A 117,113-nucleotide genomic window follows, 5' to 3' on the forward strand; every position below is an offset into this window, starting at 1 on the left:
TTATTGACACTAATAACAGAAAACAATCTTGACAATCTCAAAGCAATCAAGCACATTCACAATATTCCAGGATGGGCCTCTTGACCAAATCTTTGAGCATAAAATGCAGCCCCGACTCCAAATAGTTACCCATCCCTGGGAAGACTTTAGCTTTGTCACCTGGTAAGGAAATGTGTATACGGGGAACTCCTTTGGTGAGTCAACGCTCAGCTTTGACGTCATGAAATCACGAGACCCGTATGTAGAAGGCGGAAGTAGACGGAAAACAACAGCAGCAACAGCAGCACCAGGCAAGCAGGCAGTTTTCAACTCCGTTCAACTGGTCCCAGATAAAAACGCAGGGAATAAAGACGAGGACGTCAATCGTTTTATTTTAAGAACTCAACTCTCGATCTACGAGAATGTCAGTTTTTGTCAAGTTGTTTGGTTCCAGTGGTGGGAGCAAAGGCGGCAAGGCGCCCACACCCCAGGAGGCTGTCCAGAGACTCCGTGAGACAGGGGAAATGTTGGAAAAAAAGCAAGAATTCCTCGAGAAGAAAATCGAGCAGGAGATCATGACGGCCAAGAAGCACGGCACGAAGAACAAGCGAGGTGAGCGGTTAAATAGACCACACTTGCTTTATTTTGGTGTTGAATACTTAATTTAGAAGGCGAAAAACTTGAATGTTCGTCAGTGCTTCTCAATTATTTTCTGTCGCGTCCCCCCTCGAAAGAAGAAATCCTCTCGTGTTAATTATGTTTCGCGAGTCACCTTGAGTTTGTCAATGAGAATTGCCATATTGTACATTGCCATCAAATTGAGACTTGATGAAGTCGGGGTACATTTTTAATCCGACTTTGACTAGGAAAACCCCCACTCTCACTTTTCTGAAGTGCAGTGTAACACTCAACACCCTCCAACCCAGAGTCTATAAAACGGTTTTGAGAAACCAAATGTTTGTTGCATAACACTGTATCTTGATTAAAATATTAGAGAATTAAAGACTCAAGACTGAAAAGATTTCAAGTTCATCTGAAATTCAAATATTAAATATCCTTTAATTATAAATCTTTTCGACTAACCATGTCAAACCATATACAGTACTGAGTAATGAAATTAAATTGAATCAATAAATAATAATGCATTTAAACAGATCACCAACATTACTTTACAAACTCAGGAGCACGATATTTAAAAAATGCAAACATGAATTAGTGCTGATTTTTTTTTTTTTTAATCAAAGACGATATGAGTGAATCGGCCCATTTTGCAATTCACATACCTACACTGCTCCCTCTTGTTGTGAAAGTGCAATTGTACATTATTTTGGGAAAGTTGAAAAAAAAATCTTCGCTGTCAATCGCACCCCCGCCCTCATTGAATAATAGACCCCTTTTTGTGTTACTAAAAAAGTGTGACGCGGACAAGGTGCACGCGTATTGTTAATTTCATTAATTTATTTATTCATTTCAGGCAGTTATATTCTTTAGATACACATGTAAATGTAACCCAAATCAAAGAGAACACCTGAGAGCGAGTGGCACGAAGAAAACGTATTAAAGCCCACCCCCCTTTCTCATATATACAAATATTAAATTATATTTCCTGCCACTTTTGTTCAACAGATATTCCCAGCAGGTGTGAAACAAGTTTTTACAGCTCACAAGCAACTCGTACACATCAAATAATAGTTTTGTAACAGAAATAAAACATTCATAGCTGTGTTACTACAGGTAACAGTCGATAATATTGCATAGTAACGTATATGTGTATATATATATATATATATATATATATATACACATACATATATATATATATATATACACATACATATATATATATATATATACACATACATATATATATATATATACACATCACACAGTTTGGTCTAGATCAGGGGATGGTGTCATAAGAGACGGCTCAGCTAAAAAGTCTCTGTAGTGCGAAGTGGAAGGAGAAGAGGACGACGAGGTGAGCGGAGAAGATGAGGTAAAATTTTGGACTATTTGATAAAGTTTCAGGAGCGAGCAGAGAGAGTGGGAAAGGTGAGATGGCACAACATTCATTTGGACAGGTAACTTAAAATTAGTTTTACCTGGTTATATCAGTATCAGAAATTATTTTCCCCCCATTTTATTAACACTCCACTTATTGAAACATAAATATTTTGTTTGTTTGTTGTACATGATTCAATTGTTTGTTTGTTTGTACATGATTCAGATTGAATCGTTTCTTGTACATGATTCAATTGTTTGTTTGTACATGATTCAAATTGAATCGTTTCTCCGGCGCCGTCACGAATGGCAGCCACTCCAGCAGCTCCCGTGTTATTTTCGATTGTTCTCAGTTATTTTCGATTGTTCTCAGCTTAGGGATGCTGCTGGAAAAGTGAATTTCCCTTCGGGGATGAATAAAGTATCTATCTATCTATCTATATACACATACATATATATATATATATATATATATATATATATATATACACACATACATATATACACATATATATATATATATATATATATATACACATACATATATACACTTATATATATATATATATACTCATATATATATATATATATATATATATATATATATAACGAATACAGACGACGAGACGGCTTACCCAAACCACACTATTGGGGGATGTGTTAGTAGCAAAGTGCCACTGCGGGAAAACGCAGGGCGCCTCCAAGATACATCAACCCAGGAGTATCTGTGGGAAAGGGGAAAGCAGATGCAGCGCGTGGTGGAAACACTCAGTGAGAAGTAGGAGGACTCCAGTCAGGAAGCACCCCACAGTACAGGAGATTTCTCCGCATCTGCCGCACTCCTCGACCACAGAGTCCCCTGTTACACAACCCTGGTGGGGTAAGCAGGCTCTGGATTAGGAGGGATAAGTTTAGCTGGGGACCAGGAGAAAATGGGCAGTGACTGGCCATCACTGCCGGCCCACCAACTTGAAGGCGTTGTGGTTCAGGGTCGAAACGCCCAGTGACAGTTGGACACCACCTGATGACATCTTCTCCTGGTTAAAAGCTACAGCCACTTTTTTTGGGGGGTGACTGTTAAGAGTAGCTCTATTTTTGTGTATGTTATAATTTATATATATTACTATATACTATATATACTACTATGTATAATATATATATATATACATATACACATTGATATGTATAATATATATTACTATATATACAGTGAAGAAAATAAGTATTTGAACACCCTGCTACTTTGGTACTTCTCCCTTAGTAATCATGGAGGGATCTGAAATTTTCATCTAGGTGCATGTCCACTGTGTGAGAGATAAATTAAAAAGAAAAATCCAGAAGCCACAGTGCATGTTTTTTTTAACAATTTATTTGTATGATACAGCTGTAGTATTTGAACACCTGTGTATCATCTAGACCAGGGGTCAGCAACCTTTTTGGTGTGGAGTGCCACTTTCAAATTTCCTTGTAAATCAGTGTGCCGCACCAAGATTAATGACTCGCACAATATTTTTTTTTACATCCAAAAGAGCTGTAATTTTACACCAGTCCAAATATACAACATGGATATACATTGAAATCGTATAACTGACCAATTTTATCTTCCACTATTCTTGTTCATCACCAAACTAAAAAATGAACGTGAGCAACATGTGGAAAGGCCTGTAGACATCCATGACTTCAACCATTCTTCATTAACAATGAACTACAATCACAAAAGAAGTGATATGGACAGCTACCATACCATTCATCAATAAAATTTTATTTCAGAAATTATCAAAACTTGAAACATACACACACACACATTAGGACTTTTTATTCAGGAGTTAGCAGGGTGGGGTGATTTTGGCAGGCATTTTACCTGCCAAAATCTGACTCCCCTGCTAATATGGACCCTGTTTGAAATATAGACTTGTGACTTCTAGGGTAACCTTCTGTGACATAAATATGTCAGCACAGTGATTTTGAAGAGCTTCAGAACGTTTCTCATAGTATTATTACAAACAAACTAGATTTGTTGAACACCTATTTAGTAACACATCACAAAGTGGAGGTATTCCTATGTAGTTGGATCCAAAAGCCAAAAAAACATAATAGGTTTAAAGTGTGTCTTTCTTTGCAAACAGTATAGGCAGGGAAGTCCGATTTTAAATGAAAAAAAAAAACTATTTGTTTACACCGCGGGATCCAATGCGACCAGGGTTTCATTCACAATAAAATACAATAAATTTGGCAATAATAGTACATCAAATAAAAAATATTTGTGTACAAGTAGTTGTGATCGTGGATATCATAGCGTACATTGATTCGTCTCCGGTGTTGGTGACTTTTTCTTCCGCGTTAACAAACGCATTTTGTAGATTATGATCGCGCTTTCTTGTTTTGATAAACGCGTTATATAGACTACGATCGCTTAATTGTTTTAATTAGCTCGCTTTATTGTTTTAATAAACTTATTATATAGATTGCGATCGCTTTTGTCGGAGCGCAGCAGAATGCGCGTTTCTGGCAGGGGGAGAGGATTTTGCGGGAGAGTCGGATTTAGGCACAACACCGTACCTGGACACAGCGTGTTTTAATGTATCCGCCTTTTCAGACTCGTCCTTGAATTCATGTTTATGTTTCGTCTCGTAATGACGTTTAACACTTGACGTGCGATGTACAATGCTCTCGAGGCATAATGCACAAACAGCACAGTCATTTTTTGCTCAAAGCCCCATTCGTCTGTCCACGCTGGCTGGAAAGAACAAGATTTTTCCGCTCGAGGAGCCGTCATGATTTGGCTGTCGTTATTCGTTCATTTATCGCGCGCCGGTGTTTCTGTGGGAGGGTTTAAACAGATTTCTTCTCCTCTGTGAGGCACCGCCCAGACACACGCTCATCGCAAAGCCGCTAAACAATGAAAGCGCGCAATGAAAATGCCTAAATTTCAGGTAAAAATGTGCATTTAAAAAAAATCATTATTACTTTGTCGTACGCTCGTGTGCCACTGGTTAACCCAGTGCCAGCAGTGGCACGCGTGCCATAGGTTGCCGACCCCTGATCTAGACCCCGAAAGACTTGTTAGTCCACCCTTTAGAAGTTCACCTGCACTCCATGAATCATCCTGAATCAGATGCACCTGTTTGAGGTCGTTAGCTGCATAAAGACACCTGTCCACCCCATACAATCAGTAAAACTTTAACTTGTATCATGGCGAAGACCAAAGAGCTGTCCAAAAACACCAGAGACAAAATTGTACACCTCCACAAGGCTGGAAAGGGCTACGGAGCAATTGCCAAGCAGCTTGGTGAAAAAAGGTCCACTTTTTTAGCAATCATTAGAAGATGGAAGAAGCTAAACATGACAGTCAATCTCAGAGTGGAGCCCCATGCAACATATCACCTCGTCGGGTCTCAATGATTCTAAGACAGATGAGGAATCAGCCTGGAACTACACGACGAAGTTTGTCAATGACCTAAAAAGAGCTGGGACCTCTGTTTCCAAGGTTACTGTAGGTACTACACTAAGACGTCAAGATTTGAAATCATGCATGGCACAAAAGGTTCCCCTGCTTAAACCAGCACATGTCAAGGCCTGTCTTAAGTTTTCATATGACCATTTGGATGATACACGGGTGTCATGGAAGAAAGTTTTGTGGTCAGATGAGACCAAAATACAACTTTTTGGTCATAATTCCACTTAGTGTATTTGGAGGAAGAAGACTGAAAAGTACAATCCAAAGAACACCATCCCTACTGTGAAGCATGGCATCATGCTTTGGTGGTGTCTTCTGCACATGGGACAGGAGGAGTGCACTGCAATAAAGAGAGAATGACTGGGGCCGTGTATTGTGAGATTTTGGGGAACAACCTCCTTCCCTCAGTCAGAGCATTGAAGATGGGTTGTGGCTGAAACACACAGCCAGGAAAACCGATGAGTGCTCAGTATGAAGCATATCAAGGTTCTAGCATGGCCCAGCCATTCTCCAGACCTGAACCCAATCAATCGAAACTCTGTGTTTCTCAGTGGCAGACCAGAAACCTGACTTATCTAACATTGAACATTGAAATTTCAAGAGCTGGCAAGTTGAAATGTCGGCACTCATGTTTCAGCTTGCGTAACTTTGTTAGGGTAACAGCTTGTCACTCAGCCTTCCACTTTAGCGTGCTTTTTATGCTCTCTCAATCACAATCACACATGCTTGATTAACGAACAAATAAGAGCTGATATTTCAGTATCCACCTGAACTTGCCACTCGAGCACAACTTAACTTATGTCTTAATTGCAAACACAACTTTCTACCACGGACACATGCATGTCGGGACGAGTAAATCAGAGCTGCCAACTCTAAGGTTATTGTTCCTGCTTTTGTGGCTCAGCCCCCAGTTGCTTATCCAATCAGAAGGCACGAGGTGGCTAGCGAGGAGGGAGGGCAGGTGTAGGAGCAAGAGAGAGACAGTCCCGGCTGCAACTCAGACCGAATAATCGGCCGGTCAAATAAATAAAAATGCCTTTACTGATATCCTCCAAATTCCCAAATATTCGCCCGATAATCGGTCAACCTTTATTAGAATTGGATATCATTGACAACCTAGCAATATGATGCAAACTTGGATACACAGGGCATGATGCAATTTGTACCTCGCTACAATTCAATGCAATTTGACATGATGTGATATGGACATGTTGTTAAGCATATCCAATATGTGACAAAAGTATCATTTACATGCTTCTTATGTTTAATGAAGAAAAATAAATCTAAAAAGATAAGTGTGAGATAAGTCTGTATTCTCTCTCCAACTTTATTCAACATATTCCTGGAGAGAATCATGTCCAAAGCTCTTAAGCAACATTAAGGTACAATCAGTTTTAGGGGACCCAACATCACTAACCTCTGTTTTGCTAAAGATATTGCCGGATTGGGAGGAAAAAAACAGGAACTCAGAGATCTGTTCAATCGCCTGGACAAAGCATCAAGCCAGTATGGGATGGAAATCAGCACAGAAAAAACAAAAGTAATGACCAACAATCCCTTAGGTATTGCCAACAACCACGGAGAGCTAGGAACCTGTCACCAAATGTAATAATTTTGGAGCTGTCATATCAGAAGAAGGGTCTCTCTATCTCTCTATCAATAATCAACACACAAAGCCCTCCCTAAGCTGCCCCCGTGATAGCATCTGCTGTCTGTAGAACACAATGCGCTTTTATCAATGACAATAAAGACAAATTTAATTCAAAATCCGTGAAGCAGGAATAATTGAAGCACGAAGTAGCGAGGGGTCTCTTTAAATCACCTACAACATTGCTATAATATTGTTCTTCGTGTCCATGAAATGTTTGATTCCAAAAGTTAGATATTGATTTCACATTTCACAACAAATTCAACAAAGTTTCATAGTAGTTATCTCACTTATTTTGCATCTTGCGTTCTTCCACTAATCCTGCAATATCTTTTCATGTATGGTATAGGTTTCGACTGTGGCATATGTGTTTTAAAATTAACGACTAGTAGTCCATATCATATGCAGCGCAAACAAAAGGAAATGTGGCTTGTGGTTTCTGTCTTATTTGAGTCATTAGCGTGGTGGCCCATAGCTAGCAGAGCAGCAGTTAATAGCTGGCGTGTCTTCAAATAAAAACTGGTGCGGCGGCAGCCAATAGTATTGTCGACTCAAAGTAACTATACAAACAGCACCATCTTTTGTTAATATCCTTAAATATATACACGTCTATATTTTGGACCCAAAATTACCGTATTTTTCAGACATACTGTAAGTCTGTCCAGTGTATAAGTCTTCCTAACCAAAAAATGCATAATTCGGAGTATAAGTCGTATTTTTGGCAAAATTTATTTGATAAAATCCAACACCAAAAATACACATGTCATCTTGAAAGGCAAATTAAAATTAAAATAAGATAAAAAACACGGAATAGTAACGTTACCACTTTTCGATTTTCTGGTTTATCACTGACTATGTTGTGAACAGTTAACAATACTAAAAAAACAATACAAATCACATTATTAAGTCTAAGCTTAAAACACACTTCTACTCCATAGCATATGAATAACCTATAATTTATGTTGATAATATGTGTATCAGTTGCCCTCATGTAGATTTTAGATGAGGGGATGGTGTAATAGTCTGTAATATCAGTTTGCAATAGTCTTTGATCTGTGCAGCTTTTTGAGACTCTTTGTGATTAAGGGCTATACAAATAAACATGACTTGACATGTGTTACCAATGCAGTAATCATATATTTTGTTTTAGAAATGAATAGCATTAGAACAAAGTAAATAAAACATTGTTTTCATTTCACAGAAAAAAAGTGAACTTGTTGACTTTGTCAGATGTTTAATTAAGTAAATACCTAGCAAATACTGTGAACCATGTTCATTTGACTTCATGTTTTCTGCCTTGACATTATCAAGTCACCGGGTTTCCTCTCAAGCAAGTGCGACACATTTTCTGTGCTGTATCACGTGAGGCTATAAAAATTTACAACATCAAACTTGATATTCAACATAGCTAAACAAGCTTATTTGAATAACTATGTCATAAATGACTTCTCATAAGACATCAGTTTTACAAACATGCATTGGAGTTTCTCAGATGGAATGTTGTGTGGCCCATATCACCTCAATAGATGTTAGAAAACGTTTTTGTTTTGTACAAAATTCTGAATCCTTATAGGTGGGGTGTGTCATCTGAGGTGTTCTTTGTAGCGAAATATGGGTGGCCGTAAATTATGTTAACTATTAATCTATTGACAAATTAAATTAAAAAGCCAAGTTTATTTTTTTTTTGAATGAATGAAAACCTTATTTCGAACATTAAAATAAAAACTTGCAAAATCTTGTGTGATATATTGCATTTTGCCAAAAGAGGCTCAAGAAAATGACGGGTACGTTTATTTTGTTTTGAATATTGGACACCTGCAAATAAAATTACATAGGATGTCAGTTTGTTATTTTGACTATTACAGTGCACAATTGTTAATTATTTTGACCATTATGAGGTGAATTGGCCGGTCCAAATTGTCCCTAGGTGTGAATGAGCGAGTGAGTTGTCTGTCCATGTGTGCCCTGCGATTGGCTGGCAACCAGTTCAGGGTGTCCCCTGCCCACTGCCCGATGATTGCTGGGATGGGCTCCAGCACCCCCGCGACCCTACTGAGGATAAGCGGTGTAGCTGATGAGATGAGATGAGATGAACTCTTTCAACGATTGGTTTCAACATCGTTGTCCCTATTGGCCAAACATGTGGCTTTCTTTGATTTCCTCACCCTTTACAGTGGATCTGATTTTGTTATCTAAGAAATTTAATAAAAAGAAAGAGCTTAGCGGGGGCCTTTAGAACCGGTTGGAAATTCTTAATGGAGGTCTGGGCTTCCTTTTTCTCCATGCAAGTTCAAAATCAATTGATATCTTCTCTCCTTATTTTGATTGTTTACTAAACTTTAAACCCATCATTTTGTTCCTTCGAACTGGATAGCTATTAAATAATTCTAGGGTTGGCAAAATAAATTGTATGTTAAAGGAAATCGTATAAATTTCGGAACAGGATCATAACAAAATATTTTGGAAAAAATTCGTATAAAATGGTTGGCATAGGGCAGTACGGTGAAGTAGTGGTTAGCGCATGTGCGGCACAGTTCTGAGGTCATGAGATCCAACCTCCTGTGTGGAGTTTGCATGTTCTCTCCGTGCTTGCGTGGGTTTTCTCTGGGCACTTCAGTTTCCTCCCACATTCCAAAAACATGCATGTCAGGTTAATTGACCGGTCCAAATGGTCCCTAGGTGTGACTGAGCGAGCGAATTGTCTGTCCCTGTGTGCCCTGCGACTGGCTGGCAACCAGTTCAGGGTGTCCCCTGCCCACTGCCCGAAGACAGCTGGGATGGGCTACAGCACCCCAGCGGCCCTACTGAGGATAAGCGCTGCAAATAATGGATGGATGGTTGGCATGTATGTAGTTGTTCCTCAATAAAAATACCACAATTAAATGTTAGTATCAGGCTACTATCAAACCCAATTTCAAGGTATCTGTATTTCATGTGGTTGTCTCTGATGGCTGTCAGAAACCGAAAATTAGACTTGAAAAGAACAAAATTAATGTTAGATGTTATTATTAGTAAAAATCCTGTATTGGGATATGTACGGCCTTTTTTAGGTTCATGTGTAAATGTTTAGTGAAAACTTAATATATCTCAAGCACCTGTCCTACATATCTGTCTCTACTTATAAAATGTCATGCTCTTAGTGTCTTTGCTCTTAAATCAAACATTTTTATTTTAACAGATATCAAATGCCGCAACACTTGCATTCTTAGAAGTAGTTGATTTTTATAAAATTATTGTCAATGTTTTATGTCTTCTCTTTGGTCGTGCAAATTGTTTTTACACCTGCTTCCAACAACTAGGACTTATAATAATAATAATAATTTCCTTGTATTGTCATTCTGTGTAACAATGTACACAGAACGAAATGTCGATTGCACCTGACCCGTTGTAGCGAGCCGATGCAGCCGCAGCCAACAGAGGGCGCCGCCGACCACTTTTTAAGTCTTAGGAATGACTCGGCCGGGGCGCGAACCACCGACCTCCCAGTCTCAAAGCGGGCGCCTTACCATCTAGGCTACTGAGCTGGTTAGCAGAGCATCCAGGCATGTTTTAGATGCGTGTTCACTTACTGAGCCTAAAAGACCCTGCCCATATGTTTTAATCTGATAAAACTTAATCAGATTTAAAAAAACAAGATTAGAATTTGCTTCACTCTCTTTGGCGGAAGTGCCAAAAATGGGTTAAAACAGTAGTTACATTTTGTAAGGGTGCAAAAGGGAGTCTTTTTTTACAATTTATGAGCATTTAAATTAAATTTAAATTTAGAGTATTTCAAAAAAACAAGTCTAAAGCTAATTTCCATCATAAATTATGTTTTTTTTTTTTAAACAAATACCAATCAAATGCTTCTTCCTGCTGCTAAAGGGCAGTAAACGTAAAAAGAGCTTACATTCAGTTTGGTTTTGTGTTAAAGAAGATATTGTGCAGTATTATCTCAGATTCAGTAGACCCAGCCTAGTAATTTGATATGATCTTATTGCCCGTCCACTGCTGAAATTCTTATTTTGCATTACTTTTTCTGTTAATTTCAAAACAGAATGATAATTGAGGAAAGCATACTTTCATTCATCACTCCCATTCGAGTTTGCATAAGTTTGTGGTAAATCGGTTCTGATTTAAAGCTGCAAGTACTCAACTGTTAAAATAATCAAATTGTTAACATATTCAATGCAAAAACATAAAAACACCTTTTTTCCACTGATGTATAAATGTGTCGTGCTAGCGTGGCATGGCGGCAGAGTGATGAGCGAGCCCGCGGCGGTCATGGGTTCGAATCCAGCTACCAGCCTTCCTGTGCAGTTTGCATCTTCTCTCTGTGCTTGCATGGGTTTCCTCCGGGCATTCCGGTTTCCTCCCACATTCCCCAAAAAGGTTCATTGGCTGGTCCAAATTGTCCCTAGGTGTGAATGAGTGAGTGAGTTGTCTGTCTCTGTGTGCCCTGCGACTGGCTGGCAACCAGTTCTGAGTGTACTCTGCCCACTGCCCGAAGATAGCTCTGTTGGGCTCCAGCACCCCCGTAACCAACCCTACTGAGGATAAGCGGTGCGGATAATGGATGGACGGATGGATGTATCTCACTTAGAAAAGATCCATTATCATCTGTGATTATAATTTGTAGGGTAGACTTCAAATTTAGGCTGAATGATTAAGCATAGTACTGAAAAACAATGCAAAATATTTGGTGTTGTGTTTTTTTACTGATCCGGTCCACCGGAGAACAAAAAGTCTGGATCTGGCCCCCAGGCCAAACTCAGTTCGACATACTTGCTTTTAATAAACCTGCTTATTTTACATCTAACTTTACAACACAACTCACTTCTTACTCACTGTACATATTCTGCAGTGGCGCTACAGGCTTTGAAGAGGAAAAAACGCTACTCAAAGCAGCTCGAGCAAATCGACGGCACGCTGTCTACCATCGAGTTTCAGAGGGAGGCGCTAGAGAACGCCAACACCAACACGGAAGTACTGAAGAACATGGGCTTTGCAGCCAAGGCCATGAAGGCCGCGCACAAAGAACTGTGAGAGAACACACACACACTCACTCACACACATTGCTGAAAAAAAGGCCAGAGAGTTTGTGCAGTTAGATCAAAGAACTACGGGCCGGGGGCCAAATTCGGCCCGGCAGGCTTTTCATCCAGCCCGCCAAACCAAATTGGTCTATAGCCCGTGTGTCAAACTCCCAGCCCGCGGGCCACGTCCGGCCCGCCGTGTGATCATATCCGGCCCACAAGACCATATTACATTATTGTTATTAACAGCCCGTTCTCCATCTCGTTCAAAACTTGAATCATTAATCCTATTCAGATACACACAAAGCCAAACCAAGACTGAATAGTGAAGTAGTACTTTTCAGAATATATAGGACACGTTTTCACTACGATTTACATTCAAGGTGCCACACAAAAAAAAAATCGTTTTGGCTGTACAACGCTAAAGAATCCTTTTATATAAAAGCTCACTATATAATCTGTGTTCAGTGTTCAGATACTTTTTGGTGAATCCACAGAACAAATTGCAAATACGCCAAACACCGGAAGAGAACTTTAAGTTATTTGAGTGGGAGGGATGGGTGGAGCTATGCAAAAAGTGCAAGCACTCCCTCCCATCTCTCGCCAAAGGTAAGCACATAAGGCTCCCTGTTCTCAGAATGTTGTGACGTTTTTACAAAATAAATGCTTGCATCTGGTTTTGAAACCAATATGTATGAAAAAAAAGGGTCAAAATGAGTTTAACCGATCTTGAGTAATTGCAAGAAAGAGACTAGTTTAAAGTGGTATGTTTGTTGATTTTGGGACACGGGCTCTGACATTATTCTCTTTTCATAATTTTTTTCAAATCATCAAAAATACATGTGCTGAAGACTAAGCTTTATACCAGGGGTGGGCAATTAATTTTTATCAGGGGCCGCATGAGAAACCTGAATTGTGTCAGAGGGCCACCAACTTTCTTTCATTGTAAAATGCTCAAATTAAATATTTTGAATAGCTGATGCTGATAATCAGAAGAATATAGCACTCTGTAAATATTTATATTAGGCTATGTGAAATTGTGGTGTATTGGTTAAATAAGAAAAACAATCATTGAACCAGTGCAATTTATTTTTAACTTGTTAATTTCCACAAACAATAACTTGTAATGTTCTCCACCCCATGTTACCTCTTCAGTGAGAATAATCCAGTCTGTTCTGGGCTTGAACAAGGGCATTGAAATCTGGCGGAATGTCTGAAGTGGCTATGCGAAGGACAGCTGAGAGGTGGTCATCAGTCATAGAGGATCTATGTTTGGATTTATTAAACTTCATAACTGAGAATGTTCACAATGATAGGTAGATCCAAAGAGGACTAGGATCCTCTGAGCATGCTTCTTCAGGTGTGGAAAGTTCTCCTCTTTGAGGGAGGAGTAAAAATCCAGCAGTGAGACTGACTTGAAGTGATCAGCCAGAAGTGTGTCAGACTGCAGATCTATGAGTTCCATCTGAACTTCACTTGGCGCATCATCCACACTGCAGTTGAAGGGAGAAGAGACCATGTGCATTTCACTCTCAAGAGTTTTGAAATCTTGAAATCGCCTTATAAACTCTGCATGCAATGTTTCTAACATGGTTGAGTACTTTTGGAGGTGATCGCCTGATCTTTTGGCTTCCTTAAGTGTTGGCAAGTGGGTCAGAATGTTGTCCTTCACTTGGCTTGAGAGAAGCTGCAGTTTTCTCATAAAAGCCTTCACTGCACTGTACATCTCATGCACAAAAAGGCCCTTGCTCTGCAGTTTGACATTAAGTTCGTTCATTAGTGCAGTCACATCCACAGTGAATCCGAGGTCTGCCAACCAGTCTTCATCTGAAAGTTCTGAGACGTCATGACCTTTCTGAACACAGAACTCCTGAATCTGGTCTCTCAGGTCCCAGACACTTTTCAGAATTTTGCCGAGGCTGAGCCACCTAACAGTGCAGTGAAGGCTTATGTCACCATGTTCAGCCTCATTTTCCTCCAACAAAGCAACAAACTGTCTGTGATTTAAAGCTCTCGCTCTGATGAAGTTAACTATTTTAGTGACAGAATCAACAACATGTTTCATTTTTAACACTGTCTTACACAACACTTCCTGATGTATGATACAATGCAAAAATGTCAATTTCTGATCAGGGTTCATTTCTGTCACTTTATCCTGCATTCTCTTAAAAGTCCAACATTTTTCCCGACAAGATTTGGACAACCATCTGTTGTCACACCTGCAAGCTTGTTCCATTTCAGTCCTAACATGTCCATACATGCATTTAACTCTCTGAACAAGTCATTACCTGTGGTTGTCCCTTTTATTGACTGCATGGCTGCCAACTCCTCCGTGATTTGAAAGTCTGCGGTTATCCCACGTAAGAAGATGAGCAGCTGGGCGGTGTCACGTACATCGCAGCTCTCATCCAAAGCCAGAGAAAAAAAGTCAAAGTTGGCCGCTCTTTTCTTCAGCTGAAGCTCTAAATTTCCCGCGATGTCCTCAATCCGCCTCGTTACAGTGCGTCGGGAGAGTGAAATGTTCTCAAACGCGCCCTTTTTTTCTGGGCACATCAGCTCAGCAGAGTCCAATAAACACTCGTTAATAAACTCTCCGTCGGAAAATGCCTTACTTTTTCTGGCGATTTTATGAGAAATTACATAACTTTTCCTGACGGCTGCATCTCTGGAAGTGTGAAGTTTAGTGAAAAAACCTTGTTGGGTTTGTAGTTTTGCAAGCAATGCATCAGACTCCCTTGCACGCTCTTCACCAGACAGGTTTCTGTATTCATCTTCATGCTTGGTCGTGTAGTGGCGATTCAAATTATATTCTTTAAACACAGCAACCTGTGTACCACAGACTAAGCACACTGCTTTACCTTTAATTTCTGTAAAGAAATATTTGGCAGTCCATGTCTTGTTGAAAATACGGCATTCGTTATCAACTTTTCTTTTCTTGGGGTGTGCCGACATCTTGAGGGTACCCTGGCGAACAGTATCACCTTCACTCACTCAAGTGTATACGCGCATGAAGGCGCTACGTCTATGACGTGTATATGTAGCCAAAATAAAATTTCAAAATAAAAGTTTAAAAAAATTGTTTAATTTATGGTGTTTATGATTGGTCTTACGCGGGCCGGACAGGGACGTACAAAGGGCCGTATGTGGCCCGCGGGCCGTAATTTGCCCAGGTCTGCTTTATACTATACCCCTGCTATATACTATATATATACCGTAAATTCCGGACTATAAGCCGCTACTTTTTTCCCAAACTTTTAACCCTACGGCTTTTTCAGTGATGCGGCCAATTTTGTAATTTTTCTAACGGCCGCCAGCGGCGCTCGAGTACAAAAAGTAAGATTTAGACCGGTGGAATATATGCGCCGAGGAAGACTGCAACTTCTTGGCTTGTGCATAAATTAAATTAGCGTAAACATACCCTCATCATGCAAAATGCAAAAAGAAAGGCATATCAAAAAATCCACCATCACCAACGTGTTCCGAAAAGCCGGTATGCTGCGTGACGGAGAGGAGAGCACAGAATCAGGAGTGGATGAGAGTTCCAGCGACGGTGACAGCGCGAGTGAGGCTGCGGGAGCGTGGGACGACGTCTATATGACAAAGTTTCTTTCCGACAGTGAGGAAGACGGCTTTGATGGCTTCAGTTCTAAGGAGGAAGATTATGACGGTTTACCGTGATTTTTACAAGTACGGTTTGTTTTTTTAACAGACCCGTTTACTGTGTTGCGAGCGTGTTGCTAGTGTGTTGCTACCATTAACTGCCCTGTCACAGGCACCGTTTAGGATGAAAGTTATATTATTATTATAAAGGTTTGAAAACTCTCTCGGTGTACCATCTTTCATTGTAAATATGTGTAACCATGTAAATGTATATGTATTTGCAACTGTATATTTTTGTAATGTATTTATTTTAGACAATTATTCTGATATGTTTTGCGCGGGCGAATGAAAAAGAAGGGGCGGAACAAACGCGGGGTGACGGGAAGTGGGGTGAAGGTGAGATCTGTTTGTGGACGCGGCGGACAATAGTGGATATATATTTTTCCCACCCTTACCTTTGGAAATATAAACTTTTTTCCTTGGGACCCAGACTCTGCAGGTCTGCATCAAACTTAAAGTACCGGTATCATTTTCCGTTGATTTTGCCGGCTGTGATTTTTGGACTGTGTACTTTAATGAAGGACATTCATACTGTACTTGGAGTAAGCATGAAACCTGAATATAGAACAATAACCCTGTACAAAATCCCCCCACTGACTGGTGTGTTTTGAATTTTGGCCCCTTGTGCAATTGAGTTTGACATCCCTGGTCTGTAGTTTAAAAATATACATAATAGTAAATGAAGTACTACTAATAAAAACGTTTTTGTTGCCCACTTTGTATCCTCAAAATACTACTTCATAATTACTACAATAATATTTAGTATCAAATGTAGTGCTTAAAACTATATCACTTGCTTTCATTCTGAGAGAAAAAATACTGTAGAAATACCGTAAAAATACTACTAAAGTTATACTATAATATTAAAATACTACTACAAAATTACTACTACAGAAGTATTACAACAGATATGCCACAATAATTCCACTACTGAAATATTACAAGAATACTTATAAAATACTACAGCAAAATATACTTTAGAAATACTCCCAAATTCTACAGAAATACTACAAAAATAGAATTATACTAATCATGTCATACAAAAATACTAAAAATATACTACAAAATTTCTATTGTGGATATACGACAATATACTACAGAAATACTTAAATACTACAAAAAATATTACTGCAGAAATAATACAAAAATACTACAAAAATTAAACTGCAGAAATACTTCAAAAATCATACCGCAGAAATACTACAAAAATCCTACTGCAGAAATACTATAAAAGTACTAAAAAAGGGACCCAATATATTGGTTCACTTGAATTGAATTGTGAGCATAACTAATATATGTGTAGATGTCTGTTCCTATATTTATTCATAAATGTAAAAATTGGATTTGTATAAAGGATTGCCCCCCCTGCCCAAATTTAACCCAATGCTGCCCCGACTCCAAATAATTACCTACCACTCACTGCGTTAAATGCACAAAAGTCACAGGTCCCCTTCTTTAGCATTAAAATAAAACAAACTTTGAGCCAAGTGGGCATTGATTTTCGGGACCAAAGTAGCAATGAAGTACAGTAAGATCTCGGTTATCGCGGTTAATGGGGACCAAAACCACCCGCTAAAAGTGAAAATCTGCGAAGTAGTGGCACACCTTCAAAAAAAAAAAAAATCTCATCTCATATCTGCACCGCTTATCCTTATTAGGGTCGCGGGGGGGCTGGAGCCCATCCCAGCCATCTCCGGGCAGTGGGCAGGGGACACCCTGAACTAGTTGCCAGCCAATCGCAGCTGCAAATCACATTAGTTCTTGCAGCTAGCTGCGTTCTCCATCGACGCACGAGCCGAGTGATCCACCGAGTCGTACAGCTGGGCAATTTTACGTCCGCCCGGGACGATCGAAGACAAATTCACGACAGGGTTTTTACCGCGGATGCCGTTCGGTTGCTCCCGCGAGCGAGCCCCTAACTCGCAGCGCAGGTACTTTCGGGCACGATACGCACGACACCGACACAGTTACCGGAGGCCCGCGCACGTCCGCCGCCTTTCGCCCCCCGTGCGCGGACGGCCGCCTGTCGTCGCGCCGCGCTACTGGGGTCGTCGGACGAGCGGGCTCCCCCCAGTTACGGGGGTAGCCCGATCACTCTCGCGTCGCGCCGTGTGACGCCGCGTCCGCCGAACTCGCTCCATCGCGCGGCCCGGGAGTGACCCCCGTTACCGATTACTCCAATATCAAATATGCTAATAAAAGACAAAAGAAACTAAATATGAATAAAATTACTAAATTTTGTGCAGGCTTGGGGAGTAACGGAATACATGGAATGGCAAAAATGGTGTTGGCAAGCTGTTTGGATTTATTTTCATTTTGTTCCTGTCGCATTTCATGTTAGTTTTGCCAGAGATCAAAGCCAGCAGAGAAAGCTTACCACGTGTTGTGAGTCATAATTTTATTCCTATTTAGTTTCTTTTGTCTTTTAATAGCATATTTTGTATTGGAGTAATCCAAAAGTAATTGAAAGTAATCCAATTAAAGTAACCCTACCCAACCCTGCACATTGTCTGACTGTCATCTGCAGGCAGTGTTTGGCACGTTACTCAAAAACATTAGTTGGTTAGTTATTAGTTAATTGATTTTCATTACCTCCCCCTTTTGGTTGTATGTCGGCTGGCAGAAACGTGGACAGCGTAGATGATCTAATGTCTGACATCATGGAGCAGCAGGAGCTGGCGCAAGAAATCACAGACGTCATTTCAAACCCCATTGGTTTTGGCGATCAAGTGGATGATGTAAGACTGTGCCTTGTTTTCCCCCATGGCTACGTTTACCTCTGGAGAATAATGACTTGTCCTGCAGGATGAGCTAATGGCTGAGTTGGAGGAGCTTGAGCAGGAAGAACTGGACAGGAACCTTCTAGATGTGGGTGGGACCCCAGATATCACCCTGCCGAGCGTCCCGTCCATGTCACTGCCATCAAGACCAGGTATGGTGTTCTTTAATTGATACATTTAAAAAAAAGTTTTTCCTATTTACAGACATCCTCGGTTTTCGCAGTTAATGGAGTCCAGAACCACCTGGAAAAAGTGAAAATCTACAAAGTAGCGTAGCACCTTTATAATAGCCCCCAAAGGGTTAAACTTGCCTTGAGATAACCTCATTACTAACTTAGAGTATACAACTGTAACAAAATAACAACTATAAATCTACTAATAATAACACACAACACACAATTGCAGTTAACAAATTGTTTTCTTGTCAATATACAAAAGTTAAACAAAATTAAAGGGCTTCTCCTGTTATTGTAAGAAAGCAACTTAGAGAGCGGCCGACTAGCTGTGGACTAGGGTGTCATTGATTTCAGCTGAGTCTCCGCGATGATTAAAATAAGAGCCCCGAATGTAGCAGTTCACCACAAATTTTAGTTCCAGGTTGTCGGTTTCATGGCTAATGGCCCTGCCGTTTGCAAGATACAGGGCTCGCAGTGGGGGCTTAGGAGATTTTTTAGCCTAGCCGTTAGCAGTAGGCCGGACGAGCAGCACTGCGTTTGCCTTCTCACTGACACTCCACCTGTCCCTTCTGGATCCACGGAGCAGCCGCTGGTGATCACAATTTCTTACCGCTCTTCTGACTTTCCCCAGAATCTGATTATACTGATGAATTTCTTGTCAATGGAACGAGCAGCAAAAAGCTAGCAATTTCTATGCCTCCCAGTTTTTTTATGGATGCATCCCCTGCCCTCTGTTTGACTGACAGCATATGACAGCATACACCTGCCTTTCACAATCGTGCACACATTGACACCCACCCAACACAGAACGCCCTCCCTAATCTGTCTCCACTGTCAGAACACAATGCACGAAACAATTATGTGTTCAATTCAAACTCTGCGAAGAATTGAACTAGCGATTACCCAAGTGCGAAGTAGCGAAGTCACTGTATATGTATCTAGGTATTTCTTCAATTGACTACTTGATAATCTAATCATTCCATACAGTATACAAATACAGTGGTACCTATTTTTAAAAGCACACCTACATGATCTATACACAAGTTTTTTTTAACAAAATGTACCTCACTTTACACAGGAAAATCCTGTTCATTTGCATTCCCTGAAGCTACCGCTAGAGGCCGCTCAACGGTCATAATGGCTCCCTGCCAATAGCTCGTTCCAGTTTGCGCATGCGCCTCCTGCCATCCGGCACCTCATTCCGCACCCTTGGTTATACTTACTGCATTCCGCAGCAAGTTGGTTTTGATTGCATCTCTAACACACTTAGTGCTGAAGAGATATTTTTACATCATGTGGATTTATTTAATTCTGGAAACCAGGGGTCTCAAACTCAATTGACTAGAGGGCTGCCGGAACTAAGGTCTGGGAGAGGTTCACAAATGAATCCATATTTTGCGTAGGCTGCACTTACATCAAAAGGACAGTGTGTATTATATGACCAATAAATATTCTTTTATTGTGCCGTGCAACCAATAACGAAGAAGACAAACTACAGAGACTTAGAGTGAACAAACTACTTTTTTCTTTTTTTCCCTAGATTTTACAATGAAAGAAAAAAAGCTCAAAAGAAAAAGGTAAAAATAATTTTTAAAAAACGAAAAGGGAAAAAAAATAAAGAAAAGATGGAAAAAAAGAAAAAGGAAAAAATAAAAAAATACAGAGAAAGAAGAAAAAAAGAAAAGGAGGAAAAAAGAGAGAGAAAAAAAACAAAACCAAAAAGCTAGGCAAAAACAATGGGGGGAAAGAAAGGGGAAAAAAGGACAGTTTTGGGGGGTACTTTTAGCAGCAAGATGTTTGACAATGTTGTCAGCTCCATCTAAGTAAGGCTCATGTATGTAAAATAAATGCACATTTTTCAACCTATGAGTATTTTAAAACATGGACATGTATTTTATAGTTCATGTTCAATTGTTTGTTTGTTTGTACATGATTCAAATTGAATCTTTTCTTCCGGCGCCGTCACGAATGGCAGCCACTCCAGCAGCTCCCGTGTTATTTTCGATTGTTCTCGATTGTTCTCAGCTCAGGGATGCTGCTGGAAATGTGAATTTCCCTTCGGGGATGAACAAAGTATCTATCTATCTATCTATCTATCTATTTTTGCTTATTTTTTAAATCAGTATTTGTTTTTAATGAATTATTTTTTCCCCACCAGAAGGCTCTTAATAATATACACTGTCCCTTTAGATTTTCATATTAAGGCTGGAGCCTCAAACAATCATCCCACGGGCCGCAATTAGCATTCGGGCCATGAGACCCGTTTTGTAAACCCTCATTTATCGTGGTTAATGGGGACCACAAATCCCTTGATATGTGCAAATCTGCACACTTAAGCACAATTTTAATTTTGTGTGTTCAAGCATTTAAAGGTGCTTGAATTATGTGTAAAGTGCTTGTAAATGCTTGAAATTGTTGCCATGTTTTTCAGCAAGTATGTTTAAAAATGAAGCTTAAATTGCTTTCTAGTGGCTTCGCTTTGCCATTGCATTTCTTCTTCCCTCGTGATTAACGGCATCTAGTGTCGTGTCCACGTGGGGCGGCAGTAGCTCAGGAGGCAGAGCGCTGGTCTTGGGATCAAGGGATCCCAGTTCAAATCCCGGCTTGTCCGTGTTACATGTCGAAGTGTCCTTGGGTAAGACACTGAACCCCTAATACCCTCAGAAAGCAGGTTAGCGTCTTACATGGCTGCAATACAAGGCCGCTATTGGGAAATGTGAAGCACACTGTAAAGCGCTTTGGGAAGTCATTGACTTGAAAAGCGCTATATAAATGCAGATCATTTCATTTCATTTAGAGGGGCAAGCTACATCCAAAGAGGGTACTCTGAAATGTGTATTAGTGTATGGTTACATTTATTATGGGCCATGCAAAAAAATTAAATGGCCTTTTCCAAGTGGTAATTGTCATTGGAAGAACTTCCTGCATTTTTACTCAATATGTGTAGAAATATGTCTCAAAAATATTTACAGACATACTGTTCATATCCACAAATACCTTTGTGATGTATTCAAGATATAAAAATTATAAGTCCTGATAAATGCACACGCAAGATCAAAAATCACATAATTATGTAAAGCGGAGACACGTTTGTGGCTCACACTGGATATCTTATTTAAATGGTCCTGGAGAAATTAAAAATTGGCTTTGCAAGTCCTAATAACGTGCCTGAATATGGCCATGAAAAAGGTGTATGAACCCTCTTTTCATCATATTACTGTAATTTTCTTAATGTTTAATTACTGTTTAAGTATGTTTTTAACTGACCAGGAAAACGGGTTTTATAGCGGTTTAAGGTTCACAGTAATGGTTTTGGAAGATAAGGAACAGGCCAATTAGTCTTTTTCATATAGGAAAACAATTTCCCGTTACACGAGCTACGGATTAAGCTAGTATTTAGAAGTACCACTGTACTGTATTGTGTAACTAGGTAGAGCGTGCCATTGGCAATGATGTTGTGCTTTGATTGTTTTTCAGCTAAAAAGAAGGAGGAGGAGGATGACTTGGACATGGCTGACTTGCAGGCCTGGGCTACCAACTGAAGTCAGGCAAATGACTTCCAGCTAGCCACTAACTTAATGTATGTATTCAAGCCTAGTCCCTGTCATAATTGGAGTTCATCAGTGCATACTTTTCAGGTGGAAAAGGTCTATGTAACTATACACTCATTTGTGTGCTCGGGTGGCACAACCCAAAACCTTGACAACACTATTATAATATTTGTAGTACTTGTAATTATTTATTTGAAAAATACTCTTTTGTGAAGGGATATGGTAGCCAATGATGTCTCGTCCTGGCTCGTGACCATGTTTTGTATTCAGTCGTTTCACACTTTGAAGGTCAATAAGCAAAGGCCGCTAAAAGCTACCTGTCACCATGATTTGCAGTTAGTTTTGATGGCCCTATTTACTTGCACACCACCCCGCTATTCGACTGACAGCTTACACCAACCTATCACAGTTGCGCACACAGTCAGTCACGCCCACCCAGCACACACACATACAACCTGCCCCTCTGATCGCAATCACTGTCTTCTGCAGAACACAATGCAAGATACCATCCATCCATCCATCCATTGTCTTCTGCTTATCCGGGGTTGGATCGCGGGGGCAGCAGCCTTAAAGATAAAGCCCAGACGTCAAGATAAATTAAGGACAATTCGATTAAAAATCCGCAAATCAGTGAACCAGAGATAGTGAGGGATAACTGTAGTCTGAAATCGAACTATTGCCAGTATTCTGGTGACTGAAAGTCATGTAAACGAGCACTGAAATCAGATTGTTCTTAGTCTGAATGGGATTACTCCAAATGAAATGGTCAGGTCAGTTCTTTAATTTTCCAATTATTCAAGCATGTATCGCGGTTCACAGATCCCTTAACCACCTGGGTCGTTGGGGCACCACTTACTGTTAGACAAGTACAGACTGGCTGTGCCCATTCTTCTAGGCTTTTTTTGTGCTGGATTTTCTGCCCCACTTAAAACACTGTATTTGTTTCCACTCCTACCAGTAGGAAGAGAAGCCTCCTGATCTAACTCATCTGGTCATGGTTGTTGTAGAATAGCATTCAATGTACTTTCCACTCATGTCCTGTGGGTGGTGTCATACACATCACAAAGTAGCTGTTTTTTCTCCACAGCCCCCATCCGCTGGGCCTGGTGGGTATCTGCCTGTCTAACAAAACATGATATGATTCAACTAAATGTAATATTTTCCCAGTTACCATATATATGTATTTGTAAATTACGGTGTTGACCAACTAACAAAGTGCAAAGGAAAGCTAGCAGGATTTCTGTTTTACGGGAAATCCAGTGCTTGTTACTGAAGTCGTTTTTTAATTTTCCAGGTATACATCAGAAAGGGAATAGCTATGTCCTCAACAGGCAAGGAGACCTTCCCATTGGTGCTACAGTAACAGATGGTGCTAGTCGCACATTTATACCCCTTCACATAATTAATTTATGTGTGTTCTTTACAGCAAACACACACATTTCTCTTCATGTGGCATATTCAGATGCTGCAAAGAACTGTGGACCTGCAGTACAAAGAAAAATGATACACACATTCTCATATGTATTGGTTGATTTTGCTGGGATATTTAGAGGTTTTTTCTCACCCCACTGCAAGATTGAAGAATTGTATCCATTTATATAGTCCATACTGGTGGCAAGCCAAGTGAGAGCCCAACTTGTAAACTGACGAGTCGCAGTCATGGAGCACACTTGTTTTTGGTGAGTTATTAATGTCATACATAAAATATAGAAACTTAAAAATGCAGAAACAATGTGTTTTCACGTTTCTCACACTTGTCCCCATTGTCGGGTTGTTCTCAAACATGTATGCGGTGTTATTTTTGGGTCACTAATCATGTGAACCAGTGGTACTCAACCTTACCTGTACCACGGACTGATTTAACATCTGTCAATGTTTTCACGGCCTGGCCCAATGTCTGCATTAAATGGGTTTGTACTTTTTCTAAAATAATGTTAACAGCAACAATAATAACAATGATAATTTTGAAGATAGGGCGGCACAGTTCTGAGGACACGAGATCAAATCCAGCTAAAATCCTTCCTGTAAGGAGTTTGCATGATCTCGCTGGGCTTGCGTGGGTGTCTTCCAGGCACTCCGCTTTCCTCCCACGCCCCAAAATCATGCTTACCAGGTTAATTGACTGGTCAAAATTGTCCCTAGGTGTGAATGAGCGAGTGATTTGTCTGTCTCTTTGTGCCCTGAGACTGGCTGGCAACCAGTTCAGGGTGTCACCTGGCCACTGCCCAAAGATAACTGGGATGGGCTCCAGTACCCCCGCGACCCTATCGAGCATAAGCGATGCACATGGATGGATGGAAGTTTGAAGAGAAATAGGCACTCTAAATAAGGAGAGAATACATCGCTCTATTTTGAACTTGCAAGGTGAACAGGGAGAGAAGCCAAACCTCGGAAAAGAGATTCCAACCTGTTCCAAAAATGCAGGCTCGGCAGGGCGTCGACGCAGCGAGACCGTGGACACAGCCTGCATTGCGCAAAAGGGGGACAGAATCCATCGTGCAGATCCTTCACAAAGAAAAAATAAGAACACAGGTGGAAATTTTTTGAATTCGATCAGCGAGAGAGGAGCCCGGCCTGGACCCAAAGTAATAAGTGACATTTATGCCTGACCTGATCCCAATTACGATTCGGGCTTTGGTCGTGTTTGGGCTAAGGCTTAAGATCTTACCTCTAGTTCAAATCCTTGAAAAAGCTTGAATTTTATGGTTTTGTTTTCAGGATGGAAAAGTGCTTGAATTTTGTGTGAATTGTGTGTAAATGCTTGAATTTGTTCCCCTGTTTCTCAACAGTTCTGCTTAAAAATGAGGCTGACACTGCTCTCTGGTGGCTTTGCTTTGCCGTTGTATTTCTTCCCTCGTAATTAACAGCAGTTGGCATTATTTGTACAGCATTGTCCTATGAAGCGTCATTGCCCCCTACGTTTCGCACCCAAGTGGACAGTACATGCTACACCTAAACAGGGCACTATGAAATGTGTATTAGGGCAAAGATTACATGTATTATGGGCCATGCAAAGAAATTAAAGTAAATTTCCCAGTGGTAAATTATAATGAGAAGAACTTCCTGCAACTGAAAACGTAAGCTACATATTAGTCATTTTTACCCAACACCTATATGGGGATAGATTTGTCTCAAAAATCTTTACACAAAGGTGTACAAACCCGGTGAGTGTTTTTGAAAATGTATTTCCATGAGTAATGGTCTGATAGAGATTGAATTTTTTGGAGAGGTTTCGTATACATGTGAGTATGTGTTTGTGTCCGTTTGTGAGTTTTTTTGTCTGTCTTTGAGTGTTTTTATTAATTTAGGTTTTTTCTAAGCATTATTAGATTTTAAAGCGTGTGTTTGAACCTTCACGTACCTGCTAATGTGTCTAGAACTGTTGCCCTTTCTTTGCCACCAACGGCTGGGCTTTACAACATGTTTCTGTCAATCAATGACAAATCCTAAGTGAAACATTTGTCACTTTGTGATTGGTTCATCCCATGCATAAACAAGTCAAAGGTCCAATCGTGTTAAATGGAAATGATGAATAAAACATTGGAAGGACCTTTTTTTTTTTTTTTTACAAAATTTTTCTTAAAATACAGAAATAAGATACAAGTAGCCAAATGCATTTTAGAATGCGCCAAATGAAAGCTGAAGGAATGGATTATTTTGGAATTGTCATCTAAAATTGTTGTATACATTTAATTTCAGTTGCATTCACAGGGGCAAGCACATGGTGTATAACAGGTCACTTTTGTCTTTTAAAGTAAAAACGTATATGAATATATAAGAAGGATATATACTGGCTGTCCCAAAAATGTATACACATTTTAGCAGCTGATAACTTCATAATTTATTCATTCTTAATAATCTGACCCCAATGAACCGAGTGATGGCAGCCAGACTTGACTATGAAGAAAGGAAATTTATTCTAAAATGTTATTACTTCACATGCTTGATTCAACCAGTACGCAGCCAAAAATATACAATTGACAAAAAAAACTGACTTCGACCTATTGACCCTTTGAACAGACGTGATCTAACCATGCGACAACACCATATCGGACGGCTGTAAACCGTAGTAAACAATTTTTAGCCAATCTAAATTTAACCTGCTTACATGCAACCAACATGACGCTAAATTCAGCCAAAATAACAAGTATATTCAGTCTTAATCCCTTATCTGGGTTTTGTGCAATTGTCCAAGATGTTCATGTGTGCGTTGCCTCCTGCAGATCCCTGAATCACAGTGTTGGTTGACAGCGCTTAATATTTTGTAGGCTTGTACCATGTGTGGGAAGTTGGGTGTTCCCTTGACCACTAGGTTGTAGGGGCTCTCTTTCCTGTGGTGTGTCTTGGGCAAGTACAGTCTAGTCGCGCCCATCCCCTCCGGGCCAACAAATGTTTCCACCTGGTCTCGAGCTAGGGACCTTCCGTGTGTTAGTCAAATGTGCCAACCATGGCAAATTAATTCCTCCACACCCTTCTAACCCTCATAATCCCTGACCCATTTTCATGCCTGAAAATAGCAATAATGAAAGTCTTTTCTACAAAAATTGCGGGTTTCCAATTTTATTATTATTATCTCATCTCATCATCCGTACCGCTTATCCTCATTAGGGTCGCGGGGGGGGGGCTGGAGCCCATCCCAGCCATCTCCGGGCAATGGGCAGGGGACACCCTGAACTGGTTGCCAGCCAATTGCAGGGCACACAGGGACAGACAACTCATTCGCTCATTCACACCTAGGGACAATTTGGACAGGCCAATCCACCTGAAATGCATGTTTTTTGGAATGTGGGAAGAAACCGGAGTGCCCGGAGGAAACCCACGCAAGCACGGGGAGAACATACAAACTCCGCACAGGAAGTCTGGAGCTGGATTTGAACCCACGACAGGTTCCCATGACATGAACTGTGCCGCACAAGCGCTAACCACTGCGCCGCCGTGCTGCCCTATTATTATATTTTTTATTATTATTATTACAATTTTTTTTTGTTTTTTTTTTTTTTTTTCAAAAGGATGGTACTGTGTTAGTATTTTTAAGATTGGATAATTTTCTCAGTTTACCTTTATTTTCCTTCATTGATGTACAGTAAATATCTTTACTGAAACTGTTGACATTCTGTACAAGAGTTGACAGCGTAACATTTCTAAAATCTGACGGTCATTAATGACTTGGGTAAGCTAATAGTAAAGTCCCAAAGGGGAAAAAAATCAACTACCTACCATTGATGCTGCACTGCGCAACAGATTGGGAGCTGTGGGTAGATCTAAAGAAGAAACCGCTCTTTCCTCAGAAGGTAGTGGCAACTACCCTCTGACCAGATATGATCCTTCTTTCTAGAAGCTTAAAGTCCATCATTTTAGCTGAACTTACTGTTCCCTAGGAAAACAGGCTAGCTAGATCTCATCAGGCAAAAAGGGCTAAGTACCAGGACATTGTGGATGAGGCGACCATCGCAGGGTGGCAAGGCACTCTCCACCCAATCGAGGATTGGCGCTCGAGGTTTCGGGGGGCCCCTTCTGTAGGTGAAGGCTAACTCAGCCCTTCCTGCCCCACTCAGGAGAGTTGTACAGGTTAAGGGGCGAAACAGCAGGATGTAGAGAGACTACAACACTCCACCAGTTAGAACCTTAACATCCACATCCGTAATTGCTCCCGCAGTGTCTGCTTGTAGCAAAGCACCTCTGGTGTTTATTTAAATTGTTTTAAAATAAATTGTCTCCATTGTCATTGATATCAATGTTTTTAAATTTTGTATAAAACAAAATTAGACATGGCACTCCAGGGTAAAACATGTAATAAAGACTTTGAAGAGAAAAACTACAAAAGACGATCAGGATAAATAGATGGGAAAAAAAATTAAATCTTAGTGCTTTGAAAATCTGGCCTACGTTATAATATCAATGCAAAGAAAATAGTGCATCCATCGAACAATAGTGCAATGAAAATAAGTGCAGCAAAATTATTTATATACAATGGAGAACATAGGTATTTGAACACCCTGCTATTTTGTTATTTCTCCCACTTAAAAATCGTGGAGGGGTCTGAAATTGTCATCGTAGGTGCATGTCCACTGTGACAGAGATAAACTGAAAAGAAAAATCCAGAAATCACAACGCATGATTTTTAACGATTTATTTGTGTGACATAGCTGCATATAAGTATTTGAACACCTGAGAAAATTAATGTTAATATTTGGTACAGTAGCATTTGTTTGCTATTACAGAGGTAAAACGTTTGCTGTAGTCTTTCACCAGGTTTGCACACAGTGCAGGAGGGATCTTGGCCCACTCCTACGCACAGATCCTCTCTAGATCAGTCAGATTTCTCGGCTGTTGCTGAGAAACACGGAGTTTGAGCTTCCTCCAAAGATTTCCGATTGGATTCAGGTCTGGAGATTGGCTAGGCCATGCTAGAACCTTGATATGCTTCTTACCGAGCCACTCCTTGGTTTTCCTGGCTGTGTGGTTCGGGCTGTTGTTGTGTTGGAAGACCCAGCCACGACCCATCTTCATTTGGCAACAAAATTGTTATCAATGTGTATTATGATTATGTCATGCGGCATTCATTACCGTAGGGTGCCGTTGCTTGTGTTTGTATTACCTTTAGTTGGTTGCGCACACAAAGACAAATTTGACCTGAAACAGATTTACCATTTGCAAATGTAACAAACTTGAACATCAAAGTTCTAAGTGATAGTGGATATTGACCAAAGTTATTATTGATGGAGGAATGTGACACAGTTTCAGGTTGTATGATGTGAGTGAAAATGCCAGATGGTTCAGCATGAGTCCTGTTCACAGCTGCATCCTAAACACACATTTAAACTTTCACTTTGTTATGGGGGTAGTCCAAAAAAACTGCTGTGAATTCAAACGCTCTTTATGAAAGCTGGAGTTCATACACAAATAAGTGGGTTTTATCATTTGTGTGGAGTGGTGCCTCCAAAAATGTTTCATATATATGGCCAGATGAGGCCACTTAAAATCTTAGAGTGGCACACTAAACTAAAAGCCATATTTTCAGGTTATTGAATTTGACCCTCTGTGGTAAAATTGATGGTTTGCTTTTATTTTACAATGAAAGTAAGAAAAGGACTGTTTCAAATACAGTCCGAATGCAAACCCTCAAATAGATGAAAAAGGAAGAGTTTATTTGAGTGCATATACAAATACTTGCACATGCAACAAAATGAGCTGCCATGATGATTTCAGCAGGAAGATGGCATAAGCCAGTTAAGTATTTTGAAGCTACGGACACCACATTTAAATAAGATGATAATAAAATAAGTTTTTTTTTTTTTACTTTCCTAATGTTGAGATTTTAAGTTTTTCCTTGCCTGCATGTCCATTTTAGATCAGGACATGGTGTCATTGTGCCCTGTGCATTCATTTGAAACATTTTGTGAATTAAGGGCTATTCAAAGAAACAGAGTGCCACTGTATAACATACTCCACGCTTCTTCTCGTGTGTGCGTTCAGAGGTCCTCGGTTCAAATCCAGGTACAAGCCTTCCTATGTGGAATTTGCATGTTCTCCCCGTTCTTGCGTTTTCCTCGAGCACTCCAGTTTCCTCCCACATTCCAAAAATACATTTAGGATTAATTGGCTGTTCCAAATTGTCCCTAGGTATAAATGAGTGAGTGAGTAGTCTGTCTGTGTGCCCTGTGACTGGCTTGCAACCAGTTCATGGTGTGTCCTGCCCACTGCCCAAGGATAGCTGGTCTCCAGTGGTGTAGATAATGGATGAGTAAAAGCTGGGCATGGCGTAGTACTCGTGTTCCTGCTAACCTCAAAGTTAAGTGATACCCCTGAACAGTGTCGATTCCAAATCACTCTTGAGTTGAATGAAAAAAAAAACAGCCAACCCAAACAATTTAGGGGCCAGCACCCCCAAAGCTCTGAATCTAAAATGGCCCCTACTCAGCACACTGGTTTTAAAAAAACACTGTCGTAAACGATTATATCATGTCAAATGGTACGTTTTACACGAAACAAGTTTCTCGCATTCGCATGCTGCACTCGAACGCCTCTTCTAAAAGGGGCTTGTTATTCAACCAATGAGAACGCAGAATCTCATTTTCGAGCACCGCCTTAACTTTTGTAATTCACTCGAGAAACAGCAACCAATATAAAAAGGCCCGCTGACATGTTAGCTTCCCTCCTCTCCTCTTCTTCTCGCCTGTCAGGCTGTCGCCCCTGCACGCAACCGAGCTCGTCCAACGTTAAATCGCGACCATGTCCGACAAAATTGCCTTCAAAGTCGGTCAGTGTTTAATTGTTTTTGCCTTGAAGAAACGTGTGCCCACACATAGAAGTCTGTGAAAGCCTTTAATGGCCTGTTAGCGAGCGGCAGAGCTTAATGTTTAATGCTTCAAGTTCCCCCTTTTTTTGGCCATTTCCCCTTCCAACATTACATATTATGTTATTATAAATGCGCCGTTTGTTTAACTGCACTGTACACTAGAATATGATTTGCCACCTATTTTATGCACTGCATACTCTATTTTACGGCGTGGGTAACGATTTTGAAAAGAGCCATGTTGAGGCGAGCAGCTGCGTTGCTTATTGGAGATTGTAGTGTAATAACCAAGCTAGAGCCCGTGGGCATGGATTGTGCCAACTACATATCCCATAACACTGTGCGACATGCCTCCTGCCAGATCGTCGCGTTGCCCCTCTTGTCTAATTACGGGATAAAATGCCAGAATAATGTAATGAGAAAAATCCTTTTCTTTAACTAAATGTCATTTGACTAAACCTTGAAGGTGAATTCAATTTGTAAACTCATAAATCTGCTTTCAGCGATCCTGTTTAATTTACTATTTGTTTATATTGACTCCTTAAAACAGGTATGCCATACATACAGCGTGCACATTGGGCCTGATGGAGGAATTTATCCGGTCCTCTATAAACGTCTGAAAATGTTTAAAAATTAATTCTATCAAGTTATTTTCTGGATGAATGCAAACCAAATACCCTCTCTGCCTGCTAGCGTGACAAGTTTTAATTGCGCAGTGAGTTGGTTCAGCTGTAAAGCTGCATTCACAAGAACTAGAAAAAATTAAAAGAGGAAAAAAAAAAAACAGGTTTTGGGTTGTGCCTTTAATCGCTAGATTACCAATAATGTAAAATTATGCACAAAGTGAATTAATTGCTTTATTAAGTCCATTATTTTATTAAATTTATGATAGCATTTTTTTACTACGGAATTAAATGTCAATAAATAAATGCAGTTAGTATATTAGAATTAAAGTAAATTCGTAAATGCAAAAATCTGCTCTTAGAGTACAATTAAATGTGATATTTGTATTTTCACTCCTTGTAACAGTGGTCCCCACTGGTTGCACTGGGATATGAACCTAGGTTGCAAATGCTGAACTCTTATTACTGGGCTACTAGTGATATAAATAAGAGAATGCACTGGATTTTCTCATTATCACTATTTTTAGTTGTGGTACCAGAAACGAATTTGTTGTGCATTTTACATGTTGCAATGATTCTAGGTGCTGTCCGGAATTTTAATATTTTCTTTTGCTTATGCCATCCTCTGGCCTGAGTCATCATTGCTGCATCTGCCAAGCTTCTTGTGCTGCGCGTGCAAGTACTTGCCATTCTTAGATGTGCTCGATTAAACTTGTCTTTTTTACAAATTTTTAGGGGTTTGACGCTTCGATTGTAAAACGATAATTCTTTTATTTTCATAATTTGCATGCTACACTAATGGAAAACTCTCCATCCATCCTTTTGCTGTAGAAAATGGGGGTATTAGAAATTATTTTGTAAATAAACATACTGTTCAGTGTCATTTTATAACATTTTTATTTAGTGATGTGCTGCAAAATGTTTCCAATGTAGAAAATGTGCCCTGGCTCAAAAAAGAGAAAGCATCGGTTGCTCAACAACTTGTTGCAATTGGCCAAAGTCTGCACACCCATCAATAGTCAACCTTGTTCCATAGTATGCACTCAGCAACTGGTCTAGTCATTGATTCACTGCCTGTCAATCTCTGACTCGATGTTGTGAAATATTTTCTGTACCACCTTTAGTTGCAACATGGGTGTGTTATTCTTGACCAATAAATTGAGGATAAATCAGTTTAGCACATACACGCACATCTAGATTTATCAATTAGTGTAATTAGATAATAGTTAAATGTGTCTATCAATTTATTGAAAAAGAGCCACCAATTAATCAATTGTTAATATTGTTTATTTTGCAATTTGAAATTAAATATGGTCTTCGATGAGGAGTTTTCCAATGAAGAAAATACTTGGATTTGGTCATTTCTTTTTTTTTTTTTAACCAATGTGGCCGCCTCTGGGTAAAGGTTGGAACACCTTTGATCTAATGGTGTGCTGGCTGCAGAGAATTACTTCCAAAGTAGGGTCAAAATGATTTAACTGGATTTTGTTCCCTCTGTCAAACTGTGGGCCGAATGTGGCTGGCCACATCATTTTATGTGGTCTCCAAGAACTTAATGTCCAAACATCTAAAAATGAATGTGATAAGAGTGCCATTACCAAATAACATTTCCACAATGCTGGTCAACTAGCATACCTGCAAAGTGACTGCTCAGCGCCATTACACACCTCTATTTCCATATTGATGCCAATTAATTGAATTAAGGAATGCAATTTCCCAAAAAGTAAAATTGTTATAGTTTGTTGCATGTTTGTGTAGCGACATTCTTTAATGCAACTTCAATGTTAGTGACTTAATACATTCAGTTGTTTTACATGGATTAGTTTCATTTTAGTTTGTTGCGTTGATTTTACCTGCCACTGAAAACATTTGGCTACAAAAATAACTTAATTCAGGCCCTCTGATTACACTTAAATGAAAGGCGTTTGACACCCCTGCTTTAAAATTTGAGGCCGGTGAGTTTGTTGTTTATTTTTCCCATTCTTTTCACTGTCCTTTAGCCGACATCAGCCTAGCCGAATGGGGGCGCAAGGCCATCGACATTGCTGAAAATGAGATGCCGGGCCTGATGAAAATGCGGGAGATGTATAGTGCCTCGAAGCCTCTGAAAGGGGCCCGCATAGCCGGATGTCTCCACATGACGCTGCAGACAGCTGTGCTCATCGAAACGCTTACCGCACTCGGCGCTGAGGTCTGCACTCACTTGGGAATTGTGTGGCGTCTGTATTTTGATTGTGTGTAGGAGGAAATTGAGGGATGTCCCGATGACACTTTTTTTGGCACCCAAGTCTTTGATTTTAAGTACTGTATTTTCTGCACTATAAGGCGCACTGGATTGTGCGTCGCAATCAAAAAAGAATTATTTTTTTGTCATATTTTTCAGATTCTCATGTTGATTGTTAAGAAATATTATTATTTTTATTTTATTTATATCAACTATCAACTATCAAGCTTGAAGTACGGCATTATATGATAACTTTTGGGGGTCTAAAACTTTTATAAGGGACAATGAGGAATATATAATTAAAGCTACAGTAAGGGCAAGGGTTGCACTAAAAATAAATTAATACAGTTTGTGCTTTGTTTGATCAGTCAAAATGTATCGCTGATCAAAAGTGCAGAAATTGGATGTATTTAAATTTGAACACGAAATGCGGTTGGGAGGATGCTAAATTCTTTCCACTAGACTACTAAGGATACAGACCATACACAAAAGGTATTAGCTTTTGTCATCACACTATTTTTATAAATGGTAGCAAGTGGTTGACCTTATTATTGGACAGGCCACAAAAATATTGTCAGACACTAAACAGATTTTTAGTACAGAAAGGCTTATAGTCCGGAACATATGGCACCTGCCATTGTCCCGGTCCAGTACCTCGCATGAGGAGAAAATGCATGATTCCAATTTTTAAGTAAATGTACACATACTGACACCTGTGTGCACACAATACATAGTATGTTGATGGGTATTAGTGGATTATTAGATTAAATTAATTCAGGGTCGAGTATAATTGTATCCCTTTTTTGTAAGCATTAGATCTCATGTACATTAAACAATTTTTTTTTCCAACTCATAGATTGTAATTAGTTTTTTTTGAAAGTTTTTAGATTAATCTTTGATTAATTTATCTCCATACAACATTGCCATCATAACATTAAATTTGGCTTTGAACACAATTGTGTACTATGCACCTATATGCAGCCAAGTACTTACAAGAAAACATTTTCATGCAAGTGACGGAATTTTGTGGAATTTCCCAAATAGGCTACAGCAAAGAATGATGAAATTACCTGTTTGCTAGCATTTGGTTTGTAAATGATTGGCGTGGTCATTTGTGCATGCTGTAAATGCTTCGTAACTGGTTTTTGTGGACTTGTGTGTTAAGTTTGTTGCCCCTTGAGGCGTTGCAGCTCACCACTTAGTGTTGCAGCTGCGTCATTAGGAGGCAAAGAGTAAAGGCGTTCGACTGCACAGAGTTGTTTCAACAATTGCGACTCTGAGTTTTATTGACCGCTAACAAATACTATGCACAGTACTATACACTGCAAGTGCACACGGTTTTGTTTTCCAAGCAAAATGTGTCTCACAAACACTTGTTGCAGGTTCAGTGGTCCAGCTGTAACATCTTCTCCACTCAAGACCATGCTGCTGCCGCCATTGCTAAATCTGGGGTCCCAGGTAACCTGAAACGTACTTCTTTTGTCATTTTATTTACTTTTATATATGGTCATTGATTACTTGAAAGATGTCATTTAAAGGAAGTTATAAACCTATTAACATTTGTTATATAGAGTCCATTATTATTATTAGAACATGTTTTAAGGAAAGTCTACCATCTGTGCCAGAAAAATAAATCCAAGACGCAATGAGCCTAATCAAATGTTCATCTCTTCCCATAATGGTATCAATATTGGTGTTTTGACGGTGGGAATTTTGCCAATGGTATCTTAAAGCTGTAGTTTTCACTGTGAATTTTTACACTTCTGTCTGTCATACACAAACAATACTGATTTAATATAAAACTGGGCGTCACGTATGGCTCACTTTCTTTTAGTCGTCACCTTCCCAGGAGGAATGAAGCGTTGCCTGCCTCACTTAATTCAATTGAAAATTTAGTTTAGCATTTTTACAAAACATGAATAGGTTTTATTGTACAGTGATTTTTATTTTCTTTTAAACTTGAAAAGAAAGTCAAATGCCTTAGCCTCAAACAGGAAGTGGGCATATTTGGTTATGTGATTTGTCTTCGTTATTCTTTTTTCCAATTAAATGAACTGCTGTTAAATGGTTGTAGGGTATTCAATGTTTGGTCAGATTTCTGTTTTGCAATGTCAGAAAATGATCAAACAATGTCAAAACATGTGACATGAATACTGTGTTTTAAGTCCATCATAATATATATGTTATCTGACTGATACTTGTGGACTGTGAGGTTGCGGATGGGGGCGTTAGCTTGCATTTGCGCCTGAAAAGTTGCCATTACAAATCCACCACAGGGAGTCCGCCGCTCCCAGGAGACTGTAACCGAGAGCTGGTACACTGCTCACCTCGCAAGGGCAGTCTGAATTTAGCCAGTAAGAAGTCAAGAGGGCATATCCTAACTAGAAGAGCTGAACCAAAACCCTGGCCGGTCTCAGCTCAACAAGCAGCCAGAGAACCTTGCCAAGTCAGCAGCCAAGTTTGATCAATCTAGCGGGAAAACTGGTGGGACGGAGCCAGCGACCTCCAGAGAACCCTCAAGCAAACAGCAGTTAACCTCTGCTTCAACACCCTGCATCCTTTGGTCCTCATCCTTACAGGGTCTCAAGCCTACCAGGATTCCTCATCGCTCTAAAGCCGAGGACATAAAGACTGGGCTGTCGACTCCATCAAAGCAAAACATTTCGTTGTTGGTATTGGTGTGACGTAAAAGGGTTGATCCTATCAAATTACAGTAACGTAATAATCAAGCCAACGTTATCTATCCAAGTTATGCCAGTTTGTTCTCAACTTCTAGTAGTCTTTTTTTTATTGACTAATTGTTGTGTGTTCAATTCATGCTTCAGAAGATTAGTAAAAGAAAAATCCATAAATCCAAGAAGTGTGTATGTATGTCTTGATTAAAGTATATTGAAATATCAAAACGGTAAAAAGAATTCACCAAAGTGTGACTAGCCACCCTTCAGAATAACTAAACAAGGTTTTTAATGTTTTCCTGACCTAATGATCTAAAAAGGTGTGACAAGTTTTGAAAAAAATAAACTCCCTTAAACTCAATTGGTCAATAATTGGTTGGTTAGAATAATTTATTTACCATTCATTTTCGCTACACGGTTCACATTGTGGTCCAATGTTGAAACGTCAGTTCAAATACCTAACTGAAGCCAATTAACGTAAATGGATTTTTGCGGCTTAAATGTCAGTCACTGTATTTTCCGGACCGTAAGTTGCTCCGGAGTATAAGTCGCACGAGCCAGAAAATGTATAAATAAGAAAGAAAAAAACATTTAAGTCACACCAGTGTATAAGTTGCTTTTTTTGGGGGAAATCTATTTGATAAAACCAGCTCGGTAGCCTAGATGGTAGGGCGCCCGCGCTGAGACTGGGAGGTCGCTGGTTCAATCCTCGGCCGAGTCATACCTAAGACTTACAACATTGGTACTCATTGCCTCCCTGCTTGGCGCTCAGCATTAAGGGTTGGAATTGGGTTTGGTCACCTAATGACTAAAATGGCTGCGCCCTGTTTGGCTGCGGCTGCATCGGCTCGCTACAGTTTATATGGGGCAGCACGGCGGCGCAGTGGTTAGCGCATGTGCGGCACGGTTCAACTCGTGGGAATCTCTTGCGTGGGTTCAAATCCAGCTCCAGACTTCCTGTGTGGAGTTTGCATGTTCTCCCCGTGCTTGCGTGGGTTTTCTCTGGGCACTCCAGTTTCCTCCCACATACTAAAACATGCTTGTCAGGTGAATTGGCCGGTCCAAATTGTCCCTAGGTGTGAATGAGCGAGTGAGTTGTCTGTCCCCGTGTGCCCTGCGATTGGCTGGGAACCAGTTCAGGGTGTCCTCTGCCCGATGATTGCTGGGATGGGCTCCAGCACCCCGCGACCCTACTGAGGATAAGCGGTGCAGCAGCTATTTGATAAAAACCTAACCCCAAATACATGTTAATTAAAAATAAAAGGGAACGATGTAACATATTAAGAGTTAGTCACTTAACTGTAGCATAAAGTGTTTTTCTTAACATGGTCCTTAACTACCCTCCTGGGATTAGTGTGCAAATAACATGTGACATGATCTTTCTGGTAATATGTCAATAATTTTACAGAAGTATAAGTCGCTCCCCTGCCCGAGGGGAAAAAAAAAACGACTTGTCTGGAAAATGTGGTAATTCCGTTGGAGGTGGGTCCAAAAAAGTGGGATGTGGCCATATCCCAATTTTAAATTCAAGCAAAATTATTTGAATTTTTCTGGAACAATTTTTTTTAACCTTGTTGGATTTCATCTGGAAACTCGCACAAACTTACACATTTTCCATACGCAGTTTATGCCTGGAAGGGTGAGACTGACGAGGAGTACATGTGGTGCATAGAGCAGACCATCTACTTCAAAGACGGACAACCTCTCAACATGATCTTGGACGATGGGGGAGACCTCACCAACCTGGTCCATACCAAGTACCCCAAACTACTCCAAGGTGGGTCAACTTGGTTATTTATCAAAATGCACCACACCCAGAGTTGGGTTTACTGCATTTTCTTTTTCCATTTAAAATGTTGAACTGCTCTTTTCCCTATCTGTTTTGAGTTTGTTTGGGATGAGATTGTATTCTCGTATGGAAACTTAAAAACTAAACTGTGAATATTAAAATTAATAAGTGTGGGCACTATGACAAAATGCAATCGTTATGAACTCTTAGAGGATTGGAATCTAAAAATTCAGAAGGATATATTTTCGCTTAATTTTCCTGGAAATCATTGATTTAAATTATTTTACTTTTTTCTTTTTTAATTGTGCTTAATTTTATGAAATTTTAGAAAATCTTTCGCTGTAAAGGACTTGATGCATCTACTAAAAGGCACAAATTAAAGACTTGGATTCAGGTTTACATGTCTAAGTTCTAATAAGTTGTGCAATATTGAATGGCCCTTTGGGGTGTTGCAGCTTTGTCACAAGGTGGCAGAGAGTGAAAGGTGGATGTCTACACTGAGTTGTCATAACAATGCTGACGAGGCCTCCAACACAGTCCCCGTTTGAGACTTCTCCATTGATGTGAATCACTGCTTGTGTATTGATGCGTCTCTGCACTTTTACCAGGTATCCGTGGTGTGTCAGAGGAAACGACCACAGGTGTCCACAACCTTTACAAAATGATGAAGAAGGGAGAGCTCAAGGTGCCTGCCATCAACGTCAACGACTCTGTCACCAAGGTATGAAAAGCGACAATGCAATTGTCGTCGGCACCCCTTCCGTTGTCGTCTGTCCTCCTAAACGGCAGTGATTTCGACCTTTTTTTAATTTTTATTTTCTTTTAAGCCGTACGTGAAAAAAAAAAACTTTCCCCGGTTCTCTTGGCCAATTAAATCCATCAGAATAACCATAAGGGTGTCATGGCCTTGTTGAATTTCTACACTACAGTATACCTCGTTTTTTTTTTTTTTTTACCCCAAAAAAGAGTTTTAGGGGTTTGCTTTCTAAAATAAAATACTATTGTATTTATCACCAATACATTAAAACATAAAGGAACATATATGGTTTACTTTAATTATTGCCGCTCGGTTAGACAATGTAGCTACGTGACCTTTCTTGTCTACGTTAATGTTTTTGTGCAAGTTACCGTTGTTTTTTTTGTTTTTTTTTAAACAAGCGGCTTACTAAATAGCTGTTTTTTTTTCGGCACCCAAACAGCCCTTAGATTGTTTTCATCCATTTATTACCAATTATTTAACGTCATGCACAAAATTTACTTGAAAAAGATTAATAAATCGACCAAAAAAAAAACTAGACAAAACTGAAGAAAATAGAGGGAGGGGAAAAAGCTAGAAAGAAAGAAAAGTAACACTTGAACAAAAACCAAAAGTAGAAAACCATAGAAAAGGGCCAGAATAAAAGTATGACGTTGGGATAAACACAGAAGAAAAAAATAATGAAGAGGGGTAACAAAATACAGAAGAATAACAGATTTTTTTTTTTTTTTTTTTAAATTGCTTTTGTTCCATTCAAATAATTTGCAAAGCTTTTTGCCAACATTGTACTACCACTAACAAAGTGTGATTAAATATAGTTCTGTATTGTGCAACCAACTAAATCCACAAAATGTTAGTACAATGTAACAAAATATACTCTTAAAAACAGAAATCTCATGTACTGTTTTCACACTGATTAGGCGCACTGTTTTAAAGGGCGCATTCTCCTTAGTTCGAATGTTTTTTTTTTTTTTAACTCTTCATCCTCCGTCTCGGACATGAAAAGCTGCGCCAAAGCTTGATTTTCTGAGTCACTTTCCGTGCTATGTGGGCCTTGGGGAATAATGGCGGCTTTTAAAAACTAGCGATTGACAGTCCGAGCAGAAACTTTTGAAAATCACCATCGGCGGCAGTAGTTTGTGTCTTTGTGACTGGAGACTGTGGAAACACTTCTGCCACTTAATCGTTGCTCGACGATCCAGTGCTTGAGTTGCTCTTCCTATTAGGGCCGCCTCGCATTAGATCCATGGAAGGTACGTTGCATTTTCTCTACCTGTTGGAGCTCATTTCAACTTCCTCTGTTTTCGAACCATTGATTTAATAATCTTGAGTTCCCTTGCGGCTGCCCAATTTCCGGGTTCCTCAGCAGAGTCAATAGCTGCTATTTTAAACTGGGCTTCATACACATACGATAGCAGCGACGTCCACTTTCAAACTTATAGCGGCGGCGCCTACAATTCAAATTTTCGCAGGGAATCCCACGCTGCTGTCTGACACGTTCGCCTAAAAAGGTGCGCTGTGTTATAGGGTGCGGCTGACTTCTGAAATAAAATCTGAATTTTTTTTGTGCGCTTTATGGGCGTGAAAATACGGTAATAGTTGTAAAAACAACTGATGTTTGGGCCACGCAACCTTTCCAATATTACATTAACCAATTCATTAATGTTTGGAAAAACTAACCAGTGTTACTAGAAAGCCAGCAAATGTAACTTGATTTGATCACCGGTTTTGGTCATGTATGATAAAGATTTGGTTGCAACACTTAGGATGGATGTTGCACCGCTATTACAGATGCTCAGATTTTTGGATTGCTCAGACCTGCAGAAGCTTAGAATGGACATTGACAAAGGCATGCAAAGGTGGTTTGTGTTGGTAGGGACCAAATCATAACTAAACAGAAGTATCACGTGAAATAGGAAAGGCAGAGTTAATGAATACGTTTAGTCCCATGTGTCAGTGCTTCAGTGAAGAATATGATTTAACCCCTTTCTGTGTTTCTAGATGAACAAACGGCAATTGATAATGTTTTGGTTGGGTATTGGTCAGACAATGATGATTTTTTTTTTTTCGGTATTGGTGAGAATACATCACCTCTGTGATATGATCTCTAAGCCCTTCAGTGTTACCTGTGGCGTTCCGCATGGCTCAGGACTTTGTCCCCTTTTCAGCATGTATATGTTTCCGTTAGGTGATATAATTCACTAGTATATTCGTTTCCATTGCTATGCAGATGACACTCGACTGTATCTCCAATGAAGAAATCTACTCCACTCAATTGTGGAAATTTGGAGGCCTGCCTCATTGAGCTAAAAAGATGCTTGTCACTTAACTTCTTGCACCTCAACCCTGTAAAGACTGAAATGATAATTATTGGTCCCTCTTAATGCCCTGACTTGTTCTCAAACACTGCTCTGAACATTGACAAATATAATATTACCCAGACCGACTCATTTTAAAACTTAAGGGGTTACATTTGTCCCCAGTATGTCCATAATTTCTTATAAAGTGGAACCTCGGTTTTCAAACGCCTCTCAGTTTAGACAAATCGGTGTTCGACCAAAAATTTTGAGAAATTCTTGCTTCGCTGTTCGGTCAAAAAATCGTAGTTCGAACGCCGGTACGCTAGGGTGCGATGCTGAGCGGCGTACGGGTGTTTTAACCTCTAATTATGCCTACGAAGAAGATCGGTGCAAGCAGGACAGGTGAAAAAAGACAAGTTGTTCATCCGAACTATTGCCTTTAAGAAAGACGTAATGGCTAAATATGAAAGAGGTGTACGAATTCCCGATCTTGCTAGTGAATACAGCATGGCTAAATTTACTATCAGTACGATAGTAAAGAATAAGGAGGCTGTGAAATCGAGTGATGCGGCTAAGGAAGTTAGCGCTATCAGCAAGCAACTGCCGCAAGTTTTGAAAGAGGTTGAAAAACTTTTGAGGATTTTTCTCTCCCCACTGTCCACCACAAAGGTAAGAAATCCTATTCATAATACTTTTTTAATTTTTACACGTTCATGTTAGCGTAATCTTTTGTACGGAAGATTACCAGACCAGAGAGTAGTGTATTACAGTAATCGAGACTGGAGGTAACAAACGCATGAATTATAATTTCCGCTTCCGACTGAGACAGTATAGAACGAATTTTAGCAATGTTACGAAGAGGGAAGAAAGCGGTTCTAGTAATTTTCTTTACATGCGTTTCAAAGGATAGATCAGGGTCAAATATGACACCTAACTTTTTAATTGAGTCACTCTGTGTGATGTGTCAATGTTCACAGCAGTTTTTGAGAATAAGTCACGGCATTTAGATGGACCAATGACTAACATTTCGGTCTTTTCAGAGTTAAGACGCAAGAAATTGAGCGTCATCCACTCTTTTATCTCAATGAGGCAGGCCTCCAAATTTCCAGTTTAGTGTGGCAGATTCCTCCAACGGAAGATAGAGTTGAGTGTCGTCTGCGTAGCAGTGGAAACTGATATTGTACTTGCGAATAATATCACCCAATGGAAGCATGTAAATGCTGAAAAGGGGGCCAAGCACTGAACCCTGCGGAACACCACAGGTAACACTAAAGGGCTCAGATGTCATTTTGCCATATTTAACACAGTGCGTCCTATCTCAGAGGTAGGATCTGAACCATGAGAGGACGGTTCCTGAGAGACCAATCCATTTTTCCAACCGTTCTAGTAGGAAATTGTGGTGCACTGTGTCAAAAGCAGCACTAAGATCCAGCAAAAGTGATGAAGCGCCAGAATCCATTGCCAGTAGGAGATCATTTGTTACCTTGATCAGAGCTGTCTCAGTAGAGTGGTTAGCCCTGAATCCTGATTGATTTCATATTCGAGAATAACCTTTTTGAATCTATGCATTCAGCTGCTGTGCCACTACTTTTTCAAGTACTTTAGAAAGAAAAGGTAGGTTTGACACAGGTCTATAATTACATAAGTTTTCTGGATCAAGGTTGGGTCGTTTCAGTGTGGGTTTAATACTGGCGGACTTAAAAGCTGCTGGAACTAAACCTGAGGAGAGTGATATGTTTATAATATTTAGAACTGAAGGTCCAAGGACGCCAAAAACACCTTTTAATAAGTGAACCTGGGAGTGGGTCGAACTGGCAAGTTGTTGGTTTGGCCGCATTCACCACCTGTTTGAGATCATCAAGTGGCAGTTCACTAAAACTGGACAAATTCCCTGGACAGCCACCCTGTCGTGCATCTGTAGATTTCAGCCCTTTAATATGTGTTGTATTAATGTCTTTAGCAATTTCTTCCTGTATGCATTGAATCTTCTTAGTAAAGAAGACCATTAAGTCATGAGCAGAGTGCGTCGAACTATCTGCGATAGTCTGTTGCCTTGTAAGCGATGCTACAGTGTCAAAAAGGACTTTGGGATTGTTCTTTTGGGACGCAATCACCTTCGAAAGGTAGGCCGATTTTGCAGAGGCAAGGGCCGCTTTATACTTTAACAAGCTGTCACACCAGGTTTGATGGAAAACTTCAAGCTTGGTAGCGCGCCATTTTGTTTCCAATTTCCTGCATTCTTGTTTAAGGGTTCTAGTTTCATCAGCAAACCAAGGCTTGCGTCTTTTAGGACGTGATTTAAGCCGTATGGGCGCTATTGAATCCAGGACACTAGCCAGGGTAGTATTAAACTTATTCATGAGTGAGTCACTAGAGCCATTGTATGAAGGAAAGGACGCAACTGCTCCAGGAAGGAGTTCAAAGAGCTCAGAAACTGTGCCAGTTCTTATATTGCGTCCGCTAAATCCTTCAGCTTTTTTAGCACTACATTTAGCTAGCACCTCAAATGTAACTAAATAATGATCCGAGATAACGGTAGTACACAGTAACACCATAATGTTTGAGGTTAAAACTCTTCGAGTCAGAACCAAGTCTAGCGTGTTTCCATCTTTATGAGTTGGCAAATCAACCAGTTGATTAAAACCAAATGCATCAATTAGAGACCGAAACGCAACAGTAAGTGAACTGAGTGGGGAGTTCATATGAATGTTAAAGTCCCCCATAATTATAATTTTGTCTGCATAGGTTACTAGTTCAGACAAAAGTTCAGCAAATTCATCTAAGAAACTTGAGTATGGCCCAGGTGCGCCATAGAGAGTTATTACATAAATTGACAATAGAGAGGACCGCATCACAAGAGCCTCAAACACCCGAAAAGTCGAAATTTAGACGCCCACCCAATCGAATAAGTTCGTCCCTACTGTAAGTCTTTTTGGCCACGCATGTGTCCAAAAAAGAAGGCGAAAAAGACAAGAGAACGGTAGTAAATAGAAGATTTGCTGGAGAGCATCGAGCTGCAGCATCCATTGTATGCGCCGCCATCTTGCCTGCATTTAATGGTCACATATTCCAAATCAGCAGAACATCCACTGGATATAATACGAGCATCCGTACACCAGCTGTCGTTCACCAAAAAACACACTCCGCCTCCTCGGGATTTACCTGTGATATCTGTGTCCCCATCGTGACGGAAAATCGTAAATCCCGGCGGCTGGACTAAGGAATCGGGATGTGATGGTTTTAGCCAAGTTTCAGAAAAACAAAACATTACAATCACGGAAATCTTTCTGTGTATGTATCCTCATAAAAAACTCATCAGTTTTGTTATAAAGCCTCTGAATGTTAGCAAGCACTATACTAGGAATAGGAGTACATTTCTTCTTCTTGCTTTCACCAATAATCTACCTCTTCTTCCCCGTTTACGGGTTCAAACCCGACGACTCTCGTTCCTAATTTCAGCATTAAAATTGTCAATATCCGATAAAAGTGGGGGGTTAAAAGGCGTAATATCCACAGGGCGTTGTAACAGTAGTTCCTCTCTATAATATTGCACGATGGAGTAGGTTGTAGAGATAAAGAAAAGCGGTAAAATGAAGAAAATTATGAGCGCTCGACGTGGCGCGTCTCCTTCGATCGGCGCCGGGACAGCACAACGTGACGTCATCACTATGTTCTGGTGTTTCCTTAGAGCAAGTTTGACAACTTGTACGGCTGCCGCGAGAGCCTCATTGACGGCATTAAGCGTGCTACCGACGTGATGATTGCTGGCAAGGTGGCTGTAGTGGCAGGATATGGCGATGTGGGCAAAGGCTGTGTGCAGGCGCTCCGAGCATTCGGAGCACGAGTCATTGTTACCGAGGTTGACCCAATCAACGCCCTGCAGGCTGCAATGGAAGGTAAAGAACGTCATCGTGTCAACAGTTGAAGGTGGGGGGTGCATCGTTTAAGGTGTCGTTTAAGAAGCCCTTATGATTTTTTTACATCTGTTCCTATCTGCTTTTATATAACTTTTAGATAGATAGATAGATACTTTATTCATCCCCGTAGGGAAATTCACACTTCCAGCAGTCTACCCCGTTGTTTATTAACAGATTAACATGATGCAAAGGTGTTCAGGGTGAAACACATTTGGTGGGAGGGCTTGAGGGGGTCTGACTTCATGCATGTCTTTGCGTTTTTTTTTTCCCCAGCTGTTAGTGTATGGCTGATTCATCATTTGCTTGAAAGATAAGTATTTTGAAACATTACGTAATAGAAATTTAAGCACAACAGCAAGCTGTTGGCTTCTAAGGTAGCATTGGCTGTTGTGTACAGTTTAGAAATTGCTCACTATCATCAAATATATGCGCTCTGATAACTTATCAGATCAATGGATGTTTGGTTCGGTCATCCACCCTCCCTGTTACCAGTCATAAGGCATTTATTTTTGTGTTCTCGCATCCCTGTCCAACATTCCAGTTTTGTTCTAATTGTACATTGGTCTTGAGTCTTTCAACATGCATTACAGGTAAAATCTGGCCTAAATAATCCAGCCAGGCCCGTGGTTATTAAAGCCAGACCAAGCCCAAGTCGAAATAAATTACTTTATTTGTGGGGACTCAGGTCAAGAGGTTTTTGCCGACTCCCAGTTGATCTGGTAAATTGGCGACGGGCTACCTCATAAAATCCTGGATAATTGTGCATACGCTCGCAACTAGTAATATTAATAGTGTTTACTGCAATTAACCATCTAGGTAAACTGTTATTTCTTTAAATGATTGTTTTCCTACTGTGAGTACAATCACTTGATGGTAGTGAGCAAACTGCTAAACTGTACACAATTTCCACTGTTACCTTGATAACAAACAGCTTGGTGTTGTACTTTGTCATTTTCTAGTTTGTGATGTTTAAAAAAAAAAAAACCCTACCTTTTCAAGCAAATGTTGAGTAGATTATAACTCATCCGTCTCGCACACAAATAGAAAAAAAAGGACACAGGGACAATCTCTCTCCACCGCTGCCCTATTCCTCCTACCTAATGTGTTCTGCCACAAACTGCTTCACTAAAATATAAGAGCAGACGGTCACTGTGGAAAATGAAGCATAAAAGCTCTTTGAACTCAGTTGAGCATTGTTAACAGATACCAAATAGAGAAAATATTAAACTTTGAAACTCATAACCCCACCTTTAAGGATGGCCTCCATTGCTTGGAAACGTTATTTGGGGTTGCCTGTGAAATGGAAGGGGACACTATTATAAGGTTTGTGGCAATATTAACATTTGACCTTTATTTATTAAATCCCTTTGGCAGGTTACGAGGTGACCACCATGGATGAAGCCTGCTTGGAAGGGAACATCTTTGTTACCACCACCGGTTGTGAGGACATCATCCAGGCACAGTAAGTGGTACTGCAACTAGCTATTCACGCAAAACGGCCCCTCAACCCCTTTTCCGTGTTTGTAAACAAGTGTTAAGTAGCCAAGCTGCATGAGCATTGTTGAGGCTCAAGTCATGTCAGGTTATACCAGCCGGTTGATAAAGATCATAGATGGTAACATCTCAAATAAGCACAAGGTATGTGCAAGCAGGGATGTAGCAACTTTATTTTGGTGACCAAAGTCAACAACAACATAACCTGTTAATCTACAAAGAGATTGTGCTAGCCATTTTGTATAGCTTCAGTGTGTGACTTCTTCGCCTCTTATACAATGCGGGTAGGTAAAGGGTAAAATACCTGTTCATGCCAGCAAGTAAAATGGGCAAAATAGTGGCTCAGATAACTGTTTCATATTTACAGTAGCTTTGTTTCCACTTGTGTTAAACTTGTATACAACCTTAGTGTTGGAAAGAGCAATAAAAATAATGAAAATTAAATAATTATTAACAATATACCATTTTATTATCAAATACATATTTTATAAAATATACATTAACTCAGTGCATAAACATAAAAATGCGTGTTTTTCTCATCAGTAAGTGTCAAGCCTCTTGAATTTGATTTCAGGATAAAGAAAACACTATTAAATGGCAGGAGTGGCTTGAAGATCTTGTCTACGCATCGAGGGAGCCCCCACTTCCTAGCCTTGCTTTTTTTTTTCCCCTACAAATGAGGATTTGTGGGCGGCCGTACATACCGAGTAGGCATAGTGAAGCAGTGTGGCAAAAGTAGTGAAGGTCCGGATAAATAAGTAACTTTTCAACAGAGCTTATTCTTTCAGAACAAGATGACAGACTCATTGTCTGTTCATAGATGCATGACCTTTCGTGCACGTCCGCAGGAACACTGTTACCCGAGGGAACATGATTGCCATGGTGACCAAAAGTTGTTAGGTGTTCTTGCAATAAAATATTACTTTGCAAAGTGCCATTGACATGAAGAGCATTGTTTAGATATTGGCGGAATCATAAATGTACCAAAGCGGAATTTCTGCTTGAAATCAGTCTTTTCTCAAAAGGGCATTTTTTCTAGGTATGCCATTGAATGAGTTAATAGTAATATTAATACCATGTATGTTATTATACAGGATCTACTGACCACCCCAGTAACTCGGTCTATAGTAGGAATTGGTAGCAAACTTGTTAAATCCCCCGACACTTATCCTACCTACACTTGCTAAGGCATTTGTCATTCAAGTAAATCTTAACAAGATAGCCACAATAACTTACTTAAATATAAAATGGACCCTGCAAATCCGAGCATTCCTAATGATGTCCTCAGTAGTCAGTTATTAATGGCTTACAGGCAGAGGCTCCTATGGTGATTTTGAAAAGGCCTGTTTCCTTAATTGCAAAAAGTTGCACACAGAACAGCTGGGCACGTTTTTGTTTTTTGTATAATGTGACTCTAAAAACTTAACATACAAATCTTCAAACACAACATAGACTGGAAGGCAGTCTATTGTGAAAGAATTCACAAGGATGCAAAATACGGTGTAGTTTTGGTAAATATGAATCGTTTGTAGTAAGGAATTAGGCACCTTTTCTAGCCACAACAGATGCTGTTGTGTGACTCTAGAAGTTTACGCTTTTTTTGCTCTCCTTTCAGCCACTTTACTAGCATGAAGGACGACGCCATTGTGTGCAACATCGGACATTTTGACTGCGAGATCGACATGAGCTGGCTGAACGACAACGCCTTAGAGAAGATCAACATCAAGCCTCAGGTGAATTAGACTGGCACAACAATGCACACTCTGAAAATAACTCTCAGGAGTACAGAAAAGATGATCTTTGCCTGTAGTTACCGCTGTTTGCTGGATATTTTCACAGTGCAGACAAATTGCGGGGCGTCGGTGTAAGCATGAGCGTAATGAAGTTACCCAAATTATTTTTTTTACCCTCAGCTCCACGTTGATCATTTTAGAAAGTGACCTACTGCACCTATTGGATACAGAAAAATAAGTTATCCGTGCTCTTTTCAGAAATGATCAGTTCATTGTAACCAATAAGATTAATTTAAACAATTTAATGGTAGTTTTTGTGAAGAATGTCTTGGCGTTGTGTTGCAGGTGGGTGCAGCACTGGTACAATAAATGGTTAGCAGCCTAAATAAGGGGCGAACTGGCACAAATGACACACAGGGGCTAAACCCTTTTGACACGCTAGGTTAGCCAGCTGCTAAAAATGGCTAACAGGGACCACTCGGTGAAAACAGTTTGGCCTGCTAAAAACATGCCGTTAAGCAGCCAGGATAACTGGTAACCAACAACAGCAAAAAAAATAAATAAATACGTCAACAAACATGAACCCTGCCGTAAATATTCCAAATGATCAAGGCAGGCTAGCCGGATATTAAGGGTGAACAAGGAGACTGGCTGACCAAAAACATGCAATTTTTTCAAAGTCTTAAAAATTAATACAATTTATATATTTAACTATAAACATTTATTAACATTTATCAACTGTCTTTTTTAATAATTTACTTTGGCAACATGGCGTGACCACAATAACAAAATTATCAAATTCGTGATGTTGTTTCAATCGGGCCTTTCAGATCAGACGCATGTCTTAGTTCTACCCACTATACACATAGCAACCTCAGAGAAGTTTACTTTGGACATGGGGAAAGTGTCAATTTCATGAGAACTAACTGTTCAACAAACAATTTTCGCAATGGCTAAAAGCTGTGCCAAGTAAACTGAACCAAGCATGATGTAGTGTGTGCAAGAAGTAGTTTTTTTTTTTTTTTTTCCCAATTGGGTTTTTTCAACTCTCTTAAATTTGACTTTAGAAGACATTACAGTAAGTCTCAAGTCTTGAATTTAACTTGCCTTTAACAAATGGATTCCTACAAACTTCGCAAAAGGCCAGTAATATTGGAAAGCCGCAATTGAGGCCTATTGTAAAGTTGTTGCTGGACTTCAGCTGAATTTTTGCTCAAAAGGTTACGAATTCCAAATTGTGGTTTCTGCAGGTCGACCGCTATCGCATGAAGAGCGGACGCCACATCATTGTGCTGGCTGAAGGCAGGCTGGTAAATTTAGGCTGCGCCATGGGACATCCCTCTTTTGTTATGAGCAACTCCTTCACAAATCAGGTGACTGACAAAATACGGCAGCACAGCTAGGTTCATTCATGATGAACATGAGAAAAAACCTAAATTATATGGATTTCTTGCATTCTGTTAATGCAAGTCATAATTGATTTACTGATTTAATCTTTATTTGGTGTTGGGGTCTCCAGTGACTCTTTTTGACGTTATAAAATTTAATAACTGTCTTAGGGGCCATAAAATTTAATGGTGGTTCATTGTTGATCTCAAAGCTGTATGTTAGGGGGAGTATTGAATTATTTTAAGTGTTGTTGTTGTTGTTTTTTTTTTTGTTTTTTCAAACAATATCAAATATATTTACTTGGTTATACTCCAACTGATGTACACAATTTTTAGAGATCAAACTGCTAATGAGCAAACTTGGATATTGACATTACCGCCTGGGCCCTTAATTGGTTTCCATGTATGCATTATTTTTTTAAAGTGACAGTGTGTGTTATTTGATCAATAGATGTTGCTGTATGTATACTGCAACAGAAAAGGAGTGTTTAAAAGTACGAGAAAAACCACAAACTCTGGAGACTTGAAGTGGCCCGAAAGGTGCCATTTTCCTTTTTTTTTTTTCTTTTTTTTTGGTCCAGCCTACTTTAGAGGTTTTTGTGTTCCCATTGCAACAAGATGGAGCTTCATATGTTAAGTGAATGCACATTTTTTCACCTTCAAGTATTTTGGGGAAATGCATGTCTATACGATGGTTCATGTATATTCTTTTTCTTGAAGTCGATATTATTAGTTTTAAATGACTTTTTAACCACAAAAGGCTCTGTTCCTTTACATTTCTTCAAAATACTTTTTGTCAACCCGTACATAGTTGACAAAAAAGAAAAAAAAATACCCCTACGAGGTACTAATTACATTGTCCCTTTATGATATTTGTTCAATGAATTCTGTCTGAGAGAAATGTAACGTTATGCATATCTTTTGTACAATATTTCCGTTTGCCTTTTAGGTCCTTGCTCAGATTGAACTGTGGACCAACACTGCCAAATACCCTGTTGGAGTCTATTTCCTCCCCAAAAAGGTTAGACTGTATTTGACACCACTTTTGTCGTTACATAAGTATTGTTTAGGGTTCCTGTGTTGCCCGCTTGCAAGTTTTAATGGTAGCTCACGAGGCGCGGCAAAGAGTGTGATAAGGCAATTGAGCTATGGCTGAGCCCTGCCCCCTTTTCTCAGACAAACATTTAATTTTCTGTGAAGAGTGCAATGGCAAGTGTCAAAGTTGGAGACATTTGGCAGGAGGCAATTGATGCCTAATTGGCCCACAAAGATCACATTTCGTCTCAGTCACCAAAAACTAGTATTTGAGCCTTATATTCATGATTTCATTGTCGAAGGTTCATGAAGTTTGAGCTTCAGGCAAAAATATACAGGTCACAATGTCATCACAATCTTGGAACAACAAGCTAGAGGATTGGCATTGTTCATGCACTGCAGGGTAAGAGATGTATACCTTCAGCTACTTAACCTAACTAGGCGTGACTTTTGAACTAGGCTTTGTTAATGCTTTTTTTTTTTTAATCTAAACCTATCCTAAAGCTCTGTGTTAAGATAGCTAGATTTTTTTTTCACCCATATATGATTACCAAAGTAGAAAAACTAGCACATAACAGGCTACTGAACTCCTAATGAACCAAGTGATGTGATGTACAACGCAGCTAAGAGCCAACCTAAGTTAATGTTAGAAATGTTAACTTTACCCATTATCTGCACTGCTTGTCCTCAGTAAGGTCGTGGGTTTGCCAAAGCCCATCCCAGCTATCTTCAGGCAGTGGTCAGGGAACACCCTGAAATGGTTGCCAGCTAGAAGGACACACACATACAACGCACTCACTCATTCACACCTAGGGAAAATCTAAATCTGCCTATCAGCCTGACTCTAATTTTGGAATGTGAAAGGAAACCGGAGTGCATGGGGAGAACATGCAAGGCCGGTATCTGGATTTGAACCTATGACCTCAGAACTTTGCTGCGGATGCGCTGACTACTCAGCTGCCGTGCCAATGTTAATGTTATAACTATATTTCTCCCCAGCAAAGCGACAATTACTAGGTTGAATTACCTTTGAACAGATCTACACATCCTTATAAATGTTATCCACGTTGAGTTGGTGCTGTGATCGACTTGATATAGATGTGTCTTGTGAAAGGGTAAAAAAGTGCATCCCTTTGCCCGGGCCTTCAGGATGCCTCGTGTCAGATTTGCATGTACTTCATGCACATCGGTTGAACATTTTAAAGTTTGATATTTAAAAGAAATCACAAAACTGACCAGCAGCAATGCATTTTTAAGCTTCAAGTTAAAAGAAAGGCAAAATAATGCTACCAGGTTCCTGTGCTACTTCCAATTCTGAGGATTATTGCCGTAAAATGCTATGTGTATAGTAGATCTTTATAGGTGGTGTCCGTAACTTCAAAGTACTTTACTCTCCAATGCCATTTTCTGGCTGAAATAATAATTGTAGCCTCTATCAAGCTGCCTATGTACCACATGCACATAAATGTCTTAGATGTGCTCGAATAAACTCTTTTGGTTTGGGTTAGAGGGCGGTACGGCGGCTAAGTGAAGGTCATGGTATTGAATCTCCTGTGCGAGGTTTGCACGTTCTTCCCGTGCTTGCGTGGGTTTCCTCCGGGCACTCGGTTTTCCGCCAACATTCCAAAAACATGCATGTCAGGTTAATTGGCCAGTCCAAATTGTCCATAAGTGTGACTGACAGAGCGAGCGAGTGAGTTGTCTGTCTCTGTGTGCCTTGCGAACTGGCTGGCAACCAGTTCAGGGTGTCCCCTGCCCACTGCCCGAAGACAGACGGGATTGGCTCCAGCACCCCTGCGACCATACTGAGGTTAAGCGGTGCAGAAAGTGGGTTTGGGATAGCATTTGGATTGTGTTTTCATCCTGGAATGAAAATGACCAGCACATGTTATTACTGACAGCTATAAGTGGGAAAGTTAATATAATCATGTTTGCTTTTTAGTATATCCAACTCTGTTCGCAACGTTGGTTGGTTAGTTTGATCTCTAATCATTAGGATTTCAAGGGCACCGTTCCATGTGGTGGCAAGTACAGCCTGGTGGCGTCCATCCCTTTCCAAGCCAACCCATGTTTCCACCTGGACTCAAACCGGGAACTTTTTCATGTTAGCCGAAAGTGCTAACCACTGCACTGCTGAAACATTCACCACACTACATCATTACGTCATTTTAAAAACATTTTAGCAGTCTGGTTGATAAGTCATTTTTTTGGGCCCCCTCCGTCCATTGGACCTAGAGAAGGGATTTCACCCTTGCATACATTTTTAGCCCTAATTTTTTTTTTGTCTGTTTTGCGATCTGTTTTTAATTTTTCTCATACACCATCTCCCTTTATTACATTCTTCCTTTTGATGTTTTTTTCTAAATGTTGATGTTTGTTCTTTTTCAGAATTTTTGTCTTATTTTGTTAGTCTTTGACTATACCCATTTTGTGCTACTGCTTTTTTACTATTTTATTGCAGTTACTTTTCTTGCTTTTTTGTCTGAGATTAGTCCAAACTTCTTCTGGAAGGTTCATGCTGAAGAAAACGTATGGATGGATACAAATGCCACCTTTTTATATTTAAAAACCCAAGCACATAATTCAATACTTTGTGTAATTAATCTGAAAGGTAAACATCTTTATCTACCAGGGTTTCCAACTTGGTGGCCCCAGGCACCATTTAGCCCCTTTCAAGACCGCCTGAGTTGCCCTTGGGCTGGTTCTAAAAATGTCATTTTGATTTTCCAAGAAATATGAATTATTACTGGCATGTTTTTTTAATTTACTGTACTTATTTTAAACTTTAGTATTTACAAACTGGTGACAACATGTTAACATAATGTTATTTTTAGATATGTATATCGATGTCGTAGCCCTTAATAGGTTAAAAACAAATCAGAAAACTAACTAAAAACCCTCATTCACTGTATTTAAAGCTGAAACCCCTAAAGGATGGATGTCAATCTCAAATAGAAAAGAGTGTCAAAATGATCGAATGTTGAAAAATTCTAAAATGACTCCTGTAGCATAGTGATAGATTTTTTTTTTTTTAAACATTTTTCATGCATGGCTGTTGGGTTGCAAGTGGCCCTTAAGGCCATAGAATAGACACCATTGTCTTGAAGTCTGTCTTTTTGGGTTGAGTGGCTTCTAGGATATTTTTTTCTGTGTTCCTTATATTTTTGTTTTGTGTGCATGCAGTTGGACGAGCAGGTGGCTGCTGCCCACTTGGACAAGCTGGGAGTGAAGCTAACTAAGCTGACTGACAAACAGGCAAAATATTTGGGCCTCCCAGTCGAAGGACCTTTCAAGCCCGACCACTATCGCTATTGAGGCCGGCCGCAAGAAAAGTGTCTCGCTCTGCTGTCGTTTCCCCCCCCCCTAATCAAATGAAATCCAAGCAAGCCTTCCCCCATCCAGACCATTAGCAGCTTTACCCAGCTACTTGCTTGCTGTAGCCTTTTATCAGTTAGCACTTAGAAGGACAAGGGAGACATCTTAATCTCTCTTGAGGGTGATGAATTTTGGTGTAGGTGGCTCCTTGCCGTTTTTTAACTTGGAAGCGTGATATTGTCGCAACATTTCTGATGATTGTGAATAAACTTGAATACTCACTTTGTGTTCATTACTAAAGCGTTTGCAAAGTATAATGGCCTTAATTGTGCCTGAAGACTGAGATTCATTTAAAAAAAAAAAAAAAAAAAAAAAAGGTGATCTGGAATGGATTACTTGACTGACATAACCTAAATTGAAATTGGTTACATTAAATACACAAACCAATTTGGTGTTTGGTTCGTAGGAAAAGCTTTTTTTTTTTTTTTTTTTTTTTTTTTTTTTTGAAATAAAAGAATGGTGTTTTTCCATTTTAGCCAAGGCTTTGTAAATAATGGAGCATACTTTGAATTATCAGAATCACATTTATTATCCTTGCATTTCTATAACGAAATTATACCATAATTTGTTAGAATATACAATGTAAAGACTAATAGAAAAATAGAAATTGTTTACCTCAACATATAAAGTCTTCACATCTAAAACAGAAACGATACACATTGCACTTTAAACCGGGATATTGCACTGACCAATTCATTTTATCTTGATGTCTTCAAATAGTTGCCCATCCCTGGAGTCGAACATGGTATAACTTATAGTATGCAAATGATCAAGTAATAGGCCCCATAATTTAATTTTGCTTAGGGCCCCATGAAGTCTTTGGTTGGTGCTGCACCCACCTATAGATGTCAATGTACTGTATGCATGTTTATTTTGCAGATTTATTAAAGCAATGGTGTCAGACATGTACAGGTCCTTCTAAATAAAATGGCATACTGTGATAAAGTTCATTATTTTCTGTAATGTACCGATAAAAACTACTTGCATATACTTTAGATTCATTACACACAACTGAAGTAGTTTGAGCCTTTTATTGCTTTAATTTTGATGATTTTGGCAAAAATAGTGGAACAAACAAAAATCCCCATCTCAAAATATTAGCATACTTCATCTGACCAATTAAAACAAAGTGCTTTTAATTTTTAAAGAAAAAGTCAACCTTCAAGAATTAGGTTCAGTTATGCACTCAATACTTGGTCGGGAATCCTTTAGCAGAAAGGACTGCTTCAATGCTGCTTGACATGGAGGCTATCCGCCTCTGGTGCTGCTGAAGTGTTATGGAGGCCCAGGATGTTTCGATAGTGGCCTTAAGCTAATCCACAGTGTTGGGTCTGGTGTCTCTCAACTTTCTCTTCACACTTTCCCACAGGTTCTCTATGGGGTTCAGGTTTAGGGGAGTTTGGAGAGAATGGTTAGTAAACTATTTACCGGTGGTTTTGACACTGAGCAGGTGCCAGGACGTGCTGTAAAATAAAATTGTAATCTCTTTAAAGCTTTTCAGCAGATGGAAGCATAAAGTGCTCCAAAATCTCCTGATTGCAAGCTGCATTGACCCTACCTTTGATAAAACCCAGGGCATGAACACCACAGCTGACATGGCACCCTAGACCATCACTGACTGGGTATTTGACACTAAACTTCAGGCATTTTGTTCTCCCCAGTCTTCCTCCAGACTCTGGCTGGCACCTTGATTTCCGAAGGACATGCAAAATTTGCTTTCATCCAAGCAACAGTCCAGTGTTGCTTCTCTGTCGTCAAGGTCGGCCATTTCTGCCTGTTTCTGGTTCAAAAGTTGCTTGACCTGGGGAATGCGGCACCTGGAGCCCATTTCCTGCACACGCCTGTGTACTTTTGCTCTGGATGCTTCTACTCTAGACTCGGCCTACTGGTTCCTCGGGTCCCCCAAGGTCTGGAATCAGCCATTCTCCAGTTTTCCTCAGGATCCGGTCACCTCTTCTGGTTGTGCAGCTTTTTCTGCCACACTTTTTTCTTCCCACATACTTCCCACTGAGGTGCCTTTAAACAGCACTTTGGGAACAGCCTCTTCGCTATGGTGGCCTTCTGGACAGCAGTCAGATCAGCAGTCTTACCCATGATGGCAGTTTTCAGTAATGAACCAGGCTGGGAGTTTTTAACAGCCTAGGGAATCATTTGAAGGTGTGTAGAGTTGACTCGGAGGATTAGGTTAGTAGCTCTAAGGAGCACTTAAATAGCAAAAAAAAATAATATTTAAACAAAAGACCTCAAATATTTCAGTTTGCAATCTAAAATATACCAAAGTTTCATTTTTATTGTTACACTTTGCAAAGTAATGAACTATATCTCAATATGGTAATTTTTGCGAAAGACCTGCATGTTTTTACAGTCGACAGTAGGTGACTCTGACATTGTTATGAATGCTTTTGAAGGCTTAACCCATAGCAGCTGCTTGTTTTACGGCCACTACCTTTTGGTCAGGTCTGGTGTCAGAGACCGAACATAACACGCATCCGATTCACTTTTATTTCAATTACCGATAATCATGTTCATATAGTACCAATAAAACTCCCCCCCCCCCCCCCCCCCCCAAGTGTCTCATTTTTCATACTATATATCGGGAGTCTCAAACTCAATGTATCTGGGGGCCACTGGTAATCGAGTCTTGGTGAGGCTCGGCCCCACCAGGTTTTTTTACCATCTCTGATAAAAAATATATATGACAATTTTCTTAAATATTGATATTTTTTGCAAAAATAAGATAAAAAATAAACACATTGAAAATAAATGAGGAAAAAAAAATACAGGAGATATAAACGGCTAGAGAAACCACAAGCAGTTGCTGACTGGAAAAAAATAGTTTTTATTTAACTCAATTGCCTGTATCAACAGTATTTTAACTGCTAACTTTCTATACATGAATGGAACAGTGAACATGAACTGTTCTGAACACGGCTACTCATTCTTGCTACAAGAAAAACAACTCAAAAACAATCCTAAAACGATCACAAAAAAAAAAACCTCAAACCGAAAATGGACTAAAGAAATTATTGTTTTAAAAACCCAACCCAAATCCCTAACATGGTAAAAGTCAAAGTGTGTACTGGAGAGTGTTTAAAAAAACTGAATACCGAAAATCATGTAAAAAGAACAAAAGCTAGTGAAACGTTTGAAAAAGTACTGAAACAGAACTAGATCGTATGAAAAAGTACTGAAAAGCATGAAAATTGCTGAAAAGTATGTAGAGATACTGAAAGATAGTAAATGGATTATGAAAAATGACCAAAAAGGTCACAAAAACAACCAAATATAAAGAAGACGACTAAACACAAAAAAATGACCCAACAAACGACCAAAACATGACCCGAAAAATGACAGAAAGGACCAAAAAACGCCCAGAAAATGAACAAAAACAAAAAGTACCAATAAATCCCCCTTAAAATGTTAAAATTTGAAGAATGTACTAAGGTATGTAAAGTACAAAAGCAATCAAAAATTGTGAAAAGGTTCTGAAACAGAACTAAAAAGGATGAAAAAGTACTGAAAAGCATTAAAAGCTCTCAAAACTGTATAAAAATACTGGGTAATTAATGCTCGAAAACCCTCCAATGTGGCAGAATTGAACTATCAGGTTCAGAGGGTAATTACTTTTTCTCAAAAGGCCAGATAGGTTTTAATGTTTCCGTGTGAAATTAAATTTGGTTTGATCATCTGAAACCTTTGTGCGTGACAAATACATAACACAGAACACAGGAAGGGGGGAGAATACTTTTTCATAGCACTGTAGTTGTACCATATTTAAAATGCCATCTGAATTGGTGTGAAAAAAAGTAGCTGACCAGGCCTATACCTTTGAGGCAAATACAGTAACTCTGATGTCCGGTGAGAATCCAATTAAACATAAGATCCTGATATGAGTGAATGAAACGCAGGTGTAAGGTTCCTTTATTTTCCGAGTTCCGATCGAAAATGCGATATGAACACATGTTTGGACTTAACATGAGATCCTCTACTTGAGCACACAGTTTTCTTCTTCAATCTTTTTCCTATCTTCTCCATGATCCTGGCCCTTATTCCACTGTAAGCAACATTTTCCCTTTATAAGTTTTTTTTTACGTCAAACTTCCATTTCCTGTTTGAGAGAAGAGGTGAAAATGTTTTCCAGCTGGGACCTGCGATGTGTCCGCTTAGTTAATCCAGCAGCCACAAAGTGATCGAGGACGAATGTAAAACATGTACAAATTTTAAAAAAGGAAAATAAGGAAAATAATTGAAACTCAATCAATTTTTTCATAGACAACAAGTTGTTACTGGGAATTTTTGTATCAATCCCATCCAAGTAAATAAATTGTATCTACGATACCGATCAGATACCGATACTTTTTGCCAGGAAATGTCATGATTATATAAAAAAAAATAGATAAAACTATTAGTACTTTTTATTTGAAAGTGCCTTTCAGGACACCCGAGATCGCTGTTCACAGAATATGAAACTACAATGAAATTAGAATGAAACAAGCAATAAATACAAAATTAAAAATGGAGTACAGTTAAAAGAAAAGGGTGTGGGCAGGGGCAATTTTAGGTTCAGAGTTTTGAGGGTACCCAGCGTTCCTGGCTGACTACATTTTATTTTTTCAGTGAGTAATATTCAAGTAAAAGGTTAAGGGTAAAGTGCGCTTAATTTTTGTCCTTTTATCTGTAAAATTATTTTTAGTGTACACTATGGCTGGAGGAAAAACACAGATACTGTATCTTGTACAGTACCCAAAAATGGAGAAGATTTTCCAGTGGTTTGAGTCCAAGAGTGTCTCGGCTAAGTTTTTGTTTGCAAGATCTCAAGATTGCACAAAAATATGAAGTCTGGTATGTCTACTTCCACCAAGGGACGCCAGCCAGGTATGGAACTGGCCATAAGTGTGTCCAATCGCCACAAACCTTTAATGATATTAATGATATAAAATTATTAGCCTACTTAACTATAACAGCATTTATTTATTTCAAAATCCATTGAACTTTCAACTTATTCAAACTTAATAATAATAGTAATGCCTTTTATTTAAAAGCGCCTTTCAGGCCACCCAAGGACACTGTACAGACAATGAAAAAATACAATTTAAAAAGTTGTAAGCGAAAAAATAAATAAAAACAAGACATAAAATCATAAAAACATAGGAAATGGAGAAGCTATGTGTTGTAGGCAGTCCTGAACAGGTGTGTTTTTAGACAGGACTTAAAAGTGGAGAGAGGTGTGCAGTTTTGGAGGTCCGGTAAGTTTTTGGTTTGCAAGATCTCAAGATTGCACAAAAATATGAAGTCTGGTATGTCTACTTCCACCAGGGGACGCCAGCCAGGTATGGAACTGGCCACAAGTGTGTCCAATCACCACAAACCTGTCCTTAATTACCCTGACCCTTTATTTTCACTTTTAATGCTTCATCAGATTTTGGTTGTTGTCCGTTTCTGGTTTGGACATTTTGTTAGTATCGTACCAGCCGATTAATGCATAGTTAAGAAGGAAAAAAATTGTAGAAGTCGCATTTTGGGGGAAAATGGATTCGATAAAATCCAACACCAAAACATACATTTCATTTTGAATGTCAATTTGAAATAAAAGAGAACTACTAGCTGAATAAGTTTAAACGAGTAATTCAGATAACTCTAGTATAAATAATGCTTACCAAATTATCATCTTCACTCTAAATCCAATCAAATCTTTATCCTAAATGTCACTTTTACCAGTAAACAACTCCTCCAACTCGGAAGTTAGACGATAAATTGCTTCCTCCTTTCAATTCTACGTCGCTACGTCAGACTCATCGTCAGTGTTGTGCATGTTACTTTAAAAAAGCAATTAGTTATAGTTACTCACTACTTTTTCCCAAATTTATCTGAATTCCTCATAGTAAAAGTAACTAGTTAACAGGGAAACTAGCTATTTTCGTTGTTAAAAAAAAAAAGTTGTATGTCAAAGAATTTGTCATTCTCTGAGCAAATACAAAACTCCGTGGTTACGTCTATAACTAGAGTTTTCCTGTCGAGATGGAAATTGACAAGCTTTAGAGAACCTGCTTTTTCGGCTTGGCTTACTAGAAAACGTACCAAACGGCTCTTTGAGGTGTTTTTTTTTTGTTGTTACTTCATTGTATTTCCATTGCCATGCAAGTTTTTTTTTATTTTGTTTTTTTGTTTCTCGTTTCTTGTTTGGACAGTTTGTTAGTAGGTCTGTGACCCCTTGTCTGTTTTGTTTCTCACTTTGTTCCTGGTTTTGTTAATAATCCTGTTTTACCCAGATAAAGAAAAACATAAAACAACATTTTTAACAAGTTAAAAAATGTTATGGGAGGCCTTTGGGGATGAAAATTAATTATTTGCAAAAACATTCTTTTTTGTATCATTTTATTAGAAGTATGATAAATCCAATCCAAGGTAACAGAATGTCGTTTCACAGCCAAAGTTTTGCAGTTGTGCAGATTTGCAACTCTGTGATGGGCAGCTATGCAACATTTTCACCCAGAAAATTGTGTATCAGTTTAATGTGAATAAAGTCAACAACAAAACACTTTCGGGATAACATTCAAATGTTCTAATTTTACCACGCTGGGTTTTACAGAGTTTAAAAAAATCTTCCTTATTTTGACACACATATCTCCCCCCCCCCCCCCCCCCCCCCATTGATCCTGTATGCTTCCCCGCATTTGGGTCCACCCTCAAAATCATAACAGGTTGGGTTACACGTTTTATTTTATTTCTTTTAAATTATGTGGCTATTTTCAAGCATTATTAGGGGAACGGCTAATATATATGGTATTTTGTAATTCGATTACTACACTACTTTTTGGTGTGAGTAATCTGGGGGGTAACTGAATAACTTTATAAATCAAGTATCTAGTATGTAGCTTCTGTTTTTTTCAGTAACATGTCACACACTGTTCATAAGCGGGTGCAAATGTATTTAGCATTGAGGGTTTCCCATGCGACAGTAACACACGGTCCTGAAGATGCGGCAGTGGCACAAGGCGCAGAAATCGCAGCAGACCTTTCCTTCCCGTTTGCAACTGCCCCACAAGGGGACACACCCGGTGGGGGAAGGGCGCCGACGCCGAACTGCGGTCTTGTTCTGAGGAGGACGTTTCAAAAGGCGTCAAAAAGACATGGCGAAAGCATGTTGGAGCAATTAGATTTCGTAAAAGTGAGTACAAGTGAGTTTGTTTCGTACCATCTTAACCCAGTCCACTTTATTAACGCTGTTGTTTTTTTACTTTGTTCCTTGCATTCTAATGGTTGTCTTTGTTTCTGGTTTGGACATTGTCAGGATTGATTTTGTTTGGACATGTTATTTTTTTTGTGACCCATTGTTTGACTGTTACTTTGTTCCTAGTTTTGTCATTAAATACCCTCTGTATTTTGAGCACCCCTATCTTAATTTCTGCCAGGGGCGTTACCAGGGGAAGCTGGGTGCATGTCCTGTGCCCATCCACGGAAACACTCTGCCTACCCAAAGAAAAGTGGATGTAGTTGTGACGGCAACCTTTAATGCATATGACCAATTATTACGTAAAATGCACAAAATGACTTAAAAAGAGGAAAATTACAGAAAAAAGAAAAAAAGACGACAATGAAAAAGAAACGAAGAAAGGAAAAATAAAGAAAATGGAAGGAAAGTGAAAAAGAAGTTAAACATCATGAAGCAATAAAACAAGAAAAGGCTCGGAATCAAGAAAACAAAAAGCAGGAAATAAATTAGAAAAAGGAAAAAGCATGAAAAAGAAAGTAAAAACCTAGGAAAAAAATAAACAAAAGAAGAAAAAACTGAAGGGGAAGATGGAGAACAAAGTAAGATAAAAGCAAGAAAAAAAGAAGTAAAAAGCGAGAAACAAAAAAGCAGGAAAAATAACTGGAAAAAGCTAGAAAAAGTACTTTTTCATACGATCTAGTTCTGGAGGTCCTTTAATCAGTAAATTACCATTAATGATATAAAATTATTAGCCTACTTAACTATAACAGCATTTATTTATTTCAAAATCCATTGAACTTTCAACTTATTCAAACTTAATAATAATAATAATGCCTTTTATTTAAAAGCGCCTTTCAGGCCACCCAAGGACACTGTACAGACAATGAAAAAATACAATTTAAAAAGTTGTAAGCGAAAAAATAAATAAAAACAAGACATAAAATCATAAAAACATAGGAAATGGAGAAGCTATGTGTTGTAGGCAGTCCTGAACAGGTGTGTTTTTAGACAGGACTTAAAAGTGGAGAGAGGTGTGCAGTTTTGGAGGTCCGGAGGTAGATTGTTCCAAAGCTTGGGAGCAGCGCGACTGAAGGCTCTGGCTCCCATGGTGCTCAGGTGGGCAGGGGGCACTGACAGTCGGAGGGAGGACGAGGATCTGAGGGAGCGATTGGGGACGTGCACCTGGAGAAGGTCGGACAGGTAAGGAGGAGCCAGGTTGTGAATGGCCATATATGTATATAGGATCAGTTTGTAGCTGATGCGATGCTGAACAGGAAGCCAGTGTCTGTTGGAGAACGGGGGTGATGTGCTGCTGGGAAGATGTTTTTGTGATGATGCGAGCAGAGGCGTTTTGAACCAGCTGAATTTTATGGAGGGACTTTTGAGGAAGGCCGAAGAGGAGAGCAATGCAGTAGTCAAGGCGGGATGTGACAAGACTGTGGACGAGAATAGCAGTGGTGCGGGGGGTGAGGGAAGGGCGGAGTCTGGTAATATTGCGGAGGTGGAAATAAGCAGTACGGGTGATGGTGTTGATATGTGAGTGGAAGGTAAGCATGCTATCCAGGATGACGCCCAGACTCTTGACCTGGGGGGAGGGGGACACTAAGGAGCTGTCGATGTTGAGAGAGAAATTGTTTACTTTGGATAAAGTGGATTTGGTGCCAAGAAGGAGGAATTCTGTTTTATTGGCATTTAATTTAAGAAAGTTTGTTGTGAACCATGTTTTGAGTTTGCAAAGGCAAGAGGTGAGGGAGGGAGGTGGGAGTATGGAGTTTGGTTTGCAGGAGAGGTAGAGTTGGGTGTCATCAGCAAAGCAGTGAAAGTGGATATTAAATTTGCGGAGGATATGACCAAGAGGCAAGAGGTAGACGATGAAGAGAAGACGACCTAAGACAGATCCCTGGGGCACACCTGTGGTGACTAGGGAGGGCTTTGAGGTGAAGGATTTCAGCTGGACAAACTGAGTGTGGCCAGTGAGGTAGGAATGGAACCAACTGAAGGGAGCATGGGTGAGACCAATGGAGGAGAGTCTATTGAGGAGGGTAGGGTGAGAGATTGTGTCGAAGGCGGCGCTCAAGTCTAGGAGGATGAGGATGGAGACTAAACCGGAGTCAGATGCTATGAGGAGATCATTTACAATACGGATTAGGGCAGTCTCTGTGCTGTGGCGGGGGCAGAAACCAGTCTGAAAGGGCTCATAGAGAGAGTGGAGGGACAGGTGCGAGTGGAGTTGAGCAGCAACAGTTTTTTCAAGGATTTTCGAAATAAATGGAAGGTTGGAGATGGGGCGAAGGTTGTCAAAGTTGTTGGGGTCAGCACCATGTTTTTTCAGCGTAGGGGTAACAGCAGCGGTTTTGAAAAGTGATGGGACAATACCAGAAGAAAGTGAGGAGTGGATAATGGCAGATATGAGAGGAAGCAGGGAAGGGAGGCAGGATTTAACAAGGGATGAAGGGAGGGGATCGAGCTGGCAAGTGGTGGGCTTGGATTTGAGTATGAGGTTGGATAATTCAGCAGTCGTGGGTGGAGCAAAACTGGAGAAGAAGTGACAAGGAGAAGGAAATTCAGATGGGGAGGGAGCAGACAGGTTTTGATGGAGTTGGTGATGAATCTTAAGGACTTTGTGATTGAAGTACTCCATTATGGAGTTGCAGGTTGTTGTGGAGTACAGGTGGAGGGGGAGAGAATTTGGTGGCTGGAGGATTTTGTTCATGACAGAGAAGAGAGTTCTTGAATTCCTTCGTTGGAAAGGATGAGGCCGGAGTAGTAGCTGGATTTGGTTTGTGCAATTTGGTCCTTGTATTTAGCAGTATGGGTAATGTACATGTCCTTATGGATGGTGAGGCCGGTTTTCTTATAGAGTCGCTCGAGTTGGCGGTTCTTTGATTTCATTGACCTAAGAGCGGGTGTAAACCAGGGGGCAGATGTGGAGAATGAGGCAGTCCTGGTTTTCAGGGGGGCAAGAGAATTTAGAATATTTGTGAGGCAGGCATTGTAGTGAGCGGTGAGGTCATCCGGGCTTGAGAGAGCTTCTGGGGGCGGGGAACGGTCAATAATGGAGCAGAGGGTGTCAATGTTGATATTTTTGGTATTATGAAAAGAAATGAGACGGGAGGTTTTGACAGTAGAGAGACAGAGTACGGTGTTAAAAGTGAGGAGGACATGATCAGATTCAGGAAAAACGTCAGCAGTGGGCTTGGAGGTAGAGAGGCCAGAGCAGCAGATCAAGTCCAATGTGTGGCCTTTAATGTGGGTGGGGAAGTCAATAAGGCTGTGTATCCCGAGGCTCTCCAGGCAGGATGTGAAGTCTCTGGTGAGTGGCAGGTTGGGGTTGTCCATGTGAATATTGAAATCTCCCAATAAAATTAAATTTGGCGAGAGAGTAGATAAATGTGTAATTAAGCTGGAGAATTCCTTAATAAAATCACTATGTGGCTTCGGGGGGCGATAAATTGTAGCAATAATGGTTGGCGAGGGTCCGGGGAGCTTAAACACGAGGCATTCAAAAGAGCTCGATGCAGTGACGGAGACAGGCAAGACTTTCCACTTCTCGCGGTGGATTACCGCGAGACCTCCTCCACGGCCGTTGCCACGGGGACGGCAGATGTAAACAATGCCGGGAGGAGTGGAGTCATTCAGAGCAGCGAAGTCATTTGTTTATTGCCAGGTTTCTGTTAAAATGAGGAAGTCGAGTTTTCGTTCGGCGAGGACGTCTTGGATGAGGTGGCCCTTGTTCCTGAGTGAGCGGACGTTCAGTAATCCAAAGTTGACGGCGGAGGTGTCTTGTTTGACGGCGGCAGTGCTGTTAGCCGACCTAGCTAGGCGGGCTAATGTATGGCAGTTAGCGCTACGGCCGCAGTTAATGGGAGGGCGTCGAGATGTGGACCAGGTCGAGGTGATTGAGCCGGGGTTTTTATACTCGACGTGTCTGCGCGATCCGCGGTGAATGTAGCGGCGTCGAGGCAGGCGAGCGATGTCAGGATGGTGGAGCAGCTCCAGTGGCGGAGGCCCCAGTGCAATCCACCGGATCCGGAGATGATCCGCCACAGAATAGTGGAGCAATCCTGTCGCTGGATGATGGCAGAACGTCAGGAGTATCAGATATAATCCAAAGGCGGAGAGGTTTTGGCACGCCATGACGAGGGAGAGAGGCCGGTGCAGTGACAGCTGGTATGTTTAAGCTACCGGCGTTAGCCCGTGGGCTAAGTTACGAGGGTTTGATTGATTAGGTGAAACGCTGGTTCAGGTTACATCAACCACAGTACCCACAGTCCAAAACAGAAGGACAGAAGGGCAAAAGAAAGATCAGAAAAAGTATCTGAGCTTCGAAAAAGTTTTGGAAAAGTTTTGGAGTGAGAAGCAGCAACATAAACGCCAGCGTCCTCTCACCCCGGAAGTCTTAGAACCATTATATACCAAGCAACTTTTAAGTCAAGCAACTGGAATCCCTGTGTGGCACAACAAAATTATTATTATCTGCACCGCTTATCCTCAGCAAGGTCGCGGGGGTGCTGGAGCCCATCCCAGCTGTCTTCGGGTAGTGGGTAGTGGACACCCTGAACTGGTTGCCAGCCAGTCGCAGGGCACACAGGGACAGACAATTCGCTCGCTCATTCATACCTAGGGACAATTTGGACCGATCAGTTAACCTGACATGCATGTTTTTGGAATGTGGGAGGAAACCGGAGTGCCGGTTCGATCTCATGACCTCAGAACTGTGCTGCACATGCGCTAACCACTGCCCCTCCGTGCTGCCCACACAACAACATGTCAAATTGAAATATTGACGTTCCTGTGCATTAACAAATACACTACGAAATACAAGAATGAACGATACAGTTTTTAAAAAAGATAACCGTGAAATACATTGTCCCTGAAATACACTGGAAACACAAATGAAAATATTCACAAATCTAAAAAAAAAAAGAGATAAAATACTAAACAATTTCAACCTTTTAAATACTCAACAAATTGAAAGTCAACAACATAGAATCCATGGAAAAATGCATATTGACCATAACAAGGGGGAAAGGCATCTGGAATGGGGCTGGCTGTCTATCGTTTTAAATGATAAAGCCTGTTGTAAACTGTGGCTGGATGTGCTTTTGCTAATGTTTCTCGGGCATCAATGCAGTGTAAAGATTTTTTTTTGTGGGGGGTAATAATATAAATGAATAAATGCCCTCTCATTGCATTTGATAGACAATGTTTTTTTGACCTTTGTGAAGTCAATTAAAGTCAAGTAATTTTGTTTCATTGTCAAGATTACTCATTGCCCTCACCTGTACCCGCTTGTTTGGCGCCAGCTGCTGCTTGTTGCCTGATTGGTTCCCCTCCTATTTAACCTCAGTTCTCCATTCATTCCTTGTCAGTCCGTCAGCAAGGCAAGCACTATTTGACTCTGGCTCACTTCTGTCCCGTCCTCACCTGTATTCTGCTCGTCTGTCCCTGTCTTCCCGATCGTCTCCGGCTACTTGACCCGTTTTGGCACACAGACCACGCTCCGATATCCCGCTCCAGCTACTTGACCTGTTTTGGCACATCGACCACGCTCCTATCTCTCGCTCCGGCTACTTGACCCGTTTTGGCACATCGATCACGCTCCGATTGCCCGTTATGGCAACTCCACTCGTTTCCGCATTCCACCATAGTCGGATCCCGTGAATCCCCTAACACTTGCTCCTCCTGCCCAACGAGCACTGGACCACTGTAGTTTGTTTCCCGCACCTGACTTCCTTGAGTCTACAATAAAGCTTTGGTGAAACATTACGCATTTAGGTTTCCATCTGTTCTGGTTCTGACATTCATCAAGATAGTTTTTAATCATTTTAATTATTATTTCATCACTTTGCTTTGAAAGCTATTGCTGAGATCACTCCATGTCCAAACATGTCTGCACCAAGGCACATACAGTGCCTAGAGTTTTTGTCATATCAACATGTAAGGTACAAGCATGAAGTGGTACCAATTTATTTAAAATGTTCATAATATATGTACAAAGAAAAAAGATTAAAAGCAGGTGTTGCAAAAATATTGCACCCCTCTTCTCTCAGCAGCCAACTGACTCTAGGAATTCCCTGATCACTTCTGAATAATCCAATGTCGACATAAATGACTAACAACGACAACTTTAAATGCACTTGCTCTGTGATGGGCTCAGAGATCAGTGAAAGGAGACATTGAAGAAATGACAGCATTATGAAGACCAAAGAACACACTCGGCAGGTTTGTTCTTTAGCCTTTTTTGGTCATGATAAAGTTGTGGAAACCTTACAAGCAGGAATGGGATACAAAAAGATTTTGAAACATTTACACAGCCACAGAGCACTAAGCGAGCAATTATATCAAAATGGATAGAGCAGGGGTCTGGAACCTTTTTGACCCAAATAGCCTTAAAAGCAAAAATGTTTTTTTTCTGAGATAGAGAGCCAGACTGATGTATTTTAAGACAAATGATAAAATTGACAAATATGAAATGAGAATAATGCCAGAGTCTGTGTCTCATCAATATGAACATACCACTTAAAATGTGTCTCCCTCCTTCAGTTACTTAAAAGCTTTGAGGCTCATTTTGTCATTTTTGTCCTAAATAATGGTTTCAAAACAAGGTGCGAGCAGTTATTTTCTAAAAAATGTCAAAAAATACAACAAACGAGGATACCAACATATTTACCTTTTGTGCAGACGGCACTGGACAAGGAGAGGGAGCTTGTGAATTATGTGTATAGCTCTGCCCATTCCTACCGCTCACCCAATCAAATTGCTCTAGGTGCTCTACGATAGCTTATGGGTGTTTAAAGTTTTTTGTGTGACTTTTCGTCAAACAGGGTACTGTAAACTGTAGTTAAAATAGTGTCCAAATATTTACTGGACCAAACCTTTTTCCCTTGCATTGATCAAAATGCATTTTGGGGGATTTTCTGCTGTTGACTTTAAATTTGTTGAGCATAAAATTGTTAAAATTGTTTTGTATTTTATCTTTTTTTGTAGATTCATAAATATTTCAATTATTTTTCCCGTGTTTTTCAGTGTTAATGTTTTTATAGAAAAAAGAAAAGTTGATTCTTTTTTTTGTCACGGTTGCCCATGGCGCCCAACTGGCCCCGCCCGTTTGGCGCCAGCTGCGGCTCGTTGACTGATTAGCTTCCCTCCTATTTAAGCTCAGTGCTCTCACTCACCCTTGGTCAGTCCGTCACAGAACCTCTGCACCCGCAAGAAGTGTGTTTTGACTCTGTATCCTGTTTGGGTATCTTGTCCGATATCCCATCTATTTCGTCCTGTTTTGATATCGGTCTCCGGTCTCCAGTGTTTGGTATCGGTCCCGTCTATCTCGTTCTCTCTGTCTCCAGTCTCCTATATCTGTTATCAATCCTGTCAGTCCTGTTCTGTCCAGTATCGACACCATCCGTCCGGTATCGGCCCGTGTAACTGGTATCGATTTTGGTGGTCTCTGGCTTCCTGTTGTTCCAGGCCAGTTTTCTGTCTTTCTTCTTCCGCCCAGCGATCGCCGAATCACTGGCAGTTCGGACTGACCAAGGGTGAGTGAGAGCACTGAGCTTAAACAGGAGGGAAGACAATCGGTCAACTAGCTGCAGCTAGCGCCAAACAGGCGGGGCCAATTGGGCGCCATAGGCAACCGTGACATTTTTCATCTCTTTTTCCTTCATTGTTGTATTTGACCTTTTTGTTTCTTCCATTTTTATCGCTTTCCCCTTCTTAAGTCATCCCGTGGAGAATCCTACATAATAATTGGTAATGTGGGGATTAAAGCAACCAAAAGAACCCGAAGAGCCGTTTGGAGCCGTTAATGAGCCGAGCACAAAGAAAAAGATATTGCAAAAATAGTCTGAATTCCCATCTCTTCAAGTAAACTCCAAAGACATCACCCCAATGTTTCACATTTTCCAGAAAATTATGAATTCTTTGACAAAGAACTTCTTTTTAAAGTATCAAGTCAAGTCAAGTCCAGTCATTTTTATTTGTATAGCCCTTAATCACAAAGAGTCTCAAAGGGCTTCACAGGTTATTACACAGACTATTTTTTCAGACTATTATTACACCATCCCTTGATCTGGAACCAACTTGAGGGCAAGGAAAAACCTCAACATGAAGAAAATGAAGAAACTTTGAGAAGGGACCGCACATGTGGCATCCCCCTTTCAGGATTACCAGACAGCAAAGGATGTTGCAATCACAAATAATACAGAGATATTGTCCAAGAAAAGTATAGGTTATTCATATGCTCTAGAGTAGAAGTGTGTTTTAAGCTTAGATTTAAACATTTCCACTGAGGTTGCAGAACGGATCTCAGGGGGAAGAGCATTCCACAGCACCAGTGCCCGGATGGAGAACGCTCTCGAACCAGTGGAACACTTCTTGGCTCTTGGGATCACCAGAAGACCGGCGCTCTTCGCCCGGAACATAGGGGGAAATCAGATCTGAAAGATATGAGGGAGCAAGTCCATGAATGATTTTGTATAATACTAAGAGAACCTTGAAATCACATCTTAGGCTAACAGGGAGCCAATGCAGGTTAGCCAAAATCGGCGTGATGTGATCGGACTTTTTTGCCCAAGTTAATAGCCTCGCTGCAGCATTTTGTACCAGCTGAAGACTCTTGATTCTGGACTTCGGGAGACCGGAGAGTAGTGCATTACAGTAATTGAGACGGGAGGTAACAAACGTGTGAATTATAATCTTCGCATCCGACTGAGACAGTATAGGACGAATTTTAGCAATGTCGCGAAGATGGAAGAAAGCGGTTCTAGTAATTTTCTTCACATGTGTTTAAAAGGACAGATCGTGGTCAAATATGACACCTAAATTTTTAACTGAGTCACTCTGTGTGATGTGACATTTGCCAATGTTCACAGCAGTTTTTGAGAGTAAGTCACGGCATTTAGATGAACCAATAACTAACATTTCGGTCTTTTCAGAGTTAAGACGCAAGAAATTGAGTGTCATCCACTCTTTTATCTCAGTGAGGCAGGCCTCCAAATTTCCACAATTTAGTGTGGCAGATTCCTCCAACGGAAGATATAGTTGAGTGTCATCTGCGTAGCTGTGGAAATTGATATTATACTTGCGAATAATATCACCTAATGGAAGCATGTAGATGCTGAAAAGAAGGGGGCCAAGCACTGAACCCTGCGGAACACCAGAAGTAACACTAACACGCTCAGATGTCATTTCGCCATATTTAACACAGTGCGTCCTATCTGAGAGGTAGGATCTGAACCATGAGAGGACGGTTCCTGAGAGATTAATCCATTTTTCCAGCCGTTCAAGTAGGATAGTATGGTCCACTGTTTCATAAGCAGCACTAAGGTCCAGCAGCAGCAAGAGTGATGAAGCGCCAGAGTCCATTGCCAGTAGGAGATCATTGGTTACCTTAATCAGAGCTGTCTCAGTAGGGTGGTTCGCCCTGAATCCTGATTTCATTGATTCAAAAAGATTGTTCTCGGATACGAAATTATTCAGCTGCTGTGCCACTACTTTTTCAAGTACTTCAGAAAGAAACTGTAGGTTTGACACAGGCCTATAATTACATAAGCTTTCTGGATCAAGGTTGGGTTGTTTCAGTGTAGGTTTAATAGCGGCGAACTTAAAAGCCGCTGAAACTACACCTGAGGAGAGTGATATGTTTATAATATTTAGAACTGAAGGTCCAAGGACCCCAAAAAGACCTTTAATAAGTGAACCTGGGAGCGGGTCGAACAGGCAAGTCGTCGGTTTTGCCGTATTCACCACCTGTTTAAGATTATCGAGTGACAGTTCACTAAAACGGGACAAATTCCCTGGACAGCCACCATGTCGTGCATCTATAGATTTCAGCCCTGTAGTATGTGTTGTATTAATACTGTCTTTAACAATTTCTTCCTGTATGCATTGAATCTTCTTATTAAAGAAGACCATTAAGTCATGGGCTGAATGGGTTGAACTATCTGGGATAATCTGTTGCCTTGTAAGCGATGCTACACTGTCGAAAAGGATTTTGGGATTGTTCTTTTGTGACGCAATCACCCTCGAAAGGTAGGCTGATTTTGCAGAGGCAAGGACCGCTTTATACTTTAACAAGCTGCCACACCAGGTTTGATGGAAAACCCCAAGCTTCGTAGCGCGCCATTTTCTTTCAGATTTCCTGCATTCTTGTTTAAAGGATAAAGCTTCATCAGTAAACCAAGGCGTGCGTTTTTTAGGTCGTGATTTATGCCGTATGGGCGCTACTGAATCCAGGACACTAGCCAGGGTAGCATTAAACTCATTCATCAGTGAGTCGATAGAGCCTTTGTATGAAGGAAAGGACGCAACTTCTCCTGAAAGAAGATCGGAGAGCTCAGAAACTGTGCCAGTGCTTATTGCGTCCGCTAAATCCTTCAGCTTTTTTAGTACTACATTTAGCTAGCACCTCGAATGTAACTAAATAATGATCAGAGATAACGGTAGTACATGGTAACACCATCATGTTTGAGGTTGAAACTCCTCGAGTCAGAACCAAATCTAGCGTGTTTCCATCTTTATGAGTTGGCAAATAAACCAGTTGATTAAAACCAAATGCATCAATTAGAGACCGAAACGCAACATTAAGTGAACTGAGTGGGGAGTTCATATGAATGTTAAAGTCCCCCATAATTATAATTTTGTCTGCATAGGTTACTAGTTCAGACAAAAGTTCAGTGAATTTGTCAAAGAAAGCTGTGTATGGCCCTGGTGCACGATAGTTACTACATAAATTGACAATGGAGAGGACCGCATAACAAGAGCCTCGAACGCCTCACAATTATTAGAGGTACGAGGAGTAAATTTGAGCGTTTTTTCAGAAATTAGCGCGACACCACCACCCTTCTTCAGAGGGCGTGCTACATGGCCAAATTTTAGCTTTGCTGAATCGTTTAACTTAGCTGAAGTCTTTGTAGAGATCGTCACAAGATGTCGCCGTTCGGGCGCGTTGAGTTTCAGACGTCGGTTGACCCGCAAGATCGATGAAGAAGTAATGGTTGAATTAGACACATCTTCGTCTCCTTCTTGCTCCTTCGACTTCGCACGCTTCACACACTTCCCCGCACGACAACCCCTCTTCTGCTTTCTGTCTTTACGGAGCCTTCGTCGCTTTGTAGGTGGAGTGGCTGACCAAGGAGATCCCGGATCCCTTTGTAGCTCGTTCGGGATATCATAGGCGGTATAAAAAGTGCCCGAAAAGTCAAAATTCAGACGCCCACCCAATTGAATAAGTTCCTCCTGACTTTAAGTCTTATTGGACACACATGTGTCCAAAAAAGAAAGCAAAAAAGAGAAGAGAACGGTAGTAAATAGAAGGCTAGCTGGACAGCAACTAGCCGCATCCATACCTTCCCTGGTAACTAGTTACTTTTACTAACTCAGTTACTTTGTGGAAGAAGCAGTGAGTAACTATAACTAAACACTTATTTAAAGTAACGTGCCCAACACTGTCAATAAGCTACATGGTAGACACAAACAACAACAAGGTGCTCTGGTCAGATGAAACTGAAATTAAACTTGTTGGGCACAATGCAAATTGTTACCTTTGGCTATGAGTAACACTCCACATCACCCTAAACACTATATCTCCATTGTCTAACATGGTGGTGGCAGAATCATTCGCTTGGTTGATTTTCTTCAGCAGGGACAGAAGCCTGAAATATGGCCATATGTCAAAAAATTCTGGGGGCGATCAATACTTGTGCAAAGCACTGTATGCGTCCCACGCCTGCAGATTTAAGCACACGCACCTTTTTGGCCTTCTTTTTTCTTCCTGGTTTTTGCAGTTCTGGAGAAAAGAAGAAACACAGCTTCAATGTTGATATTATCTGTTCTGCATTTGGTAGTTGGCAAGTGTGACTCGCCTATGATGACGACAGGAGCAAATAGTTCTCCGACTTTTGCATTGGTGTCGCTTTTTGGGACGGCGTTTGAGATGCCGGCCTTGTTGGAGATAAGCATGTCCTCGTGCAACATGTGGGCGGAGCCACAAAAGTTTTGCAAGACCACGAATGCAAAGCTGGTAAGCAGCAACAAAGTGAGCATCCTCTCTTTACACTTAGCCTATATGCAATAAAACACAAATAAAACAACATCAAAAGCAATAATCAACAGGATGCATATGCGTATGCAGTGCCTTGCAAAAGTCTTGGGCCTTTCAGAACTTATTGATGTCTCGCCATATTTTGGGCTTCAAACTTAGAGAAAAAAAAAACTCAAAATATTTGCTGAGAGAACAAGACACGATTGTGAGAAGAAACCACATCCAATAAACATTTTCCATTGGGCTAACAAATAAAAAAAATCAAATTAGGTGTTGCAAAAAGATTGGCCCCCTTTGAGTCAATACTTTGCACAGCCTTCTTTTGCTGTAATCACAGCCACAATGGATATCTCTCTATAAGTTTTTCACATTTTGAATCAGAAAGATTTGCAATTTTTTTCTCAAAAAAACACCTCAAGTTCCTTAAGGTTTTATGGTGATCGAGCACAGCAGGTTTCAGATGTTTCCACAAATGCTCTGTAGGATTGAAATCCGGTCTTTGGCTTGGCCATTCTAACACCTTTTTACTGTTAGTTTTAAACCATTCCATTGTAAGTTTTTCTTAATGGTTAGGGACATTGTCCTGTTGGACGGTGAACCTTGCAGACTTTAACAGATCTTCTGCCACAATTGCCCTGTATTTGACCCCATCCATCTTCCCATCAACTCTGACGAGCTTCTAAGACCCTGCTTAAGAAAACCAACCCGAAAACAAGATGCTGCCACCACCAAGTTTGACAGTGGGAATGGTCAGAAAGTTCCATTTTGGTCTCATCTGACCAGAGCACATTGTTCCACATGTAATATGTGTCAAATGGGCCTTTTTACTGGATTCTTTCAGAAAGGGCAGATTTATGCAGAATACAACTAATAGTTGTTTGATGCACAGATTATCCCACTTTAGCTGTACATGTTTGCAGGACATCCAATGTAATTTACCTCTTGGTTGCTTCTCTGATTAGTTTTATTTTCGTTTGGGCGTATAATTTAGAGGGACAGCCAAGTCTTGTTAGGTTTGCAAGAGTTTTATGTGTTCTTCATTTTGATGTTATTGCTTGTACAGTGCTCCGGCAGATGTGTAAATGTGATTGTAAACTAAATTGAAGACACACGGGAAAAAAAACCTTTGGATTTTGAGTGTGTTTTTATTTTTGATATTTTCTAGTTATTTTTTTTCAGGTAAAGGGCTTTTTACCTGATACGTTTAAAGTTGAGTTCAAATTCAAAATACGCAGAGAAGACAGCAATGGATTTTCATTGTCCTCTCTCCTTGTTTTGGTGACAAAGGACTGTCGGTCGCTTTGCATATGTGTCCTAACAGCGATGAGAGGATGAAAAGAAGATAAATGTTAGAGTCTGCCAGACCTTCTACCACCAAAGGGCCCCAGCCCTAAAGGGTTTAAAAGCATATTTTGAACCGAACACGTGGTTGGGTCTTTGTCATTTTTAATTTCTCCTGCCACTATCATCCTGGTTTTCATTGTCACTTTCATATAGATAGATAAATAGATAGATGGACAGACAGACAGACAGACGGACGGGTGAAAAGACAGATGGATAGGACAGCGACAGCAGTTTGTCACCGAAGCTGCTCCTCTTCCTGGAAACGATGTTGTGTAGTGGATGTAGTGAATTGTCCATTTTTGACAGCTTACTGAGGATAAGCGGTGCAGATAATGGATGGTTGGAAACATATTCAGATTGCAGGTATATTTAGTAAGAAATAAGGATAACTTAGCAGGATTACAATTGTTTTTAACTCATTCAATGCCAGGTGATCCAGCCTATTTTTGCCATTTTGGCTAATTTTCGAAGGCCTGCAAAACATTTTGTCCGGTAGCTATATAGACATAGGTAATATTTAAAAGAGCTTGAGTTCAACCTTCATTGGAAAAAAAGTATGTTCCGAGCTTTTGGCATTGTTTAGTAAACAATTACCTTAGTTTCCTCTTGTAACTTTTTTTAAAGGTTATATTCTTCATTTATAGTAGTCAAGTCAAGTCATCTTTATTTGTATAGCCCTAAATCACAAAGAGTCTCAAATGGCTTCACAGATTATTACACTATATTACACAGACTATTTTTCAGCCGACGAGAAGAGTAGGTTATTTATATGCTATGGAGTAGAAGTGAGTTTTAAGTTTAGATTTAAACATAGACAAAATGTAGTACTTGTATTTATATTTAGTTTAGTTTAGCATATTTGGTATAGGAGTAATCCAACAGTAATTGAAAGTAAAATTACATTACTTGAATATCATGGTAACTGGATGACATTACTGATTTAAACAGGTAACTAGTATCGCATTTTATATTTAAAGTAACCCTCACAACCCTGTTAATGATGATTTATTGTTCTATTGTTGGTAGTCAACAACTAACAGTTATTGGTAAAACTAAAGCGATAATAACCATGTTAATCATATTATGGGACCAGATGTGAAAATGTCAAAGTTGACCACACTAAAAGTATTTTATGACTTCCAAAATTGAGAACCACGATGCGGAAAAGAGCCGAGCGACCACAAGCACAGGAATGGCAAGTAGGCCAGAATTTTATCCCACCCCTCAAATTTGAGCATGGCGGACAAAATCATTTTCAAAATAATGATGTGGTTCCCTTGAAAAATAATGATAGCTGCAGTTGTTTTTCACACAAGCATAGCTTTGGCGTACTGTGAGGCGTCTGAACAGTTCACAGCTCTTTTGCCTTTTTGTAAAACTAATGTTGCGTTCACCCACACACTCATACGTTGGGACGATTTTCAACTATCATGATAATTACAATTACTTTCATCGTTTTCGATTGCATGGCACAATAAAGCAATGGTAGTGATGATATTTTTGGTTTGAGATCCAAGCATGTATTTCTATTTGTTTGTTTGTCTGCCCACGAAAGAAAAGGGAGAAGGAGTTAAGTATGACTTTATCTTTTCCAGACATATGAAAAATACACAAAAAGCTGACTCAGCAGTTTTTTCAGAAAGACATTCGCCTCTTCCATTTCCTAACATCAATAAATCCTACCTAATGTTACCTTTTGTCATGTTTGTCCTATTTGGAACACCTGTGGCAGCTTGTTTGGCGGCAACAGCCCTGACAAGCTGATTGGTGGCCACACCCTTCTTAAGCCCCTGTCTCCAGTTCAAACTTTGTCAGATTGTTGCGAGCTGTTGTGTTTTCACTCAGTGAGCGTTTCCGTCCGACTCCGTCCCTGTTAAACCTGTTTTCTGTCTGATCCCTGTTTTCAACCCATTTCTGAACCCGACTACGCCTGTTCTGCCTGCCGACTGCCTATGATCACTTTTACGAACTCGACATCCCCTCTGATCTCCAGCCCTGGTCTAACGACGTGCCATTCCCGCCTGCCTTCTTCCGACACGGAAGTGTCACCCCCGCCTTGCTCGATTCCGCTCTTCGCCAGGCCTCGGATCAAGCAATCAAGCAAGCCTAGATCTCACTCTCTTTTAGTAAAACCTGAGAAACGCATGCAATTGAGTCCTGTGTCTGTTCTGGTCTGTGACACCTTTAAGCTTCCATGAACAAATAATAGGTAAATAATAGCGGTGAGCAATATCAATCCTGCACGTTGCAAACAAATTATTATCCAACATGTGCAAATCAAGTTACATTTGATTTTTGGCAATAGCAAATTATTATTTTGCATATTAATGAATTGACTAATGTAATATTTAAAAGGTGGCACAGCCCACACACGTCACAAATATTACGTGAGATTTATGTTCTTAAAAAGTATCTTATGTTTACATAACACTAACACTGGGGATTTATTCAGTTGGTTGCATAATACAGAGCTGTATTAATTCACACTTTTTAATGGAAGTGGAATGTCGGCAAAAAAGATTGACTTTATGTATTTGCAAATTATTCGAATGTTACACAGGAGCGATCAGAGACCCACGAAAAAGGTATCTTTTTCAGGGTTTTTTTCTTCTCCTCTGTTTTTTCCATATTTATTTTTTTCTTTTACTTTTTTTGACGTTTTTCTTTTGTTTTCTAGTTTCCTTTGTATTTGTTACTTCCTTTTCTCTTAGCTTTTTACTTATATTTTATGCTTTTTCCTTAATCCCCCCCAATTTTTTCTCATTTTCCTTTTCTCATTATTTAATTGTTTTCCCCTTCTTTCTAATCATTTTTCCTTTTTCTTTTATCGTATTTTTGTTATATTTCCATTCTTGTTTCTTCTATGCTTTATATTTCCCCTTTTTATGTCATTTTGTGATTAATGTTACATCGATGAAAGCAACAAAAACAATCTGAAGAGCCGTTTGGGAGCCAAAAGAGTCTTGCGTGGCAACATTGACGTAGGCATGTAAATTACATGGTTCATTTATGTTAAACAAAATGTAGTCAATTTATTTGTATTTAGTTTATTTTATCCTTTATTAGCATATTTAATTTTGGTAAACAAAATTAATGAAGTTAAATTATTTTATTACTATTGTATTCAGATTACGTTACAGATGACATTTTCAACAGACAACCTAGCAGTGTTGGGAATAATGCCGTTATTTTTCTAGTAAGGGGTTAATCAATATTATATTTTTCCACTGTTAATGTTACTGACAGTCAAAAGTGGTTTGTTTCGAAAGTTTTGTGAGTATTTACGAACGTTTTTGTGCATGTTTACCGTTTTTGTCCGTGTTTATGTACGTTTTTGTGCGTGTTTACTTACATTCTTGTGCGTGTTTACTTATGTATTTATGCATGTTTGTGTATATTTGTGCCTTTTTCGTACGTTTTTGTGCATGTTTACGCACGTTTTTGTGCGTTTTACAAACGTTTTGTGTGTTTATGTACATTTTGTGCATGTTGAAGTACATTTTTGCTCCTATTTTTGTGCCTGTTTTTGTACGTGCCAGTCAAGTAGATGAATGGCATAAAACCGGAGTCCAAACTTGCGGCCCTGGGGCCAATTGCCACCTGCGGGGTGATATTTTGAGGCCCCAGAAAGGGACAGTTTGTATTAAGTGCCTCCTGTTGAGAAAAATATAATTAATTCAAGAAAGAGGTACTGTTTTAAAAAATTATCAAAAAATATGAAATAAATGTCCATGTTTTAAAATACTCATAGGTAAACACATTTGCATTATTTTTACATGACATTAGATAGATAGATAGATAGATACTTTATTCATCCCCGAAGGGAAGCCTCACTTTCATGGAGCTGACATTTTGTCGGCCATCTGGGCTTGCGTGTGTGGGCTTGCTGCTCCAGGTACCACCCAAAAAAACCTGTCTTTTTTTCCTTGTTTTTGCACAACTTTTTTTTTCTTTCTTATTATCTGTTTTTTCATTTTCTTGTCTTTTTTTGTGTTTCTCTGTCCTTTTGCTTTTCCCTTTTGCATTTTTTTCCATCTTATTCCTTTTTTTCTTTTTCCCTTTTTGTCTTTATCTTTTTATTTTATTTTTTCTCTTTTCCTTTTTCTCTCTTTGAAAAAGGCTGGGCTAAGAAAAAATCTTTGGGGTTCGGACTCTTGAGGTCTCTGCAGTTTGTCTTCTTTTTAGCCCTCATTTTCGGTTGCATGGCACAATAAAGCAACATCTAGTGGTCACACTTTCCCTTTGATGTAAGTGCAGCCCACGCAAATTATGGATTCATTTATTACTGATTGATTTGTTTTCCAATTAATTCTTGATTTTTTTTTTTAATTCTTAGATCTGGTTTCGTGTAGCATTTAAAAAATATTAGGAAACCCAATCCGGCCCAACATCATCTATATTCTATCTCCGGCGGCCCTCAGGTCAATTGAGCTTGAGACTCCTGGCATAAAAAGTTAAATTAGGTAGATTGATTCACGTATCGATATTATTGATACAGAGCGAGTACTTGTCAAAAATCGCTGGCTCGAGTCCTGGCTCCTACGAGTTGGATGTCAAAATGTCCTCTAGCAATTAAGCGTCTTGCATGGATGACTAGCGGAGTCATCCGCTATTGATGCGTTTATGAATCGGCAAAGTGTGAAGTGCATTGTAAAGCGCTTTGGAGGTCTTTAGTGACTGGATGAAGCACTATTTAAAGTATTTCTGCAGCACTTTTTAGTAGCTTTGTAATCTTTTCATAGCTGTATTATTGAAGTATATCTGTAGTATTTATGTAGTACTTTTGTAGCATTTTAATAGTCTAATTTTTGTAATGAACAAGCTCGGTGGCCTTGGGAGTAGTGCGCCCTCTCCGAGACTGGAAAGTTGCTGGTTCAAGCCTCGGCCGAGTCATACCTAAGACTTACAACATTGGTAATGAAATGAAATAAAATTATCTGCATTTAGATGGCGCTTTTCAAGTCAATGACTTCCCAAAGCGCTTTACATTGTGCGTCACATTTCCCAATAGCGGCCGTGATCTTTGCAGCCATGTAAGGCGCTAACCTGCTTATTGGGGGTACCCAAGGACACTTCGACATGTAACAGGGACAAGCCGGGATTTGAACTGGGATCCCTTAATCCTAAAACGATCGCTCTACCTCCTGAGCTACTGCCGCCCCATTTGTACTCATTGCCTCCCTGATTGGCGCTCGGCATTAGGGGTTGGAATTGGGGGGTTTGGTCACCAAATGTCTCCCAACACATCAGTTGAGTTGAGCGATGGGGCTGGGAACACCCTCCTCTGTAAAGACCTAAATGTTAGTTATTGGTCCATCTAAATGCCGTGACTTATTCTCAAAAACTGCTGTGAACATTGACAAATGTCACATCACATAGAGTGACTCAGTTAAAAATGTAGGTGTCATATTTGACCACGATCTGTCCTTTCAAACACATGTGAAGAAAATTACTAGAACCGCTTTCTTCCATCTTCGCAACATTGCTAAAATTCGTCCTATACTGTCTCAGTCGGATGCGGAGATCATAATTCACGCGTTTGTTACCTCCCGTCTCGATTACTGTAAAGCACTACTCTCCGGTCTCCCGAAGTCCAGAATCAAGAGCCTTCAACTGGTACAAAATGCTGCAGCGAGGCTTTTAACTAAGACAAGAAAGTTTGATCACATTACCCCGATTTTGGCTAACCTGCATTGGCTCCCTGCTAGCCTAAGATGTGATTTCAAGGTTCTCTTAGTATTATACAAAATCATACATAGACTTGCTCCCTCATATCTTTCAGATCTGATTTCCCCCTATGTTCCGGTCCGAAGCCTTCGTTCTGAGAGCGGCGGTCTTCTTTGATCCCAAGAGCCAAGAAGTGTTCCGCTGGTTCGAGAGCGTTCTGCATCCAGGCACCGGTGATGTGGAATGCTCTCCCCCCTGAGATCCGATCTGCAACCTCAGTGGAAATGTTTAAATCTAAGCTTAAAACACACTTCTACTCTATAGCATATGAATAACCTATACTTTTTGTGGAAAATATCTCTGTATTATTTGTGATTGCAACATCCTTTGCTGTCTGTTAATCCTGAAAGGGGGATGCCACATGTGCGGTCCCTTCTCAAGGTTTCTTCATTTTCCTCATGTTGAGGTTTTTGAGTTTTTCCTTGCCCTCATGTTGGTTCCAGATTAGGGGATGATGTAATAATAGTCTGGAAAAATAGTCTGTGTAATAACCTGTGCAGCCCTTTGTGACTCTTTGTGATTAAGGGCTATACAAATAAAAATGACTTGACTTGACTCTGTATCAATCTCCCAGAAATAGTCAGGAATGTGTTCTTGACTCTAGCCCGCTCCCACTAGGGGGATATGGCTCCGGTATATATATATATATATATATATATATATATATATATATATATATATATATAATTTTTGTAATATATCTGTAGTATTTTTAAGTATTTGTCGAATTTCTGTCATAATATTTCTGTTGTAGCATTTCTGTTGTAGCATTTGTACAACACTATAGTGGTACTTTTGTAGTATTTCAAAATGTAGTATTGAGGCCGGCAGTAGCTTGGGAGATAGAGCGGTCATATTGGGACCAAAGAGGTAGCAGGTTTAATTCCCGACTCCTCCGACTTAACATTGGAGGTATTCCTGGGCAAGTCACTAAACCCCTAATGCCCCCAATAGGCTGGTAGGTGGCCTGCATGGCCACTTTTGAGGTCCTCAGTGACTATATTAATGCAGTCCATTCAATATTTATTACCCTAAATAGTCTTGGTTGTGCGCTTTGAAATTATATACTATTCTTGAAAGCCCCTTGAAAGTTTTCATTTCTACGTCTGAAAAAATAAAATGTTTTAACCTTCTTTTGTCAGCCAAAGAAAGCCATCTTTTGGACGGAACCGTGACGGACTGTATCATCACGTCTTTTCAATAACTTTTCACTCACTTTTGGATAAGTATTTTTGGAATTAACTTATCAATTCTATAAGATATTTTTTGGGCCTGCTTAAAACCCACTCTAGTAAAATATTTAATGGAGTTTTAGTATAGTAACTACATGTCACGGTCGCCATGGCGACCAGTCTGCCGCGCCCCCGAACTCAAGCTGAAGCAGATCAGCTGATTGCTGGTCTGCTACTTAAGGCTGAGTTGTGGGTTTGGCGGGCGCTGGCTCATTACACATTCCCCGGTCTGCTATGCCTTGTCCTGTTTTAGTTTTTAAAACATTTTCCGTCTGTTATGCCCTGTCCTGTTGAGTTCGTGCCGGAGGAACTCTGTACCGTTCTGTTCTGATTGTAAGAATGTTTTTGTTTGTCTTGTCCCTGACTTTTGGACAACTTTTATTTTGTTAAATAAAACTTATGGATCGTCACGCAATTGAGTTCTCCCTTCCTGCCTCCTGCCTCCGTTCTGGTCCGATCACTCCTTCCACTCCACTCCGCCTCGTGACAGAATGAGCCAGCCACGACAAGAACTCAGCGAACGATCCCTGCGCGATTTGGGGAGAGCTGGAGGACGCCGTTTGGCAAGCAGAGGTAACCTTCCCTGCCCGTTCGAACCACTGCCCCGCCCGTCGTGGCCATTGCTGTGCCTCGAATGGGGTCCCGGGAAGAATTGACGCCTGCTTGTTCGACTCTCATGCCTGCCTGCCCGACTCCCGTGCCGATTGCCTGCTATTCCGTCTCCCCTGCGTGCCACTCCGACTCCGACTCAGCTGCCTGCCAGTCCGACTCCGACTCTGCTGCCTGCCAGTCCGACTCCGACTCTGCTGCCTGCCAGTCCGACTCCGACTCTGCTGCCTGCCAGTCCGACTCTGCTGCTCCTGTTTTGCCGGTTCCGATTCTGACTCGCCTGTTTTGCCGGTTCCGATTCTGACTCGCCTGTTTTGCCGGTTCTGATTCCGTCTGTCCTCTGTGTTTGCCGGTTCTGATTCCGTCTGTCCTCGGTGTTTGCCGGTTCTGATTCCGTCTGTCCTCGGTGTTTGCCGGTTCTGATTCCGTCTGTCCTCTGTGTTTGCCGGTCCCGATTCCGTCTGTCCTCGGTGTTTGCCGGTTCTGATTCCGTCTGTCCTCTGTGTTTGCCGGTTCTGATTCCGTCTGTCCTCTGTGTTTGCCGGTTCTGATTCCGTCTGTCCTCGTGTTCGCCGGTCCAGTTTGCCTGCCGGACCCCCCCAACCCTGCCAAGCGTCGAACCATTCGGGGGCGTGAGGTAGTATTTTTTTTTTTTCCTTTTTTTGGGGACCTCAGGAGCTGTCCCTTAAAGGGGGGGGCTCTGTCACGGTCGCCATGGCGACCAGTCTGCCGCGCCCCGAACTCAAGCTGAAGCAGATCAGCTGATTGCTGGTCTGCTACTTAAGGCTGAGTTGTGGGTTTGGCGGGCGCTGGCTCATTACACATTCCCCGGTCTGCTATGCCTTGTCCTGTTTTAGTTTTTAAAACATTTTCCGTCTGTTATGCCCTGACCTGTTGAGTTCGTGCCGGAGGAACTCTGTACCGTTCTGTTCTGATTGTAAGAATGTTTTTGTTTGTCTTGTCCCTGACTTTTGGACAACTTTTATTTTGTTAAATAAAACTTATGGATCGTCACGCAATTGAGTTCTCCCTTCCTGCCTCCTGCCTCCGTTCTGGTCCGATCACTCCTTCCACTCCACTCCGCCTCGTGACAGAATGAGCCAGCCACGACAAGAACTCAGCGAACGATCCCTGCGCGATTTGGGGAGAGCTGGAGGACGCCGTTTGGCAAGCAGAGGTAACCTTCCCTGCCCGTTCGAACCACGGCCCCGCCCGTCGTGGCCATTGCTGTGCCTCGAATGGGGTCCCGGGAAGAATTGACGCCTGCTTGTTCGACTCTCATGCCTGCCTGCCCGACTCCCGTGCCGATTGCCTGCTATTCCGTCTCCCCTGCGTGCCACTCCGACTCCGACTCAGCTGCCTGCCAGTCCGACTCTGCTGCCTGCCAGTCCGACTCTGCTGCTCCTGTTTTGCCGGTTCCGATTCTGACTCGCCTGTTTTGCCGGTTCCGATTCTGACTCGCCTGTTTTGCCGGTTCCGATTCTGACTCGCCTGTTTTGCCGGTTCTGATTCCGTCTGTCCTCTGTGTTTGCCGGTTCTGATTCCGTCTGTCCTCGGTGTTTGCCGGTTCTGATTCCGTCTGTCCTCGGTGTTTGCCGGTTCTGATTCCGTCTGTCCTCTGTGTTTGCCGGTCCCGATTCCGTCTGTCCTCGGTGTTTGCCGGTTCTGATTCCGTCTGTCCTCTGTGTTTGCCGGTTCTGATTCCGTCTGTCCTCTGTGTTTGCCGGTTCTGATTCCGTCTGTCCTCGTGTTCGCCGGTCCAGTTTGCCTGCCGGACCCCCCCCAACCCTGCCAAGCGTCGAACCATTCCGGGGCGTGAGGTAGTATTTTTTTTTTTTCCTTTTTTTGGGGACCTCAGGAGCTGTCCCTTAAAGGGGGGGGCTCTGTCACGGTCGCCATGGCGACCAGTCTGCCGCACCCCCGAACTCAAGCTGAAGCAGATCAGCTGATTGCTGGTCTGCTACTTAAGGCTGAGTTGTGGGTTTGGCGGGCGCTGGCTCATTACACATTCCCCGGTCTGCTATGCCTTGTCCTGTTTTAGTTTTTAAAACATTTTCCGTCTGTTATGCCCTGACCTGTTGAGTTCGTGCCGGAGGAACTCTGTACCGTTCTGTTCTGATTGTAAGAATATTTTTGTTTGTCTTGTCCCTGACTTTTGGACAACTTTTATTTTGTTAAATAAAACTTATGGATCGTCACGCAATTGAGTTCTCCCTTCCTGCCTCCTGCCTCCGTTCTGGTCCGATCACTCCTTCCACTCCACTCCGCCTCGTGACACTACATAGCAATATCACTGTGAAAACGTGGTAACAGTAATTATTTCAGAAAAGCAGATCAAAGATTATGGAGTACTTGAGCCTGCGAAATGTAGAAATAAATGTATAAATAAAAAAATACCTACAAATATAAAGAGTAAATTTTAACTACCCTGGTGAATATATATCCCTTCATATAGGGGAACAGAGTCATAACATGATAAGTTGTTATTTTAGAAATACATATCAAACTAGGTGCCCTTTGCGCTAAAAAAGTAGCTCTCAGCCTCAGGTGGTAGACCCCTGGATTAAGGCATACAATAAGGAAAAATCCTAAAGTAAACATGCATTTAATTGTAATTATTTTCTACAAGACAAAGTGCTGTACACAGATAGAAAATAGTCAACAAAAACATTTAAATAGACCATAAAATAACGAAAACGCTTAAAAAGTATAGAACAGGAAGAAATTCTTATGTTGGATCAAAAGTCAAGGAATTGCGAAAGCAAAATTTGACTGGAGCTTAATTTGTTCCTTTAGTCTCTGTCTATTGTATCTAGTTGCATACAATGTTTCACAACGTTGATATCAATGACAATAAAGACTATTTTATTCTATCCTATCCTACCCTATCCTATTCTATTCTATTTATAGCTGGCAGAACAACAGATGATTAAAAGCACTTTAACAATGCATATTGAACTGTGGTACACTTACAGTGTATGGAGTAACCTTACCTCAATTGTCCTGCTTTTAAAGTACTCTTGACAGAAGTAAAAGTGAAGGTCCAAGTGGAAACAGGGAGCACTGAGTATGATCTGTTTTCACCAAACGGTTTCATAAAAGTCTCAATAATTTCCTCACAGTCTGCTTTTTATCCCAGTTCAGGCAGCCGGTGCTAGCTTGGCCCTGCTGCCGGCAGTCTGCTGGAAAGGTTCGGAACTGGTGGGGCGGGAGTGAGTGGAGGGGGTGTACCAAAGGACAGGGAATGGGATGGAGAAGGGAAATGGGATAAAAGCATGCAGACCACAGATAGAAAGATGTCAGAAACACTCAACAATTGTGTTAAATCTTGAAAGGAAATCCTGGGTGGCAAAAGTCTTAAAAAGGAAAATGTTGGCAGTAGCTTTAAGCAGATGGCTGGTGATGAATATCTTTGGACGAGGAGGAGACTTCCGAGAGCAGCTTGGGAAGGTGGTTTTGGGGTGGCGAAGGTCTTGAAAAGAAGATTTGGGAGTACCTTTAAGAAAATTGCTGGTGAGGAAGGTCTTGGGGCGAGGAGGGGACTGTGAAGACTTTGGATAGAAACTTGGGAGGGAGACTTGAGAGAGAAACTTAAGAAGGGCTTTTGGGGTGCCGAAAGAGAGTTGCAAAAGATCTTGCAACAAAGAGGACACTGAAAATGAAAGTTGTAAAAGGAGAAGCTTGTCTTCAAGAATTTAAAACACATGCAATGTGAGGTAAGAGCCTAAAGTATTTATATTAGACGTGGCTAATTGTCTCTTGGAGAAAGGAGAGGATCAGGCGCCTAACCATGACAAGAACAAGCTGCAGCAGTCATCGGCAACAAAGAGGTCGCGAACTGTTACCGGGCCATGGGTTGTTTGGTACCAGGCTGCACAGAAAGAAAAAAAATTGCCCTAACTTTTGCTTGTGCCACATTTTTTACATTACATTTTGACTCCTGAAAACTTTGACTGAAGTTTTTGAGCTAGTACAGTAATCCCTAGCTACTTCTTGCTTCGGTTATTGCTGGTTCACAGCTTTGCAGATTTTGAATTGAATTGTCTTTATTGTCATTGATATCAACATATTGTCCATGGTGTCCTGCAGCAGACAACAGAGAGCGCAGGACAAAGACTAGGAACCTTCCCGTGGTGTCCTGCGATGGGCTCTCTCCCGGGGGAGCCTTACGAATCCAACTCAATCCACTCAGACTCGCTCTCTCTTTCTTTCTTGGTCCTCTCTCCTTTTCTCTCTTCCCCCTTTACACTCTTGTCTCTCATTTTCTCTATCCCTCTTTTTCCTACTCTCACCCCACCTCTCTCACTCTCTTTTCCCCCTTTTTGCATTTTACTCTGTCTGTCTTTCTCTCTTTCTATCTGTCCCTCTCTCTCTCTTCTACTCTCCTCTCTCTGTTCTTCTTAGGGCGGGCGACTTCGAGAGCGACCCTGGCCCCCAGTCCAAATGCCAGTGGTGCTTTCGAACCATTCGCTGCGACCACACCCCAATCACCTGTACTACCTGCCCACGGGGCTTCCATAAATCATGCACCGGCCTGTCCGAACGTACTAAGGACTTTAGAGGCTTCGTCTGCTTGGTTTGCTTGGGTCGCACCCCGTCAGGCCTGGCGGCACAGGACAGTCGCAGCCCCCTCTCCTTCGGAGAACTACGGAGCCTCCCACAAGCGAGTCTGGCGCTACTATGGATTACCTTAGGCGCCTTGAGTGACTCGACGACGACAACGACGACAACAGAGAGCAAATGGTAAGCAGGTAGTACAGTGCCTTCCGAAACTATTTGGCCCCCTTGAACTTTGAGACCTTTTGCCACATCAAGATATAAAACTGTAATTTCTTGTGAAGCATCAACAATAAGTGGGACACAGTCATGAAGTGGAACACACTTTATTGGATATTTTAAACTTTTTTAACAAATAAAAAAACAAAAAAGTGGGTGTGCAAAATTATTCAGCCCCTTTACTTTCAGTGTAGCAAACTCTGTCCAGAAGTTCAGTGAGGATCTCTGAATGATTCAATGTTCAGTACGATCACATAACACCGATTTTGGCTAACCTGCATTGGCTCCCAGTTAGCCATAGATGTGACTTCAAGGTTCTCTTAGTATTGTACAAAATCATACATGGACTTGCTCCCTCTTATCTTTCAGATCTGATTTGCCCCTATGTCCCGGTCCGAAGCCTACGATCTGAGAGTGCCGGTCTTCTGGTGATCCCAAGAGCAAAGAAGTGTTCTGCTGGTTCGAGAGCGTTCTCCATCCGGGCACCGGTGCTGTGGAATGCTCTTCCCCCTGAGATCCGATCTGCAACCTCAGTGGAAATGTTTAAATCTAAACTTAAAACTCACTTCTACTCCATAGCATATGAATAACCTACTCTTCTCGTCGTCTGAAAAATAGTCTGTGTAATATAGTGTAATAATCTGTGAAGCCCTTTGAGACTCTTCGTGATTTAGGGCTATACAGATAAAGATGACTTGACTTGACTTGATCTAAATGACTAACGATTAATGGAATCCACCTGTGTGTAATCAAGTCTCTGTATGAATGCACCTGCACTGTGATAGTCTCAGAGGTCTGTTTAAAGTGCAGAGTGCATCATGAAGAACGAGGAACACACAAGGCAGGTCCGAGTTACTGTTGTGGAGAAGTTTAAAGATGGATTTGGATACAAAATGATTTCCCAATCTTTAAACATCCCAAAGAGCACTGTGCAAATAATAATATTGAAATGGAGGGAGTATCAGACCACTGCAAATCTTACCAAGATCGGGCCATCCCCCTAAACTTTCAGCTCATACAAGGAGAAAACTGATCAGAGATGCAGCCAAGAGGCCCCTGATCACTCCGGATGAACTGCAGAGGTCTACAGAGATGGGAGAATCTGTCCATACGACAACAATCAGTCTTATACTGCAAAAATCTGGCCTTTATGGAAGAGTGGTAAGAAGGAAGCCACTTATTAAAGATATCCAAAAAAGGTGTTGTTTAAAGTTTGCCACAAGCCACCTGGGAGACACACCAAACATGTGGAAGAAGGTGCTCTGGTCAGATGAGACCAAAATCGAATCTTTTTGGCAACGATTCAAGACGTTATGTTTGACGTAAAAGCAGCACAGCTCATCACCCTCAACACACCATCCCCACAGTCAAACATGGTGGTGGCAGCATCTTTGTTTGGGCCTGCTTTTCTTCAGCAGTGACAGGGAATATGTTTAAAATTGATGGAAGGATGGATGGAGCCAAATACAGGACCATTCTGGAAGAAAACCTGATGGAGTCTGCAAGACCTGAGACTGAGATGGAGATTTGTCTTCCAACAAGACAACGATCCAAAACATAAAGCAAAAACTACAATGGAATGGTTCACCAAAAACACATCAAGGTGTTAAAATGGACAAGTCAAAGTCCAGACCTCAATTCAATTGAGAATCTGTGGAAAGAACTGAAAACTGCTGTTCACAAACGCTTTCCATCCAACCTCACTGAGCTTGAGCTGTTTTGCAAGGAGGAATAGGCAAAAATATCAGTTTCTCGATGTGCAAAAGTGATAGACATACTCCAAGCGACTTGCAGCTGTAATCGCAGCAAAAGGTGGCGCTACAAAGTATTAACTCAGTGGGGCTGAATAATTTTGCACACCCACTTTTTCGTTTTTTAAATGTTAAAAAAGTTTAACATATCAAATAAAGTGTGTTCCACTTCATGACTCTGTCCCGCTTATTGTTGATTCTTCGCGAGATATTGCATTTTTATATCTTTATGTTTGAAGTTTGTTATGTGGCAAAAGGTCACAAAGTTCAAGGGGGGCAAATAGTTTCGCAAGCCACTCTATGTGTGTGTGTGTGTGTGTGCTGGGCGAGCATGACCGCCTGTGTGCGCGACTGTGATAGGCGGGTGTAAGTTGTCAGTCAAACAGCAGGTTGGGTGCACAAGCCAATGTGGCCACCGAAACAAACTAGGGAGAATGGGGTTTGGGGTTTTTAAGGGTTATTGTTCTATCTTCGTTATTCATTATCCATTATCCGTTATCGGTCAGTTCATAATACGCTACAAAGCCTAGGAGCCGGGACACTTACTCTCAGCCAAAAGGCCAAGCTAAGGTCCTAGCCCTAAAGCCTTGCTGCGATCATTGCGAATGCACCGTTCCCAGAGGTACTGCAATACCGGGCCGATGCGTGGAGTGGACAGAGCAAGCTCCTATTCCATCTCCGGATTGCAAAAATCAAAGTCAAAAACTATAGAAATGATCCCTAAGAGTATAGTCTGAGAGATAGCTTATAGCGGCTTGTTGTATTGGAAAGAAACATAAATTAATTCAGACTTTGAGTAAAGTCAGAACAGCGCAAAGTAATGGTGATCACCAGCGGGTCCTACGTGGAATATTATCATGTTCGGGAAGCAACTGAACCGGTGGCGGGAGAGAAGTATACAGGTAATTACACTACAGGAAACGTTAGGCCTCTGTAATAGCAAACAAAGTCTCCTCAACCAAATATTAACATTCATGTTCTCATGTGGCCAAGTAGTTATTTGCAGCTATATCACACAAATAAATTGTTAAAAATCATGCATTTTTATTTCTGGATTTTTCATTTTAGTTTATCTCTCTCACAGTGGACATGCAACCAGTGTTCCCTCTAAGCTGTGCGCGTGCGCAATTGCGCACTGCTTGCACATTCTCAGCGCACAAGAAAATCTAGCCAGCGCACAAAAATGAGGGCTCAAAATTACTAATTAAGAAGCAACTTAACTCAAAGTTACAGTGCGTGAAGGTAAAAACACACGGGTTCCCCTGAGGTTGTGTCCAGTGTTCCCTCTAAGATGCGCACGTGCACAATCGCGCACTGCCTGCACATTCTCAGCGCACAAGAAAATCTAGCCAGCGCAATGTTCCTCCTGGGCTGCATGTGTGAATCTTTACCGTTTTTTTGAGAACCGGCTTCTTCGGCTCGGCTCACTAATAGGAACCGGCTCTTTCGGGACCTGAACGGCTCTTCATGTTGTTTTTGCTTCTTTCATCCCTATATGACCAAACATTATGTAAAATTATGCACAAAATGACTTAAAAGAAGGTGGCGGCAGTAGCTCAGGAGGTAGAGCGATCGTTTTAGGATTAAGGGATCCCAGTTCGAATCCCGGCTTGTCCGTGTTTCATGCCGAAGTGTCCTTGGGTAAGACACTGAATCCCCAATACCCCCAATAAGCAGGTTAGCGCCTTACATGGCTGCACAGATCACGGCCGCTATTGGGAAATGTGAAGCACAATGTAAAGCGCTTTGGGAAGTCATTGACTTGAAAAGCGCTATATAAATGCAGATCATTTCATTTCAATAGAACAAAAATGAAAAAAAATACCAAAATGAAAAAGTAGTGTAAAGCTGAGAAAAAAACAAAAGGAAGATAAAAAAGAAGGAAAAATTCAGAAAAAAGACAGAAAAAAAGAAAAAGAAACAAAGGAAAAAAGTAAATAGAGAACAAACAGAAAAAAAGTAACAGCTAGGAAAAAATAAACACAATGAGATTATTTTAAAGGGATTCAAAAAATGAAAAAAGAAACAGGGAAAAACAAGAAAAAGTTTGTGTTGCATTCAAATAATTTCCAATTATACTAAGTCAATCTTGTTGCCAACATTGTACTTCCACTAAAAAAAATTGATTAAATACATTTCTGTATCGTGCAACCGACTAAATAAGCCCCCCAAAATGTTAGTAGTATGCGACAAAAGATACTAGGAAAAAAAAAATGAAAATCTTGTGAAAGAATTGTTGTAAAAACAAATGACGTTTGTAGGCGGTACAACCTTTGCACGATACATTAGTCAATTCATTCAAAAGTGAAAATTTTTTTTGCATTGCCGGAAACTCAGCAAAATGTAACTTGATGTCAAGTTTTGGACATGTTTGATAATGACTCAGTTGCCACACTTTGTCAGACAGGGCGAAAGGAAGACTGAGATCACTTGCGCTCGTTTCTTGGTTTTATTGAAAGGAAGGAAATGACAAGGTGGGATTCTTCGATCCGTTGGTTGGCGGATTGATGGAACTTGACAGGCGGGTGAAGGCTTGGCGGGAATGGTCGCGGACAGGCGTAATCGTAGTGTTGATGGCCGGGGCTGGAGAAGAAGGGCGTCGTAGTATTCGGAAAAGAGTTCAGGAGTCAGACGGGCAGGGCAGATTACAGAAACGGGTCGGCAACGGAGATCAATCAGAAGAAAACAGGGAGCAGGCAAAGAGTCAGAGGTACGGGCTTACTGAGCTGAAGGCACAGGTAGCGTGAGTACAATCAGACAAAGTGTTACCGGAAGCTGGGGATTTAAATGTACAGGGTGCGCCAATCAGCTGACCTGGCTGTTGGCGCCAAATCCTGAACACAGGTGTTCCCGATCCGGGTGATTGTGACACACTTGGGTTTGCCGTTGCTCACTGTTGTTTCAAGCGTTGCTCACCGACTTTGTGTGAACGCTCGGACCCGTGGAAAATTAGAGGGAACATTGCAAGCAACTACGATAAAATTTCAGGCCCCTCCATGATTTCTCAGTGGGAGAAATAGCAAAATAGCAGGGTGTTCAAATACTTATTATCTTCATTGTAAGTCACACTTTTGGGGGAAATTTGTTAGATAAAACCCAACACCAAAACATAATGAAAGGCAGTTTAAAATAAAATAGAGAATACTGTATATTAATGTACACACACATCAGCAACAACTTCACACTTTAAGAGTTATTCTGATAATTCTAGCATAAAGAACATGCTTACCAAACCATCATCTTTACTCCAAATCACTAAATCCAATGAAACATTCATCCTCTGTTACTATTTACCGCTGCACAACTCCTCTAACTCAGGAGGAAGACGATAAGCTGCGTCGCTACCTCTTTTCTCTTTAAAAAATATCTACCCACAATAGGGAAAGGTTGAAATTATCAACATAGGCCTAGAGCGCTTTCTTGCCGTTTAGTGTGAATATAACATCTAAAGTGATATACATTAAAATTAGATAATGTAACAACGTGTTCATGATATCACATATGAGTCTCACCATAAGTATAAGTCACACATCCGACCAAACTATGAAAAAAACTGTGACTTATAGTCCGGAAAATATAGTAATTAATTTTGGCCTGTAATGGAGTGAAATTGACGTATTGAGGATATTGTCAGAGTATTGTGTATAGTGAAAAGCGTGAGTGAATTACAAATGTGGTTTGTGGAGAGGGAGGACACTGATTAACCACCGGACGGGAAGGAGTGAAGGTAATCATAAGTCGTTGAAGGATTGAGATATTCTAAAAGTAACTGCACTCATTTGACCCTTAAATATGGTCTTTTAGAGGAGGGGTCGCAACCCAAAATGGTACCCAAAAAACGTATCTGGCGCTGCAAAAACGTAAAAGCTTTATGTAAGCCTTTTAATGAATGCAACACATGCTGTGTGTATCTATCAATCCATTATCAGCACCGATTTCCTCAGTAGGGTTGCGTAAGTGCTGGAGCCCATCCCAGCTATCTTCGGGCACAGGACACCCTGGATTGGTGGCCAGCCAGTCGCAGGGCACACAGATAACAGACAACTTACTTGCTCATTACACAACTTGGAACAGCCAATTAACCTGCCTTGCATGTTCTTGGAATGTAGGAGGAAACCAGAGTACCCGGAAGAAACCCACGTCAGCACGGGGAAAACATGCAAACTTCGCACGGAAGGCTAGTAGCTGGATTTGAACACATGACCTCAGAACTGTGCTGCGGACGCACTAACCACTCATCTGCCATACCGCCTACATGTGTATATTTATGAGCTATATTAGCCTACTATCAAAATGATTACGTTTAATGCAGCGCATCTTGAAGAGAATGATGCACCAGGTGACTACTCTATCTTAGGATACCTCCTCAATTTAATCTCATAGCGATGTTAATGAATTAATTTATGTTTCTTGAAATTTAGTTTTTGATGTCATTTTCATTTTAAGGAACAAAAACGAGAACTAAATGGAACGTGCATAACGGTGCGCGAAAATGCGGCGGGTCCGAAATGCCGTATTTTGAAGTCGAGTCGAAGTTTTTGTTTTGTTTTACTCAATAATTGAACTGAGTTTTTGATTTATTTGATATGGCGCCTAGAAAGGCAGTTTCTAAACCATGTTTTTGCGGTGCCGTGGACCATGGAGCAATGATCCAGTGCAGTCACTGCAAACACTATATTCACTATGAGTGCTCTGGACTGTCAGTTCAGGACCTAAGCCTCGCGATACAGGATAAGCAAGCTACTTACATCTGCAAGTCCTGCGTTCCCGGCTTATCCGCTGATGATAAGGATTCTTACGCCTCTCTGAGTAGCTCTGGAACGGTGTTCACCTACGTGGATAGCACTCCGGTGCCTCTATCCGGGTCGTCTGGGCCGTGCGGTGCCCTGAACTCTGCTGATTTGGTCTCCACTGTCCGTGAAACCGTGAAGGCCATGGTACCAACTTTGGTCCGAGAGATCATGACGCAGATGATGCCAGAAGTTGCCAGAATGTCGACTAGCCTAATGGAGGAAATGCTAGCAAAGGAGGCTAGGAAGCATAATCTCGTGGTGGTTGGAGCAAAGACACATCGAGAAAATGGGGAAGCTGTCCAGGATTCCCAGCTCTTTCAGGAAGTCGCCGAAGCAGTCCCGGGAGTAGAGAAACAGGACATTCTGGAAGTTTTTCGTGATGGAAGGCTGAGGAATGATGGTAAACCCAGGATTGTGAAGATCCGATTCCGGAATACAAGATCAAGGCTGGCGTTTCTCCGTGGATTCAATCGGGTGAAAAGTACCTTCCCGACGTTGTCTTCTGGATTTGTTCGTCCAGATATGACACCAAAAGAAAGGGAACGCGACAGGGAACTACAGGACGAACTTAAGCGCCGTCGGGACGAAGGTGAAGTAAACATTATTATACGGGACGGGAAAATTATTGTCAAGCCGGGAAATGCCTAAGGTCGCCTTCGCCTTTATTGAACAGCCCCTTGATTCATCTCATTAATGCCCAATGTTTGACTTCTAAGGCAGATGACTTGGTCTCGTACATCAATTTCTACACCCCTGATATTTTGGCAATTACAGAAACTTGGTACTCCGCTGGTGACACAGGGCCAACTATAGAGAAATATCAGTCCATTAGAACTGACCGTAAAAATGCCCAACATGGAGGAGTTTTGCTCATGGTTTCTCATGGTATAACTGTGTTTTCTGTCGCTAATTATCAATTCGATAGAATTGAGTTATTGAGATGTGATATTCTTATTTCTGGGGTGAAGCTGAGAATAGTGCTTGTATATCGCTCTGGTCTGAGCTCTTTTCAGGCCAACGTCGCTATGTTCGAACATCTGAATTCTATTTTTGATACTAAATTGCAAATTCTACTTATGGGTGATTTTAACTTTCCTGACCTTCACCACAGTTTTCTTCAAAATTCAGATACTAATCTAACTTCAATGTTCAAAAACTTGGTTTCAAATGCAGGTTTCTTTCAGCATGTCGATAAACCAACCAGGGGGTCCAATGTATTAGACCTTGTGTTTTCCACTGACAGATATCTGGTTAAAAACATTGACGTTGGGCCGAGTTTCTCTCCCAGTGATCACGATTCTGTTACTTTCCAACTTAACCTGGCTCTTAAAAAAGATACCGCTGCTCAGAACTACATAAATTTTAAAGACTGTGATCTACATGGCATGAGATACTTTCTGTCTAGTGTCAACTGGTACCTCTTATTTGATAGTTGTGGGAATATTGAAGAAATGTGGGCAATATTTAAATCTGTTGTTTACACTTTGATATCTGTATACGTACCCTCAGTTGCTGTTACACCTCACGTCAACCGTGATATAGCTGAATTGCATAGGCGAAAGCAGTTTATTCACAAGCTTTATAAACGTGATCAGTTGGCATACTTGGAAAGTTATCAAGATGCTTCAAGGGAACTGCGGAGGGCCATCTGGCGGGAAAGGGTGGCTGAGGAAAATACAGTTTTAGAGGCTAATAATACTCGTAAATTCTTTTCATACATCAACCGTAAACTAATTTCTAGGGCATCTATTCCCAACCTGAAGGCATCTGACGGTACCGTTGCTACAGATAATGCTGACAATGTCCGTATATTAAATGATCAGTATGCCAGTGTTTTTGGTCGTGACAATGGGGTTTCACCCGACTTTCCCAGCAGAACCTCAGCTGTTCTTAATTCTGTGGAACTTTCAAAGGAGTTAATTCACAGATACTTGATAAAACTTCCCAGAAAATTTTCAGCCGGCCCTGACAAAATTCCAAATTTCTTGCTTAAAAAGCTAGCTGACTTTCTATGTGAACCATTATTTTACCTGTTCTCTAAATCTTTTGAGGATTCACAGCTGCCTGAGGACTGGCTTAGTGCTATTGTCATACCGATTTTTAAAGGGGGGAGCACAACAAGTGCAGCCAACTATAGACCAGTTAGCTTGACTAGCTGCGTCTGTAAAGTGTTTGAGAAAATTATCTCAGATGCCATATGGAAATTTATACAGGAGCACAATCTTTTTACGTTTAAACAACATGGGTTTAGGTCCGGACATTCTACCATGACTAACTTAATAGCTCATTTGAATAATATTACCAGTATGGTTTTTGTTCACAATATGGCTGGTCATGTTGTTTACTTAGACTTTTGCAAGGCTTTTGATAAAGTGTCTCATAACAATGAAATGAAATGATCTGCATTTATACAGCGCTTTTCAAGTCAATGACTTCCCAAAGCGCTTTACAATGTGCTCCACATTTCCCAATAGCGGCCTTGCAGCCATGTGAGGCGCTAACCTGCTTATTGGGGGTATTAGGGGTTCAGTGTCTTACCCAAGGACACTTCGACATGTAACACGGACAAGCCGGGATTCGAACTGGGATCCCTTGATCCCAAGACGAGCGCTCTACCTCCTGAGCCACTGCCGCCAAGCTTTTACAAAAACTGAAATGCTATGGTATTCGGGGAAAACTGATTGAATGGATAACAGCATATTTGTCAAATCGTAAACAATGTGTAAAAATTGATGATGTTCTTTCAGCGTGGTCGGAAGTTTGTAGTGGGGTACCGCAGGGCTCAGTACTAGGACCATTATTATTTCTGTTTTTTGTGAACGACCTACCTGAGGCCATTCAAAGTAGTGACATCTCAATTTTTGCCGATGATGCTAAACTGTCGGCTTTCTTACCAAAAACCCAGGTGACAGGAACAATTGATTCTCTCCAAAATGACATTAAATCAGTTTTTCTTTGGTCCGAAAAGTGGCAACTGCAATTGTCATCTCATAAATGCTTAGCACAGTCGTTTTTACATGGTTCTGTTCCGCTGTATAACATTAATGATCATGATTTGCATGTTGTTACTGAACATAAGGATCTGGGTGTCACTCTTACTTCAAACTTAAAGTTTATCACGCATATCGCAAAAATTACCAACAAAGCCAATAACATAGCATCAAACATTTACAGAAACTTTTACAACAAGAACCCAGCATTCTTAGTTCGAATGTTTTGCATTTATGTTAGACCCGGGTTAGAATATAACAGCGTTGTGTGGAACCCTTACTTACTCAAGGACATTAACCTACTGGAAGGAGTTCAACGCCGGTATACGAAGCGGATACCTGGGATGCACAACTTGTCATATCCGGAAAGACTACAAAGACTGAACTTGGACTTTTTGGAGCTCCGCAGAATTCGATTTGATTTAATCTTTGTGTTCAAAGTACTGCATGGAATGATCGATGTGCCTTTTGATCATTTTTTTGAGTTCTGTCGTGTTGATGGTTTACGTGGTCACAGATATAAGTTACGGGTGCCTAGACCTACCAGCAACTTGCACGGAAACTTTATTTCTTTCAGGATACCAAAAATTTGGAATTTTTTGCCTGACCGGGTTATTAGTGCAAATACGGTGCAAACCTTTAAGCAAAGGTTGGCAGAAACAGATCTGTCAAATTTCCTTAGGGGAGGGGGCGTAAGGTGACCATATTTGGCCATGCTCACTCTCAGCATTAGTTTTTCTTTTTGTGTCGTGTTTTGATTAATGTATCCAACAATATCTTCAATAAACAATTTCATTTCAATAAGGGTGCAACTAAACAGAGCATGCTTTCATAAAAAGAAAATAGCAGCCTTTTGATAAGGTAAATTAAATAACAATCACATGAATACATTTTAAGTTTGATTTTGGTGTAAATGTCAAACAAGCATGTACATGGGTCAAACACAGCAACATCCCCTTCTCTTTCTCTTTTGATACTAAAAGCAGCCATCATCAGGCCTGAGCAACAAGACATAAATAATATCTCCAACTGTCATTCAGCTGACAGAATTCACTTAAAAAGAGCTACTACGTTACTAAGAAAAAGTGCTTATGACAGCATTGTGCAGTTACCCGTTTAATGTGACTTCTGTGCTGAATATCCGAGTGCTTCTTTAACTTGTGACAATGCCACTTTAAAACGGGTGGAGCTTGTGCTTTGCTGGGCTCTAAAAGAAAAGACGTTAGAGACGAAAACAAGCAAAGGAGTTGATTTCCCTCTCGTCTTATACTGTAGCTACGTAGTAACACCCGGAGTTGAAATGTAATATTTATTCTATACATCTTTACAGCATTGGAAAGCGTTAGTTTGTGACATGTTGTCCTCCTACAGAAACTGTATTGAAATACAATTATATTTGCCATCTCAATTTTGTTTCAATTTGTAAACATTTTTGGTAAAGTGCCAGGGAGCCATTCCAGATAATAGCAGCACTAAAGAGCCACAAGCGGCTCCTGATCCGGGGGTTGACGACACTGGTTCTAGAAGTAAGATCGAGCCTATAAAATCCAGCCCCACCTGTGTATTAAAGCCTGACCCAGCACAATCTCGACCAATTGACTTGATTTGCAGACCAAACCCCAAATTTCCTCTTTTTTTTGGAAGGACTTGGGAGGAGGAGGGGGGGATTTTGGCAAACCCTGACCCCTGTCACGAGCCTGGTTCTCTAGGTCCGACGGTGCTGGTCGGATACCGCCACATAGCAGTCAGGGGAAGGAATCCATTGCACGAATCCACCAACAGGCGACACTTAAAGCCTGTCTTTTGTAACAAAATCTAAGGTAAACAAGCGGTATAAACATTTACATCTTTCATATTTCTGTGTCTCCAGAGGTTACATTAACTGATAATTTTCTATCATTGACAGATTTTTTTAGGAGTTGAACATTTTTGGGCCAGCGATATTTTTGATGGGTTGGGATTGGACCATAAATCAAAACAACAGTACGTCCTTAAGACACGTACTTTAAGAGACAAAGGGAGGGAGACAAAGTCAAGTCAAGTCACATTTATTTGCATAGCCCTTTATCACAAAATGTAACAAAATGACGTAATGAACATCAATAAAAAACCTTAGGTAATATGTAACATTGTCCAAAGAGTTCATAAGAGCAATGACACAGCTTTATATGATGATGACATCTTCAGGTCCAGGCGCTGGTCTGATGACTCATCTTAATAGGTCCTTCTCCCTCATTTCACCACTAGCCAGGCAGCCGGAAATGACAGAAAAAGAAGAGTATAAGGTGGGCATCAATCATAATCTATTGAGTAAAAGTGGTTTTAAGTCTAGATTTAAAACCTTCCACTGAGGTTACAGCTCTTATCTCCGGAGGCCGGGCATTCCACAACAACGGGGCCCAGATGGAGAACACTCTTGAGCCTGCAGATTTCTTCTTTGTTTTTGGAGTCTCAAGTAGACCAGCATTTTCCTAGCGGAGGCTCCGTGCAGAAACATCGGGGAAAATAAAATCAGAGAGATAAGAGGGGGGAAAGTCCATGCAAACACAAAGAAGAAGAAGAGGTGGATAATCTTTTTAAAAATTCTATCTATCTATCTATCCACCTTGGTCATATCCCTCAACAGGGGTGACCGACAGCAAGACACACACATACAAATACAAAGAAAATAAAAGGGAAATAAATAGCAAAAAAACACACAAAAATTTTTGGACCATGGCCAACCCAATTGCCCAAACACCCAAACAAGTTAGGCACCTCGGCACCCAAGTTGGTAATGCTTTCGTCCCTCCAGATGAAAAGGGACACCAGAAAGCGGCCATTTCACTCGGGTCAGGGTGACACAACACACTCTTTTGTTCAACAGCAGTGCCCGACAGCTTTCACTGGTTTACCCCTGCCGCATCATACGGGTGCCCAGCCCATCCTTAAGAACGCGTCCACAATCCCACTATCCTTTCACAACACCTCTCCACTCCTTTCTATCACCAACAAGAGCTCTAGCTTCCGTTATATTTAGACCTTTTTCCTGCAGTGCACTCATAACACCATCCATCCACGTCAATCGCGGCCTTCCTCTTGGTCTCCTTCCATTGACTTCTGCTCTGTAGATCCTCTTCAACATTCGCTCCTCATCCATCCTCTCCATGTATCCAAACCAACCGAGTACTCTCTTATCAACACGCTTGCTCAGTTCTACGACTACTCCAGTTCTTTTAAAAAGTCAGCGAGAGAAAAGTCTGGCCTGAATTGAACGTAATGATTGACATTCTAGGCCTGACTTGACCCAAAATTTGGCTCGGGCTCAGGATTAAGATCTTGCCTCTACAGTCTTCATGTTGCCGTTTCCTCAAATACAGATGTGAAATTCAGTCACCACAAGAGAAAACTTGACGACATCTCATCTCATCTCATTAGCTGCACCGCTTATCCTCAGTAGGGTCGCGGGGGTGCTGGAGCCCATCCGAGCAATCATCGGGTAGTGGGCAGGGGACACCCTGAACTGGTTGCCAGCCAATCGCAGGGCACACAGGGACAGTCAACTCGCTCGCTCATTCACACCTAGGGACAATTTAGACCGGCCAATCCACCTGAAATGCATGTCTTTGGAAAGTGGGAGGAAACCGGAGTGCCCGGAGGAAACCCACGCAAGCACGGGGAGAACATACAAACTCCACACAGGAAGTCCGGTAGCTGGATTTGAACCCACACGGAAGGTGCTGCCCCCTGATGACATCTTTGTTTGATTGTTTCCTTTTCCCAACTTCCAACAAATGTTAGAAATTCCTTATTTTACTGCTTCTTTTTTACAACAACTGAGTTTTTTTTTTGTGTTTAACCTAAAAGGAATGGTTTAATAAACAAAAACAAGATACAAATTAAGAAAAGCAAATTCAAGGACAGGGAGTCACAAACTCTTCTCAAAAAGTAAAAAAACAAGTAATCAAACACTTTATCATACGTATACATTTTTGAATGTTGTATTAATAAAGAGTCACATTTTGTTGAATACTTTACTGAACATCAACAGAATAATAACACCTAAAATGTGCCAAAATTAAAATGAAAATAACTAAAAAATATGTATACAGTCTGAGTTTCATCTGACTAGATCTGCAACAGCTCCCCTTTATTACAAACAGTTCAGTCACAGAGTAGGACGTGGGATAGTTAACAATTCGAGGGGATATCAGACATCACACTTTTAATACTATGCAACTTGTCTCCTCAGGCCAAAGTTTGGTGAGCTTGGTTGGTTCACTTCCCCTAAATAACTCTAAAGCAAGGAAAATGCTTTACTCAACTGTAAGGTCCTTGTAATGTTCAATATTTGTCGCAAATGCTTAACCCTATAATTATAAAACCAGCATTTGTTTGTTTATACGAATCACGGTTGTGATTGCGCGAAAGCACAGTGCTGAGGTACACAATATGAAATTTTGAGCAGATGTCAACAACTCAATTGTGTCAAGTCATGTTTATTTGTGTAGCCCTTTATCACAAAGAGTCTCAAAGGGCTGCACAGACCACAGATTATTGCAAACCACAGACTATTATGACACCATCCCCTGGTTCCCAAACTTTTGCAGGCTGGCGCCCCCTTGGCTCCCCAGTGTATTACTAGCACCCCCTTCTTCGTCTTTTACCTGTAATCATTTTCAAATGTGGCAGCTTGGTGGCCAGTGGTTAGCGCGTGTGCGGCACAGTTCTGAGGTCGTAGGAACCTCCTGCGTGGGTTCAAATCCAGCTCCCGACCTTACTGTGTGGAGTTTGTATGTTCTCCCCGTGCTTGCGTGGGTTTCCTCTGGGCACTCCGGTTTCCTCCACATTCCAAAGACATGCATTTCAGGTGAATTGGCCGGTCCAAATTGTCCCTAGGTGTGCCTGAGCGAGTGAGTTGTCTGTCCCCGTGTGCCCTGCTATTGGCTGGCAACCAGTTCAGAATGTCCCCGGCCCACTGCCCGGTGATTGCTGGGATGAGCTCCAGGACCCCCGTGACCCTACTGAGGATAAGCGGTGCAGCGAATGAGATGAGATTTTTAAATGCTGTGATAATTTTTAAGGTGCTGGTACAAATTACTTGTGTTTCCTCGGGACCTAGCGACATCGCGAAAGCAAATTTTGCAACAGGCGTTTTCTGTTCCACGTCCGCTTCTTCAAAACCAAAAAAGGTCCAAACAAGTGATGTACTGCCCTTCTTTGGTACAAGCTTCGTTTGACTTAGGGACTATGTTCACGGAGTCCGCCATGACACTCAATGAGCTCACACGGTGGGTGTGGCATAGTGTGGTGCTTACAAACTTTGAATCGCTTTTATTGGTTTGTGCTATTATCAAAACTTGCTTCTGATTGTTCAGCGCTTTTAAAACTCAAACAGTGACAATTGTGGTTGGCCATAACTCCACCACTCACTATAAAACCTTGAAAAAAACACAGTGCTTTGCGGTTTCACAACCGCACTACATTCAAACTTCTGACTTCGACTTCGGACTGCCGCCCCCCTACGTCCCCCCTACCGCCTTTTTCATCCTCACCGCCCCCCAGACCTTTCCACCGCCCCCAGGGGGGCGGTACTGCCCACTTTGGGAACCACTGCTTTAAAGCAAACATTTTGGTTCATAAAGATTGGTAAAACACGCTCACGAACTGTAATTAAAAGGCCTCATTAACACAAGTCAAAAGCTTACAAATAAAGTGGTCAAACATTTTGGTTCACCAACATGATTATAATCTTCTTGTGAACAGTACTGAAATGCTACCATACACACTTGTAAAAGGTTTTGTTCATAAAGATAGGTTAAACATGTTCACTATTAGTATTGAAATGGTCTAATGAACACTTGTCAAAAGCTTACATGAACATGTGAGAAATGCTTCCATACTTATTGATCAAACGCTCCCAAACACACTGCACAAACATTTTGCTTCATACACAAAAGTAAGTAGTCCCATCAAATTTCTGCAGAGTTTTTATTATAATGTTTATTGAAACATTACTGATGCAACATCACTTTGAAACAATGAAAAGAAGTATGTCAACAAAGGCCGGGCTTACTGGAAAGATATCCTTTGGTCTGATGAGACAAAGACTATTTTTTGGGCTCAGATGGTGTGAAGCATGTGTGGCGTGTTTGCGTCGTGCCTAAAGTCAAGCATGGTGTTGGGAATGTCTTGGTTTGGGGCTGCATTATTGCAACTGGAAACGGGGAGTTGCATTTCATTAAGGGAAACACAAACTCAAGGATATACTGAGAAATACTGGAGCATGGAATGAGCTCCTCCCTCCAGAAACTGGGTTGCCTGACAATTACCCCAAATACACTTCTAATATAACCAAGGCTTTTCTAAAGGGGATTAGTCTAATGGGAATGGACTGGCCAAGCATGTCTCCAGATCTAAACCCAATAGAACATATTTAAGGCATCCTCAAGTTGTAGACAGAGAGCACAAGATCTCAAATATCCCCCAGATCAGTTATCGAGGAGTAAAAGAGCATTGCGGCAATTTGTGAGGCTCTGGTGAAATCCATTTCCAGGAGGATTAAAGTGGTTCCGCAGATTCATGATGGTCACACAAAATATTGAACTTCAGGATCTTTTACTTAAGGGTTTACTCTCTCGTATTACCAGGTGTTTAGCTACTAATGGCTATATTTTGAGTTTTTGAGGGGAACAATCGATTTACACTGCTATATAATCTTTCATTGTGTCAAAGCTTTTCTTCAGTGTTGTTCAATCAAATATTATAATGAAAGCTCTGCAGACATGGGAGGAGTGTACTCACTTTTGTGACATACTGTAGATAGTTAAAACACTCTCACAAACATGAAATGAAATGATCTGCATTTATATAGCGCTTTTCAAGTCAATGACTTCCCAAAGCGCTTTACAATGTGCTTCACATTTCCCAATAGCGGCCTTGCAGCCATGTAAGGCGCTAACCTGCTTATTGGGGGTATTAGGGGTTCAGTGTCTTACCCAAGGACACTTCGACATGTAACACGGGCAAGCCGGGATTCGAACTGGGATCCCTTGATCCCAAGACGAGCGCTCTAACTCCTGCGCTACTGCCGCCCCTGTCACTTTGCCATGTGCGCCAGGGCTGGGAGAGCTTAAGATCATTTGCTTGGTTTAGCATGTCTACAGGCTGTTGTGATTGTACGGGCTTCTGAATTTTGTTTGGTATTGTAAATTGAGTTTTGTTTTTACATTTTTTTTGTCGCACTCCTGCGTGCATGTTAATGCCCTTATAATTGATATTTTCTGCAGTGCTAGTTGATGCAGATTGAGAGATCCGGATACAGTCTGCAAACAAGCATCTTAATTGTGGCGCAATGTGTTACTTTTGTGTACTAGACATTTCCTGCAGATTTTTTCAGAATTTAAGAAATAGACATAAATGAGTTCATTACTGGGCTGTTAAAGACTGTAACTTAAAATCCATTGTGGCTTGGACAAAAACCAAGTTGAGTTCCTTTCCTAAATTTGCACATGCGGCTTTTTAATCAAGTGCACTCTGCAGTCCGGAATTTACGATAGTTGAACAGACTCAACAATGGAGCTTCAGAAGTGACGAGGGATAGGAGTTAAAAAAGCTACTTCTTCCTATACCTTTTTTTAAAACATGGGATTATATATTTTTTTACTAATGTATTTTATTGTTTTTCTTTTTTTTTTGTTCATGGCTAAAAATGAATAATTCAATTCTATAATCTCTTAATTTATCTTTTCATTATGCAAAAAAAAAAAAAAAAGCCCTTGATCTTCCTTTTTTTTTCACAAACAGGGCAGTATTCCTGGATCATAATGGGAATGCAGTGGGGACCTTCAAAAGGCTTCCCCCGAAGTGCAACCAACACTGTTGAGGGCCCCTTTAAGACAGAAAATAGAGCGACTGCTCAGCTGCAGATCATTGTGAATATCTGGCCACAAAAACCACACGTGTATGTTTTGGTCTTTTCTCCATGCAAACAACACTAAGAGATCCTCTTACCACTTGAACTTACAAGGCAAGTTTAAGCTTTCACTTTATAGTTGACATTTTTGGGATGAAAAATTGATTTCCAAACTAGCTCTGAAAACTAGCACATACAGCAAGACCCAATGTCTTAAAAAAAAGCCCAACACATACCAATAGAATCATGGTTTGATACAATGACGCCAGTAAGTCTACTTATTTGTCTTTCACCAATAATTGTTGACGTTTTCTTGTTCCAGGAGCATGGAGCCAAACAAAGAGCTTCAGTCCATAACTGTCAAAAAAGCCGCAGTGACGTCAATTTAACACAAGGTGTTCCAAAAGTCCTGGGCACATTTCGACATTGAATATCTCAGAAACTATATATTATATAAAAACATCTAGAAAATTCAGAAGGCTTGTCATCTTAATGTTTACGTGGAATGCTCAAATATGTTCAATGTGAGCACTATTGGTCACACAACACACATCAAGCCAAAAGTCAAATTCTTGCCAAACGCTTCCCAGCATTGCATTGTCAATAGTTACAAAAGCTTGTGTTAATCTCTCCTTCAGCTCATTAAGGTCTCTTGGAATAGGGGGGACAAAGAGTAATCCTTTGACAATTCCCCACTAAAAGAAATAGCTTGAAGAACTGGGTGGGTTGGACATCATACTGCTCAGACTGTCTTATACATTTGTCTCGCAGTGTTGTGTTCAGAAACTGAGGATGCAGTTTGGTGGTACCCCATCCTGTTTGAAAATGAATTCACCATACTCTTTCTCACTCAATTCCATCCATTACCCAGTTTTCCATTAAGTCGAGGTACATTCCATCATTGACATCATTGATCTTTTAAAGAATGGTCCGTAGACAGCTTTCTTTGACATAGCACAAAACACGGTCACCTTTGGGGAATCTCGCTGATGTTAAAAAGGTTTATGTGGCTACACCATTGTGAGTGTTCTGCTTATTAACTTTGCTATTTATGTCGAAAGTCGCCGCATCTCTAAAAACTATCCGGTCAGCAAATCCGTCATCTTTCATCTTCTGTTGCATTGCTTTGCATTGCAAAAGTCACGAAAAAGAAAAAAAAAAAGAAAAAGAAATGTGACTATGGCCAAACACCCATATATATATATATATATATATATATATATATATACAGTATAGCGTTGCTCAAGTCTGGCTTACTGCAACAGCTGGATTATGCAAACCACCGCCTTAAGCCTGTATCTCACCAATGCCAGATCCGTGACCCATGAAGCGGATGACCTGGAGCTACAACTGGTGGGAAACAGCTACATTTGGGATGGTTGTATTTTAAACATCACAGAGACCTAAATAAAATCGAGGGCACCCGATGCTAGTACGCAGCTAGCCAGCCACTCTCTAAATCTCTTTCTTACACTGAAAGGAGAAAACCCCTATCTTTGTTCTATAATACTTGCATAATGACAATAAAGACCATTCATTCAACTGCAATTCTGTGCTTTTATTTATAGATCTATAATTGTTCTTTGTTACAGTCAAATACTTTCAGTCTGTAATGATGTAATCTCGAGGTAAGTTTAACCTTTTGGTGCGAAGCTACTTCGGGAATTTTCGTGAGTGGTTCTAGTCTATTAACTGCGAAAACCAAGGAATCTCTGTACTGTATATCCCTTTGTATTGTATTGTATTTATTTATTCAGGAAATCATTTGACACGGGAACCTCTCGACGTGACGCGTCACCTTCGATCGGCGCCGGGTTTTTAGACCCAACTGCTGTGTTGGGAGTCATTAGGTGACCAAACCCCCCAATTCCAACCCTTAATGCCGAGCGCCAAGCAGGGAGGCAATGAGTAATGTTGTAAGTCTGAGGTATGACTCGACCGAGGCTTGAACCAGTGACCTCCCAGTCTCGGAGCGGGCGCCCTACCATCTACAATACTCCCAGTGACCAGCTCGGTAGCTGGTCACTGGGAGTATTATCAAACTCAAAAGTTCAACAAAAAAAAAATGGAATTCACTGAAAAAAATTAGAATAACAGGTTTATACAGGTTTTTATGGTTTTATGCAGGGCTGTCTCTCTCTCTCTCTCTCTATATATATATATATATATATATATATATATATATACCTGTATAGGCTGGTGTCAAAACTACCGTTTCTTTCTGAAGTACTTGAAAAAGTTGTGGCACAGCAGCTGAATGATTTTATATCCGAGAACAATCTTTTTGAATCTATGCAATCAGGATTCAGGGCTAACCACTCTACTGAGACAGCCCTGATTAAGGTAACCAATGATTCTACTGGCAATAGACACCTTCATCACTCTTGCTGCTGCTGGACCTAAGTGCTGCCTTTGACACTGTGGACCATGATATCTTACTAGAACGGTTGGAGAAATGGATTGGTCTCCCAGGAACCATCCTCTTATGGTTCAGATCCTACCTCTCAGGTAGGACGCACTGTGTTAATTACAGGGAGTGCAGAATTATTAGGCAAATGAGTATTTTGACCACATCATCCTCTTTATGCATGTTGTCTTACTCCAAGCTGTATAGGCTCGAAAGCCTACTACCAATTAAGCATATCAGGTGATGTGCATCTCTGTAATGAGAAGGGGTGTGGTCTAATGACATCAACACCCTATATCAGGTGTGCATAATTATTAGGCAACTTCCTTTCCTTAGGCAAAATGGGTCAGAAGAGGGACTTGACAGGCTCTGAAAAGTCAAAATTAGTGAGATATCTTGCAGAGGGATGCAGCACTCTTAAAATTGCCAGGCTTCTGAAGCGTGATCATCGAACAATCAAGCGTTACATTCAAAATAGTCAACAGGGTCGCAAGAAGCATGTAGAAAAACCAAGGCGCAAAATAACTGCCCGTGAACTGAGAAAAGTCAAGCGTACAGCTGCCAAGATGCCACTTGCCACCAGTTTTGCCATATTTCAGAGCTGCAACATCACTGGAGTGCCCAAAAGCACAAGGTGTGCAATACTCAGAGACATGGCCAAGGTAAGAAAGGCTGAAAAACGACCACCACTGAACAAGACACACAAGCTGAAACGTCAAGACTGGGCCAAGAAAAATCTCAAGACGGATTTTTCTAAGGTTTTATGGACTGATGAAATGAGAGTGAGTCTTGATGGGCCAGATGGATGGGCCCGTGGCTGGAACGGTAAAGGGCAGAGAGCTCCAGTCCGCCTCAGACGCCAGCAAGGTGGAGGTGGGGTACTGGTATGGGCTGGTATCATCAAAGATGAGCTTGTGGGGCCTTTTCGGGTTGAGGATGGACTCAACTCCCAGTCCTACTGCCAGTTTCTGGAAGACACCTTCTTCAAGCAGTGGTACAGGAAGAAGTCCGCATCCTTAAAGAAAAACATGATTTTCATGCAGGACAACGCTCCATCACACGCATCCAAGTACTCCACAGCGTGGCTGGCAAGAATGGGTCTAAAAGAAGAAAAACTAATGACATGGCCTCCTTGTTCACCTGATCTGAACCCCATAGAGAACCTGTGGTCCCTCATCAAATGCGAGATTTACAAGGAGGGAAAACAGTACACCTCTCTGAACAGTGTCTGGGAGGCTGTGGTTGCTGCTGCACGCAATGTTGATCGTGAACAGATCAAAGCACTGACAGAATCCATGGATGGCAGGCTTTTGAGTGTCCTTGCAAAGAAAGGTGGCTATATTGGTCACTGATTTGTTTTTGTTTAGTTTTTGAATGTCAGAAATGTATATTTGTGAATGTTGAGCTGTTATATTGGTTTCCCTGATGAAAATAAATAATTGAAATGGGTATACATTTGTTTTTTGTTAAGTTGCCTAATAATTATGCACAGTAATAGTCACCTGCACACACAGATATCCTCCTAAAATAGCTAAAACTAAAAAAGCCCCACTCCAACTTCCAAAATATTCAGCTTTGATATTAATGAGACTTTTGGGTTCATTAAGAACATGGTTGTTGTTCAATAATAAAATTAATCCTCAAAAATACAACTTGCCTAATAATTCTGAACTCCCTGTATGATGAAATGACATCTGAGCCCTTTAGTGTTACCTGTGGTGTTCCGCAGGGTTCAGTGCTTGGCCCCCTTGTTTTCAGCATTTACATGCTTCCAATAGGTGATATTATTCGCAAGTATGATATCAGTTTCCGTTGCTACGCAGATGACACTCAACTATATCTTCCGATGGAGGAATCTCTCACACTAAACTGTGGAAATTTGGAGGCCTGCCTCACTGAGATAAAAGAATGGATGTCACTCAATTTCTTGCGCCTTAACTCTGAAAAGACCGAAATGTTAGTTATTGGTCTATCTAAATGCAGTGACTTGTTCTCAAAACCTGCTCTGAACATTGACAAATGTAATATAACCCAGAGTGACTCAGTCAAAAATTTAGGTGTCATATTTGACCCCGATCTGTCTTTCCAAACACACGTTAAGAATATTACTAGAACAGCTTTTTCCATCTTCGCAACATCGCTAAAATTCACCCTATACCAGGGGTCGGGAACCTTTTTGACTCAAAGAGCCATAAAAGCAAAATATATTAATTTTATTTTGGGAAAGAGCCACACCATATATTATGAGACAAATTTACTAAATTGCTAAACCCGCGCCCCAGACAAAAGCTTAGTCTTCAGCACATTTATTTTTGATGATTTGATAAAAATTATGAAAAGAGAATAATGCCAGAGCCCGTGTCCCAAAATCAACAAACATACCATTTTAAACTTGTGTCTTTCTTGCAATTACTCAAGATCGGTTAAACTCATTTTGACCCTTTTTTTTATACATATTGGTTTCAAAACCAGATGTAAGCTGTTATTTTGTAAAAACGTCACAACATTCTGCAAACAGGGAGCCTGATGTGCTTATGCGTAGGGCGAGAGATGGGAGGGAGTGCTTGCACTTTTTGCATAGCTCCACCCATCCCTCCCACTCACCCAATCAAAAAACTTTAAGTTCTCTTCCGGTGTTTTGGCGTATTTACAGTGTCTTCTGTGGATTCATCATAAGGTATCTGAACACTAAAGACAGATCATATAGTGAGGTTTTATATAACGGATTCTTTAGCGATGTACAGCCAGAACGAGTTTTTTTTTTGTTTGTTTTTTCGTGTGACACCTTGACTGTAAATTGTAGTGAAAAACGTGCCCATTATATTCTGCCAAGCACTACTTCAATGTCAGCTTTGGTTTGGCTTTGTGTGTATCTGAACAGGATTAGTAGCTTACGTTTTGGACGAGATGGAGAAAATTTGCATGCAATCAAATTTGTCTCCGAGCCACAGGTACTTATAGAAAGAGCCATATATGGCTTGCGAGCCAGAGGTTCCCGACCCCTGCCCTATACTGTCTCAGTCGGATGCGAAGATTATAATTCATGCGTTTGTTACCTCCCGTCTTGATTACTGTAGTGCACTACTCTCCGGTCTCCTTAAGTCCAAAATCAAGAGCCTGCAGATGGTACAAAATGCTGCAGCGAGGCTTTTAACTAAAACAAGAAAGTTTGATCACACTACCCCGATTTTAGCTAACCTACATTGCCTCCCTGTTAGCTTAAGATTTGATTATAAGGTTCTGTTGGTAGTATACAAAATCATGCATAGACTTGCTCCCTCATATCTTTCCGATTTACTTTCCCCCTGTGTTCCGTTCCGGAGCCTTCGCTCTGAAGATGCTGGTCTACTAGTGATCCCAAGAGCCAAGAAGAGAACCCCAGGTTCAAGAGCGTTCTCACTTCGGGCCCCAGTGCTGTGGAATGCTCTTCCCGATGATATTCGCAGATTCTGCAACCTTAGTGGAAATGTTTGAATCCAAACTTATAACACACCTCTATTCTATAGCATATGAATAACCTATATATTATGTTGACAATATCTGTGTATTATTTGCCCTCATGTAGGTTTTAGATCAGGGGATGGTGTCATAATAGTCTGTGGTTTTCAATAATCTGTGGACTGTGCAGCCCTTTGAGCCTCTTTGTGATCAAGGGCTGTACAATTAAACATGACTTGACTAGTCTTTCACCAGGTTTGCACACACTGCAAGAGGGATCTTAGCCCACTACTCCACACAGATCTCTTGATCAGTCAGATTTCCAGGCTGTCGCTGAGAAACATGGAGTTTCAGCTCCCTCCAAAGATTTTTGATTGGCTTCAGGTCTGGAGACTGTCTGGGCCATGCTAAAACCTGGATATACTTTTTACGGAGCCATTGCTTGGTTTTCCTGGCTGTGTGCTTTGGGTCGTTGTCTGTTGGAAGACCCAGCCACGACCCATCTTCAAGGCTCTGACTGAGGGAAGGAGGTTGTTCCCCAAAATCTCACAATACACGGCCCCAGTCATCCTGTCTTTAATGCAGTCCACTCGTCCTGTCCCGTGTGCAGAAAAACACCCCCAAAGCATGATGCTACCACCCCCATGCTTCAACGTAGGGCTGGTGTTCTTCGGATTGTCCTCTTCATTCTTATTCCTCCAAACACCCTTAGTGGATTTATGATCAAAAAGTTCTATTTTGGTTTCATCTGACCACAAAACTTTCTCCATTGGCTCCTCTGTATCATCTAAGTGGTCATGTGCAAACTTAAGACAGGCCTTGACATGTGCTGGTTTAACCAAGGGAACCTTTCATGTCAAGCATGTTTTAAAATCATGACGTCTCAGTGTATTAACTACAGAAACCTTGGAAACGGTTGTCCCAGCTCTTTTCAGGTCATTGACCAACTCCTGTCGTTTAGTTCCGGGCTGATTCCTCTCCTTTCTTAGAATCATTGAGACCACATCCATCCATCCATTATCTGCACCGCTTATTCTCTGTAGGGTCACAGGGGTGCTGGAGCCCATCCCAGCTGTCTTCGGGTAGTGGGTAGGTGACACCCTGAACTGGATGCCAGCCAGTCGCAGGGCACACCAAGACAAACAACTCACTCACTCATTCACACCTAGGGACAATTTGAACCGGTCAATTAACCTGACATGCATGTTTTTTGGAATGTGGGAGGAAACCGGAGTGACACTGGGAGAACATGCAAACTCCACTTAGGCCTCAGAACTGTGCTGTAGACGCGCTAACCACTGCGGCGCCATCCTGCCCTCATTGAGACCCCACGATGTGATATCTTGCATAGGGCTCCAGTCCGATTGAGATTGACCGTTATGTTTAGCTTCTTCCATTTTCTAATTATTGCTCCAACAGCGGACCTTTTTTCACCAAGCTACTTGGCAATTGCTCCGTAGCTCTTTCCAGCCTTGTGGAGGAGTACAGTTTTGTCTCTGGTGTCTTTGTACAGCTCTTTGGTATTCGCCATGTTACAAGTTAAAGTCTTACTGATAGTATGGGCTGCAAAGGTGTCTTTATGCAGCTAACGACCTCAAACAGGTGCATCTGATTCAGCATGATACATGGAGTGCAGTTGGACTTCTAATGGGCGGCCTTAGGTCTTTATGGGGCCAGAATTCTAAATCATACACAGGTGTTCAAATACTTATTTGCAGCTGTATCACACAAATAAATTGGTAAAAAAATCATGCATTGTAATTTCTGGATTTCTTTCACAGTGGACATGCACCTACGATGAAAATTTCAGACCCCTAAACGATTTTTAAGTGGGAGGAATAGTAAAATAACAGGGTGTTCAAGTACTTATTTTCTTCACTGTATACATATTTTTCCCTTCTTGCATTCTTGGGCTGGCGTGACTTATTCTGCAGAGAGCCTCATAGTCTTTAAAATATGGTAACCGTTAGATAGTATATATACTGTATCTAGGGAGCAAAGCTTTATGTATATTGAGGATAAACTTGCTAACTAGCAGGCAAGTTTCGAAGATTATGTTTCAAAGGTAACTGATCAGGATCTCAAGTGACCCCTCTTTTTCTGGTTCTCGCTGCTTGTTGAAATGAAAAATTCAGCATTTTATTAATTAAAGTTTGTAATTAAAGGTTCAGGTAAAACACAAACTCATTGTTTGATGCAGAACCATGATTGGTCTTTGAGCTAAATCCTAAACCTTAACACATTTGACACCAATTCTCAAAATATCCTACATTTGGTATGAATAATAACAGGGGGCTATTGCTAACTCATATACCCAAAACACAAAATGCCATGTTAAAACTAATAAGGGCATGACATGAAACCTAATATTGGTAAAGAATACTTTGATTTGTGCATTAAAGACAGTTTGAGTTTTTTTAAATCTCGGTGCCCTTGAGGGTAGGGCGCCCGCCCCGAGACCTGGGAGGTTGCTGGTTCAAGCCTCGGCCGAGTCATACCTAAGACTTACAACATTGGTACTCATTACCTCCCTGCTTGGTGCTTGGCGTTAGGGGTTGGAATTGGGGGGTTTGGTCACCTAATGACTCCCAACACATAAGTTGGGTTGAGCGAGGGGGCTGGGAATCCCCTCCTCTGTGTCAATCTCCTAGAAAGAGTCAGAAATATAATGTGTTCTTGACTCTAGCCACCTCCCACTAGGGGGATATGGCTCCGGTATAATATATATATATATATATATATATATATATATATATATATATATATATATATATATATATGTAACCGCGGTGTACGTGTCCCACCAAAGATCCACATTCACACTGGACTGGATGATGAGGTTTTTATTACAGTTACTGCAAATGGATGAGTCACAACATTAGCTTTTCTGTTGGCTTTGATCTCTTTGATCTAATTGCAGTTCTCTCTGATAAGACTGCCAACAAAGCATATCAAGGAGCTTTCTTTTTACTTTACAGAAAATACATTTTAGAATATCACAATACATTTTTACATCTTTACATTTTAACAAGATACTTTTAACAAGAGATCGTATAGTGGATTTTTAACGTTTACAATGGATTCAACATATTTTTCTTTCGTCTGAATTTTAACCAACATCATCCTTTTTTAATGTATATGAAAAAATAGAAATAAAAACAATAATGAGTATAAAAACGGGTACAAGTTAACTGCAAATGGATGAGTCACAACATTAGCTTTTCTGTTGGCTTTGATCTCTTTGATCTCTACAAGGGGAATTCATAATTTAGTAAAACAGAAACAAAACGAAAATAAACCTAAACAGCTTGACAATATCAATCACATTACTGTGCATGTTGAGAGATTTGTCAGCTGGGGTTATAATGATTAAAATTAACTTCTTTTGTGGATCACCAAAAGATGTGTCTTACCATTGCAGTTCTCTCTGATAAGACTGCCAACAAACCCCGCCTCCCGGTCACATGTCAGAAGCCAAAACCAAACCCCACCCCATACCAGCAGATAGCACTGTTGGACTCATCATTGCAGGACATTTACCAAAAACTATACACATATTTCAGCAGGAATTTCAATAAAACAAAAGTTATTATTACACCCGTTACATATATATATATATATATATATATATATATATATATATATATATATATATATATATATATATATACTGGACTGTCTCAGAAAATTAGAATATTGTGATAAAGTTCTTTATTTTCTCTAATGCAATTAAAAAAACAAAAATGTCATACATTCTTGATTCATTACACATCAACTGAACTATTTCAAGCCTTTTATTATTTGAATATTGCTGATTTTGGCTTACAGCTGAAAAAAACTCAAAAATCCTATCTCAAAATATTAGAATACTTCCTCAGACCAAGTAAAAAAATAATTTTATAACAGCAAAACTAAATCAAACATTTGAAAATGTCCATTGATGCACTCAGTACTTGGTTGGGAATCCTTTTGCACGGATTACTGCATCAATCCGGCGTGGCATGGAGGCAATCAGCCTGTGGCATTGCTGAGGTGTTATTGATGCCCAGGCTGCTTCGATAGCGGCCTTCAGCTCATTTGCATTTGTAGGTCTGGTGTCTTTCATCTTCTTCTTAACTATACCCCACAAATTCTCAATGGGGTTCAGGTCAGGGGAATTAGCAGGCCAATCAAGGACAGTGATGCCATGGTCAGTGCACCAGTTACTGGTGGTTTTGGCACTGTGGGCAGGTGCCAGATCATGCTGGAAAATGAAATCCTCATCTCCATAGAGCTTTTCAGCAGATGGAAGCATGTAGTGCTCTAAAATCTCTTGGTACACAGTTGCATTTACTCTGGACTTGATGAAACACAGTGGACCAACACCAGCAGATGACATGGCTCCCCAAACCATTGCTGACTGTGGGAACTTCACACTGGATTTCAAGCAACTTGGATTTTGCTCCTCTCCAGCCTTTCTCCAGACTCTGGCGCCTTGACTTCCAAATGAAATGCAAAACTTGCTTTTGTCTGAAAAGAGGACTTTGGACCACTCTGCAACTGTCCAGTGCTTCTTCTCCATAGCCCAAGTCAGACGCTTCTTCCGTTGTCTTGAGTTCAGAAGTGGCTTGACCATGGGAATACGGCTATTGTAGCCCATTTCCCGGACACGTCTGTGAACTGTGGCTTTTGATTCCTGGACTCCAGCTTAAGCCCACTGTCTTTGAAGCTCCCCCAAATTCTGGAAGCGGCTCTTCTTCACAATTTTGTTAAGGCTGCGGTCATCTCTCTTGGTTGTGCAGCGTTTCCGGCCACATTTTCCCTTCCAACAGACTTTTTGTGGATATGCTTTGAAACTGCACTCTGTGAACAGCCTGCTCTTTGAGAAATGTCTTTTTGTGTCTTACCCTCCTGATGGAGGGTATCAATGATGGTCCTCTGGACAGCAGACAGATCAGCAGTCTTCCCCATACTTGTGATTTAGTTTACTGAACCAAGCTGAGTGTTTTTAAGGCTCAGGAAACCCTCGCAAGGTGTTTCGAGTTAATTAGATGATTCAGGTGATTAGTTGAATAGCCTACTTATATACTTTTTCATAATATTCTAATATTTTGAGATAGGATTTTTGAGTTTTCTTAAGCTGTAAGCCAAATTCAGCAATATTCAAATAATAAAAGGCTTGAAATAGTTCAGTTGATGTGTAATGAATCCAGAATGTATGAAAATTTTTTTTTTTTAATTGCATTACAGAAAATAAAGAACTTTATCACAATATTCTAATTTTCTGAGACAGTCCAGTATATATATATATATATATATATATATATATATATATATATATATCTGCACCGCTTATCCTCAGTAGAGTGGCGGGGGTGCTGGAGCCCATCCCAGCAATCTTCGGGCAGTGGGCAGGAGACACCCTGAACTGGTTGCCAGCCAATCGCAGGGCACACAGGCACAGACAACTCGCTCACTCATTCACACCAAGGGACAATTTGGACCGGCCAATTCACCTGAAATGCATGTCTTTGGAATGTGGGAGGAAACCGGAGTGCCCGGAGGAAACCCACGCAAGCACGGGGAGAACATACAGACTCCGCACAAGAGGTACGGTAGCTGGATTTGAACCCATGACCTCAGAACTGTGCCACACACGCGCTAACCACTGTTCCGCCGTGCTGCCATATATATATATATATATATATATATATATATATATATATATATATATATATATAAATACATCTTTTTTCTGTAATATTGTCCATATAAATTACAAAAACCCGTTTGGTTTGCATCAGATACTTTATGTTATTCTTTTGGAAATTTTATACCTGTGAATTCCAGAAAAGTTTTGCATCAACCGCAACCACCAAACATATTGTCCACTTATTGTCAAGCATAATTGTTAGTTTGAACACAGATTTAATAACTCTTATTATGTTTTCACGGTACAAAAAGGTATATTACTACAGGTGTTTATTTGTTCCTAAAGGAATTTTTCCCACTTGGTGGGTTGCGACCCAAAAGTGGGTCTCAGACCTGTTTTAAGTTGGGTCGCTAGCCTTTTCCTGAGCACAATAATATTAAGAAGAAGAAAAACAGAGGGTCAGTTACACTCCTTAACAGTTGATGGCGATGATGTCCTGGTCGGTCTATTCTACCTGTTCAGTTATCTGTGCCTTTTGATAGGGACCACATCTCGTTTTTATGCCCATTATATTGGTCCCAAATAAGTTAGTCATAAAGGGAAGGAAACATGGAAAACACTGACAAAGATCGAGTCAAGTAAAGAAACAATTGCAAGATACAAAAAGGGTGTACGAATGCCTGCCATTAAAGTGCTGCTGGAAGTAAATAGACAGTTTGAAAATATATATTTTGTATACTTTTTATAAATATGTTAACTTTTATTCTCTAAACAGGATTTACTCACTAACATTCTTTACATACAAATTTTAATAATATTTTGAATTGATTTTAGTATGGGGCAATTTTTAAGGAGTCATAGGTTGCATATATGCCATGTAAGCTTATTAGGCAATATATACTGTACTCGAATTCGTATTGGTTTTGCTGGTCAATTTGTTTTTTGAAAATAAGGTGAATACGGTATATTCTTCTATCTCCGCTTTAAAGTGCACAAGCCTTTCATTCGGTAAATTGAAGTGGAATATTTATTTTGATATGGCCGTAGCTTTTCATTAGGGTGGATTGGTGGATCCCGAAGTCAGACCAGTTGAGAACGACTGTCCAAAAGAATAAAGGGTTTCATCAGCAAAGTAACAAGGCACCCTAGAAACCCTACTTTAGCCCTGAACCCCTTCGAACTTTTGCCTCTTGTAAAGATATATTTTTAAATGCATGGTTTTTTTCCTCAAGTAAGCAAAAATAAATAAGTTAAGTATCACCTGCATGCAATTATGGGCTGGTTTTTGTAAGACTAAGCACAGGTCATAACGTAAACATTTTTCTTTTGGGTTATGTTGAAATATTGTGGTAAAAAAACACATTTCCCCCAAAAACACCAGCAGGGTTACA

General features: G+C 40.7%; 3 protein-coding genes, 1 long non-coding RNA gene, 1 other non-coding gene and 1 pseudogene across 6 annotated transcripts; 4 read left to right on the forward strand and 2 right to left on the reverse strand.

Annotated features, from left to right (window-relative positions):
* The first annotated feature begins 217 nt into the window (after positions 1-217).
* On the forward strand, positions 218-25,093 carry LOC148363529 (charged multivesicular body protein 4b-like). 2 transcript variants are annotated; one of them, XR_015850661.1, is made up of 7 exons: positions 218-591; positions 11,929-12,106; positions 18,384-18,498; positions 18,566-18,692; positions 22,194-22,296; positions 23,562-23,598; positions 23,694-25,093. XR_015850661.1 is itself a non-coding variant. In XM_088337451.1 (6 exons), the coding sequence occupies exons 1-5, from the start codon at positions 402-404 to the stop codon at positions 22,256-22,258; spliced, it is 675 nt and encodes a 224-aa protein (XP_088193577.1). In that variant the 5' UTR covers positions 219-401; the 3' UTR covers positions 22,259-22,296; positions 23,562-25,093. The 2 variants fall into 2 exon arrangements, 1 of the variants encoding a protein (XP_088193577.1); XM_088337451.1 differs by having other exon boundaries at positions 219-591; positions 23,562-25,093.
* A 5,285-nt stretch (positions 25,094-30,378) lies between these two features.
* Positions 30,379-54,094, forward strand: ahcy (adenosylhomocysteinase). The gene is made up of 11 exons (XM_088337452.1): positions 30,379-30,527; positions 33,187-33,377; positions 34,793-34,868; positions 37,710-37,862; positions 38,483-38,595; positions 44,620-44,827; positions 46,223-46,310; positions 47,958-48,075; positions 49,326-49,448; positions 50,413-50,484; positions 53,682-54,094. The coding sequence occupies exons 1-11, from the start codon at positions 30,500-30,502 to the stop codon at positions 53,811-53,813; spliced, it is 1,302 nt and encodes a 433-aa protein (XP_088193578.1). The 5' UTR covers positions 30,379-30,499; the 3' UTR covers positions 53,814-54,094.
* On the forward strand, positions 34,579-34,711 carry LOC148363531 (small nucleolar RNA SNORA17). Its single transcript, XR_015850798.1, has one exon. It is a non-coding gene; the product is annotated as a small nucleolar RNA SNORA17 (small nucleolar RNA).
* Positions 54,095-60,792: 6,698 nt separating the features above from the next.
* Positions 60,793-85,168, reverse strand: asip1 (agouti signaling protein 1). Its single transcript, XM_088337073.1, has 4 exons — positions 85,035-85,168; positions 72,951-73,149; positions 72,837-72,874; positions 60,793-60,969 (listed from the first exon to the last, which is right to left on the reverse strand). Exons 2-4 carry the CDS (start codon positions 73,129-73,131, stop codon positions 60,805-60,807), a joined length of 384 nt encoding a protein of 127 aa, XP_088193199.1. The 5' UTR covers positions 73,132-73,149; positions 85,035-85,168; the 3' UTR covers positions 60,793-60,804.
* A 4,000-nt stretch (positions 85,169-89,168) lies between these two features.
* On the reverse strand, positions 89,169-89,310 carry LOC148363533 (U2 spliceosomal RNA; annotated as a pseudogene).
* Positions 89,311-98,585: 9,275 nt separating this feature from the next.
* LOC148363534 (uncharacterized) lies at positions 98,586-104,884 on the forward strand. The gene is made up of 3 exons (XR_015850606.1): positions 98,586-98,636; positions 104,137-104,359; positions 104,568-104,884. It is a non-coding gene; the product is annotated as an uncharacterized LOC148363534 (long non-coding RNA).
* The last annotated feature ends 12,229 nt before the right edge of the window (positions 104,885-117,113 follow it).

This window comes from Urocampus carinirostris, chromosome 6 (genome assembly GCF_059441175.1).
Source record: "Urocampus carinirostris isolate Australia breed hairy pipefish chromosome 6, RoL_Ucar_1.0, whole genome shotgun sequence".
NCBI classification, from domain to species: domain Eukaryota; kingdom Metazoa; phylum Chordata; class Actinopteri; order Syngnathiformes; family Syngnathidae; genus Urocampus; species Urocampus carinirostris.

Bases quoted from the DNA above. Each gene is read 5' to 3' on its own strand.
- LOC148363529 (XM_088337451.1), top strand. From the start codon at position 402: ATGTCAGTTTTTGTCAAGTTGTTTGGTTCCAGTGGTGGGAGCAAAGGC. The intron at 592-11,928 runs GTGAGCGGTTAA...CATATTCTGCAG, and splicing joins CGGCACGAAGAACAAGCGAG to TGGCGCTACAGGCTTTGAAG. The intron at 18,693-22,193 runs GTATGGTGTTCT...ATTGTTTTTCAG, and splicing joins GTCACTGCCATCAAGACCAG to CTAAAAAGAAGGAGGAGGAG.
- asip1 (XM_088337073.1), bottom strand. From the start codon at position 73,131: ATGCTCACTTTGTTGCTGCTTACCAGCTTTGCATTCGTGGTCTTGCAA. The intron at 72,875-72,950 runs GCGAGTCACACT...TCTTTTCTCCAG, and splicing joins TGCTCCTGTCGTCATCATAG to AACTGCAAAAACCAGGAAGA. The intron at 60,970-72,836 runs GTGCGTGTGCTT...CGTCCTCCTCAG, and splicing joins GAAAAAAGAAGGCCAAAAAG to AACAAGACCGCAGTTCGGCG.
- ahcy (XM_088337452.1), top strand. From the start codon at position 30,500: ATGTCCGACAAAATTGCCTTCAAAGTCG. The intron at 38,596-44,619 runs GTATGAAAAGCG...GTGTTTCCTTAG, and splicing joins TCAACGACTCTGTCACCAAG to AGCAAGTTTGACAACTTGTA. The intron at 49,449-50,412 runs GTGACTGACAAA...TTTGCCTTTTAG, and splicing joins GCAACTCCTTCACAAATCAG to GTCCTTGCTCAGATTGAACT.